At 31.7% G+C, this 144,179-nt stretch overlaps 1 protein-coding gene, 3 long non-coding RNA genes and 1 pseudogene across 4 annotated transcripts; 2 read left to right on the top strand and 3 right to left on the bottom strand.

Moving 5' to 3' along the window:
- Nucleotides 1-32,847: 32,847 nt before the first annotated feature.
- On the top strand, nucleotides 32,848-42,262 carry LOC143043430 (uncharacterized). The gene is made up of 4 exons (XR_012968381.1): nucleotides 32,848-32,935; nucleotides 36,477-36,568; nucleotides 38,566-38,937; nucleotides 39,979-42,262. It is a non-coding gene; the product is annotated as an uncharacterized LOC143043430 (long non-coding RNA).
- Nucleotides 42,263-45,574: 3,312 nt separating this feature from the next.
- Nucleotides 45,575-50,861, bottom strand: LOC143043737 (putative oxidoreductase SSP1627; annotated as a pseudogene).
- Nucleotides 50,862-56,242: 5,381 nt separating this feature from the next.
- Nucleotides 56,243-66,308, top strand: LOC143042343 (uncharacterized). The gene is made up of 2 exons (XR_012967951.1): nucleotides 56,243-56,341; nucleotides 66,195-66,308. It is a non-coding gene; the product is annotated as an uncharacterized LOC143042343 (long non-coding RNA).
- Nucleotides 64,059-67,584, bottom strand: LOC143042342 (uncharacterized). Its single transcript, XR_012967950.1, has 2 exons — nucleotides 67,186-67,584; nucleotides 64,059-66,261 (listed from the first exon to the last, which is right to left on the bottom strand). It is a non-coding gene; the product is annotated as an uncharacterized LOC143042342 (long non-coding RNA).
- Nucleotides 67,585-70,342: 2,758 nt separating this feature from the next.
- LOC143042341 (uncharacterized) lies at nucleotides 70,343-139,365 on the bottom strand. The gene is made up of 26 exons (XM_076214620.1): nucleotides 139,208-139,365; nucleotides 137,968-138,233; nucleotides 135,539-135,655; nucleotides 134,203-134,340; nucleotides 133,205-133,336; nucleotides 131,615-131,777; nucleotides 126,110-126,263; nucleotides 125,188-125,298; nucleotides 124,226-124,444; nucleotides 123,355-123,551; nucleotides 122,780-122,971; nucleotides 121,203-121,421; nucleotides 120,384-120,525; nucleotides 119,502-119,664; nucleotides 118,531-118,646; nucleotides 113,275-113,360; nucleotides 111,831-111,997; nucleotides 110,519-110,744; nucleotides 108,470-108,541; nucleotides 95,062-95,142; nucleotides 94,505-94,680; nucleotides 79,733-79,941; nucleotides 77,980-78,120; nucleotides 76,657-76,749; nucleotides 74,517-74,675; nucleotides 70,343-71,667 (listed from the first exon to the last, which is right to left on the bottom strand). Exons 2-26 carry the CDS (start codon nucleotides 138,221-138,223, stop codon nucleotides 71,524-71,526), a joined length of 3,873 nt encoding a protein of 1,290 aa, XP_076070735.1. The 5' UTR covers nucleotides 138,224-138,233; nucleotides 139,208-139,365; the 3' UTR covers nucleotides 70,343-71,523.
- Between the last annotated feature and the right edge of the window lie 4,814 nt (nucleotides 139,366-144,179).

Here is a 144,179-nt window from a genome sequence, read left to right as displayed (position 1 = left end):
CAGGACAAAGAGCACAGGGTAACTACGCGAGCCTCCAGATTGATCAATCTGCCTAATATTGAGTAGACAGTTACATGAGTTAGTCAGTATAAAGATACAATGGTGACTAACATTTATTTGGGTACATTTTCTGTATTCTATGTTTTCGGAGGGCCCAAAGTGCCAGTTTGATACTCACAATACAGAGCGAAAACTTACCTGAGACTGCTAAGTGACGGTGAGATCCCCTGTTCTCTCAATGTCCCTAGAATTCAACGAATTCATCGACTATGTATATAAAAAGATTGAATCAAAAGGATATCTCAGAATAATATCATCTTCTCTATTTACGGAGGGCTTAGTTTGTCACTTTTCAGCTAAAAAATATATCAAAAATTCATGACAAAGGGCATAGGGCAACTATGAGAGTCTCCAGATTGCGCAATCTGCCTAAAATTAGGTAGACAGTTAGTCAATATATAGATACAAATGTGACTAGAAGCAATTTGGGTACACTTTCTGTATTGTATGTTTACTGAGGGCCCAAAAGGCCAGTTATATATTCCAAATATAGAGCGAAAAACTACCTGAGACCGCTTAAGTGACAGTGAGACCCCCTCCCCGGTTTTTTTCTCAATGTCCATAAAATTCGACGGATTCATAGAATCTGTATATTTAAAGATTGAAGCAAAAGAACTTACCAGAATAATGTCATCTTCGATATCTACGGAGCGCTTTGATTGGCACTTTTCAGCTAAAAAGTGTCAACATTTGAGGATAAAGGGCTGATTCCAACATCGCCACTTGGAACTCTTGGTTTAATAGCTTCCATGGGAGCAGCAAGTATATTCCTATAAGTATATCCTTAAGGAAACCCAGTCGCAAAAATTGAATAATGATCGTACAAGATACCTATACTCGCTGATATTTGCATAGCTGTTTAATTGAAAAATACAAATGAATTGAAAGAACAGTCATATTATTGTTATAAATCGAAAGATCAAAAGGACAATGTTAGAACAAAATAATCACTGCAAATGCCGAAAGAAAAGAATGGGGTATAATAGTAGGTAAATAAGTTTCAAAAAGGTAGAACAATTAAAAGCGTAACGTTACAATCAGTGTATGTGTATTTTGATTCAATTACGGATTTTAGAATAGCTTTAAGCTTTCTATGTTGATGTCAATATTGTAAAATGATGTAGTCAGAAGCATCAAATTGCATTAACAGAGTAAACAAAGAGAACTAATAAACTGTTCTATAAAGAGAAATAAATTATATCAAACCCTGGGTATGAACTCATGCGACGTTTATTCAAGATTCTAGTCTTTAGTGTGTAAATAAAAGCAACAGTAGTATACCGCTGTTCGAAATTCATAAATCGATAGAGAAAAAAGGCGTAACATCAAAACGATCGTATCGTACCGATAGTGCTATTCGGAATCGATCCATAGATATCACATTATCTCTCTCTATACTTAATTTTGATATCCTGAATCTTTGTTTTTAGTTGATATCATTAACCTCAACCAGTAGAGTATGACAAATTAAACTGAAATATGTATTGGCCAATTGCGGAACTTCATCACATTTGCTAGAAACAAATATACGAATACGTATGAAATATCAGTATTTGCAAACATTAAAAATTAAACACAGTCAGAAAATTATTCACTATTGGTCGTCGTGGTGGGTTGGTACAGTTATTAAAGTTATACAGCGAATACTCCTATAACTTTACTTAGTGTTTATGCCGATTCGATTAGGTTCTCGTGCTTTTTAATTATTCGAGGAGTACAGTCTTTTTTAACTGATATTGATGGGTAGTTATTATGATGTGTTTTGTCATTTGATTTTGCCATGTGATTATGCATGAACTTAGATTTTCATTTTTTTTACTTTTTACACAACTGTCATGAATAATAGTGATATAGATACATAGCATGCCTTTTCCAAAAACGTGGTATGTAATTAGTATTCGTGTAAGAAGCTGCATATTATACCAGATGACGTAGAATTTTAAAACTATATGTGACTGTCTGGTATTCGACAATGAGCAAAACCCATACCACATAGTACTGAAAGCTTAAAAAGGTCCCGAAAGGAAAGATATAAAAACAATTCCAACGAGAAACCCAATGATCTAAATGATAAAGACGCCGACGCCCATAGCCGCAGTATATCAAATAGTGTTTTATTGCTTCTTCATCACCACATCAACACTATGGCGTGGGGGATTGACAAAGGGAGGCATTATTACGGTTGCCCTAGTAGAGGGTCCATGTTGAAGCTCATAAATTCTTGTTTTCAACAATTTAACATCAAATTATAAAGTAGCCAGGTTGATAAATATCTCTCTATTTTAGATTAGGTTCTGGTTTCGTTGATCGCACATGATACAAGACAAACAAACACGGAAGTGATTTATTGTGTTCTTAATATTATAGGCTTTAATGTGGAATATATGATTAAGAATGGTAAATTGCCGTATTCAATAAGATATTTGTAAACTACGATAGATTCGATTTTTGTTTGTTCGTTGTTTTTACCGTGAACATTCCCAAGTTATGTCTCTAAGAGGGACGAAAGATACCAGAGGGACAGTCAAACTCATGAGTCGAAAATAAACTGACAACGCCATGGCTTAAAATGGGATGGACAAACAGGCAACCAATAGTACACATGACACAACATAGAAATCTAAGGAATAAACAACACGAACTCCACCAAAAACTACGGGTGATCTCAGGTGCTCCGAAAGGGTATGCAGATCCTGCTCCACATGTGGCACCCGTCGTGTTGCTTATGAGATAACAAATCCGGTAAATAGTCTTATTCAGTGGGTGGAATTTATGAAAGGGAGGGGGATTGTAGTTACGACGTAAGGAACATATCCGATATCATTTGTGAGACGGTTATTCCATAACGGTCAACCAACTCGTGATGGCGTCCGTAAAATTTACTGAAAGATGATTTCAACTTCACCATTTGGAACGCTTGATTTAATAGCTTCCTTGTGAGCAACAACCCTCTATCAAGAAAATCATGCTAGGAAATGCTAGCACGGGAATATCGTATCAATTGGGGGATTTATACACCGTATGCAGGTGCTGCTGGAATGTTGCTACTTAGAAATGGAAAGGTCACATTTGGAAAGCTGAAATTATCTCTTTTGTCGTAAAGTTTTGTTTTCAATTGACCCTCATTGTCAATTTCTAGATGTAAGTCAAGATATGAGGCCTATTTAACTGTATCTGTTGTATCCTTTATCTCTAGTGTAATGGTAAGATGCATTCGACATAGTCACCAAATTTATTATTATTTAGTGAAAGAACATCATTTATATAGCGGAAAGTAGAGTTAAAGGATATTGCTTACTTCTTATATTTCTGCCTAAGAAGTTCCTGTATGAAGTCAGCCTCATAATAGTAAAGAAACAAGTCGGCAAGAATTTCGTTCCCATTGGAATGCCGATAATCTGTTGAAAAACACGTCCGCCGAACGTAACACATATGTTGTCAATCAAAAAATTAAGCATCTTGATGATGTCAGTTTCAGAGAATATTTTGTTTGAATCAGAGTGATCCTTTACAAAGTAGGATTTTTCCCTTCCTATGACAAGACACTTGTATCTTCGTTGGCCATTCTTTTTAATGAAACAAAGCAATACCAACTCTTTCAATTTGTCTTTTAGTTTGGAATGTGGAAAACTTGTATAAAGTGTAGAAAAATCAAATGTTTAAATACTATAACAAGATGCAACCTACAGATCAGAACTGGGAACCAGTTTGTAAACAAATTTAATTATCTATGAATATTCCTAATCTCACCAAAAGAGGCTTGGTTTAAGAAACAGCGGTTTTTACAAGGTACAACCTATACAAACATTTATTCAAATGGAAAAACCCTAAAAAAAATCAGTTTTTCTCTCATTAATACTCTATTAAATTTATCCAGAGATATAAAGATTTGGTTTTGAAGTTTGGTTGGACCTGTAGAAAACTTATTTCAAACGGGATGGCACATCCTCATTTTTACGGAAATGTTGTTAACAGTGCCCGGAAATTTAGAAATGATCCATGTAAACTTGTCGCTCCTTTAAATAAACTTATTTTAAAAGGTTACCTATTCAACACTGTAATAAGATCATTGAATATTGTTTTTATTGGTATAAACATTAAACTATATTTATTTATTTTTTATTTTGCTAAGTATTCGTTATCAATTTCGGTTACAGATGCAACATAAGTAATATTCGGTAACTTTAATTTTTTACACTCATTTTTATTAAGTCCAAAGTATAACCCCAAATTTTTTATAGGTTTTTGTGTAAAATTAACGTTTTCAACTTTATCTTTGCAGGACTTTAAATTGCCAAGCCATATTCCTTCTGTTTTATTTCGGTTAAGCTTTAGGCCTGAAAATGATCCAAACATTTCTATAATATTCAAAGTTAATGACACTTCTTGTTTGGAATTTAAAAATAAAGTGGTGTCGTCTGCAAGCTGGCTTGATTTTAAGGTATGTTTTTTTTTTATCTAGTTTAATTTGAAAACCTTTAAACTTTTATTTTGTCTTAATCTACTAGCTAAAATTTCAGCCGCAAAGACAAAAATTATAGAACTCGCGAGACACCCTTGACGAATTCCGCGCTCAATATTGAAGGGTCTTAAAATCCAGCCATTGTTTAATATGCAACCCTTTATATCTGTGTATAAAGTATTTTTCCACCTCAAAAGAGATTCCTGGAAACCAAATTTCTTTAAAGAACAATACATAAATTCCCATTCTAGCGAATTTGTGAAGTCTAAAGAGAGGATTGCTCCATCTACATTGGATATTTCCGAATAGTCTATAATATCTTGGATTTGTCTTATATTAAATCCAATATATCTTTTGTTCACATAACCGTTTTGATCACTATGAATGATTTTATGCAATATTGGTTTCAGTCTTTGTGCAAGAGAGTATGCTATAATTTTGGTATCTATATTTAGTAAGGTAATTTTTCTATAATTTTCTAAATTTAATGTGTCGCTTTTCTTGTATATAAAGTTAATTAATACTAGTTTCTGAGAACTTGTCAATTCTTTTTTTTCATAGCAATGATTACAAACATCTACAGCAAAGTTTTGTAAGTTGGACCAGAAAGCTCTATACAATTCAATTTGGAGACCATCGATACCTGGTGTTTTATTAAGTTTCATTTTAAATAGGGATTTTGTATATTCTTCTATTGTCAGGTTGTCGTCAATTGCATTACCTTCTTGTGTTGCTAGTTTGTAATTTATTCTAGTTGTTTCAATATAATTTTCAATTTCTCTTAATTCAAGGTTAGTTGGACATAATAATTTCTCCCTGTTTCTAATATTTTGCCTTGATCTTCTGTTATTTCTCCTTTACTGTCCCTTATTGCAGTAATGTTTTCCTTGTTTGTCTTAATTTTTCTAATCCCAAGAAATATTTTGTTTTTTTTCGCCCTCTTTTATCCATTTAACTCGTGATCTTATTTATGCCCCTTTTATTTTATCTGAATATAGAGTTTGTAGCGTTTCTTCTGTTTTATTTATTGAATCTATTATGCTTGGCAAATTATTATTTTTTACATCCAGGTTGTTATCAAGAATTTCATTCAAAAGTTTAAGTTTTTGTTCTAATTTTGTAATTTCATCTCTTTTATGTTTAGCTTTTAATTTACAATGTTCGATAGTTTTCTCTTTTACTTATTTTAAAGAGATCCCACACAATTGCTAGACTTTTTTATTTCTTAATTTTTCGTATTTATCTTTTAAAGTTATTATTTTTATTTTGTATGATTCGTCATTAAGAATACTGTTGTTTAATTTGAAGTATCCCTTTCCTTTGTTTCCTTGACAATGATTAATTTGAAGTGAAATCGCTAAGTGATCTGTATATTGAATTGTTGCAGGTTGTATATCAGTACTGATTACTCTCACATCTTGACTAACTAGAAAATAAGCAATCCTACTAGCTAATGTACTTCATTATTTTTTCTTTTCCAGGTATATTGCGTTTTATTTGGATTTATTGCTCTCCATATATCTATATCTTTTAGATTTTATATCATAGTTTTAAGCCCATTTGTCTTATTTGTCTTATTTTTTGTTGATCAATTCTATTACTTTTTCTATCTTTTATATTAAGCGTTTCATTTATATCACCGCCTATGATAATTATACCAAGACTAAATTTTTCAATGAAACTTTTTTAAAGAATATATTTCTATCTTTACATGTGTTTGGGGCATAAAGGTTTACAAAAGTAAATATATTTTTATCGATTTCTGTGTTCATTAAAACAATTCGTCCGTCTTGATCTACATATTTATCTATGATTTCATGTTTAATTTTTTGGTTGATATAAATCGAAACACCTCTTGATTGTGTGCTTCCAAAACTATGATATGTATCGCCCGTAAATTCTGTATCTATTGAATTGTTCGAAAAATGTGTTTCTTTTAAAAATATTATGTTGCATTTTTGTTGTTTTATCCATTCTTTTATTCTAATTTTTCTTTCATATTTTCTTAACCCCTGACACTTTAAAGAACATATATGCAATGGAATAAGTGACGTCTTGGTTTTGTTTTTAAAAAAAGTATTTGATACATATATTACAAATATGAAAAGCAGAATAAACATACAAATATTTACAGAATTTAGAGATAAAAATACAAGCATATGTGCATCTCTAATGACAGTTTTAGCTTTGACTGTGTGAGTTGCTAGACTAAGTATAAATGCATGTACTCACATAGTTTTAATTTCATATTGACCGACTTTATTAGGTTTCCACCTATTTCTATATTTAGAATCGTTAGCTGGTAAAATATATTGACATTCACATGTAAAACGATTAATTCGAACGAGGATTAACTAAAATAGACTACCATACCTTACATAGAAATATATAAATGTGTTGGATGTAATATATATCTTTCTAAATTGGTGAGTATTAAATTTATTTTTCGTTAATTGTATATTTTTAAAACACTTTTCAGAAAAAGAGACATTAATAAACAAGTAACAAAAACAACGGGATATTATTAACAAATACTTTCGCATGCTTATGATAACAGTACAAATATTATAATTATTTTGTTTACGGGGCTTGACTTTAATTATACAAATATTTAACAGGACACGGAGATCTTGATGCAAATAATTAGGAAATTGAAGACATAAAACATGAATCGAAACTTTTGAGGCTACAACTAAAACAGGATCATTATCTGAATATAAAAACAGGTATAAATAGATGAAAACTGATTTGTTTACATTTTGTACACAGGTTTGTGAAAATGGCGATGTAACTAATTTGCTATCTATATACATATAGTAGAGTGCTATTGCTATTATGTTTACAGGATTATACAACATAGCGCACATATTGATATTGTGGTACATTAAAACACAAATTATTGCATATGCATATATAACTATACTTATTTATTTCATATGAAAAAAATGGAGTAGTTTCATGATCTATGCATATTATATTGACAATAATCTATATAAAATGTATTGTTCTATTTGTTTTGTGCAGAGTATATACAATCTAATGTTATTGTATCATACACTGCCACATATTTTTTAATTGTTTTTTTATAAATATATATAAATAAGGAGTATATACAGATATGTGTACAAGTACAAATTATTGTGTCCATTAACTTAGGCATTGTTGTATGGATACTATATTTTGAAAGGAAATGGTATACTGTGGATTCATTTATTTTCGTGGATACCAATTTTCGTGGATTAAGAAAAATTTACATGTTCGTTGATATTTAATTTCGTGGTTTTGTCAAAATCTGCACACAAGCCTATAGAAAATTCGGTGTTCGTTGAACATTTAGTTTCGTGGTTCACCTGTTCCCACGAAATTCACGAAAATTGGTATCCAACGAATAATAATGAATCCACAGTATGGTAACTGTTCTTGTATCTATGTCTTTGAAGATTTACTGGAATCAGTTTGTCTGTTGTGATATTCATCTGTAAGGGTTGTTGCAGGTCTTTTCCCCTGTTTTTGTACTGGTATTGTTGATTCAGGGTTCACAATAAATTTGTCAATTGGTGCATTTGATTCAACTTTTGGCTTGTTTTTGTTTTGTCTTTGTTTTTGTTTTTTCTTGTTTATTTCTCCTATAAATCAGGATCTATTTTTGTAATGACTTTACTGATAACTGTTGTTGTTGCTGTTATTGCTTCTGTAGGTGGCAACATGGACTGTGAAGGTGGGGTTTCACTGTTATCAACATATTCACCAATGTCAGTCTCTTCCCTACTTTCACTCTCACTAGAAACAGACAGGTCATCCGTTTTATAAACTTCATTGTGTGATGCTGCTTTACTATGAGTTTGGCATTCTTTTGCTTTATGCCCTTCTTTTCGACATTGATTACAAACCCAATCGTTTTGGCATTTGTCTTGTTTGTGTCCCTTTTTCAGGCATTTTTGACAAGTAATATGTGCATTTATGTAGATTTGGCCTTTATAATATATTTTGACATTGTACTTGCTTATTCTTGGGAATCTGGGTAGTGTGCCCTCCAATGGTTCGACATAAAAGATTCTGTCTCCAGATTGGCAGTCAGTAATAGCGCCATCTATTCTCACTTTCTCTCTGAAGTAGCTTGTAACGACTTCGCCAATAGATTGAAAGAACGAGAAAATCATACCGTCATCAGCTGATAATGGAATGTTGGACACACGTACTCGGAGGTATTCTGGGTGTTGCTCAGCTACAGGCCTAGGGATTCTTGGTGTTTTTATCGTTCACTGTTAAGTGTATTACGTATAGATACACCAGTTGTAAGGAGGTGATCTCTTGCTAGTTCTTGTGCAAGATAAATACGCCACATTCCCTTGACTCTTTGTAACCCTTTCATTTGGAATCTGGGTACCTCAGAACCGATACTTTAGTAAACTTCTTCATGTTGTAAGAAGTCTTTTTGTTGGAGTTCTGTATTGCCAAATAAATGCATAGGTTAATACAAATGGTAAAGGTAATTAATGGTGTATCTGTATTAGAAGGATCTTTTGTGTTTCGAATATGTCAACGAAATGGTTCACTTTTTGCACTTTCAAGTTAACAATTCATCAGTGATGATTCTTTGCTTTTTTTGTAAAAAAAATAATCAAATTGGTTGCTGAATGAAAATAAGTCTTGCATTAATTCACTTTTATTAATGCTAATTTGGAAAAAAACCGTCTTGGAATTGTGTTTATGAAACTTGTTTTACAATTATCCGGAACGCTCAAAGTCAAATATTTAAAAGCATGATAAGAACCCAATCAATCATATCTTCAGTTTTCTTAACTCTGGTATATTGCTTTGTCTCAAACACAGCATTTTCCTCGCAAAACAATCCAACACTTACATATCAAAGCTCTCAGACGTTTTAACCGTATCAGACTTTGTTTCGTTATGACCATCTTTATGAAAAGGATTTTCTCTTTATACAAGTTCTTATTTTGTTCCTCTTAAATGCAGATCTTCTCTGAATTACTATGTGATATATCTTGTTGCTCCAAAATCTCATTCGACGCTTCTTTGGTAAATGTTGAAATACACATAAAGACATTTTACCAAAGTATATGACATTTGTCTTATTACCATGTGGTTATGCATATGCAGATTTCACTACAGTAGGATAACAGTATTGTATTTGAAGCTAAGCATGCGTAAAACTGGTTTTACTGTTGCAAATAACCGCTTACAAGATCTGCTATACGCGTCGCTAAGTGAAATCAATTTGCGACAGTAAAACCAACGTTTTACGCTGGCTAATTTTTAAATACAATACAGTTATATCTTTACTAGTTTTCATGAAGACTTAAACATTGATTTAAAAAATATTTATATTGATACGAACACATCCACCCAGAAGACACCTAAAGGTAAATATACATTTCTACGTTGCCGTTGGTGTTATGAATTCGTTCATTGTAGCCACTATATATCGACACCTTTCAAATGATTTACACTATTTTACACAATTTTTATTTTACCGTGATGATTTTTTTATCCACTATATACATGTAGCTACTTAATGTAAATCGCCAGTTTTGTTTTTTGTTTTTGTTAATAACTCGTTAATTTTACGATGCCTGTATAACTGTTATCAATAATAGTTAGTCAGAACGTTAGACGTATTGTCAGAGAAGGAAGATATGTTAAAAGTGCAATAATAGTACATTATATTTGTTAAAAATGCATTATCTAAAACCATTCCATGGAAGGTTGTGTCATTATGCTCACAGTAGAAACTAGAAAATGCCTGCGGTTTTAGACATTTGCTCTTTATTTTATTTGATGTGCTTTACCAAGACAAACCAGAATTTATATATATGATTTAAGGGTAGTAATATTGACCACCAACCAGATATTCGAATTTTCTCAAGTGACAGGGGTTAAGTGACTCTTGGAGTACCCTGTATATCATTCAAAACTTCTCGGCATGACAAACCAAAATATAAATGGTTTAGGAGTGGGCGATTTACAAGATATTAGAATTTTCTCAAATAACAGCGGGTTGGCCCTTGGGAGGGAGTGGGCTAATCTATTATTTCATCTGACGAGCTTAACAACGCCACATCAGAATATATATTATTTGGAGGCATAAATTTTTACCACTAACATATTCGAACTTTCTTAAAAGACAGGGGTTGGGTGATCCCTGGAAATACGCTGCATATTATTTCATTTGATGTGTTTTATTACCACAAACCAGAATATAAAGGGCTTAGTGGTAGAGATATTCATCATTTACAATATTCAAACTTTCTAAAATGGCAGGGAATTTTGGTGATTACTTGGATTACCCTGTATATCATTCAAATCATCTTAGCATGACAACCCAAAATATATAAGGTTAACTTAGGAGGGCTAGGATGATATTTGGGGAAAAAATATGCAGGACAGGAATTTTGAGTTAACAAATTAAAAGGCAGGATGAGACACTAAGAATGACAATTTATTTTAACATTAGAAAAAAAGGCAGGATCAAGTAGAAAGAAAAATAAAAAGACAGAATAGAGATTACAACTGAATGAAAGGCACGGCAATTTTTTTATCCTAGCCTCCACAAAAAACTCATAAAAAAGTAGCTCCCTTATTTGACAACACTTGTTTGATGATTGAATCATCAATAATTATTAAAAGGATAATTAGATACTATTATCATACAAGGAAGATATCTTAAAAGTACAATGCATTTTATTGGTTTAAAATTTATCTACACATGTTACCAAAACAAGTCTTGGGAAGTGTTTGTGTTATATTCACAGCATGAAACAGCTAAAGTATATGTCCAATAGATATTTAAAATCGTTAATGTAATGACTTAGGTTTTGTAGAATATAATTGCTGATTATTAGAAAACAACGAATGATTTCTGTAACAAATAAAATGTTGTAGCAAAACGCTTATGTTCAAAATTCGCATTTTTTTTATATCAACCAGATTTTTTTTTTTGATGGACTCATCAACGGAAAGAGACAGGAATCATCTAGAGGACAATCATCCCCTAGTTTGTTCTTATAGAAGGTCAATGTCAAAGAAGTGGAACATACCATCAAATGCAACCCCTCGTTCATGTCGTATGGACCAAACAAAAACCTAAGGCACCAGAAACAAAACCATTTCAATATCAATCAAATTGAATACAATTGTAGACTTTGAGATGGTGTTACCAAGACAAATGTTATCTTCTATATGCACGGAATGCTTGAAGTGTCACCTTTCAAATAAAGATTGTCACAAATGCAAGTTAACGGGCATTGGGCGTTTGGTAGATATTCCTGTTCGTTCAATCGTCATACTAATATGCGTATCGTTAGTTAATATATAGATATAAATGACAGCAAAACTCATTTGGATAAACCTTTAGTCTTCTGAGTTTATAAGGGCTCAAAATCTATAGTGAAAACCTATTGCAGTCCGCTAAAAATAACAGTGAGACACCTGGTCTTTCAATATCAATAAAATTGAATATGCAGTTTAGGCCTTTAAATATATTCAGATGTTGTTCAAAGTATTCTATATGTACGGAGGGCTTAAACTCACTTTTTAATTTATATGAGAGAGCACATGGCGTTGCCGAGATATGCATGATCTCAACATTTTCATAAGATTACGCATATATTAGTTAATAAATAGATATAAATGGATATCACATCAACACTTTGAGCCATCCGTAAATATGGAAGACGATGAAGAGATCAGCGAGTCTAGTCACCACTCTGTGCCCTTTTAACTAAATTTTCTACGATTTGTAGCTGAAAATTTGAGACCTCAGTAGATATAGAAAAGGTTTTTTGATACGATCTGTATATATGCATAATCTAAAAGATAATTGAATTTTATGGATATTGAAAGACCATGGATTCTCGTCGTTATTGAAGCGGTCTTCTATAGGTTTTCACTGTATATATAACCTATTTAAGTATTTAATAACAAATTTGAAATTCATGTTAATAATTTACCTGTTCATAGTCATTTATTTAATCAAATTGCAGAGACAGATTTGTACTACTTTCATTTATATGACTTTTTTCATCAGCTAAAAGTGAGGGACGAAAGATACCAGAGGGACAAACTCATAAATCGAAAATAGACTGACTACGCCATGACTTAAAATGAAAAAACAAACAGACAAACAATAGTACACATGACGCAACATAGAAAACTAAAGAATAAGCAACACGAACCCCATCAAAAACTAGGGGTGATCTCACGTACTCCGGAAGGGTACGCAGATCCTACTCCACATGTGGCACCCGTCGTGTTGCTCATGTTATAACAAATTCATAAATAGTCTAAATCAATAGGTCACATAAAAGTATATAAATCAATTATCTGATTGCTTTAATTGTTGTTTTTTTTATAATAATTCAAATATCTCTAAATGAATGAAATATAAGAACTCAAGTATTTTACTTTAAATTTTAACAAGTGCCTACTCTGACCAAATAACTTCTTTTCGTATGGACTAAGTATCCTAAAAACAACTACAGGTGATTGAATACATGTACCCTATTTGAGTCATAGAAATTGATTCATAGAAAACGATTTAAGTGTAAACAATTAGTTAATATGTATTACGATTTCTAAGAGGAAGTATTTGCGATGTTAATGACAGTATTGGACAGGGTAAACACAACCCAGAGTTAATATATTTGTAAAAAATATCCCATGAGGATGCGGTGTGCTTCCGGTCATCGGGATTTAACATTCCTTCCAAAATATTGCAGTACAATAGAAAGCATACAAAACAAATAATCGCAGGCAAGGGTAATCTGGTAGTGGTGAACTTAGGCAGATCACAACTAATAGAACAAGTGAGATGGAATGTTACATTGTTGATAAAAATAACAAATTATACAAATATGTACATGATGTATGATGAGTTTATTGTTTAGTGTTCAGGTATGACTAGGGGGTTCGTGTTGTTCAACTGTTAATCTTTGAATGATATATGTGGATTGATGCTTTTTTCTGTTCTTTTTGGGGGGAGAGGGGAGGGGAAATGGGTTTTTGGATGTGTTTTTTGGGAGGTGATGGTAGTCGTTTTATTTCTAGTTAAAATTTTGTTTACCTAATTATTCAACATAAATATGAAAATTTACCTGTTAATGATTTTTACGATTAGAAGGATTGAATGAAAGTAGACTTTTCTATAGCATTGTTCATCTACGTATCTATAAACTATTTGTTTTAAAATGACAGGCGAAGCGAACTTTGCATGTACCGGCCTAGGTGGAAATTATTCGGACTCAGATACATGTCCGCCATTAGGGGGACAAGTGGAAAAATTACCTAAAGGGTGCAAGTGCGGAAAGGCATGTTGCAAATGTACTGGTAAGTAAGGAATTACTTTTCAGTAATAATCATCAATAGAAAAGTTGTAGTCAATACAACTGACATATAAACACCTACTATTTAAATCAACGAAACAAGTTGATACTAATTGGCATTTCCCTGACTTGGAATAGACATGTTCACATGTACTGACGATTACATCATTTTATTGGCGTACTAAATTATAATCCGGATACCTTTGATAACTATTTAATGATAATGTTCTAACAAGAAATTTTAACAAAAGCAGTAATTTTAAAACGCTCCACACTAATTGCGATAGAGTGCAATAATTGAATCAGGACCAGGTTACCCACCTGGCCAACTACACACATCTCACTATATGCTATATTCAATCTATTTTTTTTAAACTTCATAGACAAACAAATGAAAGAAGATTGTCTTATTTGTGTTTTTTTTTTCTATTTTTTTTTTACTATTTTGGTACGTCTGTTTCATCAAAAGAATGTCTCTGTTGTGAGAAATTTGTTAATCGTTGTCAAAGTAATACGATTTTATGCAGCTGTCATATAAGTACGAGGTTAAACTGGCTATGCTATACAGCCAGGTTTTAACCACAGTTTTCTATATAATAAAATACCTGCACAAAGACAGGAATATGACTGTTGTTATCCATTCGTTGGTGTGTTTGAGTTTTTGATTTTCCCTTCGATTACGGATTTTCTGTTTTGATTATCTTTTTTTTTATTCGGTATTTTTGTTATTATACTGTTTAATAACTCATTTTTTATTGATAGATACATGCCTTGAAGGTTCTACATGTATGAGTGAAGGTGGCACATGTGATGGAACAAAAGATACAAATGGATGTTGTGGTAACCGGTTTTGTTGTACACCTCCTGTGACAACAACACCTGCACCATGTGAGTAAAACACATGAAGCTATCCCATAACATTGAGAAAGGAAATAGAGAATGTGTCAAAAGAGACTACCAAAATGTATTAGGACAAACGTTCAGAACTAAGTACATTTGATTAAAAATTATCAAACATTATCAAAATCAAAATATAAATGATTTTATCAAAAAGTTTATGCAAAATGTAAAATGATGTGTTTGTTAAAAAGGAATCAATACTGAAAAAAAATTTGGGTTAAAAAAAGTCAAAAAGTCTGGTATTGGTACAAAATTATATAACTTCAAATGATACACCTGCTAGTTGATTGTTAGTCCCTAGGGTTTCAGCACTTCAGTAGCTCAATACTTCAATATGATTATCTCTTCAAAAACATATTAAGTTTTATATTTCATATCTTAACGTCCCATCCATTACCAAACAGACATTATTGGTAGAAATGTGAAGCTGGTGCAGTAAAAGATGGTAGCTTTATATTATTGAGCTAAATCGATACTGTTAAGGACTTGGCATCAAATGTTTAAAGATCAATTATGTTTAGCTATAACATCGCATTTATAATTATGTTCATCAGTTCGATAACTATAAGCCAAAGCTTCTTTATATTCAAGAAAATGTGTGTTTTTTTTTTTTATTTTATTTAAATTTGCTGTAATACATTTAAGAAAATTATGTGAATCAAAACATGTATCTTTCATTAACCTCTAAATTCATGTTCGAGTCTGGAGTTGTTATTGGTCTGTTTTATTGTAATTTCTTTACAAAAATGTATAAGATTTAGGATTCTACAATATAATGGCCACCAATATCATCGAGAAGACACAAATTATAGACATGAACATCTTATGAAGTGAAAAAGTACTTTCAATGTTAATAAATTAAGTTGAAACGATTAAAAGCACGGTATAAAATGTTTGATGGTCGTCAAATTTTGTTTAAATAAAAATAATTGAAAGGTTAATCAAAACTTTAAGTGGCAGAACGACATACACAAAAATGGATGAAATAGGAGAAGACAAACAGCAGTGAAAATAAGCTTTGTTAAAACTTAAAAAACTATTGTATGAACTGCTAATTATTTAGATAAATAACCTTGGATAATTATACAGGTGTAAACACATGTCGTCATACCTGTCAGACTTGGTGTGGTACAGTAGTAGATGGAGACTGCTGTGGGTCGACGACATGTTGTAAGTAAGTAGAACATGTTAAAATTTATCAACAAATGATATGATTATCGTTAACAGCATACTTTCTCAAATCAAGTTCATAATGCATCACTCTTGTTAGAGGAAGTACAAACTCTGCTTAAGATGAGTAATTGCACGTGAATACATGTTGTTATGTACTATGCTCGATTTAGAAGAGCTTTAATGATGACGTCTAAACAGAAATGTGATATATATTGCACATTCATTTGAACAGTTGACATACACTGTGTGATAAGCATCACGAACCCTATCCCACAAAACTGTGTGAATTTTGACATTCCCGAGAGCGTGTCAATCACATCATTAGCAGTTGCATCTTGTCCTTTATACTTCTTGTTTATTTTTATAATTTTAAATTTTTTTAATATATTCATATTTGTTCTCATCGGATTAGTTCCATATCTCTTTTAATGAATGCAAGATTGGAGTTTTCTGTCAAAGTACCGTGTTCATTCTAAATTTACAATCAATGTCATAATTTGAATGACATTGCCGAAATTTGAAGGTAATCAGTTTAGTTTTAAACACAATTCGCATTTGACAAATTCGACTGATTTAAACTGTGGACTTTTTTTTTCAATATTTTGTAAATTTAACTTTATTTCTTATTTGGTATCAGCTTTTGAGTATACCTCGAACAGGAAAATTGCGTACATAGCCGAACTTCATTTATATAAAATATCAATGAAGAAAATATTTGAAAATATGAGTTTCCCTACAGTTTTTGCGAAGAGAAAATAAATTATGAACTTACTATGCATGCTAATAATTCAAATAAACTTTAGCTTTTCTTTTTAGTTTTACAACGAATACTTACACTTCACAATTTGTAATGTTATATTCATGGAAACTTATATACTTTTTTCCTTTTTTCTAACATTGGCCTCTTCAACATTTGTATTACCAATGTTATTTAAACTGATCGGGCGGAGCTTACGTTTTAATTTGCATTAGGACAGTCTATTTGAGGATGTGTGTGATAAGGATGATTGCCGTTATAATTATTGTTGATTTCTAATCACCTATCAGTGCCATCAAAGAAATTTACAAAAGAATGACTGGACACTTCATTGATGAGTTTATCCTAAAACACCCATCTATAGATGGACTGGTTTATTATGAGCGAACCAGTTAAACCCCGCCCAGTCAAGTGAAATAAATTGAGTAATATCTTGTACAAATCAATTTTTGCAACTAATGTTATCATAGATTTAACAAATGATATTTTATCATTTCAGTTTGGGCTGAGAATCTGACCTGCATCTTGAAGCCGTTTGAAGAAAGGTTTTTGTAGAAATATCTACAGTTATTAACCTAATAAAAATTGAATGATATTTATTATACTGCGTGTGACACATGTTCCTTGACTAACGTTCGACACCAAAACGCAAGAAAACCACATGCATTGATAGTATAAAACCCCTTACGTATACATACTCTAGTAATTGGCGTTAATGTCATTCATTGTTACTTCATTGCTACGTCCCTCTCTGCACTTAACTTCTAAAATGTCATACATTAGTTCTAATCTTGCAGTTCCTAAGTGCTCATTGTAATTCGTCTAAAGTAATCACTAGCCTGTCAACACTGAGGTTGTTAGTTTAAAAACCGCGCCTTGCAAAGTTTGATTGTTTCCCACTAACCTCAATTTAAACTGCTCGATAAATAAATTAGGTATTCACTTGGAAACTCAACATATACCCTCTTCACACTTACCAAGGAGGAAATTCTGGAAAATCATAGGTCTGTTCTATGTTCCTTTGGAATTTCAACCAAAGATTAAGAACTGTATTGGATACCTAAACTTCCAAACAATTGTATATTGATTGGTCTTCCAAGCAAGTGCTCCACGAAACCTCTTTCTATGTTATTAACATCTATTTTTGCAGCAATCAAACTTGTGCGCCAAAGTTTATTGCGAAACTTCCTATTTTAGAGGTGGTGTAAATCAGATGTGGATACTGAAAGATTCCAAAAATCTTTACGAGTTTTTACAATCTAAGACTCTCTCATCTTACAATTGTATTAAAACATTTGACTTTTGTATACTTTACATAAGTATTCTCCATTTAAACTAAAAGACAAATTGAAAGAGTTGGTATTACTTTGTTTCATTAAAAACAATAGCGAACGTCGATACAAGTATCTGGGGGAGAGATAAATCCTTCTTTGTAAAGAATTACTCCGATTCAAGCAAAACAATCTCTGAAACTGACATTATCAAGATTTTTGATTTCTTGATTGATAACAGATTTGTTACGTTTGGAACTCAAAGATGAACCAAAAATGCACCTCTTCTTTACGACTTGTTTCCTCATTATTATGAATCTGACTTCATACAGAAACTTCTTACGAAGAAAGATAAGAAGTTAGCAATATCATTTAACTGTACGTTCCGCTATATAGATGATGTTCTCTCACTAAATAATACAAACTTTGGTGGTTACTTTGAACGTATATATTCCATCAAACTAGAGATAAAGGATACTACAGATACAATTAGGCCTGCCCAATATCTTGACTTACATCTTGAAATTGACAATGAGGGTCGGTTGAATACAAAACTTTACCCCAAAAGAGATGATTTCAGCTTTCCAATAGTGAACTTTCAATTTCTATGAAGCAACATTCTAGCAACGCCTGCATACGGAGTATATATCTCCCAATTGATACGATAATCCCGGGCTTGTATTTCCTATCATTATTTCCTTGATAGAGGTTTGCTGCTCACAAGGAAGCTATTAAACAAAGAATTCCAAATGGTGAAGTCGAACTCATCCCTTCCTAAATTTTACGGACGCCATCACGAGTTGGCAGCTGACCGTTATGAAAAAAAAACGTTTCACAGATGATATCGGATATGTTCTTTATGTCGTAACTACAATACCCTTTTTGCACGAATGTGACCTACCGAATTAGACTATTTACCGGATTCCTTATAACATAAGCAACACGACGGGTGTCTAATGTTGAGCAGGATATTCCTAACCTACCGGAGCACCTGAGATCACACCCCGTTTTTGTGATACTTAATCTTTAGTTTTCTATGTTGTGTCTTTTGTACTATTATTTGTCTGTTTGTCTTTTTATTTTTAGCCATGGCGTTGTCAATTTATTTTTGATCTATGAGTTTGGTATCTCTGGTATTTTTCGTCACCCATTTACTTAGATTTCCATCTTCGGTTCTCATACGCCACTTTTTTATCAATGCAATTTGACCGTCCGGATTAAGCTAACATTTTTTATGATAGATATTGCCATTGAAACATTAAATAAGTACCTTAGTAAAAAATATTTAAAATCACTAGACATAAGTGTTCAGTCATGCAATGATTTGCACAGAAATAACTGGTTTAAACGTTTCAGTTTCATAGCTCTCGAGTGATCTAAAAGAATATATTTTATTATAGAATCGTACAGTATCTTGTCTCAGACTCATATACTGTTTGAATGCATTGTTATGAAGTTGATTGATTGTGTGTACTTTGTGTCCTGTGGTAAATAATTCATGCATGTTCAGGACGAGAACATATTCATTTTAAATTCAATTAGAAGACCTTGCTATAGCTGCAATAAGAAGTCGACTGGGAATTTCGACAGACATTAAGGATTTTAACCACCTATATACTTCAAAAGTAATTGCTGTAAGAGTTTTTAATGCATACAGAGAACGTTGATGAATTTAATGTACTCTGAAGTCAATATTGAAGTGAACTTTCAAATTATATCAATAGATTAGATACTGTTTGCTTGCTTTAGTAACATTGTGAATTTTATGAAATTGTATTGTTATTTGCATTTCAGTTTAAAGTACGATATTCTATTCTTCCGACTGCCTCAGTGAACAGTCGATGTGTGTTTGCCTCTAATGCGAGAGGTCAAGGGCTCGATTCCCGGCCGGGTCAAACCAAAGACGCCCATATTTGTTATAACTGCTTATCCGCTAAGCAAGCGGTTTTCGGGAGAAAAACAAAGAATTGTAGGCTTGTAGTCAGAATATCGTGGTTAGAAAGAGCGACATGTCTAATGCTGAGATCACACGTAATTCGAATTATATTCGCATTAACTAATTCGAATTAGTTTAATTCGCATTCGAAACGTTTTACGTCCTAACGTCAATTCCAATTCGAATTGCAACGGGCGTCAAATTCACTTTTACTGTCCTAGCGACGTTAACTTTTAATTCGTATTAACAAAACGTATTTCTTATGCGATTGGCTAATTCGAATAAGCGAATTCGAATCAATTCGAATTCAAAAAAAAGAAGAGTGTGTGAACGCGATTTGCGAATTCAATTCGAATTAAATGTACGCGTGAACAAGGCATTATTAAGGACTGTCCCTTGTAAACTAGAACGTTAAAAATACATATTTATTGATTTATAACTTCGTGATTATTACCGATCAATATCCATCAATCAGGGTCGTTACTTGAACAAGTATTTGTTTAGTTATATGATTGTTTTTGAAGTTGTGTAATTTTTTTAAATATTATTTTTTACTCAATAAAGTCATTTTGAACTTTAATAAAAGCATGGACTAAATGTATTATTGATGATTTGTTTCCATCATTTTATCACATAAAATTAAGAGTTTATAACATTTGAAAGGAGTACATCAAATATCATGCAAATAAAAGTTTACTTTAAGAATATCACTCGAAAAAGAAATTGTATACACCATTTACACTTATGTACGGATCACATGTATTTGTTTTAAATACAAATTATGAATAATACAAGTCTTAATTTAAAAAACTATATCAGTTTACCTACAGGATTTTCAATGAAAATTATATTTTGGTAGTCCTAAGAGACCAATTGTTGACTAGCGAGGTTTGAAAGTTAAGTGCGTCAGAAATTCAATTAGTGTTTCATCATAATTAGTTTTTTTCTCTCATTTGGTTGGAAAATAAACAATGAAATTTCTGAAAGCAGTACTGTCTATATGAATGGAAAATTAATATTTATATAAGTTACTTATATCAGTAATATTTGATAGAGCCTCTTTTTTACTAATTACTTGTAAAGGTAATTCTAAAAGTTACGGGTTTAAGTAATGACCCTTAATGACCAAGAGTAAGACACGAGAAGTCATTATTTTAGCTAAAAACAGTTACAAGGAAGCAAACCAAAAAAAGGAAAAGAAAATAATTTTTACTCAACATTCAAATGCATTGTATGTTCAAAAAATGTTCTGCATTTTCAAATATTTGCCGTTCAAAACAAGTTTTTTTTTTTTTTTATTTTTTTTTTTTCAATAGTCAGGATTTAACATCACCCTTACAGAACCACCTGACTAAGGTGTTACAGGGTTTCAAATATATAACAACAAAAGACTATTGTTTTATCAAGATTTACACAAACTAAAAAATAAATATTTTGAAAATCTTTTTTTTTCTCTCTCTCTATCTTTCACTCTCTCTCTCTCTCTCTCTCTCTCTCTCTCCTTCTTTCTCACTCTCTCTTTCTCTCTTTTTTCACAATCTCTTCATATAGAAATATCTATAGATTATTTTAAAATAGAAGAAAAAAAAGATGGTTTACATGTGCTATGCATATATTACATGTTGTTTGCTCTGTTCCATAAATAGGTCAAAAAGATATATATATTGATATAAATTTGGTTGTTAGATTACCATTCAGGATAAATAATTAGCATAGGGGCCCAAAGTTTTTCAAGTTCAAAAACTTTGTTGTATTTTCTTGCTGTATATAACTCTAAGTTATAAAAGTTTCTCACTCTGTTTTTTAATTCAATTGCATTTGGAAGCTTTTCTTCTAGCTTGCATTTATATAATATGTATTTTTTGGCAAAAATTACAAGAAAATTTAAAAATAAGCTTTCTTCTACATGTTCTACAAAACCAAGAAAAAAGTTTTTTTTGTTAAAATCAATGTTAACATAGAAATTTTTCAGGCAAGCACAAAACAAATATAAAAAATTTGATGTCACTTGACAATCATAAAATAAATGTCCAATAGTTTCATCTTCACATCTACAAAAAGAACATACCTTTGTATCTTTGATTTTAATCTTATATAAAAATGTATTTGTAGGAATAGTCCTTTGTAAAAACTTATATTGGAAATTATACAAATATGTATACAACATTTCTGAAGTATACAAAAGTATTTCTTCCAGTCTTCAATGTTAGAATGCAGCTCATCCTCCCATTTTGAAAATTTTACAACTGGAGGATGTGCACATTTTACAATAAGATTATTATATATGAATTTGATATTTTTACTGCTAGTAATTTTCTCCAATAATTTGGCGCAGGAGTGTCAGAAAAGAAGATTTTTGTAAAAGTTAACGACGACGGACGACGACGGATGATAATCATGCACTGTTCCCTAATCCCTAATAGTAAAAATAGTTCATATTAAGTTTTCTTTACTTTCTTTTTTTTGTAGATATTGCCAACCTGTTTTGAAAAGTCACGATATCTCATAGACTAAGTTAGAATCCAGGCGAGGGAAGAACAAATATGCACTGTTCCCTAATCCCTAATAGTAAAAATAGTTCATATTAAGTTTTCTTTACTTTCTTTTTTTTTAAGTTATTGCCAACCTGTTTTGAAAAGTCACGATATCTCATAGACTAAGTTAGAATCCAGGCGAGGGAAGAACAAATATGTCAGATCTAACATTGTTCGGCTAATGTTTAGACGAATTATATATACAGAATGGACACAGCCTTGTATCACCTACATTACTGATGTTCTCATGGATAAATCTGTTGTATACTTGTCACTGGTTCAGACGTATTTATAAATATCATATTTTGTCTGTGACTGTATCGTGCAATAATCTGTATGATCCTTTACAATAGATACTTCACCTGATCTGTTACAATTCAATCTTCATGCATTATACATCATGTACTGTATTACGACGCTAGATTAATACTGGCGACGCTAGATTAACACCGAAGAAAGGTAACACCCGGCCACCATAACCTTTATTATATTGAAGGCTATATGGCTGAGTTATCTAGCGTGTCGGATACAATGCAAGGTGGTACTGGTTACATATTGTAACTCATCAACCACGTATAGTGTATGTTATCTTTATCACATATTTTGTACTGAGTTGTACGTTTTTTCATGGCCAATAATAGCCGGAAGTGAAGGTTGGTTATCAGTCCTCGGGACCAATATCGATATCAGCCCTCGACATTCATATCGAGCTCCCGAGTTTAACTTCTGGTAACCTGTCAATCAAAAACTATTTGTAAACAAGTTGTCATCCGAACAGTTAGCCGACCAGGAGTGGTTTCTCACAGATCGAATGACGATGCATGTAAATTCATACAAAAAACGAAAAATGAGAATACAATGAAAAAAAATTTAGAATGTTGCGAATCTGCTGTAGTAGAAAAAATGTAAAAATCAACAGTGAAAATCACAAAAGTTCCTGTACAATTTTGACGTCATAAAGAATTAAGAAAATATATGACGCCACAATGGAACAGTGATTGTTGTATGACATCGCAAGTCCAAGCGGAACATATTTCCAAATCATAGTAGCGATATGGTGTTTTCTTACTTAGCATTAATTGGAAATGTAACACTTTAAGTCGTTTGATATTAACTATTCTGAGAATTAATATATGTTTTGTTAATTATTTGACAAACTTTTCAAATAACTTTGTTAACTCACTGTGATACATTTATCAAAATTTTTGCGTTAAATATTTTTTGGAATTTTTGTTCAAAATATCAAATATAACTTGGTATATGCTATCTTTTTTTATCTTGCTTGAAAATATGTGATACATAGATTACAACATGTCATTTGCCATATGGTCCGTGGTATCAGCCTAAGACCCATATCAAGCTCTCGGGCTAAAGCCCTCTTGCTTGATATGGGAGTCTAGGGCTGATACTATGGAAAATGCCATATAATAATCTATAAATATATATCCAGAGATGCAAGAAATTGTAAAAATTAATGTTCGTGACCTATTTCATAGTATTGGTTTAAACTTTGTATGCTATTAGCAGTCTGGTATAAACATATCATTAGATGTACTAAAACCTAGAAAAAATAAAATAAATGATTATTATAGTAAAACCTGGTTTGCATATTTATAGGGTTGTAAAAAGATTTACTCTGTACAGAATTATACGTCTTCAATATTGTGTGCTCAAGGCTCTGTTCTAGGACCAAAGTTATACTGCATGTACTCGAAACCTGTTGGCGACATAAAATGCTTTACCACTCGTATGCCGACGACACTCCGGGATATCAAGTGATAAAACCGGAAGGTGTTTGGGACGATTTATCCGACCGTTTCAAAGCGTGTTTGTCAGAGATTGGATGACTTTAAATATGCTGAAACTCATGAATCAGGACAAAACAGAGAACATCGTCTTTGCTCCGAAACATCGAGTCAAACAGTTATCAAAATATGAGCTACCCTTCGATGGCACTATTTAAGTGATGCGAACTGTGTTAGGAATCTGGGGGTGCTATGACCTTGAGTTTGGAAGAGCAGGTAACAGCCGTCTCAAAATCATGTTACCTGCAGATTCGAACCATCGGACACATTAGATCATATATCACTGAAAATGCGTGTAAGACACTAGTCTGTTTTCTTGTCACCTCCAGATTAGACTATGGGAACGTTTTGCTATATAATGTAAAATCTTCCACTAAAGCAAGACTGCATTGCATTCAAAACACAGCAGCTAGACTTATCACAAGAAAACGGAAGTTTGATTCTATAACACCTGTTCTGATAAAACTGCATTTGCTTCCCGTGCAATACCGATCACATTTTAAACTTTTACTTTACGTTTTTAAGGCATAACACGATAAAGCACCTAAATATTTGGAAGAACTGATTGTACCATACGCTCCTATTAGAACACTTCTGTCAGAAAAGGAAGGACTCATAACGAAAACAAGAGATGTCCGCATTAAAATATACGGTGAGAGACGATTTGACCGAGCTGGAGCGACATTGTGGAATGATCTACCAATTCATTTACGGAAACAACAATCGCTTCCTTGTTTTAAAAAAGGTTTAAAGACACGTGTTTTAGACTGTCGTACTGTGATGTGTAAGACCTGTGATATTTATTCATTATTATAAAAGTTTAAGTGATAGGGCCTTTCTATTTTATCTTATTTAAATTTTTAGTTTTAAAGATTTTATTTAAGAGACAGTTTTATTTATTTTTTCTCTGTGTTTTACTGGTTAAATTTCTACCTTATATTTTCTCTTAGCTAAGTGAATAAATCCTTTAAAGAAATTTATATAGATTTAACTTGTGTATATAACGCAGGGAATCTAAATACTTTCATCGTTATTTTATTTAATTTTTTGGTTGACTGTTATATTCTAATATGTTTTTATGGTATTCATTGTAATATATATGTAGGACTCAAATCTATGGTGGGTTCCAAATCTATGGCAGATTCCTAATCTATGGCAAATGTGACGTCATGCCTTCCCAAATCCATGGCAGATATTGAATAATCCTAATCTATGGCAGGTTTTATGATTTCCTAATCTATGGCGGAATTTTATTGTTTTCAAATCTATGGCAAATTTTGTGCAAATAGGAAAACAATACAGTACATATACAACCAATGACTGGTCTCAAACAAGTGGAAATATACGACGACGGGAGCATGTCTATACCATTTGTGAATAATTTAAATTTCGATGTAACGCGTCTCCTGATTGGCTTACGTTATTTTGTTATGAGCCCATATACATAATTCAGTCATGTGACCGTGACGTCATCAAGGTTTTTTCATGGTTTTCTACGGTTTAAAATGGAATTTAGAAATAAATTATAAGAAATGACTGTAATATTTTTTCTGTCTATTCGAAATAACATAAAAAATGTGGTGAACACTGTTAAATAAGCCGCTACGCGCGTTATTCAGTGTGCACCAAATTTTTCATGTTATTTCTTCATAGACAGAAGAAATATTACAGTCATTCCTTAAATAAATATTTTTTTAATCTATGCATGGTACATGTATCTGTTTAACACATTTATTAAACTAACTAGTAAGTCCCTTAACAAACAAAAAGGCAGGTTTTATATATAAAAACAAGATAAATTAAAATGAACAGTTTGAACTTTCACATAATATTATTTAATTGTTAATATTTTTTGTTTGTTTAATGACAATTTAAATCAAATTGGTATCTGGTTATTTGATATTTCACTTCTTGAACTTTGCCAGTCGTTAAATATTTATTAGAACTTCTTTTCTAAAATCTCCGGTACTGAAAACAATAGTGTCCCTATTCATTGTGGGCTTTGGCTGGTACAGCACATTTTGTCCCTATTTCTGATAAAAGGTCACAACTTCCTTTAAACTACCTGCAAATTGTTGTAGAGGGAATCAAATACTTTCATCTTGAATGTTGTTCGAATCTATAGCTTCCCCCATCATAAGCGGCGGCGACGATGTAATATGGCGTTATTCAATTGTGACGTTATGAAAAAGATCTTGCATAGATTTGGAGAAAACAAAAATCTGCCATAGATTTGAAGAAAACAAAAATCTGCCATAGATTTGGAGAAAACAAAAATCTGCAATAGATTTGATTTGTTTGACGTTTGTAACGTCACATTTGCCAGAGATTAGAAATCTGCCATAGATTTGGAACCCGCCAAAGATTTGAGTCCTACATATATTTTCCCTTTCAATGCTTTAAATTAACATCATTATTCTATTTAATTTCTGTTTCATTCTTATATATAAAAGAGAAGATGTGGTATGATTGCCAATGAGACAACTATCCACAAAAGACCAAAATGACACAAACATTAACAACTATAGGTCACCGTACGTCCTTCAACAATGAGCAAAGCCCATACCGCATAGTCAGCTATAAAAGGTCTCGATAAGACATTGTAAAACAATTCAAACATGTCAAACGAGAAAACTAACGGCCTTATTTATGTTAAAAAATTAACGAAAAACAAATATGTAACACATAAACGAACGACAACCACTGAATTACAGGCTCCTGACTTGGGACAGGCACTTATTAATAATGTGGCGGGGTTAAACATGTTAGCGGCATCCTAACCCTCCCCCTAACCTGGGACAGTGGTATAACAGTAAAACATAAGAACGAACTATAAAAATCAGTGGAAAAGGCTTAACTCATCAGATGGACAAAAATAATGTTCATATATTTGGTGTCACGATATCAAAGTAGCATGGGTTCGAATCCCGGCGAGGGAAGAACCAAAAATTTGCGAAAGCAAATTTACAGATCTAACATTGTTGGGTTGATGTTTAGACGAGTTGTATATACATTATGTACACAGCCATGTATCACCATCATTGATGGCGATCCGATGGATACATCTGTTGTAGAGTTGTCACTGACTCAGACGTACTTATAAATATAATTATTTTCTGTGACTGTATATTACATTAATTTGTAGGATCCTTTACTATAGATAATTTAGCTGATCTGTAACAATAACATCTTCATGCCTTATATATCATGTACTGTAGTACGCCGCTAGATTAAAACTGACGAGGAAAGGTAACACACGGTCAGCGAAAGCTCTTTTTTTGAGAGCCCAGGTGGTCGTGTCGTCTAGCGGGACGGCTGCAGTGAAGGCGATTTGGTGTCACGATATCACAGTAGCATGGGTTCGAATCCCGGCGAGGGAAGAACCAAAAATTTGCGAAAGCAAATTTACAGATTTAACATTGTTGGGTTGATGTTTAGACGAGTTGTATAAACATTATGTACACAGCCATGTATCACCATCATTGATACATCTATTGTAGAGTTGTCACTGACTCAGACGTACTTATAAATATAATTATTTTCTGTGACTGTATATTACATTAATTTGTAGGATCCTTTACTATAGATAATTTAGCTGATCTGTAAAAATAACATCTTCATTTATCAAGAGAAAAAAATAACATCTTCATGCCTTATATATCATGTACTGTAGTACGCCGCTAGATTAAAACTGACGAGGAAAGGTAACACACGGCCAGCGAAAGCTCTTTTTTTTGAGAGACCAGGTGGTTGTATGGTCTAGCGGGACGGCTGCAGTGCAGGCGATTTGTGGTCACGATATCACAGTAGCATGGGTTCGAATCCCGGCGAGGGAAGAACCAAAAATTTGCGAAAGCAAATTTACAGATCTAACATTGTTGGGTTGATGTTTAGACGAGTTGTATATATATATATATATATATTCATTTGCTATTATTGTATGCATTGTGATATATATTTATTCCTTCAATTTTATTTTATAAGCGCCTAGATAATTATGTTTATTAGATAGGCGCTATATAAAAGATATGTAATAAATAAATAATATATAATCATTAAATTAGGTGTTTGCTTTGAATATTACGAAGATTATAATTATAACTTACATTTTTGTCGCAGCTCCGTAGTGGTGCTGTGACGAAAATGTTGAGGTTGGGTGATATACAAATATACAAAGAAATAAACAGATTATGAACTTGCTGTAATATGAAAAGTTTTGAAGTTGATTACCATTTTTTTTATGTGTCATGTGTATAGATTGGTACGGCTTCAGAGTTTATTAAAATATATCTGTTCGTTGCCTAATATGACAAAACATAAATCTATATCATTAATTGGAAGCTGTGTAATTATTTGAAATCACATCTAATTAGTTGATTATTTGTCTATTGTAATATCTTATAAAAGTGATCTCTGCTGTTTATTGTGTGTCACAATTTAATAATTTTTATGTTGCTATAGCATGTTACTACTGCTTTACAAATACAATCATGTTTTTGACTTAATATGTTATAAATTATCGGAATCTGGCTGAGTGCAACTATCCATTAACTCACATGCATTATATATGCAATAATTGATCTTAAAATGATTCGTATATTCGTATTTGTTAATTTCTATACACATGAGACATATTTCAATTTTAAGAATATAGTTTATAATGGTTTCTATATATATAACTATGTGTATAATAGCCTATGGAAGTTATCATTGATATCAAAAGTAATTCGTAAGTGTTTATACACTGTAACAGGAGGCAAATTGTTCTACTTGATTTGAAACTATCAATCGATCTGTAGCGTAAGAGTTAGCAATCCTTGATGTGACTAACAAATATACGCATGGCCTATCAGTAACAGTCTCTGTTTACATATACGGAATTCAGATTGTCACTCGTTTCATACAAGTGAGAGGTTTAGCTAGCTACAAAACCAAATTTAATCTACCATGTTCTACGCAAGGAAATGCCTGTTCCAAGTCAGGATTATGCTAAATGTCGGATGATGTGTGTGTGCTCTTGATTTTGAAATCATATATCAATATCATCTGGGGAGGTATTGCAGGAGAATGTCATAGCGGTTGTCTTGGTAGGTTTAAAATTTATTAAGTTATCTTCAGAACATGTTGAGATTTGTTTTAAATCGATATTTAAGAATCTTTGTTTTGTGTACAGGCTATTGATGGAAGGAGTAAAAAGGAGATGTGTAATTAGCAAACAATCGAGTTAAACTTATCAAATAATCAGCTATGTCAATTACAAAAGTAAGGAATAATAAAGAACCTAATAGAGAGCCTTTACGGAACTCCTGAATTAATATTTTCAAAAGCGAATATGAAAATAGAATAAAATCGAATTATTTTCCATCAGTACTATATGCTTCCTGCTTTATCAAGAGGCCAGTATGCCAAACCCTAACAAAAGTTTTCGAAGTATCTCATAATATAAGAGATATTATACAGTAATCATCAAGTGACAAGCATATCCAATACGAAAAGTCTACTTGTACTAGTTGGTGAACAGTAACATGAACTGGAATAACCCCTGACAGGAATTTGTATAATAACTTGTTTGATATTAAGAGATTTAATACACATAATATTTTTACTTGCGACTACATGGAAATGTATGTATAAATATAGAAAATGAGTGGGTTTCGAAAGATGATTTAGTAAACATGGTAAATTTGTGTTTCAATTTCCTTTAAAGTTAACTTACTCAAGTTATTTATAATTTTTATCAGTAGTTTTCCATCCCTTTGTTTCACCACAAACAATAGCAGATAGCATCTCAACAAGTGCTTTACAATTCGTTAACCAGGAAGATTTTTCTGGGGGTTTTTTTAGCTTCCATAACTGACTGCTTTATATAATTCTAGTTATATTAACGCAGTAAGCAACGAATGTTTATCACAGACTGCAATAATAACAACAAAACGTTTTTAATTATCGAATCTGACAAATAAATATATCATCGAATAGATTAAGGTTATCTTAATACGGGTAATCGTTTCAACATTTTCCTAAATTCTTAAGTTAGCAAAAATGTATACAGTGTTGTCTGGAGGGGTTTTGTTATGATTTATGAAATTTGTGGGTTAAAGTTTTTTTTTCATTTGTCTCTGCTTGGGGTATCAATGGGACTATTTAAAGGTTAACAGCAACTTATAATGTTCCTCCTATGTATTCGTAAACTGTTGACATTTAAATGTTTGTTTATATCACATCATCTATTGTACCATGTATATTGCGAACTAATAATTCACTGTTTTGTTGACGTCCATCTCTAATCTCAATTTTGGAATACAGCTGTACATTCAAATAAATTGTATTATTCCATGAACTCATTACGTTCATATTAAGATTTAATTTCCTCCTTACTTCGACATAACGACTATTACCTGTAACTCTTTTCTTCACAGTTAAAGCATAACGTTTTATTTTGAAAATTAAATAATCAAACACATTTGATAAAATGAATAATGTCAACCGTCTGATGTAATGAATATTTGATATGTTCTCAAATACTTCCGTTTACAGAAATTATAGATGCAGTTAGTTTTCGATGAAAAACTCTTGTTCCATGTGTATGTGATGGGGAGTTTTTTGATAGAAGAGTAATCAAATAGAATGTAAATATACATAGGCATTTTTGCGCCTGTCCCAAGTCAGGAGCCTCTGGCCTTTGTTAGTCTTGTATTATTTTAATTTTAGTTTCTTGTGTACAATTTGGAAATTAGTATGGCGTTCATTATCACTGGACTAGTATATATTTGTTTAGGGGCCAGCTGAAGGACGCCTCCGGGTGCGGGAATTTCTCGCTACATTGAAGACCTGTTGGTGACCCTCTGCTGTTGTTTTTTATTTGGTCGGGTTGTTGTCTCTTTGACACATTCCCCATTTCCATTCTCAATTTTATAGTATACTCAAACACATATGTCGAAGGCTAGCTGACAGCACCGTGGTAAGAAAAAAAAAGAATAAAACCCGACAAAATACATACAAAGATTTGCTAAAAACTAGGTGTCTAATACCTTATATTAACATTCTCTATGTTCAGATGTAAGATCAAAGAACTTTCTCATGACAACAAAAAAAAAATGGAATCATATATTTCTGGGATTCTGTTATGAACACACTTGTGGAGAACCACAATGATTCGTAAAATATCATTGAATGTATATAAAATGATAACAGGCAAAAACCTAAAGAACAAAAATCAATGTATCATGAATATCTGTACATCTATGTGTTAAATTATGAGCCAATCAAATAATCTCCAGGACAAGTACTGTCGATTTACGACAGGAAATAATGTTTTATACATTCATTTTCATATGCCTAAAACTACAGTGTAAAATGGTGTAGTTTAATTGATAATGTTACAAGCATCTTCATTAAAGGAAAGGTAAATTTAATTGCATTTCACTTTAAGTTATTATGTATCGTATATATTCATGTTAAGCTTTACATACTGTTCCATCCGGTCAAGGTTCATATACAGAATTATGCATACTGGCCATGGTTTCACATCAACAAAATATTGATAATATGGTCTTACTTTACATGCAGATCATAATCACAATTCGCATGTCATTATCCAGAATAATATAATTTTTGCTCTAACATGTTTTATCCATATAGTAGTTAAAAGCAAATAGATGAGTCTTTGTTTACACAAAGTTAGTTATATCCCAAAACATTGTGTAAACATTCTATTCAGGATACTGATGCTATTTATTTTCTTTGAAAGTTTTCTCATCTGTGATGTCAAGTATTTCGGATATTCCTTTTATAGTTATTTTAATTATCATGAACTATACAATGGATGCATCTATCCCTTCGAATTGGAGATAAAGGATATTACAGATACAGTTAGGTCGGCTTCATATCTTGACTTACATCTAGAAATTGACAATGAGGGTCGGTTGAAAACAAAACTTTACGACAAAAGAGATGATTTCAGCTTTACAATTGTGAACTTTCCATTTCTAAGTAGCAACATTCCAGCAGCACCTGCATACGGGGTATATATCTCCCAATTGATACGATATTCCCGTGCTTGCATTTCCTATTATGATTTTCTTGATAGAGGGTTACTGCTCACAAGGAAGCTATTAAACCAAGAGTTCCAAATGGTAAAGTTGAAATCATCCCTTCGTAAATTTTACGGACGCCATCACGAGTTGGTTGACCGTTATGGAATAACCGTTTCACAAATGATATCGGATATGTTCCTGACGTCGTAACTACAACCCCCTTCCCTTTCATGAATGTGACCTACCGAATTAGACTATTTACCGGATTTGTAATCACATAAGCAACACGACGGGTGCGACATGTGGAGCAGGATCTGCTTACCCTTCCGGAGCACCTGAGATCACCCCTAGTTTTTGGTGGGGTTGTGTTGTTTATTCTTTAGTTTTCTATGTTGTGTCATGTGTACTATTGTTTTTCTGTTTGCCTTTTCATTTTTAGCCATGGCGTTGTCAGTTTATTTTAGATTTATGAGTTTGACTGTCCCTTTGGTATCTTTTGTTCTTCTTTTATATACTGTTTGGTTTTCCTCTAGAGAATCAAGATATAGGTGGTAATATTGTTTATCGTTTATATTTGGTTACGTTGAACATAACTGCTCCAGTCAAGTCATCAATCGTATACAAGACGATTGTATTTTTGGATCATCATAGAGGGGGAAGGTGAGTGTGGTTATAAGATTTTTTTTTCTGCTTCTGTCAAATGATTTGACAAGTTAAACTCCTTCATTCCTTTTAAATCGTCATGAAGTAACTCATATAGTATTCATTATTTGTCTATGATGTATGCAATGCGCTTTTCTCTTTGTCTGATCTTATCCCAAAAAATTTTATGAAGACGTATGACTGTCAGTTGGGAATTTTGGCAGATAGCTTTGTTTGGTACAAACACAAACTTGAATTCATTACTACATCCAACATGTGTACACTGATTATTGTTGTATTAAAGAAACAAAGAGAGATGTATAACTAAAATCACTGTTATTAAGTTTCATTTTCCTTTTTAAGTACATTTATTCAAGTGTTTAAAACTGATGATTGTTAAAATTTGATCGTAATGATTGAATACCAACAAAATGATGTTTCTAAGAATAACAAGTCAGTTTTTCTGTTATAAGGAAGTTTTTTCTCTCTTTTTTCAATTTTCCTTCAGATTTAATTGTCCATTGAAAAGTATCGGAAATATATGATTATGTCGACTGTGATTCATGAATAATCTTTTTTGCAGAAAACATAACTTTAAACTGATGCAACTAAGTATGAAACTATACATTATGTTCCAAACTATGACATCTTTATAAATAAAGGCAACACTATTATACCGATGTTAAAAAGTCATAAATCGATAGAGAGAAAACAAATTCGGTTTACAAACTCAAACCGAGGGAAACACATCAACTATGAGAGTGCAACAACAACAATCGCCAACATAGATAGAACCGAACTATTTCATAGCAACTGCAATATTCCTGATTAGTACAGGATATTTTATGAAACATGGGGGATTAAACCTGGTTTTTTTTGGTAGTTAAACGTTCCGCCTATATGACTTTGTTAAAATAAATTGCTAAAATAATAACACTAAGTGACAAAAATATATTCACAAACACACACAAGAACACCAATTACAGAAAATGCCCAATCAAATATTAGAATGGGCGCCCCAACATCGAACTTTATTAGAGAACATATTTTGAAATAACAGCTGAATGACGCCAACTTTACCAGAACCAATGATCTAGATATTATAAAAATTGCCCAGTAAAATCGTTTATCGGTAATTTGTACATAATTCCTTTGATGTGTACTCGCTGATAATGTCAGTATCAGTAGACTGGCCGTGATATAAAAATTATTGGGTTAGTACGCAAATGGCATGCTCAAATTCAACGCAAAATGATCTACTTTCCCCCTTTCATTCACAAAATTGCGCGTGATTATTTTCGCAAAAAACGCTCGATTTTTTTGACGAATGAAACACTAAGTCTTGTCATTGATCGAAACTTTCACAAAATTAGTTTAGCCTTTTTGAACGATTGTTGTGAAAATCAAAATGTGAACAGAAAATGTATAGAAAACTTGATAGATTTAGAAATCTGAGTTTTTATTCATGATACAATAGTATATACCAATACATAGCCTGGTGCTGTTCCAAGTGGTGTTTCTTCTTTCTGCTTCTTGGGAAGTATTTGTTTTACCTGTTCAGTCACTATGAAGTGTCACAATTACTATTTAGACGCAACACATAAATAGTAACCAAAAAGGTACCGCTATCGCACGAAAGAAGCTAGAAAAAATGAAATGTACGCATTTTCGACATTTTTATGGGACCATCATGATCATATACAGTTTTAAAAGATGTGGATTTAGTGTGAATATAAAGACAGATATTCATAAAACAAAGAACAAAAAAGTTAACATATTCAAAAGGAATCTAGGATAAATTTAAAAAGGGGAGGGGGAAACTCTAAGTTTCATATATTTGGTCCGTGTTGAAAATTAGTGAACATGACTTTGAAAAAAGCAACAATTTTCAGCTAACAGTTGAGTGACGTCTATTAAAGTGTTTGAAATATGAAGTCGACAAGAAATAAGCTTGTTAAAACAATTCACAGTCAGCTTACATGAGGGGGTGGTGGGGGGAATACCTCTTTTGTGCTAACTTGTTATGGCCCTTTTCAAGGTGTTGTTTACTGTTGTCTGGTATCAATTAAAGCTGTTCACTGTTTTCGACCCTGTTTGTTAACTGTTATCAGCATTTTTGCATTTTTTGTTAACTGTTTTTGCCAAAATCGAGGTGTTGTTAACAAGTGAACGGAACTTCTATTGTCTCCCCCCTTTTTTACATTACCTCCTATAGTAAATGTCTGCTTACGATGCTTTCTTAAAATTATTTAAAATCAATGTGATCGTTTTCATGGTGAACACTGAGCGATTTATGACAAGATAAATGGAATTTTAATCACTAAACTAAGCAAAATATAATTATAATTTGTCGTTGAACTACATTTGTATAAAATGATGACAAATCTGATCGTAAATTTTCTGACTGCTGATGCTTTGTGAAAAATAAAGAAATCTGACTTACCGGTATGCTCCCTTTATAATTGGCATTGTTAGAGTCATGTCCAAAGCAGAATATTAAAATAAAACGCATGCATTAATTCATTTTCAATACTGTGTGCAAGAGAATGCCATGTTTACTGCACTGTGACAAAATTTCGAATGACGTAACGCAGCCTGTGACGTCAAGTGTGATTCGCCATCATTCGACGCGAAAAAGTAGTTCGTTTGTTATTTTCTCATTTATTGCAGTTATTTTTTTTTTTTAAATTACCGATAAACAGAATAAAGGACTTTTTGTTTTTGATACTGACTTTATCACAGTAAAATATCAGGTGAGCCCGAATTATTCTATATATATTTATGAATTAAGTCAATTGTCTGCTCATCAAAAACATGCGAAACTGTTTGTCCTATTCACGATTGTTTACCTTTGAATGAGTGTTTTCGCAAATATAAGGAATTTATGCATAGAAAAAAAGACATGTTTTTTCTTTCTTGTAGTATTAATTACGCAATTATATTTAACGCTTCAGCTGTTTTATATATTGCCATATGGGGGCATTTTGCATTCAAATATAGCATATATATTTACATGTATTGGTTGTGTCATTGTTGAAGGCCGTACGGTAACATTCACAGCTTCAAAATGTTGTCCTGTATTCGACAGATAGTTGTCAAATTTGAAGTGATCAAAAATAACCTTACCGCCTGGTCATTTTTTAATTTTTTAGTCCTTGATTGATAAGTTTACTTTTAATTTGAAAATAACATTTATTACGTAATATTATGAACATGTCTCAAATAAAACACTAATACATATTAAGTGCTAACAACTTATATGATACAAAATGATAAGAAATACTAAAATGCATTGGTCATTTATCATATGACCATTGGAAAATGTATGTTATAAAAAAAAAGACCAGAGATAGGTTTCGAAATGTAATTAAAAAATTGTGTTTCGATGTCCTTATAATCAAATTTTTATTATAAATATAACCGCTCATGTGACCGCCAATCCTTGTTGTGATACGAACAAAATCAGAGAGTATAAGTATAAGTTTGTATACTTAATCAGATAGCATAAGTTTAAATAAGTATACAGATTTAGCAGGAAGTTTTTATCATTTTGTTTCAGGTTCCTCAAACTCCTACTTTGAATCGGTGAATTCATATTGTGAATCAACAATTATATACTAAGTGTATAGCCAGAAGTTCAATTGACAAACGGTAAGGTGTAAATCATAAACGCAGTATGTAAATGTATCAACACAACCAGTCGCACTCCTTTTGGAGTGCAAAAAATTAAATAAATGCATGTTTTTTTAACCTTGGTGCATATTTTAAATCGATTTAAACAATTTGAACATCGATGTATATTACTGTCACCTTAATCGAGCAGACAAGTGAATATAAGTTCATTTTATTATCGAATACTTGTAGATTACACAAGTAAAACTTGCCAACAAAGTATTCTACGTAATTTCTCTACAATAAAGGTATAGCTTCCGATATCAATGGTAATGTGTTAGTCGTATATGATTCCCGCTATGAACAGCATATTTTGAGACAGACATTATTATATGTAGCTATTCTGAAGTATCTCCATTATTTATGTTAAACTTGAGGTTGGTTGTGATGAACTTTTGCAAGGCTCTGTTATTTAGATGTGATGAATATAGAATAATGGCGTTTTTGTTTTTCCAAGTGACTCTATTAGCAGGAATAGCAAGCGTGTCTATTAGGGTGAGCTGATAAACAAACTGATGAAGTCAGTATCGACAAATAAAATGCCATCATTCTGTGTATCTGCAATTTTGATGTAACTGTTCTTTTTTTGTTGAGAATATGGATTATAATGGTAAAGTTCGTATTACTATTTTACGCGTACAAATATAGTTAAAATAGGTCATCCTTTGTATCAATAAAGTCACGTGCATTTCGTTGATAAATTGACGCAGATTGACTCGAACAAGCGACAATGATGCACTGATACATAACTTCAATGCCAAAATTTTGCGAGTATCAAGTCCTGTCCATGATCTAAAAAATATATGGCTGTACGATTTAAAGGAAAGTGTAAATATGACCCGGGGAAACAATTTGTTTATGTTCGTTATTCACGAATATAGTGTGGACAGTGTGAATTTTTGTTTTATACCCCTTTCAAAATTATTTTTTCATGTTTTATGCCTCAAATAGCAAGTAGGGGGAGGATATTACAATGTTAAGAATCTGTGTCATCAATTTTAAAATAAAGTAGTGATTTGGTCAAGCTGAAAAGGTCAAAAATTAGCATTTTGGAAGCTGTCAAAAGATATCTAGACCCACTTCACATAAATTTGTCTATATTTTTAGTAGCAGCTGATAAAATTTTCTATAATTTTGATATAATTTGGCCCAAAATTAGTACAACACACTGTAAAAATATTTTTGAAAAGGCGTAGGTGGGATTTTTTAATTTTTCATTTATTGTCTAAAAGAAATGCACTACGACAATTGTGTTATAGGACCAAATTCTTAGAACATTAACTATGAACGTGTGAAATTGTTACCTATTCACGTGTGAAATTGTTTCTGCACTATTCAATTCTAATTGATTTAATACAGAACTTCAGTAATTTAGTCATACAATTTTAATAAGACTGATGACATTACTTATTCCCACTAAAATCAGGAAATTAAAAAAATGCTGTGTTGTCTATGTACATTATACTGTTGTGTTAGTCTAATATATGTGATGCAGTATCTTAATCAAGAAGGTGGAATGTACAAATTGTATTATTTTTATTCAATGTAAATTTGAACACATCGAAAAAAACTAACTTCTACATCAAATATGGTATACGTTTGATTAAATAACTGTTCAGTTTTTATATGAGATTATAATTATGATATTCCATTTGTCAAATTGATTAAAAAAATCTGTTTTCAAAATGGCTAAAACGTTACTTCATATATATGTTTTAACAAAATGTGAAGCGTAACTAAATATGTAACTTAATTTTCGACTTAATGTTTTACACCTGGACTGATTATATATTTATTGATGAAAATTAATTACACAAAAACAAAACGAACTCAAACTCGAAAACAATTGTCAAATTCCTGACTTGATTCATAATATGTATATAATTTAATATATTGGAAGTCAATTACAATTTTAAATTCATTGCATAACACATATAATCCATAGTTGAGTTTAACTGATTGCAACTTTATTGCAGGCATCTTCTACTTTCGTAGTTCCCTCCTGTCTAGGAGCACCATGAACGCAAACTCCACAAACCAATACATTTGTGACGATGGGAATTTATTTGGAATGAGGAAGATCACTTATTGGGAAATATACGGTGTAAAACGTTTTCCATACCGTGGAAAGCGTAAATTTACCCCTTTACTCAGCCAATCCTTAGATGGAGGAATGGTAATTTCAAATGATGTTTTCGGACTAACAATCCGACAGTTTGAACGAGTGTATAAAGCTTGTTTAGAAAGAAGGAAGAGAAAAGAACAGTGGATAATAAACCTTAGATATCCTGACAAATCTTCAAATGAATATCTGGAATATTTACAGAATTGTACTGACAGCAATACAGGTAATCATTATCTACTTTGTCTAGAACCCCAGACGATGACGGCGTCTACTAGATTTTGTTGTAATACAAATGAAAAACCAGTCTTAAAAGGGGAAAATAGTCATAAAAAAAACAAAAGACAAACAGACAACACCATGACCATTAGGAAACGAAAAACAGACATCACCCTGGCCAAACATAGGAAAATGACAAATTTGTAATGAAGATATCAAAATAATGCACAGGAAACAAATAAATGTAAAGCAGATTCCTTAAGGGAGCAACCCAACTACTTCCGAGTCCGAGTCAGAATTGTTTTTTCCCGCAAAGTGTGAAGTTTGAACTTTAGTTTTTCAAGGCTATCATTCAAATTATTTTAGTTTTCAATATTTCACACTATAAGGTAATTGAATTATGAATTTAGGATATTTTTTTCGTCATCTGCTCAGCCAGATATTATTTTCTTCTTCATCAAACTGAGATTCAGAATATTTATTTTATAATAAAGAAAATAACCCCACTCTTCTTTTTTTTTAAGTTAAATGGTTGTTCCCTAACAAAAACCGGATATTTAGCACAACTTTTTTAGAATTTTTTATCCTCAATGCTCTTCAACTTCGTACTTGTTTAACTTTATAGATATTTTCATATGAGCGTCACTGATGAGTCTTATGTAGACGAAACGCGCGTCTGGCGTACTAAATTATAATCCTGGTACCTTTAATAACTATTAAACAAAGGGATTCTGGTATGTAACAGGTTTTGGTCTTTTATCAGCAACTACGTACTTTATTTGGCCTTTTATTTAGTCTACTAAAGACTGACATTATTTGAAAGTAACAAAATAATAGTTAGTTTCACAACAATATTTATATCTGTGAGGTTTCAAAAATGTATACGTCAAACTCATAAATCGATAATAAACTATACAAAACTATGTGTCAATTGTGTGTGTATACTACTCAATACTAACCTTCCATTAAGCATGATTGCTTATAGAAGATAACTTCAGTTTACGAACGGCATTATCATAGATCGGTAAAAATATGTATTGTTTTGTAGATGACTTCTTTTGGATCGAAAATAATCCTAGAGAGAAATCCCTTCAGGAACATTTAGTAAAAGCAATTGGTACTGAAATAGATATACGAACGAGACAACGACTGTTCATTTTGAAAGATATTTTTGACAATGCACTATGGACTTTTGGAACAAAAATATCAAGTGGAAGTTTAGCAGAAGGTCTTGATTTACCAGGAAGTGACATAGATATAATGTGGGTAAGAGAAGACGCAGACGTAATTCAGAATATAAGTAACATTAAACACCCAATACAACGTACTACATTCGTTATGGAAACAGATGTTGACTATCCGGGATTTGTTAGACTCAGATTTGTAGCAATAGAGCAAAACAGTCTCCTCAGAGTAATATCTAATGGTATACCTGTAACCGAGGAGAAGGTTACCAAAAAGATAATCAAACTCAAATGTAAAAAATTGTTTGCATCAGTTAACGGCTTCATTGATAGTAATAAACAATCGACACGCATAAACCCGGTATTTGTACATGGTCCTTGTTTATCAGACCAACAACAGACGATTGATATTGCATACTGCGTTCGGAGTAAATATCTACCGTACAGCGTAATTCCATGGGCATCACGTCATCGACGGCAATGGCCCCCTAATTTAGTAATTGAGAGAATTATAAATTATGGATGTTTATTAGTACCTATAGGACCTAAGACTTTACCAGATAACGACATTCTATGGAGATTGTCTTTCTCTGTTGCAGAACAAATGCTTATACATTCGTTCAACTTCACTCAATTATTATGTTACGGTCTACTCAAATTGACATTGAAATGTATCGTTAACACAAATAATAATGTCAAAGATTTATTGTGTTCCTACTTTCTGAAGATGACTTTATTCTGGGTCTCGGAGGAAGATGATATTGATACTTTTCAGTTATCTAAATTGTTTCATTGTTTTGCTTTATGTCTAGATAAATTAATATCATGGGTAAACATCTGCTTTTGTCCGAACTATTTTATACCTGAACAAAATATGTTCTTAGGAAAGATCAATCAAAATAACAATAAGATACTACTTAGTGTACTTGAGAGTATAAAATTTGGAGGGATAGGTGGATTGTTAACAAATTTATTTCAGCATGAAAATACAACTCACCGTTTATTATATCCAAAGTGTGAATCTTCTTTTATTATGTTAGACTATCTCTTCTACAGGATAAATGCAGTAACAACCCATCCAACTAAAATTCAAAGCTGTTATAAAGTACGTACATTTTGTGAAACATTCATTAAGTCAGAATCATCTTCATTTACTACAGGTGTATGTCAATTATATTATGCTAAAGCCAGTCAATATATATCACAACTACTACCACCTCTAAGCACAATAGAAAACGGGTACAACATACGCAAATGTTATCATAGACATTTACAAGATGGCACCAAGACAGATGCTGCTTCTGGTTGGTTGTTATACGCGTCGTTTTTTTATGTAACGGGACAGTTCAATGTTACACTAAAACTTACTGATTATGTTCTATCAAGATTGTCACCTGATTTAGCGTTTAATTGTAAAAAGCAAGAATGCGAAGTACATCTAAATAGTTACAGGCAAAAATTACATCATACAATTTCATTGAATGACAGGATGAGAATAGCTATAGCAGAATATATAACATACTTAAAGCACTCATCATTAATACCACAGGAACTACAGCTGGAGGTAAAAGACGGTCTCTTCGCAGTCCCATCTATTGTAATGTCTCACTGCCTCAGATATTTATGCTATCATCATAATGGGGATACTTTCAACAGACAACAGGCATTAAGTTATTTAACAATGATATCAAACTGCAGACCATTAAGCAAATTATCGAATACATTTACAATACTTGGAGTATGTCATGAGATATCTGGTCACAAGGACAAAGCTTATCATTATTATGAGGAGGCTTTGCAATGTGATGATTTGGTATGTCGGTCATTAAATGAAAGGATGTCTAAACTTCTAAACGTGTGAAAAAATATAAATGTAGTGAGAAAATTTTATTGATCCTTACGTTGATAGTGCAGGCCCAAATCTATGCACTTGTGATATAGAGCAACAATATGCAAGCGGTGTTAAGTCATTCTCTACATAGATTATAACACACGATGCAAGTTTAGTGATACAATGTAAACCATACTTAATATATACTTTCTCATATTGAAATTAAAATATAACAAAATATATTCGCTTGAAAAAACAAAGTGAAGTCAAAACTATTTCCTGAATGATTCGTAATCACTATACTAAATTTTTATAAAGTTCCATATAATTAATAAATATATTGAGATATATAATTATATACTTCTGTTTACATGTATCAACTATCAATACATATCTAGTGAATGCATTCTTAAAAGGTAGAGTATTTTATAACAATGACCGACGATTCTATTATGACGACCTATTATCGTCAACCAATATAATCACAATATATCTGCCTTCAGCGCAAACGCAGTAATACACAAAACGACTGTTCCGAGTTGCGACCAACTTATTTACACTATCAGATATTCTAAATTTTCGACATCAAAACCCCCAGCATACGTAGGCCAATATTAAGATACAATATATATTTATCTCTATTCTACATCAAAATAAAAAAATCGGTTCATTTCAATTTATCTTTCCTGGTAAAATGTCATAAAATGAAAAATCTGCGAGATGATATTATTGTCAGGGCATGGCAATGTAACAAGGTGACATCACAAGTATGTTTCCGTAAACAAAAAAATAAAATGAAAATACAGAGCGCTTTAAAGCTTATTGTACGCATCAGAACGAACAAAATTACAGTGCAAGCAATCATATAAGTGGAAATGCAATTAAAAAAAATAGTAATTGAATTATATAATATTTTTTATATTATCAACATTGGGTAATACGGAACAGCCAAAACAGTATCGTATGTATAGGGCTTTCACGGTTAACACAATAACCGAATCTGTCCTATTAGAATCATTCAGGGTAATAAAACGAATATAAATGCCCAACTCATGGTTAAATGACAACAAATCTACGGCTGCCATGAATGATTTCTTAATTGTGTATACGATTGTGGTGACGTCCTGTCAAAACAAAACACAAAACACAAAACACCTACAACTATGACAACTATGACATTACACAGCCCGTGCCAACACATCCAACAACTACTATTAACAACAATTTGAAACAACAACGAACAACAGATTGGTCAGATATCTTGATACATTTGAATATATCCCTGATAAAACAATCGATAGAGTATTTATAAGATGATCATGTGGTTAAAACTTATTTTGCTAAACTTTTTGTTTGTCTTTAATTTTCGAGAAAATATAATTTCCTGTTTGTAGAAAGATTGAGCTGTCCCCTGTTTATTTGATTAACTGTGGTCAATACTTTTGTTCTGTCATGAAATTGCGTAAACAAGGCAACAAGAGTTACACTTGGAGAGCATTGAGGACCAGAAATTCATAAAAAAAAATTGGCCAAGTCTAAGTAATTCAAAAATTCAAAGTTGTGTTTATAGTTAATTTATAACTATGAACATATCAATGATAACTCAATTAAACACAAAAGTGCTGACTACATGTCTGGTGATATATACCCTCAGGAAATTCAAACTCCACCAGCATTGGTTGTAAATAAACTCATCATAGAAACCAGGATTGAAATTATATATTTACGCCAGACGCGCGTTTCGTCTACAAAAGACTTATCAGTGACGCTCGAATAAAAAATGTTCAAAGAGCAAATGATGTACAAATGAAAATCATTGAGGACCAAACATTTGTAAAAGTTTTGCCAAATACAGTTAAGGTAATCTATTCCTGAGGTAGAAAAGCCTTAGTATTTCAAAAATTAAATGTTTTGTTGACAGTTAATTTATAATTATGAACATATCAATGATAACTCAAGTCAACACAGAAACGCGGACTACTAGGCTTGTATTACCATCGGGGAATTAAAACTCCACCAGCAGTGGCATCGACCCAGTGTTTGTAAATATTTTCATCATAGAGAACAGGATTGAAATTATATGTATGCCAGATGCGCGTTTAATCTACAAAAGACTCATTAGTAACGCTCGAATCAAATATTGTTGAAAAGGCCAATTAAAGTACGAAATTGAAGAGCATTGAGGACCAAAACGTCCTAAAAGTTTTGCCAAATACAGCTAAAGTAATATTGAATGTCTGGAAGTAACTATCAGCCACGTTTGCCTATCCTCCAGGACCCAACACAGAATAGGACAAACTCTATAAGATTCCGTGGCTCATATGAAGGGTAGGTGCTTCATCAGGGGTCCTGACCCAATCCTTCATATTGTACTAAGCTTTGACTACCGATCTAGTCAGTATTTCTTTTAAGTTCCGATGTCTACTATATGCCACCATTGGTGGTTTTGGAAATAGCTCCCTACATTTCGTTTGGTGTAGCTCTGTATGTCAAGGATACCGGTGTTCCTGAACCTCAACCCTTTATGTACGACAGTATCGAGAATAATAATTTCTTCGTCTGAAATTTCATAAGTAGACTTTAATAAAGGGTGATGATCATTTGCTATTTTAAAAAAAAATGCTTAACCTCTTCTCGGGATGAATGATCTATTATAAATGCATCATCTCTATACCTTCCGTAAAATAAGATCTTATTTTCATACTTATATTTTTCAACAATTTCATTGATACCTTCGAATGCTCTAATATCACAAATTTCTGGGCTGCATTTACTTCCCATACTAGCGCCTATTTTCAGTACACATTCTCAATTTCATTGTCTTAAACCATTTTTTACTTTTATCAACAATCTTACAATCGAATATTTGAAAGCATGTATCTAAACACAGCGTGTTCAAGCCAAAAAAATCGTATACTTGCATATCAAAGATCTCAGACGTATTTTCCTGTCCAAAGAAATGAAAATCTCCATGAAAAGGGTAAATTTTTTATCATCAAGATTACACGCAAGTTTTTATATTTTTCATCTAAAATGATGATCTTCTATGAATTACATTGTGATGAATCTTGGTACTCAAAATGCTTCTGTGATTGAAATAATGTGCAGTACACATACATGTGTAGGGATATTTTACTAATTTCAAAGTAATTGACATGTGTATTATATACCATGTAGATTGCAACCGAAAAAGGCTATCAATTTCATCAGATGCATTCAGAACAAGAGCTCATATAAACTCTAATGATCGTAGACTCTAGAACTGTCATCAAATAAAACATGGACTGGTTCTACAACAAACTACGAACGATGTTTTCATCTTTGAGGGCTTTTATTTTCCTCGGCTGGTTTAAATTTTCCTTCAATTTATAATTTTTTTTAAGAGTATGGAATAAATATCGGGTACATGTACATGTACGTATCTTAAAAAAACACTGATAACAAAAAATCATGGTCGATAATGTAGATGAAACATGCTAAGAGGGCTATTCCCTATGTCACACTTATATAACATATAAAAGAGGGACGAAAGATACCAAAGGGACAATCACTCATAAATCTAAAATAAACTGACAACGCCATGGCTTATATAACATATAATTGATACGTCAATGCTCAGAAAACAACAATTATGTCTAAAATGAAAAGAAAAACAAATGTTGTATTAAAAAAGTTTTCATTTTATAATTAAAGTAATATTATGTCAAAGAATGATATCACTATTAAAAGAAAAAAAGATGCATTGATAGGTTTTTTTTTAAATATTGCAGAAAAATGAAAAAAAAATTTAAAAAACGCATGAAGTTGTACTTAACCTTTAGTCAAACGTTCTTATAAAAAGAAGACATGGTATGATGACCAAAGGGACTCTCCACAAGAGACCTTATGACACATAATTTAACAGATATAGATCACTGTACAGCCTTCAACCATGAACAAAGCCCATACTGCATAGTTTTGTTTGTTTTAGAAATGACTCGGTCAATTATGTAACGATTTCTTTCATTGGAATTTATTGGCTTATCTTGTTAGTCTATTACGTCAATAATATATGTAAAGCTTACCGATATATATCCGAAATTAAGTTGATGAGTGTCACTTTATTATTCACTTAACCAAAAGAAAACGGAAAGTATTAAAAAAACAGGGAAAACACTTATTATTATGCATACCTCTGGATCGACATGTTTGTCTGCCGTATCCGGGACATTGACACTTCCCGGTTGGACAACGGTTACTCGAATTCCCAGCTTACACACTTCCTGTCTTAATGTCTGGGAGAATCCCTCCATGAAGAACTTGCTTCCGGTGTACACTGCTAGACCAGGAAATCCCTAAAATAATATGAGTTTAATATCTAAATGTTAAAATAGCAAAACAGTGAAAAAGATATTTAAGATAGTTAATCAATAAACAGCATTGAAGTTTTCATATTTTGGCATATTATATGTTGATATCGTTTTAATTAAAATATTAAGATATAAATTAAAAACAAAACAAAAAGTATGGTAACCGATTAAATTTTTAGGATAAAAAAACGCCTGTAGAAAATTGAAAAATATGGTCACTATGTAAAATATAGTATCTTCATTGAGATAAAAAAAAAAAAATCATTCAAATGAACTGCATTACTGTTAAATGAAGGCAACAGTAGTATACACACTAGGTATGAGAGGAGAACAATGTTAACATCGACAATTGGATCTTTTATATAAAAAAAACAACATGAAACCATCAATTACTATCAAAGATGGCAAAGCAATACCATAGTACCTTAATAGGTATTGTGTGGACATGTCCAGTTGGTGGTACATACATGTTTGAAATTTTCAGTTGATCTTTTTTGTGTTTTGTTCATAAGATAAGAATTGAAAGGGAATATATCATAGTAACGAAGCAAGCACCATCTTTAAGTTTTATTTCATCTTACGGGCATAGGCTAAAATATAAACTAACTAGTAGGTAAAAAAAAAATCGCAATCATTTTTGGGAAATTCAAATAAGTACATAATAAGCCAATAAATACATTTGATTATTTAATGTCACAATTGGTCAGTTCCGTGATTTATATAATTTTCGCCTTTTTTAAGAGATAGCTTTAAGTAATTTGACTAGTGATATTAAGATTGATTTAATCATTTTCACTAGTTATATTTAGATTGCCGTAATCAAATTGACTTCTTACAAACTAGTCAGACCACAACAGACCACAACAGACCACAACACCATAACACATTGTATAGACAATGTAAAAACATACCCTCTTGCCTGAATCAGACGATATATTCACAATGTGACCTGACTTACGCTTAACCATCTGGTCTATAACTGCTCCGACGCCATTAGTCAATCCCTATTTAAAATATCACAGGAAATATACTAAATAAACAATGTACTTACTCCATATCAAGCATTATAATCAATATTGTCAAATAACTTTTACTGATCATGTTGATGCCTTAATTTTTTTAATGTAGTTGGATTAAACACAAACATGGCCAATCCTTGTTATGGATTCTATTCATATTTATACGAAAAGGAGATACGAGATTCTGCGTTTATTTGATTGGCTTATCCAGCATCATGTGATGACGTTTCATCCTTTTCATTGGCTATTTGTTAGGACAAAGGTAAAGACAAAGTTTTTTCGTCCATTGCAACGGTAGTATGTGGATTCTTTGATAATATACAAACCACTTAAACTTTTCGGCTGAACATATTCTTGCTTGTCAATTGCTAAAACAAACATTATGAAGCGTACACAAGTTATTAAACTGTCGGAAGTTTAAGTTCGACATCGGAAAAGGATATGTCACATCATACTGGTATCGCAGAAGACTTAATCCACAGTTCGCTCGTAATTTTTAATTCTAAATAATGAAATTGTTGACCATAATAGAAAGGTTTAACCGTGCGTCATATATTTCAGCTTCTAACAAGTATTTTTATAGACTCACTTTACAATTTACATCTATCATTTGATCCCATTTATCTTCGTGTAAGTTTTTGACCAGTGTATAATACCATGCTCCAGCATTATTGATCATTATATCGACTGGTCCCAACTCTGTTTCTGTCCTCCTCACTAGCTCCTTAACCTAAAAGCATAAGACGCGTATTCCGGATCATTTCCGGATACTATAAATGGCTACTGAAAATTAATGGGAATATTCAAATAAAAGACCGATACCATTTCTTTATATTCAGGAGAATTGGGAGGGGCAGGTTTTTCTCAGATAGACCACCCACTCTATCTATCCCAATGTATCTTTTTTTTAGCACCTCGTCAAAATATCTTCACATCTGTTCACAACAGATTCCTGCTTTTTAACAGTGTTACAGAATATTCATATTCATCCTGTCTTATTTATTTTCAGCACTTACTAAATGTCAGGATACTAATTTTCAAAATTCCTCTCAGACAGCAATCCGACAATACAGAATAAACAGACATCTAATCATACCACATCTTCATGTTTATATCTAGAAATTATTCATACGGTCTCAAGAAAAAAAAAGATTCTGTATATATTGTGAATGTCCTCAATTGATCCGAATTGAGAATAGTGGGGAAAAAACTTACAATGAGCTATCAAAGATTTGCCAGCAATACCAAGTTTCTAAAAGGACAAAAACATGAAATGCAGAATATGCTGCGAGGTCTATCGTACATGTATGTCGACCAGAGAATCCCATGTATTGTGGGTTTTGTGATATTTTTACATTTTTCTATATTCTTGAAATTGTATGACATGCATAACGTTAAACGCCTTTTTTATGAAATTTTGGAACACAGTTAACGAGCGAACCGGTTTAAGTTAGATATGGGTTAAATATCAATTATTCATTCTTGATTATTATTCTTTTTTTATTATATTTTGTTTATTCGCGCATTTAAATGTGATGTTACTTCATCACTTAACGGTTAATTATTGGAGAAGTTATCTTACATCGCTTCTGACAGTAACATCTGTTTTGACTTGAATGCAAACTCCCCCGAATTCCTCTATTTTTCTTTTCACATCTTCTAGTTTATCTACCCGTCTGGCGCCTAATGCGACTCTAGCTCCAGCTTTAGCTAATGTTATTCCTATAGCTTCTCCAATTCCACTGGATCACCTGTCACTGTGACAACCTTGCCATCTAAACTTTTCCTTTCTGTTAGTAAAGAAATATCCAAACATTTTACAAATGCGTGTGTATAGATATTCAAAGTGCTGTGTCACAGTCAGAAGCACGTTTTATCAAATTGAATTGTTTAACAAGACCAAGTATATAACTTATGGTGGTAACTTACACCTCGACTAAAATTAATTTGACTCGTTTAATTTTCATAAAATTTAGACAAAAATATTTACTTTGACCCTTTGAAAAATATATGAAAATTGGTCATCACCGAAACACACGTTGCATTTAGCACAGAAGTGAATCATTTTTCGAACAGCATAGAAACAATTAAATAAACTCTAGGTTCATTATACAATCAGTCAACTAATAATAGAATACGTGTGCTGACAGTCTTGTAAATCGAGACATCCTTTAATACTAGTGTTATGCTAACCCGAGCATGCTAAAGCTTTGCTGGTAACCTTCGTGCACGTTTATCATGCACATATGTTTTTAAAAAAAATGAGATGTTGGGAAATTTAGACCCTTCCGCTTCGACCCGTTGTTTACTACTGTTATCTTTAAATTACTTTTTAGATGCTCCAGTTTTTACACGTTACATCCTGAAATACATATTTACATAACAGAATCGTAATTTACTTGATTTCATTCAGACTATAGATATCCCGCTATCTGCTACTTGTGAAATATTGCTGACTGGACCGGCCTTCAGTACATATGTTTTTTTTTGTATGGGTGTTGGTATCTTAGTTTAATGAAATTATAATTATCAATTATGATAATTAACAGCATGAATCGAAAATCTATCATTATTATATATATATTACTGTATTTACAAACATTCAGTCTATTCACATCTTGGATGGTATATATATATGTATTTCCCTTAAAATTCGACTATATTATTTTCTTTATATAAATCATCATTTATTTTCAATTAATAAAATTTCAACTTTCAACTCTAAAATCTGCATAGCAAATAAATGTCTGCATTACACATGTTACATAACAAGAACTTATGAATGAAGTGCTCTGCACACAGGAAGTCACGGGGGGGGGGGGGTCTCAACATGGGATTTTGGGTACAGGTGTGCAGCTGGGATTTTAAAAACACCCCCCATTCATATATTGAATAATTGTGAAATCCCTACCTATACATATATTTCACAGCGAAATCATAACCCATTCATATATTTATCAGCTCAAATAGTACCTATATCGGTCAATTACTACCTATTGATATATTTCCTCGGTAAAATTGCACCCCATTGATATATTTGACAGATCAAAAAAGGGACCCATTCCAGCGGCACATATGTATATACCTTTATATAGGAAGAGACCCCCCCCCCCCCAGGAAGTAAATAATATGAAGTTTTATGTACACACATAAGATATTGACGTGTGTGTAAATAAAAATCAATAGAAGAATATCACTCTTCAATTGATCGTAAGAGTTTTCCTTCAAAAGGGGGAGCAAATGATGATATCAATCATATTGAATGGAAATAAAAATAAACAGACATTACAACAGCCAAACATGCGATGAATAAAGGGGTGGCGAAAATAACATCTACAAAACACTACACAGAAAACTAGGGCCTAAAGAATATGAACCCTACCAAACGACAAATAGTGATCGGAAGTGTTTGATTTATCTAATTGTCTATACATGATGTAATACAACATTTAATGTTAAAGATGAAATATTGCTACAGAAAGAACACAATTAGAATTCTGCAGTAATTATGTTTCCATTTATATATAGAGCAATTTACCTGATGTCATTGTAGTTGTTTCCCTTTCTCCGTATATTTGTTTATGGAATGATAATAAATTCTAAATTATGTGGTTATAACGGAATACCCAAATATGCCTTGAAAAACAAGATAACCGAATTGAACTACAAATACTACCATTAGATTTATACAATAAGTTTTATGTCCCATTTATGGGCATTATGTTTTCTGGTCTGTGCGTCCGTCTGTCTGTTCGTCCCGCTTCGGGTAAAAGTTTTTGGTCGGGTTAGTTTTTGATGAAGTTGAGGTCCGACTTAGTACACATGTTTCCTATGATATGATCTTTCTAATTTTATTGCCAAATTAGAGATATTCACCCATTCACGGTCCACTGAACACAGAAAATGATAGTGCGGATGGGGCATCTTTTATTTAAATTTACATTGAAATAATTCAATAATGTGCAAAATATGAATACTACAACATTTTATTGTTTGTATTTTTTTTACATAAAATGAAGATGTTGGAGTACACTTCAATAAAAAAAAAAAGCAACCAAACAGAAATCTGACAAACACATTCACATAAAGGTTTCAACTATTAATGATATATTTATAAATGTTCCGGACCATATGAGCATTTGGACTATACGCGTATGGTCATGACCATATGGGTATATACTCATATGGTCCGACCGTACGCATATGGTCGGGGTAATTAACACTCTGTTACAGTTTACTTTTAACATGTTTAATACTTCTAAACTATTCATATGGTATGACCGTTCATTAAAAAGACGCTATCATATAGGTAATTTTATTATTTATATAATATAAAAAAGAGAGGCTAAATAAAAATTAGAAGTTTCACATAGTTAATTACACTTACTTGTCAACACTATAATAAACACATGTTATACCGATGGTCATTACCGATTTGTTATTACGAGTGAATGGCAATATGTCGACTTAAAATAATTCCAAAAATTTCTTAATGAACTGTTACACAAGAAGTCACTGGAAAGTAGCATAGTTTATTAAAGTTGTCTTGTGAATATGTTGTATTGCAGTCATGTTACGATATTTGAGATCTAGAGCTTCTTAAAAACACCGTAGACATATCGGAATGGCCCAGGACCTCGGTATCACTGTACACAGCTAAAAAAAAGGCTAGCTTTTCACTCGCAAACAATAGATGCAAATAAAAAGAATCGTGCACATCTAAGACTTGCAAATGCAAAAAAGCTATGATACCGTGTGGAAGTAAATGTCACATCAAGCCTATTTGTAAGAATGTAACATGTGTTATAAGCCATGAAACAAACTATGGTATCAATATATGATAAATTTACGTATATTTTAATTATAAAATAATACATTGTAATGTAACAATCATTGTATTTTTAGATAAAGTTTTTGTATTATTGAAACTTTTATAATGTAATTTACTTAAAAAATATACCTATATGGTCCAAATACTCATATGGTCCGACCCATTAATAACCAAACGAGTATTATACTCATATGGTCCGACCATACGCGTACGGTCGGACCATATGAGTATACGCATATGGTCATGAACATACGCGTATGGTCCAAATACTCATATGGTCTGGAACATAAACATTGTGTCGAGCGATCCAGTTGTAACAAAGCTAACTATTAATATAAACTGTTATCTCAGAGATATGTCTTGTATTTTTGTAATTTCGATAAATGTCGAAATAAAAATAGCAACACTTTTACATGCAAGTTTTGCAAATATTTAAAGGCAATGAACCATGACTGAAAGTATTATAAACAATCTGCATGGAAATAAGATGTGCCAATGCTAATACAACTGCATACCAAACACCATTTACTTTACTTAATTAGTTCCATTTAAACAGACCTAAACCCAATTTTATACATGTAAACTAAGCAATAAACCATAACTGAGGGGCTGGGTCAAATAATCTCCATAGTAATGAGATGTGCCAACGTTTATACAACTGCATACAAACTGTCAATGACATACCACTAGTGATTCGATATAAACTGACATAATCACAAACTAATACATACAAACTAAGCAAAAGATTGAAAGTCAATAGACCATGACTAAGGGGGTGGGCCGGGTACTTGTGTATACCCTGCCGACGACAGAAACAGCATACATATGTCTCGCTTTTTCACTCCGTCAAGTGAGTCAAAAGCAGAAACTGTTAAATGCTCTTTTAAGGCACAAGAGTTAAATCTCAATAATCTTATGCTGGGATCATACATAATAACATTGAAACAAAGAAGTGGGACCAATTACCCCTACTGCAAACGAAGCACTTGTTTGGCATATGAAATGCCCAGCTTGATATCTTTGATATGTCTTTATCATAGAACCATTTTCGAAAGACGTTATTTTTTCCTAAATACATATTATAACAACCTTTACGGTCCAAGCCAATATTTTGGGTTACCTTTAACGGTTAATCAAATGTCAAAAACGACATTATTCAGGTATTTTGGCATCAGTCTGAGTATTCATCCAAAAACTGTGTAAGAAGACATTGTGATGTTATGCTATTGTTTCAGAAAAAGGGAGAAGGTTTGGATCCATTAAAACGTTTAATCCCGCTGCAAATGTTTGCACCTGTCCTAAGTCAGGAATCTGATGAACAGTAGTTGTCGTTTGTTTATGTAATATATACGTGTTTCTCGTTTCTTGTTTTGTTTATATAGATTAGACCGTTGGTTTTCCCGTTTGAATGGTTTTACACAAGTAATTTTGGGGCCCTTTATAGCTTGTTGTTCGGTGTGAGCCAAGGCTACGTGTTGAAGGCCGTACTTTAACCTATAATGGTTTACTTTTTAAATTGTTATTTGTATGGAGAGTTGTCTCAGTGGCACTCACACCACATCTTCCTATATCCATCATTATGTATAACCAAATTCTGTTGGAAGTTAGGTAATGGAATTATTGATTTGTCGTATATAACCTTTATAATAATTACCTGCTTATGTAAACAATACCTATACATAAAGTCATGTATCACACAAAAGCTGCATAAGTAAATCAATACATTAGCATGCAATATGTATATTATGTGTTTATTAATCTAAAATCAAGTTTTCGTGCTTTCCTGGTCGATTGACAGAATGAAAAAATGTTTTGTTCTTGTTGCATTCATCCATCTTGCAATAGTTACAAGTCTGAGAAAACACAAACCGGTCAGTATCACATTGAATGCATGGAACGAAATACCAATTAGTGGCTTTTTTATAGGCAATTCGCAATCATACTTGTTCAAAAAGGAGATGGATTATCAATTGAATAAAATGAAGACAGTTTCAAAGGATGAGTTTGGAGGATTTATATTTCAACAGACAATCGGTATTCCAATGGGTACTAATTGTGCACCCCTGCTGGCTGATTTGTTTTTGTACTCGTATGAAGCAGAATTCATTCAGAACCTTCTAAAAGACAAAAAAAAAAGCACATTGCCAAATTCTTTAATTTTACTTTCTGATATATTGATGATGTTCTATCATTGAATAACCCATACTTCAGCCAATACTTACATATCATATAATCCAGTGAACTTGAAATTAAGGATACTACTGATACTAGAAGGACTGCTTCATACCTTGATCTTTTCCTAAATATTGACGTAGATGGACGACTTCACACTAAAATCTATGACAAACGGGACGATTTCAACTTCCCAATTATCAATTTCCCATTTCTCAGCAGTAACATACCATCTGCCCCTTCGTATGGTGTTTACATATTACAATTGATACGTTATTCACGTGCTTGTTCACACTATACGGACTTCATATACAGGAGTGTGCTCCTTACGCAGAAACTGCTCCAACAAAGTTATGAGGAGGACAGATTAAAATTGACACTCCGTAAATTGTATGGACACCATCACGAATTAGTGTATCCATACGGTGTGTCTTTAACCAAACTAGCTAAGGACATTTTTACCACATGGTAAATTGTGGTTTGTCATTATGTCGTCTAATCTTTTAATTACCAAACGTGACTTATTCACGATTGTGACTGTTTTGCTGAGTGTGATTCGTATTACTATAAGACGTGTTACGGTACTTGTCTATCCAAAATTCATGTATTTCGTTTAAATGTTTAATGTTATATTTGTAATTCTTATCGGATTTTGTCAAATGTATTGACGTCTTTTCTATTATATTTATGCGTTATGGAAAGAAAAAATAATCACCGCCTTCATTTATTAAATTTGATTTTGGTCAACGTAGTCTGTGCGATGGTCTACGTTTGGAGTTGGATTCATAACAAACTGGACATATATATGCTGTAGTTAATTGCTATTAATAAGTATAGCAATATGCATCGTGTTTAAATTCAATGTCAGTATTTAGTTCTATTATAATCTTTAGTCAATCCTAATTCTATCTTACTTTTGAGATATAGTTTTTCATATGTGACGTCATTTTTCTGCTGTTTCAGAGATTTCATAAATTCAAATGTTACGTAGTTGTTATGCCTTTTCACCATTGTATGTGACGTCGTTATGATTTACTGCGTTGAGGCCTGGACTGAGTCAGGTGTGTCTATTCTGTGTGGGTCTTTGCATTATGTATTCGTGTTTGTTTTCTGTAATGAGTTAATACTTCAGTATATCTGTTATATTCATTTGATAAAATTTACTGTTTGCAATAGCATTAATTGTTCTAAATAATAAGGATGTTCTTATCCCAAGCATAAAAACATAGCCGTATTTGACACAACCTTTTTCAACTTTTGATCTTCAGTGCTGTACAACTTTGTACTTTTTTTCACTTTCGATCTTTTATATCTGGGCGTCACTGGTGAGTCTTTTGTGAACGAGGCGCGTTTTTGGCGTATTGAATTTTAAACCTGATTTTTTTTGTTATCCATTAATCATGTGTTTCTTTGTCTAATACGTTCTCCTATTTATTTGTATTGTAGTCCTGTAATATTATGTTGTCATTTCAATGTTATATTTAACATAGCCATTAAAGTGCGAGGTTTGGCATGCCACAAAACCAGGTTCAACCCACCATTTTTTCCTTTAAAAATGTCCTGTACCAAGTCAGGAATATGGCCATTGTTATATTATTGTTCGTTTCTGTGTGTGTTACATTTTAACGTTGCGTCGTTTGTTTTCTCTTATTTTTGAGTGTAATTTTTATTGCGATAAGACGTGTCACGGTACTTGTCTATCCCAAATTCATGTATTTGGTTTTGATGTTATATTTGTTATTCTCGTGGGATTTTGTCTGATGTTTGGTCCGTTTCTGTGTGTGTTACATTTTAGTGTTGTGTCGGTGTTCTCCTTTTATATTTAATGCGTTTCCCTCGGTTTTAGTTTGTTACCCCGATTTAGTTTTTTGTCCATGGATTTATGAGTTTTGAACAGCGGTATACTACTGTTGCCTTTATTTATATATAACAGTGACAACATTTCTGCGATAAAATCCATATTAACAGACATCAGTAAGGCTGTTAATGGTTTGTTAAAAGCAGCTGCCAAACAGCCTAATTATGGTTTGTAAATATTTTCTGGTTAAACTTTTCAAAAACATATCAAACAATGCACACAGAATTATACAATATTTTTATGCATAAGTATTTTATGTTTCTGCTTTAACGATAACTAACTAAACGACAAAAGGTGTCAGCTTGGATGTTTTCAGTCTATTGAATTGACAGAACCTTGTGCAATGCCAATAGATACCGTTGAAAGTTCGTTAATTGTTCCCACGATAATTGAACATGTCTTTTTTCCGTAATTGTATGTCTTAATATATAATCTTACTTTCTATTGAGACATTTTAAAAGGTCATAGTTATTCAGCCTAACTGAAAAAATAATTTGCCAAGAGTATACGTACAATCTCTTGTTTTTTCAATAGGATTTCAAATGCTGGTATTACTACATTTCTTATTTCTATATTTTTCGTATTCAGAATCAGCTTTTTACTGAACGATTGAAGAGAATAATCATTGCAATTAGGAGATAACTGTATTTTAAGCTCCGACGGCATCAATTGGGGATTTGATGGTCGCAAATTAAGTTTACTGGCAACGCGTTAGCGAAAATAGTAAACGGGTATTTGCGACCATTTCACAACATCATGATACCTATGTGCTGCCGATGGCCAAAATAGATTGTAATCCAGTGATTACCACTGTGGCTGTTTCCAATGGTAGTGTTTTGTCGTCTCTTGTTGTATAAATCATACAATTATTTCGCATATCTTTTTATCGTTGGAGATTTCATAGTTTACTCTACGGTATTGCTTCGAATGATTGTTAAAAATGAGGTGCGAACGATACCAGAGGAACAGTCAAACTCATAGTCTTACGGTGTCCTCTTCTTTTGTTCATCTTAGTCATTTAGTGTTTATTGATAGCTATCATTACATAACTCCTTTTTTATATTCAATAGAAAACAGAATTCGATCAGGGAAATGTAACACAGATAACTTGATTAAACTTTCAAACAATCATTCAAATTTATAAATCAAGCTTTAAGGAAACATGTCATTTGATGTATGTTTCGGGTTTACAGCATGAAACATAATCGGCAAAAGAATAATCGGATATCATATTCGCAAAATAAAGAATACAACATAATGGACAGAAAAAAAGAAAGAAAAACTTTAGCTTAAAACATTAAAAAAAACCTTTACAGATCCTCGCTAGTCTTTTTGTGGTAATCTAATGTAAGGAAACTTTCAAATAGGAATTTTAAGTGCATAAGATGTGACTCAAAAGATCTTAACAATTGCATTGTATTTTATTTTTAGTAACATACTTAAAATAAAAGTGTTTTATCGTGACCTATGTTTTCCTGTATTTCTGATGACAAAAATAATGACAGGATATTTCTATATATAGAAAGATAAAAAGATAAAAGTTATATTACAACATTTATTAAAATAATTATCAATATGACAAAACAAAACATAATATATGTAAATACTTAGGTCTGACTTTCTAAAATTACATGTTAGTTTACACTAAAACGGTTGGGAGTTCATTCCCATTTACTTTTAAATAAGTAAGCATTCATCATTTACATGATAACATCACACTCATGTTTATACAACATGTATACTATATACTAGTACATGTATACTATATACTAGTACATGTATACTATATACTAGTACATGTATACTATATACTAGTACATGTATACTATATACTAGTACATGTATATACACCATGTATACTATATACTAGTACATGTATATACACCATGTATACTATATACTAGTACATGTATACTATATTCTAGTACATGTATACTATATACTAGTACATGTATACTATATACTAGTACATGTATACTATATACTAGTACATGTATACATTCAAATCTCATCAAAAAGAAAATGTTCCGTATTCTTTATATCAATGTTATCAGACGAGGTTTGACGAAAAATACCATAAATAATGACGAATGATTCAAATCTAAAGAAGATTAAAAAGGGAAACAAAAAATTAGTAATGAGTCTCTGAGTTGTTAATTCATATACGTATTGTAAAACTTCCTTGTCATATGCAGAAACAGCTCCAAAAAAGCTGTCATTAATCCAGTCGCAAAGATTGAATATTGATAGTGCAAGATAAATATACTCCCCAACGCCTCGTTGATATTTTTCATAGTTGTGTAATTGGAGAATACAAATTAATTGAAAGTACAGTTCTATTATTGTGAGAATTTTTTGAGCGATTAACAAATTTGCTTTTTCACCATATATGCTTGCAAAAATAAGTAATGATAAATATCCAACGGAACCTAGAAAACTAGCACTTATCATCTTATGATGAAAATGGAAACCTTCCTTTCGTTTAAGGGGCCTAAAATATGACGATTGTGAAATCATATAAAAACTTATCATCAAAAAAGTTGTCTTGATCAATGATAAAAATATATCATATAGTATATCTGCAGTTTTTATTTTGACATTGGCGGATTGGGCCTCCTGCTCGCCCTCTGCTGATGCCAGGTATCCAAAAATATAACTAGGAAGACATAATATAACTACACAACTAACGCACAGAGTGGTCCACATACTATTTGACCTACACACAGCCACTCTTGTTAATTTATTTGTGAACGATTTAAAAGGCGTATATTCATTTGCGCGATCTGTTTCAATAATATTCACTACTTGTGTGTAACTGGTATTTGATGGCCAAAGTTCAGCAATAAAAATCATCGATAAAAGGAAATACTCCATTTCAACTGGTATTAGGTATGGCTCTATCTTTATCAACACTGTTTCACCGTAGCAGCTGTTGATTGAAATATTACTAATAGAACAGTTTAAGTTATAGATTCTTTTATCTTTGTCTTTGTATACACCAGAAAAATAATGCGCCCATTGTGACATATTTGCCAGAACTATCAAGACAAGGCTATAATAGAATTTCCATGAATTTCTAAAGCAGCAACGTATGAAGAAATGAATAAAAGAAGACTGGAGAAAATAAAACAAAATTTGAGTGCAATGATAACTGATGTAAGCCTCTTCATATCCATTGTAGTAAGTTAGGTTTTTGTTTATACACCCAACGCTTCTATATTGATTGACTATTTTCTCTTTGCATGGAATTCTGATTATCTTTGCCAAGGCATACAAAATACTTCCAATTGTATAAATCCATAAAAATCCAAGTTTCAATTTGGCTATTGCGTCAGATTTTCTTGAACGTTCTGCGCGATTAACTCGGTGTATGATGAAATGCGCTATAAAAACAACTAAAGATAGGATGAGTGTGACATAAAGATATGAATGCATTGTTAAATATGGTTTGGTCTTGTAAAAGTCTGAATCCACTAATCGTATTCCAAACATTGCAAGAAATGCTATCACCAAGACGCTTGAAAGAATAATTATTCCGCTGATACTACCATCGTACGGTCGTATATAAGAACTTGTGTGTTGGTTTTCAGTAGCATCTCCAGCTGTGAATGGTAGAACAATGACGGCATTTAAAAACTTTGCTACGTGCTCCATTGCTAAAATTCAAATAGCTACGTAAATAAATTAAAAAAAAACAGCAATCCAACTACAAAAACTGATTAAAATTAAAATCTGCAAAATCATATTATATCATTCGTATAAATAACATATCTGTTTTGTGTAAACCTAAGACAAAATCCTGACTTGTAATTTTTATATGTTGATAAATGTTAAACCATGCTAACGATGGTTTCTGGTTTAAATGTTTTCTCACTAGTATTTCTTTTTTTTTATTTATGTATTTATTTATTTATTTGTTTATTTATTTATTTTGGGGGGAGGGGGGGCTTTATAGCTTGGTGTTAGGTGTGACCCAAGGTTTCATGTCGAAGACCGTACGTTAGCCTATAATGGTTTTTCTTTTACAAATTTTGACTTAGATGGAGAGTTGTTGCATTGGCATTAACCACATTTTCTTGTATCTGTTTATACGAATTTACATATATAAAGAGAGACATACTTACATTTTCAAACGAAATTAATATGTATCAAATACGCCACTACAAGAAATAGTTCCCTTAAAATGCTTCACTAATGTTCGTAGTTCAATTCATAAACAGCTAATGAAAAAGTCCTAACGAGATTTTGCAATAGTATCACCCACTACATGAGACACATTAATTAGATATCTGCTTACACTCAATCGTTTCCTGTATATGATATACAAGGAAATATTTATAAGAGAGTGTAGATGACTTAACTTTCTCAAGAGAATTCATCCTTTGATTTTGATTTGATAAAACGTTGTTTCTAATAATAGAAAGATGGAAAGTATTACAGAGTTGAGTTTTGTCATTAAAACAAATATTAGGGTGTTTTTGTTTTTCTTCAAATGAAACAAAAATGCAAGTCTTCAAAAAAACAGTTATTAGTTTCGAATGTTGAGAATATGTTGAGACAAATCACAATAATTATAGCCTGTTAAAACACATACAGAATGTTAATAATCTGTTGAGAAAAATTGTAAATGTTAAGAATTTGTAGGGAAGAATTCAAAATCAACGATAAGCAAATGTTGAGACAGAGTAAGATCTTATTCATTCGTTTCAAAATGTTTGGCAAATTCAGACAAAAACTGTTAATTCCAGTATCTTATGACATTACATTGTGGCGAAGTTTATTTATTTTTGCATATTCATATGTATCATTATCATCCGATGACCATTTATAAAGTACAAGTTTATTTGGTGTTCATGTATCTTGTCCACATTACATGTAATTGGTAAGCGCGTTATATCTTTTTGAATGTTTTTTTTTAATTAATTGATCGTTTCTTTACTTTTCAATTCATTTTACTATTGACTTTTTAATTCGGTCATCATATACCAACCATGTTTTATGATGTCAATGCTCATTATTTCCTGTTCCTTTTCATTTATAGGCTTCAGTAGTGAAGTAGTCTTAGTTGCTGAGCTACCAAATCACTAGCTTGTCAACACTGCAATAGTGAGTCCGAATCTCACACGTCACAGATTCGCTCGTATCAATCCAATCATTATTGACTAGGATTGTCAGTTATTCTACCAAATATCTATGGTTCTCTCCGAGTAATCTGGTTTCCTCTACCAAAGGTAAACAGTATTGCTAAAAGATGCGTTCAACACCAAATAATCAATACCTATTTTTACACTAACTACAAACTGTCGCTTGGGTTCAGTCGATGGTTAGTTTATGTATAGAAGGAGATGTTAATCATATATGCATGTAGCCACACCTTGCCTAAATACCCCCTTTTAGAGCTACGATTTCTAAATTTGTAACTCCCTTTTAATGTGTTTATGGACTTATGAAATAAAATGAACATCGGTGTGCCACCATTATATTCAATAATTGGATTTATATAACACTTTGGCTTTACTTTGTTAGCTTCACAGTATATATGGGTTCCTCAAATTGTTTTAATTATTTGCAATAATCAAAGCTGCTATTTACTCAGTGTAGTTAATCATTGTTGCAGTGAAAATGTGTTTGTTATTATGTTTTATAGCCGTACAGAGATTGCGAGTTCGAAACTTGTACGTTGCAGGTGCATTCGATTCAAATCTTTATTAACTATGATTATCAGTTTTCTTTCAGAAAGTCGGTTGTTTTCTCTAGGCACTCCGTCTTCCTCGATAAAATTACCAGCAAATAGTCCTGAAAATAGCGTTTGAACACTTACTATCAATCAATCGACCATAAAGGCATGTTTACAGATTATTTTGACAAACGTGTTGATGACATAAAAAGTAAAAACACAAAAATACTGAACTCCGAGGAAAATTCAAAAAGGAAAATCAAAAATCAAAAAGCAAAATCAAAAGTCCAAACACATCAAACGAATGGATAACAACTGTCATATTCCTGACTTGGTACAGGCATTTTCTAATGTAGAAAATGGTGGATTGAACCTGGTTTTATAGCTAGCTAAACCTCTCACTTGTATGACAGTCGCATCAAATTCCATTACATTGTCAACGGTGCATGAACAAAACAAACATACTCAAAGAGTAAAAATGTCAAAAATAGGGGTACAACAGTCAATATTGTGTTATCATCTTAATATCACTACATAAACAACAAATGTAACAAAGTAGCACAAAAAGGCATACATCAAATTTAACATTCTCATTTTGCTTTTCTTATACGGCTGAATTTATCTATGCAAAGTCTACCCATCAATGAAAGAAGGTTTTCATTACTGGTGTAAAATTGCGCGTTTGAAATTCGCACAGGTAGACATAAAAATAATTTTGTCGTATGACGGCATACATAAATGCAGACATGCAGACTCACGTAAAGTAGATATAACAAAAAACAGACTTACAGTAAAAATAATAAATAAAATAATGGTGTGGTTCAAAGTATGACGGGACACATAAGTACAGTTTCACGTCAAATACGGCTGAATTTATCTATGTAAAGTCTACCCATAAATGATAGAAGGTTTTCATTACTGGTGTAAAATTGCGCGTTTGAAATTCACACAGGTAGACATAAAAATAATTTTGTCGTATGACGGCATACATAAATGCAGACTCACGTAAAGCAGATATAACAAAAACCAGATTTAACAGTAAAAATAATAAATAAAATAATGGTGTGGTTCAAAGTATGACGGGATACATAAGTACAGTTTCACATCAAATGTATATCATAAAAAACAGACTCAACAGAAAAAGTAGTCTTATTGAATAAAATAGTTTAGTCATTCATATTATGTCAAGATCCTTAAGTAAAAGTAATATCAATAAATGAAATAATTTTGCCGTTCAAAGTATGTGGTTTTACGTAACCACAGAGTCACTTCTAATGAATATCTAAAAAAGACATATAAAAGAATACTATAATACGTAATTAAGATGATAACAAACGTCAGTACGCAAAATCTATACTTCAAGACCATCTTGTATTATTTGTGAAGTTGATACGGAATATTTATCAACAAGTTCTGGGTAAGCCATAAGCTCATTCGTACTTCTCACTACATTTAGCACTATTACTGATCCTGCAATTATGTTTTTTGTTTGCGTTTAAAAACGTATCGTAGTGTGTACAACCGCCAAATATCTTTTCTTTACAGACTGAAGACCTATTTCGCAATTTAGTTATAGTGAGAGTAATAACTAAGGAATGTAAGACTATGGTCAGGAAACGCATACAGCTGTACTTTAATTTCATATTATATATAAACATGATCACAATAACATTAGCGCGAAATGATGGGGGAAAATATTGTTTCAAATCATATCTACAAGACCCATTTTTCCTTTGATCTTTTTTGTGATAATTTTTCATATCATGCTACTCGCTTGAGATTGAAAATTATCGCTAGAATCTAAGGGGGCACGTGGCGGTGCTAATGAAATTGACATGAAATTGACAACGTCGTCATAGATAAAATAGCGACAAACAGATTATCATTGGTCATCTCAACTCGATTGCTTTTCTCGCTTTCGCCGTACAGGCTCAAGTGAGAAATCAATCTCGTTGAGATGATCAACGATAATCTTTAATTTTCAATAGTTAACACTATTTTCGACATATTCGATTAGTGTTGTGCCTCAAAGTTCGTCCCCGATGACATTTGTTACAAGAATTACCTATTGTATTCAGTGTTGTATTGTTCTCGTCCAGATATGCACGAAATATTTGCCACTGAACTTTTATCAACCAACAGTCAACTAATATTCCTCAAAATTACTATTCCTCAACAAAATGATACTTATGAAAAAAATAAAAATGTATGATTCATCATCTATTAATAATAATTACAATAACTTATCTGACAAAACTAAACATTTAAAACAATAGATAACGATCTGACAACACATTTAGCAAATGGTTACATTTCATGGGAATACATAATAAAATTGATAACTGTTAATTAATTTCCAGTTACGTCTGAATTTAAATCAGTTATCATTCACATAAGAGGGTCTGGATGAGGGGGGAGGACAGTCCTGCATATAATTTTCATATATTTCAGCACCCAATTAATATTTATTATTTATTATTTTCCCCTATTTTTCTCTATTTTTTTAAATATATTTTTTCCTGTATGTTATTCATTCGTTTGATGTGGTAGAGCTTTTAATTTTGCCCTTTGATTTAGGACGTTTCGTTTGAATTTCCTCAGAGTTTAATAGTATGTTTGTGATTTTTCTTTTTTCTGCTTCTTCTGCCTATTACCTTTTATTATTTATTCCTCGTCAAGACCCTCACATAGGAAAACGATTCTTTATAAAATGGATTGCATGTAGACAATTTACAGCTCATCGAATCGTAAATGATCAGTGTTTTTTAAAATAGTATCATTAACTGAGGTTTGGCGATAAATCCCATAAAATAAGATGAAGGATTTAAATCTAAAGAATATTAAAAAGGGAAATAAAACGTTAATTATGAGTCTCTGAGTGGTGATATCATATACCTCTTTTAACATTTCTTCATCATATATAGATATACCTCCAAAAATACTGCCATCAATCCAAGAACAAAGATTAAGAATCGATAGCGCAAGATAAATGTATTCGCCAACGCCTCGGTGACATTTTTCATAATTATGCATTTGAAGAATACAAACAACTTGAAAGTAGAGTTTTATCATTGTTAGAAATTTCTGGGAGATTAACATATTTTCGTTTCCTTCATGCATGCACGATAGAATAACTAATGATAAATATCCAATGGAACCTAGAAAACTTGCAATTATCATCTTATGATGAAAATGAAAACCTTCTTTTCGTTTCATTGGTCTAAAATATGACCATTGAGAAATGATATAAAAGCTTGTAACCAATAGCATTTTCTCAATCAATGATATAAATATATCATAAAATAAATGGACAGTTTTCATTGTTACATTGACGGATTCCGCCTTCTTCTCGCGTTCTTCTAATGCTAAGTAACTGAAGATATAACAAGGCAGGAAAAATATAACTACGAAAGTAACGAATATACAAGTCCGTACACGACTTGACAAACACACATTATGCTCTTTTCGTAATCCAGGTGTGGGTGATTCCAGTGGTGTGTATTCATTTGCAATATCTTCTTCAAGCAAATTAATTGCATTTGAGTAACTTTTCTTAGATGGCCAAAGTTCAGCAATCAGAACCATTGATAACAGGAAATATTCCATTTCAACTGGCCTTAAGTATGGTTCTATTTCTTTCAAAACAATTTCCCAGTAGCAGTTAGCAATTGAATAATTACTCATTGGACAAAATAGTTTATAACTTTTCGTGTTTGAGTCCTTGTATATTTCCGCAAAATAATGCGCCCATTGAGATATGTTAGCGAGAACTATAAATAAAAAGCTGTAATAAATCTTCCATGAACTCCTGAAGCTGAAACGAATGAAGAAATGTATAAAACAAGACTGGATGAAATAAAATGAAATTTGAAGGCAATGAAAAGTTATGCTTGCCTCTTCGTAGTCTTTGTAGTATGTGAAGTTGTTGTCGATACACCCGATATTCCTATAGTCCTTTAGTGTATTTGCTTTACATGGAACTCTGATCACTTTTACCGAAGCATACAAAATACCTCCGAACGTAAAAATCCATAAAAATACAAGTTTCAATTGAGCAACAGCATCAACTCTATTTAAGCACGTTAAAGCTAAATTTCTATGTTTTACACGATTCACTCGATAAATGATGAAATGAGCAATAAACACAACTATAGCTAGGAAAATTGTGACACACAGATAGGAACGTAATGTCAAATATGGTATAGTCTTGTTTACTTTTGAATCCACCAATCTTATTCCAAACATAGCAAGAAAAACAATCACCAAGACGCTTGAAATAAGAATCATTCCGCTGATACTACCATCGTGGGGTCGAATATTAAAATTGTTTATTTGGTTTTCAGATGCGTCTCCAGCTGTGAATGGTAAAACTATGGCGGCATTTAGGAACTTAGCAACAGACTCCATGGCCTAAAAGCAAAAACAAATGAAGGTCAATTAAAAAATTAAGAACCCAGTATTTTTGTTTCGAAATGTACATATAGAGAATTGATCAATGTCATTCGTGTATGAATCACAATTGTTTTCAGCAAGGACAGCTTATACTGTAAACTGTCCTTGTTAAGAATATAGTAGAATGTTTAAAATGAGATTTGAAACAAGGGGAGCAAATTGATGATTTTTTACACCCTTTCCACATGTATTGTATGTCTGTTCTTATTTTGACTATTCATATACTATTCTATAGCAATTTAGTACTTGTAACCGACTTAATTATTAACGTATCAGACATCGGACATGGATCTGTGAAATCAAGATGTAATGGAGTAATTAAAATTATTTCAAAGCAAATTAAACTAGATAAAAGTGTAAACCACATGGGAATAAATATATAAATCGACTGTTTTTATATTACCAACTCTCGACTCAAGATTTATACTTTTTTCGCCAGTTTACCCTATTCTTTGGTTGGTTCAATGTTAGTAATGTTAATTTATCATTACCAGATATAAGTTTGCCATTTGATAATTACATGACAACTATTTTCAAACCATGCAATTATTATATGAATAAACTCATCGTAGATACCAGAATGGAAATTATGAATATACTCACATTTACAAAACACGAAACAAACCAAACAATTAAAATGTGAAATATACTTCCATTAGAATAACAAACCATTCAATTATTATGTGAATTATACTTTCATTAAAAAAACATACCATACAAATATTTTGTGAAATATACTTACATTAAGAAAACATACCATACAATTATTATGTAAATGAACTTACATTAAGAAAACATACCATACAATTATTATGTGAAATGAACTTATATTAGAAAAAGATACCATACAACTATTATAAGAAATATACCATGTATACTTACATAAACAAAAATAAAACTTGTAAAAACTACGCGAACTATTAATTACGTCTCACAAAATATTTTACAAATGTTGTAGGTTCAATTGAAAATGTATATACAAATTATCGTAGTAATATTTCAACAATTAAATTTGACGCACTGTAAAGATCAATATATATGTACAAAGTAGCAGTTAATCTGGTCCTGCATTAATTCACAAGGAAACATTTGGGCTTAAGTACATAGGATGTGACTTCATCGACAGATGTTTATCTTTTTTGATCAAAACGTGTCTTTCGGTTTTTTGTCTAAATATAGTATAAACACAAAAACCCGAGCACTCAAAGGTCAATTCAGAAAGTAAGATGTCCATAAAAGAGGAGACAAAAGATACCACAGGGACGGTCAAACTCATAAATCGAAAATAAACTGACAACGCCCAGCAAAAAAAAATAAAAAAGACAAACAGACAAATAATGGTACACAAATCTGAAGGTGATCTCAGTTTCATCGGAAGGGTAAGCAGATCCATAAATTTGACACAATCAAAAGCTTGACTTACTTAGTTTAAACCCATCATAGATTGATTGACTGATTGCTGTCTTTTTGAATTGGAATTCATCAATTATACTAGGTTGGTAATCTGGTTTGTCTACATAGACTAGTAAAATTGAGAATGAAAACCCTACAAATGAGTAGAAAACACACCCCAACATGTGTACTAGTTCATTGAAAATAGACTTTATATTATATTCCAAAACATATACAAGAACTATAGTAAATAAGTTGGAATTCATCAATTATACTAGGTTGGTAATCTGGTTTGTCTACATAGACTAGTAAAATTGAGAATGAAAACCCTACAAATGAGTAGAAAACACACCCCAACATGTGTACTAGTTCATTGAAAATAGACTTTATATTATATTCCAAAACATATACAAGAACTATAGTAAATAAGTTGCATTTGTAGCGCTCAAAGTTGGAAGTCCAAATCAATTATGACCATGAAGAACATCAAAACAGACAAAATCCATTGGGATGTTAATATCCTCGGCACAAAACATTCACCTAAAAAAACACTCCTCTATGGGTTGTTATCAAAGCTTGGAAGCGCTAAAGGTAGGCCATCCAAGGGTTTCGGTCAAATTGATATTTTTGTAATTTTGTATTACAATTAAGAAATTCTTCTCATCTAATGAAGTTTTATCAGTGAAGAGACAAAGATGGCATGAAATCATAAAATCTTGAGAATTGTTTGCATAGTAATTTTTTTTTCTTTCTATTACAATTTTGCAGAATAATGCAATTACTGCATTTACTTTAAGTTTGTGTTAAATTTTAGATGTGGCGGTCAGGTTTGTTAAAAAAAACAAAACAAATATAACAATCAGTACAATAGTTATCAAAGGTACCAGGATTATAATATAGTACACCAGACGCGAGTTTCGTCTACATAAGACTCGTCAGTGATGCTCATATCAAAATATTTATAAAGCCAAACAAGTACAAAGTTGAAGAGCATTGAGGATCCAAAATTCCAAAAAATTGTGCCAAATTCGGCTAAGGTAATCTATGCCTGGGATAAGAAAATCCTTAGTTTTTTGAAAAAATCAAATTTTTGTAAACAGGAAATTTATAAAAATGACCACATTATTGATTTTCATGTCAACACCGAAGTGTTGACTACTGGGCTGGTGATACCCTCGGGGACGAAACGTCCACCAGCAATGACATCGACCCAGTGGTATAAATAGTTATCAAGGGTACCATGATTATAATTTAGTACGCCAGACACGCGTTTCGTCTACATAAGACTCATCAGTGACGCTAATATCAAAATATTTATAAAGCTAAACAAGTACAAAGTTGAAGAGCATTGAGGATCCAAAATTCCAAAAAGTTGTGCCAAATACGGCTAAGGTAATCTATGCCTGGGATGAGAAAATCCTTAGTTTTTTTTAAAATACAAAGTTTTGTAAACAGGGAATTTATAAAAATGACCACACTATTGATATTTAAGTCAACACCGAAGTGTTGACTACTAGGCTGGTGATACCCTCGGGGACGAAACGTCCACCAGCAATGGAATCGACCCGGTGGTGTAAATAGTTATTAAAGGTACCAGGATTATAATTTAGTACGCCAGACACGCGTTTCGTCTACATAAGACTCATCAGTGACGCTAATATCAAAATATTTATAAAGCCAAACAAGTACAAAGTTGAAGAGCATTGACGATCCAAAATTCCAAAAAGTTGTGCCAAATACGGCTTACTTAGGTAATCTATGCCTGGGATAAGAAAATCCTTAGTGTTTTTTTTTTAAAATTAAAGGTTTTGGAAACAGGGAATTTATAAAAAAAAGACCACATTATTGATATTTATGTCAACACCAAAGTGTTGACTACTGGGATGGTGATACCCTCGGGGGCGAAACGTCCACCAGCAGTGGCATCGACCCAGTGGTGTAAATAGTTATCAAAGGTACAAGTTATACACATGTTCTTTGTTATGCTGTGACAGCCATTTTTGCTTAAATATTGGAAAAAAACACACTTAATACTATTTACTCTAATTATCAATCACATGTGTCTAGTTGAAATTGGTTTTATAGCTCTTTGAAAAAGCTTATGAAGGACAACAGCAGACACCAAATAATGACAAAAGCTAATGTTTAAGAACATTTAAGCTAAAATTCTTTGTTGAAGGCAAATAACCCTTTTAGAGGTGAATGGATTGTTATGCTTCTTTGGCGTTTCTAAGATTTTAATTGTTTACAATTTCTATATATCTATAATAGTTTTTGATATAGTAGGCAAAACACACTAAAATTAGTCACTAACGGACAATGACTTTTTACAAAATATTCATTGGTATCTAGGATATAATCATTGTGTAGATCTTGATTAGCAGCTTCTTTTCTCTTTTTTATGCTTATCTGTTTCTGCCTTTAGAGAATAGTTCTTAATAATAAGGTAAAAACATGAAATTATTCTCTGGTGACAATGAAGGGGTCATCTCATAATTTTGCTACAACATAAGGTAGCTTGATCTTGACCAACAGAGCATTTGTATTGCTCTCAAAAATTAATTTTTCTCATAGTGGTATAATGAAAACATGTAACAATGCATGCATACAGCAGAACAATAAGGCCTTCAATATAACAAGAGTAAAATATAGTGCAAACATTTTATTTCATAACCATAATTAAGTTTGAAAGACTTGGTATAACTAGCATAATAAACAAGGTCATTTAATTCATAAGTATTTGCTACATAGTAGCTATAGTAAACGAAGGAGGCTCACTTCTGTTATATTCATTGATTACATTTCTTTTAAAACAAACTATCAATAATAGAAGTTGTGAATTGTTAACTGTTGTAAATTGTTAACTGCTAAAATTCCATAAGAGAGGGCCAAGTACAACAACAAAACTTTTTCTGTGAAAAACAAGTTGGTTGGCCAATCCAGAATCTGTGAACAAGTGTGTCTCAAAATTCTCAAATAATTATATTTTGTATTGCATTTATTGAACACAAAGTTTTAACACAAAATACTGCTAAAATAATTCCAAATTTTTGTTTTCTTAAAAACTAAATATAATTTTGCATAAAAGCAGAAGATTCTTTGAAAAAGTTATTGGTGCCCTTTTTATTTCATAGCTTAAAATTGCAATTAATGCCTTACATTTCCAACATACAAACTATAACGATCATATACGCTGCATCACATAGAAATGAACTGTATGCAAGTGCACATAAACATGTTCATGCATGGGACTTTGATCGATTTTAGAACATTCCAATATCAACTAATAGGCTGAATTAAGGTCTGTTTGGAAGGTTTGTGTATCAACTCAATTAACTCCACAGTAACAGACATTGCATATAGATTTTTTCAACCCAATAAAAGTTAACAGGGCTGCGTTCAATATCGTAGCAGCTACATAGTGCTACATAGATTTTGACTGTTGAACGTGTAGCTATAGACTAGTTATTAAATAGATGTAAATAGCAGCTACGTAGCTGCTACAATATTGAACTCAACCCAGATGTATTATATTTATTTGCATAAGATTACTTTCTATTTTAACGCAGCTCATATTGTTAAAATTCAAAATCATTCAAATATTCTAGTCATATCCATATAATAATTTGACGATTTCGAAATTACTTTCTTGACAAAACTTTTGAATCTAATGCTTTTCCCGTGTTTTCTATTATTGAAATAAATTAATGCACAACTGTCCTTTAACATGATTAATTGTTGATTGTATCAAATATTTGAATTCAATGCTTCTCCTGAGTTTTCAAAAATTGGAATAATGCGAATTGTCCGTTAATACTTGATTGTGTATCAAGCAGGGGCCTCTCTAGGTTCCACCAATATTTCATTTACCCCTACATAATCTGGTTGTGTCACTGCATATAATACTGCATTGGCAATATCTGTTGGTTCTAGGATTTTACAGGATGAACTCCCATCATATTTTTCTTGTGCCTGTGAAAAATATATGACATGTATATAAAATTATTTCTTTAAACTGCCTGTTGATAACAATTGGACCCCCCTCCCTCCCTCCTTTAAAATATATATTATCCAAAAACCTTTTAAAAGATAATAGGTACTTATTCTGGTTGAGAGAAGAAAATTAACACTGGAAAAATTAGGGATATTCCATTAAAATGTATGTGAGAGTGTAGGATGGGAAAGTTAATTATTGAATGTGGGTGACGGTCATGGGTCTTTTTTCAGAATGCATCTATTACCATTTTATGTAAAATTACCTAAAAAGTGCCTCTTGGTTGTAGGATCTTTCCATTTTGAATTTTCCTCAGAGTTCAGCATTTTTTTTTTATTTTAGATTTTTTTTAAAGTCCTAACCTCCCACATACATTTTAATGGAATAGCCCTTATTCTAGTCTACGACTTATTTTGTCAAGAATTCTCAGCAATATAAAAATGTTATACCATGTTTTTCTTTGAAGATTGTGTGTACTAAGTCAAGCTCCCATGAACATGTGCTGTTTATTTTTGTTTTTCTTTGTTTAATCAATTGTCAACTAGGCGAAGTTTGTTGTTAAAATGAACTGTCTAGTATATCATGTACTTAACAGAATATCTTTTATGTATTACATACTAAAACAAGAATGTGTCCCCAGTACATGGATGCCCCATCTGCACTATCATTTTCTATGTTCGGTGGAACGTGAAAATGGGGTAAAAACTCTAATTTGGCATTAAAATTAGAAACATCATGTCATAGGGAACATGTGTACTAATTTTCAAGTTGATTGGACTGCAACTTCATCAAAAACTACCTCCACCAAAAACTTTAACCAAAACTTTAACCTGAAGTGGGACAGACAAACGAACGAACAGACGAACGAATGGACCCACAGACCAGAAAACATAATGCCCATAATGGGGCATAAATATCATCCTTCATCAGATATTCTAAAATATGTTAGATCCACCTGCTACATTCTGTATGTGTGTGTCTGTCCCAAGTCAGGAGTCTGTAATTCAGTGGCTGCTTTGTTGCTGGGTTACATATATTTTTTTTACTTATTTTATGGTCCATAAATTAGGTCATCAGTTTTCTTGTTTGGATTGTTTTCAATTTGACATTTCGGGGTCTATAATAGCTGACCATGCAGTATGAGCTTTGCTCATTGTAGAAGGCAGAACCATGACCTATAGTTGTTAATTTTCCTGTCATTTGGTCTCTTTTGGAGAGTTGTCTCATTGGCTTTACACCACATCTTCTTTTTAAAGATCATAAATGATTACAGGAATTTTTGTTCAATTTCAATGCACTATCAACAGCATTGTGTAAATGTGATGAAAAAAAATTTTGAAAGCAGGGTTCAATAGTTTACTATGGTTAATTGGTATCAAGCTTAGTCTCCTATCCTGTCTTCTGATCTAAATTGGAGTTTTTATTTAAAGTTCAAGCCAGAACTCATGCAAAATGGAAACTTAAGGGCATACGATACAGTTACAGGAAAGGTAATGATGTTGCTAACGTAAATTGTTATTTTCGCGAAGTCAAACTATGGCTTATTGGGAAAAGATTCAGTTTTTGACTGATTTTTATCATTCAAACTTATTTAACTTGAAAACGAGTTCATGGACCCCTCTTTTTTAAAAAGCCATTTGGTTTGATTACACAACAAGATTACTTGTGCCAATTTTCATGAAAACGTAAATAGTGCAATTTTTTTAAATTGGATAAATATATAGCAAAAAATGACGTTTTTTTCTACATTCATGAACATTTGATAAATATGAGTAATTTCTGAATAAAAAATGTTATAAATTTTTAGGATACTTATAAAATACAAAAATTACAAATTATTTCACAAAAAACAATTTGTGTTTATCTTTCAAAACAAAAAAGTTATACATTTCTTTCGAAAGGGAAAATACGGCCACAAATCCGAATTTTGAGCAAATATACAAAATTTCGACCTTATTTTACTCAAAAAGTAGCACATGGAGGTATATTTTTTATAACATATTTGATTATATCAGGTAAAAAATAGTCTATATGGAAATTTTTATCAAAATGTAAATACGGGATCAAAACTGTATCGTATGCCCTTAATGAAAAAACAAGATTGTGTCCATAGTGCACAGATGCCCCACAAGCACTATAATTTTATATGTTCAGTGTACTGTGCAATTCGGGTCAAAACTCTAATTTGGCATTAAAATAAGAAAGATCATACAATAGGATATATGTTTTCTAAGTTTAAAATTGATTGGACTGCAATTTCATTAAAAACTACCTTTAACAACAACTTTAACCTGAAGTGGGACAGATAGATGGAGGAACGGGCAAATGGACAGAAGAACGGACACAGACCAAAAAACATAATGCGCATAAATGGGGCATAATAAACACATAATAAATAGGGCATAACTAAAGGTTTACCAATAAAACAGAAGTAAATAGATTGGGTGAATTAAAAGATAAACATGAATGTGTCCTTAGTACACAGATGCCCCTCTCGCACTATCATTTTCCATGTGCAGTGGACCGTGAAATTGGGGTCAAAACTTTAATTTGGCTTTCAAATTAGAAAGATCATATCATGGGGAACATAGTTAATAACTTTCAAGTTGATTGGACCTCAACTTCATCAAAAATTACCTTGACCAAACACTTTAACCTGAAGCGGGACAGACTGACGAACGGACGTATGGAAGAACGAACGGACCCACAGACCAGAAAACTTAATGCCCCTCTACTATCATAGGTGGGGCATAAAAACCAATGCGACATATCTTAGCAGACAGGAATACAATTTAAATACTACTCTTTTTTTTTTACGAAATATTACCTCTTTATCTGTAGAGTGAGATATTAGTTCTGTTTTAACATCTCCTGGTTGTATACATGTTACCCTGACACCAGACCCACATACTTCTTGTCTAAGAGCTTGAGATAATCCCTCCACATAAAACTTGGTACCAGAATATACTGCTAGTCCTGGAAAACCCTGCAAAATGGAAAGAAACATTTATTGGATAATGGGAATAGTCTTTTTAAATCAAACACCTTTCTTTTATAATTGTTTCAGTCCTATGAAGCAGAAATTAATTCACGACTCCACAACCCAAAAAATTCATTTATTTTAAGTGGGTACCAATTTTCCTGAATTGAAGAAAACTTTCGTTTTCATGGATATTTGATTTTGTGGTTTTGCAGATCTCTGCCTATAGAAAATTTGTAATTCCTTTGAATTTATGATTCAAATTCACCTATGAAATCCACGAAAATTTATATCCAACGAATACTAATGGATCCACAGTATGTTTTAGCTTCTCTGAGTGCCAAAACTTTAAAATACAAAATGAAAATCTTATCCTGACTACTAATTTTAACAACATTATTGCACAAATGATATATATTTTTTTTTAAGGAAAATGTTTATTTGAAGTATTATCAAGATACTTATGACATGTTTTTTGCTTGTTTCACCAAATACAATGCATTATGTGTGTGTTTTAGTTATCTCTAGAAATGTTATTTCACTAAATTAAAGAACCTTAGTGAGCGTGCTCACACAACCCACCTCCCCACATTGTCATTGGAGAAATGAAATAAGTGTAAGAAAACAAAATTGTTATAAGAAAAAAAATTGAGAGGAGTTGCGATAACGAACTGTTGCAGCAGTACATTAAAGCAAATAAATTTAAAGGGGAATAACTCCTGGAAAAAAAATGAATCGTAATTTCCTGTCGATATTCACATCTAAATATTATGTCCTTATTATCTAAAAAGGTTTCATGAAATTCTGTTGTGTGGTTTCAGAGGAGTTGCGATGACAAACTGTTGCAGTAGTACATTAAAGCAAATAAGTTCAAAAGGGCGCAACTCCTAGAAAAAAAATTTAATTGTAATTTCCTGTCGATATTCACATCTACATATTATGTCCTTATTATCTAAAAAGGTTTTGTGAAATTCTGTTGTGTGGTTTCAGAGGAGTTGCGATGACAAACTGTTGCAGTAGTACATTTAAGCAAATAAGTTCAAAGGGGCATAACTCCTAGAAAAAATATTTAATTGTAATTTCCTGTCGATATTCACATCTACATATTATGTCCTTATTATCTAAAAAGGTTTTGTGAAATTCTGTTGTGTGGTTTCAGAGGAGTTGAGATGACAAACTGTTGCAGTAGTACATTAAAGCAAATAAGTTCAAAGGGGCATAACTCCTAGAAAAAATATTGAATCGTAATTTCCTGTCGATATGCACATCTACATATTATGTCCTTATTATCTAAAATGGTTTTGTGAAATTCTGTTGTTTGGTTTGAGAGGAAATGCGATGAAAAAAACCCCAGGACTGACAGACAGACAGAGGAATGGGTCAAAAACATTATACCATTATAACCAATGAAACACAAAGAACCTTAACCAATGCCTAGTTCATCAACCTTTTGAAACTTATTCAAAACAATAAAAACAAGAATGTGTCCCTAAAATTATCATTTTCTATGTTCAGTGGACCATGAAAATGGGGTAAAAACTCTTATTTGGCATTAAAATCAGAAAGATCATATTATAAGGAACATGTATACTAAGTTTCAAGTTGATTGGACTTCAAATTCATCAAAAACAACTTTCACCAAAAACTTTAACCTGAAGACAACTAGAGTAACAAACGCACAGACCAGAAAACATAATGCCCATAAATGGGGCATAACAAGTGGACTATAACCTAAGCTCACTAATGAGGGTTGTAATGGGGGAACCTTCATGATGACTAACGGTAAAAAATAATGCCAAATGATATTAACGATTATTTTTAGGGCATGAGAATGTGGTTAATTATTCCATGATGAACTTTTTGAACCATTTAGTAACCCAGACATTTATATTTAAACCCCATTTGTTATAATTCATAAATTGGTGTTTGTTGAATGACCCTATGATAACCCCATTCATTATAAAACATATGTTCAGTAACCTTTTACCTTTCTTCCTGCATCAGAAGACATATTCACTATATGTCCAGAGCCTCGTTTTAACATTCCATCAAGAACACCTCCAATACAATTGGTCAATCCCTAAAAATAAAAATCAAGATTCTTTTTCTTTAATAAATTAATAAATTTTAAAATCATCAAAATCAAAAGCAACTCTTTCCTGATAGACGAAACATTGTGTATTGATGTAAAAAGATTCAATAAGTCAGGAATATTTATTAAATAAAATTCAAATTGTATAAAGTACAAGGCAAAGTGACCTTTTTCTTAATAAATTTTACAATAAATATGTATTGATAGATAAAATGCATAACAGCCTTGTATGACTCAGTAGTTTATTCTATCAGAAGTAACACAGTGGGTATGAAATGTGGAACCGGAACTGATGATTCTCTAGGAGCATGTGAGATTTCCTAAAGAAATTGGTGGGGTTTGTCATGGGCAACATCAGTGTATTATTTTGTCAACTGTTGGTTTTTTTTTCTAAAAAGTGTTCTCATGTATTCTTTTTTTTATTATTTTGATTGCCCTCTTAATACTTACAGTCTCTCCTCTTATAAACAAAATAAGTTCTACTATAAGAATTTCTCAAACTAAGTGCTGTGATATTGAATTAACTACAGTGCATTGAGAGCTCCTTGACTTTGAGATAAAAAACAAAAAAGTCAGAGTTCTTTTTTTTATGTTTTTTTGGCTGTTCATATACTGTTTTTGTTTGTCTATCAAAACTATAAACTCAACATACTGCACACTAACTTATTTTGCCAGTAACTAAATTTTGTGTGCAGGCCATTTCGCGACAAAATTAATTTTGTAATTTTCAGATTAACTTGATGTATTTGAATAAGAAAATATCTAAAAGAGAGGCAAAAAGTACCAAACTAAGGGATGTTCTAACTCATAAGTTGAAAATAAGTGTTTCATTTATACAATGACTTATGTTCGTTTTATTTTTCTACACACAAAAATAGTTGCTTGATAGAGTTTTTTTATATAGATTAGAATGTTGGTTTTCCTGTTTGAATAGTTTTACGCTATTCATTTTTGGGGCCCATTATAGCTTGCTGTTCAGTGTGAGCCAAGGGTCTGTGTTAAATACCGTACTTGGACATATAATTTTTTTTATTTTTACACATTTCAATTTGGATGAAGTTTTGTCTCATTGCCACTCATACCACATCGCCTTATTTCTTCTTACATATTTGCACAGATTTATATTGGCGTTTTCTTCTCGTGAAAGTTGTGAAATTAGTCAGTATACAGATTACACATAGACTACACAAAAACTTTACACAGCAACTTTGTATTTACTTTACAATTAAGGTCAATCTGTCTCTCCCATTCATCTTCATGTAAATTCTTCATCATAGTATAGTACATCACGCCAGCATTGTTAACAAGGATATCTATAGGACCAAATACTGATTCTGTATGCTTCACTAGTTCTTTGACCTGAAATATTGCAGAAAATTATGACCCTAGTAGAAAAAAAGAAACAACTAACAAACTAAAGAAATCACAAATCTTATAGATTCAATAATTATATCAGAATTTGTTCTATGAATTTTTTCATTTTCAATTACATGTATAAAATAATTAGTCTAAATTCCAATTAAGAGCTTGACTTATTGTTTAAATTAGTGTTGTCAAATCTTACACTTTTTCCTAACCGGTTACTCGGATAATCGTTCGACCGATTAACCGGTTAACCGGTAATTTAAGTTGGTGTTTGAAAGCCTTATCAATAGAACCCTACACATAGATATAAGATGTGGTATGAGTGTCAATTTGACAACCTTTCATCAAAGTCATAAATACGCTTTAAGAATTGAAGTTTTTCCTTTAACATTATAAGGCTTGTCTGTGAGGATTCCTGGCGAAGTTTGACTTTTAATAATCAAATACACCGTATCAACTATAGCGTTTGTACCAACTTCAGATTAAAAAATCAACAAAAAAATCTTAATCTCGTAGAATTGAATATGTCATATGTCTGAAACCGATTATTCTTTCCTTTTCTCTTGTTGCCTCCGAAAATAATGGGGTGTGTTTCAATTTGAAATGATTAATTATAAAAAAGAAGATGTGGTATGATTGCCAATGAGACAATTCTTCACAAGAGACCAAAATGACACAGAAATTAACAACTATAGGTCATTGTACATGCTGTACGACCTGTTTCTTCACTGTTTGCTTTTTTCTTTAAGTATGTTACTCATACTTTCATGTATACATTGAGTACATTCACATTGGTTTGTATTTCACAATTTTTTAATTTAAAGTAAGACTAACCCTTGCACTACGGAAGTTGCACATTTAAATGTAGGTTTACACAATATTAGATCGAAAACGAAATAATGAAGTAATTAGCAAAATTAAATCTCACTACTGATTTAAAGTTACTGTTAAAAAAACATGTTTACTAATTATGTTTCTTACAGATCCTGCCCCGAACGCTAATTAATTTTATGTTTTTAGGATTAACGAAAGCAATCAATATACTGGACAAACTAATTACAACAACGACAATTTTAAAATAAAACATAACTATTTAATGATTTGATTTTCAACACAAATTTATATCAAATCTATCGAAATTGAAAAAAGTCTGGTTAACCGGTTAGCGTTTTTGGTATTCGGTATTTGGTTGTTCGACTGATTAACCAGTTAACCGGTTAACCGTTGACAACACTACTTTAAATAGATGTATTTTGTTGAAGACTAGCTGTTTTGACTATAGTATAGACATAATAGATGTCTTTTTATATCCATGATGCTGTCTCATTGACATATATATAATGCCCTGTATCTCTTTTGATATATATGTACTGTAGAAATTTCCTATAAGATAATAAGAAACATTTTTTTTAGGGTTAAAATTTCCTGGTTTTTCCTGTCATGGTCAGATTGATTTCATGGTAATTTATTTTCATTAATTTTTTTTGTGACTCATAGTAATTTTCCTTGAAAATCAAATATAAATAGAGGTTCAATTAAGATCATAATATCTATTCACTAAATAAATAAATTTAAAACTGGGAATTTCTATTTTTGAAGTACCTACATCTTCCCTCTTCGTGACATCAGTTTTGACACATATACAAATTCCTTCCTGATCAGTTATCTCTCTATTTATCTCCTCTAATCTCTCCATCCTTCTTGCTGCTAATGCTACTTTAGCTCCAGCCTGACATAACGCTACAGCAATGGCTCGACCAATACCACTAGAAGCTCCAGTTACTATGGCAATCTTTCCTTCCAATTTTCTGTTCTCTAATAAAAAAAAATAAGACATTTGTAAAGTATTTACTAAAGTTCTATATAATATTATTTAAAAACAAGAACTATCTTTAAAAAAGATATACGACGTATTTAAATTTGAGTATATGTTTAAAACTATCATTTAGATAACCTTCAGAAGCACAAAGATACCATTTAAATAACGTTTTCTCTGCTGGTGTTCAGTATTCTCGGTCCTCGTATCTTTCTGTTTACATTCACCAAAACCCCGCGGAAATCTCACATGGGTAGGTGCGTTCTAAAAGTCATGAACCTTTCGTACAACAAAGTTTACATTGAAAATCATATAATTGTCCCGAAAAAACAGCTGTCACGGATGCAAAGAGCTATTGGAGAAACAATTATTTTAATGAAAATATAAATCTTTGTAAAATCTAGTTCAAATATTTATAGTTTTTCACTTGCTTTCCATCACGATATAATTAACGAGACGTTTTTTCAAACACAACCAAATCACCCACCATGACAGCATTTTGTCCAATCACAGAAAGGATTTTCGAGCATGCGTATTCTGTTGCCATAGTTAAGCGTCCTTAAGTTCAAAGGGCAGAAACGGAAACTATACCGACTACGTCCGAAAAAATATCATATTCACCCCCATTTACGTATTACAACCCACATTTTTTCTGTTTTATCATTAATTAAGAAGACTAGGGGATCGATAGATCTATTTAGAACTACAAGGAAACAAATAACCAAAATAAACCATGATAACATCTTCTGCACGATTCATCAACATTTGAGAGATATTAATTTTCAATGATTTCATGGGTATACTAGGTTAACAGGAATTCAATGTTCAACAAATTACAAATTGTCAAAAGGCTAGTATGGAGACTTGGGGAAAACAATTTGAAATCAAATATCTAGGAAAACATATTTTCTCCACAATCTATGAAAATTGTATCCACCATGTCCACGATAAATGTCAATCATAAGGCAGATCTATGATACAGTTTTCAGTTGAATCTGTTATGTAAATTCCATCACCACCAGACAAAAATGTAGGCAATAAAGGGAAAGTAGGGAAATAGGAAACACTAGGGATCTCCATGGCCTGTTTAACGATGCCGCCATCATTCAAATGTCTTGCGCCATCATCAAATGACCAGCGCCATCGTTAAATTGTCTTCTTCATCGTTCAAAATTGTTATCGTTTTTATAGCCCAACACCATTTTTTTAGCAATTATAATCAAATGCATGTAATTGCATAACCCTCAGGCTTTGTTCATATTATAATCCAATACAGTTCTAACGCCTGAGGGATATATCCGGATTAAGATCGCTAATCACTTGTACCTGAGCTTGTACAGATAGATCATCAAACCAGACAGGAGAATACTATCTGAAGATAGACGATTCATTTGTCGAATTATTCAACTAAGTTTCCGCAAATGCTTATGATAATTTAGATTAAATAAATAAAATAATAATCCAGTTTCAAAGAAAACAGTTTAACAAGTCGAACACATGCTTTTATTTTGACTTACGCAATCAGCATCCCCCTTTTTCAAGAAGTACGAAATAAGACGTAAATCAGTAATTATTATTTCATTGCAAATAACTAAAGTACTGCTGTATTGAAACGATAATATAGAATTACTTTAAAAGTTAAAAAGTTAAAACTTAATATTTCCTGTAAAGAAATAATATTTCCTGTAAAGAAATATTGTATCGTAATTCCGAATTCATTTCGTAGTTTACAATCAAATTGATACATCCACATATCGGGTTTCTATTCAGACTCGAAATATGCATGTTGCATAGCATCAATTTGCTAGATAAAGTCATTAAAAACCTTTTCATTTGTCAACGTTTGCTTTACAAATCTCTTTAACCTTTTACACAACCGGTACAAATCGTTTTTTTGTTGCTACAATCAGCCATACCGGTGTCATATGGTATTTTGAACCCCCTAAAAAGTGAACCCGGGGTCAAAATACCATGCGGTAAAATGACCCCGGGGTCATTATACCGCATGGTATTTTGACCCCGGGGTCATTTTTCACACATGGTATTTTGAACCCCCCTGCGGTATATTGAACCCCCCTGTTTTTGATAAATAGTATTGCAGATAATCTAATTTACAATTTATTGGCTATCATTTTTTTTAATTTGTGGTTTTAAGTAGGGGGTTCAATATACCGCAGGGGGGTCAAAATACCATGGCTAAGCAAAATTTTCAAAATATCTTTTCCAGCATGTTTAACACATACAAACCACTTATTGGAGTATTATAACTATGTTAAGGAGTTAGAATAGCTTGAATTTTTGAAATTCAAGGTCTATAGTAGGGGGTTCAATATACCGCAGGGGGGTCAAAATACCATGGCTAAGTAAAATTTTCAAAATATCTTTTCCAGTTTATTAAATACATACAAACTACTTATTGGAGTATTATAACTATGTTAAAGAGTTAGAATAGCTTGAATTTTTGAAATTCAAAGTCTATAGTAGGGGGTTCAATATACCGCAGGGGGGTCAAAATACCATGGCTAAGTAAAATTTTCAAAATATCTTTTTCAGTATATTAAATACATACAAACTACTTATTGGAGTATTATAACTATGTTAAAGAGTTAGAATAGCTGGAATTTTTGAAATTCAAAGTCTATAGTAGGGGGTTCAATATACCGCAGGGGGGTCAAAATACCATGGCTAAGTAAAATTTTCAAAATATCTTTTTCAGTATATTAAATACATACAAACTACTTATTGGAGTATTATAACTATGTTAAAGAGTTAGAATAGCAGCTTGAATTTTTGAAATTCAAGGTCTATTGTAGGGGGTTCAATATACCGCAGGGGGGTCAAAATACCATGGCTAAGCAAAATTTTCAAAATATCTTTTCCAGCATGTTTAACACATACAAACCACTTATTGGAGTATTATAACTATGTTAAGGAGTTAGAATAGCTTGAATTTTTGAAATTCAAAGTCTATAGTAGGGGGTTCAATATACCGCAGGGGGGTCAAAATACCATGGCTAAGTAAAATTTTCAAAATATCTTTTCCAGTTTATTAAATACATACAAACTACTTATTGGAGTATTATAACTATGTTAAAGAGTTAGAATAGCTTGAATTTTTGAAATTCAAAGTCTATAGTAGGGGGTTCAATATACCGCAGGGGGGTCAAAATACCATGGCTAAGTAAAATTTTCAAAATATCTTTTTCAGTATATTAAATACATACAAACTACTTATTGGAGTATTATAACTATGTTAAAGAGTTAGAATAGCTGGAATTTTTGAAATTCAAAGTCTATAGTAGGGGGTTCAATATACCGCAGGGGGGTCAAAATACCATGGCTAAGTAAAATTTTCAAAATATCTTTTTCAGTATATTAAATACATACAAACTACTTATTGGAGTATTATAACTATGTTAAAGAGTTAGAATAGCAGCTTGAATTTTTGAAATTCAAGGTCTATTGTAGGGGGTTCAATATACCGCAGGGGGGTCAAAATACCATGGCTAAGTAAAATTTTCAAAATATCTTTTCCAGTTTATTAAATACATACAAACTACTTATTGGAGTATTATAACTATGTTAAAGAGTTAGAATAGCTTGAATTTTTGAAATTCAAAGTCTATAGTAGGGGGTTCAATATACCGCAGGGGGGTCAAAATACCATGGCTAAGTAAAATTTTCAAAATATCTTTTCCAGTTTATTAAATACATACAAACTACTTATTGGAGTATTATAACTATGTTAAAGAGTTAGAATAGCTTGAATTTTTGAAATTCAAGGTCTATAGTAGGGGGTTCAATATACCGCAGGGGGGTCAAAATACCATGGCTAAGTAAAATTTTCAAAATATGTTTTCCAGTTTATTAAATACATACAAACTACTTATTGGAGTATTATAACTATGTTAAGGAGTTAGAATAGCTTGAATTTTTGAAATTCAAGGTCTATAGTAGGGGGTTCAATATACCGCAGGGGGGTCAAAATACCATGGCTAAGTAAAATTTTCAAAATATCTTTTTCAGTATATTAAATACATACAAACTACTTATTGGAGTATTATAACTATGTTAAAGAGTTAGAATAGCTTGAATTTTTGAAATTCAAGGTCTATAGTAGGGGGTTCAATATACCGCAGGGGGGTCAAAATACCATGGCTAAGTAAAATTTTCAAAATATCTTTTCCAGTATATTAAATACATACAAACTACTTATTAGAGTATTATAACTATGTTAAGGAGTTAGAAAAGCTTGAATTTTTGAAATTAAAGGTCTATAGTAGGGGTTCAATATACCGCAGGGGGGTCAAAATACCATGGCTAAGTAAAATTTTCAAAATATCTTTTCCAGTTTATTAAATACATACAAACTACTTATTGAAGTATTAAATCTATGTTAAGGAGTTGGAATAGCTTGAATTTTTGAAATTCAAGGTCTATAGTAGGGGGTTCAATATACCGCAGGGGGGTCAAAATACCATGGCTAAGTAAAATTTTCAAAATATCTTTTCCAGTTTATTAAATACATACAAACTACTTATTGGAGTATTATAACTATGTTAAAGAGTTAGAATAGCTTGAATTTTTGAAATTCAAAGTCTATAGTAGGGGGTTCAATATACCGCAGGGGGGTCAAAATACCATGGCTAAGTAAAATTTTCAAAATATCTTTTCCAGTTTATTAAATACATACAAACTACTTATTGGAGTATTATAACTATGTTAAAGAGTTAGAATAGCTTGAATTTTTGAAATTCAAAGTCTATAGTAGGGGGTTCAATATACCGCAGGGGGGTCAAAATACCATGGCTAAGTAAAATTTTCAAAATATGTTTTCCAGTTTATTAAATACATACAAACTACTTATTGAAGTATTATAACTATGTTAAGGAGTTAGAATAGCTTGAATTTTTGAAATTCAAGGTCTATAGTAGGGGGTTCAATATACCGCAGGGGGGTCAAAATACCATGGCTAAGTAACATTTTCAAAATATCTTTTTCAGTATATTAAATACATACAAACTACTTATTGGAGTATTATAACTATGTTAAAGAGTTAGAATAGCTTGAATTTTTGAAATTCAAGGTCTATAGTAGGGGGTTCAATATACCGCAGGGGGGTCAAAATACCATGGCTAAGTAAAATTTTCAAAATATCTTTTCCAGTATATTAAATACATACAAACTACTTATTAGAGTATTATAACTATGTTAAGGAGTTAGAAAAGCTTGAATTTTTGAAATTCAAGGTCTATAGTAGGGGTTCAATATACCGCAGGGGGGTCAAAATACCATGGCTAAGTAAAATTTTCAAAATATCTTTTCCAGTTTATTAAATACATACAAACTACTTATTGAAGTATTAAATCTATGTTAAGGAGTTGGAATAGCTTGAATTTTTGAAATTCAAGGTCTATAGTAGGGGGTTCAATATACCGCAGGGGGGTCAAAATACCATGGCTAAGTAAAATTTTCAAAATATCTTTTCCAGTTTATTAAATACATACAAACTACTTATTGGAGTATTATAACTATGTTAAAGAGTTAGAATAGCTTGAATTTTTGAAATTCAAAGTCTATAGTAGGGGGTTCAATATACCGCAGGGGGGTCAAAATACCATGGCTAAGTAAAATTTTCAAAATATCTTTTTCAGTATATTAAATACATACAAACTACTTATTGGAGTATTATAACTATGTTAAAGAGTTAGAATAGCTTGAATTTTTGAAATTCAAAGTCTATAGTAGGGGGTTCAATATACCGCAGGGGGGTCAAAATACCATGGCTAAGTAAAATTTTCAAAATATCTTTTTCAGTATATTAAATACATACAAACTACTTATTGGAGTATTATAACTATGTTAAGGAGTTCGAATAGCTTGAATTTTTGAAATTCAAGGTCTATAGTAGGGGGTTCAATATACCGCAGGGGGTCAAAATACCATGGCTAAGTAAAATTTTCAAAATATCTTTTCCAGTTTATTAAATACATACAAACTACTTATTGAAGTATTATAACTATGTTAAGGAGTTAGAATAGCTTGAATTTTTGAAATTCAAGGTCTATAGTAGGGGGTTCAATATACCGCAGGGGGGGTCAAAATACCATGGCTAAGTAAAATTTTCAAAATATCTTTTTTCAGTATATTAAATACATACAAACTACTTATTGGAGTATTATAACTATGTTAAAGAGTTAGAATAGCTTAAATTTTGGAAATTCAAGGTCTATAGTAGGGGGTTCAATATACCGCAGGGGGGTCAAAATACCATGGCTAAGTAAAATTTTCAAAATATCTTTTCCAGTTTATTAAATACATACAAACTACTTATTGAAGTATTATAACTATGTTAAGGAGTTGGAATAGCTTGAATTTTTGAAATTCAAGGTCTATAGTAGGGGGTTCAATATACCGCAGGGGGGTCAAAATACCATGGCTAAGTAAAATTTTCAAAATATCTTTTCCAGTTTATTAAATACATACAAACTACTTATTGGAGTATTATAACTATGTTAAAGAGTTAGAATAGCTTGAATTTTTGAAATTCAAGGTCTATAGTAGGGGGTTCAATATACCGCAGGGGGGTCAAAATACCATGGCTAAGTAAAATTTTCAAAATATCTTTTCCAGTTTATTAAATACATACAAACTACTTATTGAAGTATTATAACTATGTTAAGGAGTTAGAATAGCTTGAATTTTTGAAATTCAAGGTCTATAGTAGGGGGTTCAATATACCGCAGGGGGGTCAAAATACCATGGCTAAGTAAAATTTTCAAAATATCTTTTTCAGTATATTAAATACATACAAACTACTTACTGGAGTATTGTAACTTTGTTAAGGAGTTAGAATAGCTTGAATTTTTTAAATTCAAGGTCTATAGTAGGGGGTTCAATATACCGCAGGGGGGTCAAAATACCATGGCTAAGTAAAATTTTCAAAATATCATTTCTAGTATATTAAATACATACAAACTACTTATTAGAGTATTATAACTATGTTAAGGAGGTAGAATAGCTTGAATTTTTGAAATTCAAGGTCTATAGTAGGGGGTTCAATATACCGCAGGGGGGTCAAAATACCATGGCTAAGTAAAATTTTCAAAATATCTTTTCCAGTTTATTAAATACATACAAACTACTTATTGGAGTATTATAACTATGTTAAAGAGTTAGAATAGCTTGAATTTTTGAAATTCAAGGTCTATAGTAGGGGGTTCAATATACCGCAGGGGGGTCAAAATACCATGGCTAAGTAAAATTTTCAAAATATCTTTTCCAGTTTATTAAATACATACAAACTACTTATTGAAGTATTATAACTATGTCAAGGAGTTAGAATAGCTTGAATTTTTGAAATTCAAGGTCTATAGTAGGGGGTTCAATATACCGCAGGGGGGTCAAAATACCATGGCTAAGTAAAATTTTCAAAATATCTTTTTCAGTATATTAAATACATACAAACTACTTACTGGAGTATTATAACTATGTTAAAGAGTTAGAATAGCTTGAATTTTTGAAATTCAAGGTCTATAGTAGGGGGTTCAATATACCGCAGGGGGGTCAAAATACCATGGCTAAGTAAAATTTTCAAAATATCTTTTCCAGTTTATTAAATACATACAAACTACTTATTGGAGTATTATAACTATGTTAAAGAGTTAGAATAGCTTGAATTTTTGAAATTCAAGGTCTATAGTAGGGGGTTCAATATACCGCAGGGGGGTCAAAATACCATGGCTAAGTAAAATTTTAAAAATATCTTTTCTAGTTATTAAATACATACAAACTACTTATTGAAGTATTATTACAATGTTAAAAGTTAGAATTGCTAGAATTTAAAAAAATTTAAGGTCTATTATATAGTAGGGGTTTCAATATACCATGGTAGGGGGGTCAAAATACCATGGCAAAGTAAAATGTTCAAAACATCTTTTCCATCATGTTCAATACATACAAACTACTTATTGGAGTATTATTACTATGTTAAGGAGTTAAAATAGCTTGAATTTTTTAAATTCAAGGTCTATAGTAGGGGGTTCAATATACCACAGGGGGGTCAAAATACCATGGCGAAGTATGTATTAAACTTGTTGGAAAAGATATTTGAAAATCTTACTTTGCCATGGTATTTTGACCCCCTGCAGTATATTAAACCCGTTACTCTAGACCTTTAATTTAAAAAATTCTGGCAATTCTAACTTTTTTTATGTAGTTAGAATACACCAATAAGCAGTTTGTATGTATTCAACTTGCTGGAAAAGTTATTTTGATAATTTTACTTTGCCATGGTATTTGGACCCCCCTCGGGTATATTGAACCCCCTACTCTAAGCCTTTAATTTCAGAAATTCTGGCAATTCTAACTTTTTTATGTAGTTAGAATACACCAATAAGTAGTTTGTATGTATTTAATAAACTGGAAAAGATATTTTGAAAATTTAACTTTGCCATGGTATTTTGACCCCCTGCGGTATATTGAACCCCCTACTCTAGGCCTTTAATTTCAGAAATTCTGGCAATTTGAACTCTTTTATGTAGTTAGAATACACCAATAAGTAGTTTGTATGTATTAAACTTGCTGAAAAAGATATTTTGAAAATTTTACTTTGCCATGGTATTTTTTACCCCTTGCGGTATATTGAACCCCCTACTCCAGGCCTTTAATTTCAGAAATTCTGGCAATTTGAACTCTTTTATGTAGTTAGAATACACCAATAAGTAGATGTATTTATTAAACTTGCTGGAAAAGATATTTTGAAATTTTACTTAGCCATGGTATTTTGACCCCCTGCGATATATTGAACCCCTTACTATAGACAATTCAAAAAAATCTGGCAATTTTAACTCTTATATGTAGTTAATATACACACACTAGTAGTTTGTATGTATTAACTTTGATGGAAAAGATATTTTGAAAATTTTGACCCCCCTGCGGTATATTGAACCCCTTACTCTAGACCTTTAATTTAAAAAGTTCTGGCATTTCTAACTTTTTTATGTAGTTAGAATACACAAATAAGCAGTTTGTATGTATTAAACTTGCTGGAAAAGTTATTTTGAAAATTTTACTTTGCCATGGTATTTTAACCCCCCTGCGGTTTATTGAACCCCCTACTCTAGGCCTTAAATTTCAGAAATTCTGGCAATTCGAACTCTTTTATGTAGTTAGAATACACCAATAAGTAGTTTGTATGTATTTAACTTGCTGGAAAAGATATTTTGAAATTTTACTTTGCCATAGTATTTTGACCCCCTGCGATATATTGAACCCCTTACTCTACACAATTCAAAAAATTCTGGCAATTTTAACTCTTATATGTAGTTAATATACACCAACAAGTAGTTTGTATGTATTAAACTTGATGGAAAATATTTTGAAAATTTTACTTTGCCATGGTCCATGGTATTTTGACTCCCCTGCGGTATATTGAACCCTTTACTCTAGACCTTTAATTAAAAAAATTCTGGCAATTCTAACTTTTTTATATAGTAATAATACACAAATAAGCAGTTTGTATGTATTAAACTTGCTGGAAAAGTTATTTTGAAAATTTTACTTCGCCATGGTATTTTGACCCCCCTGCAGTATATTGAACCCCCTACTCTAGGCCTTAAATTTCAGAAATTCTGGCAATTCGAACTCTTTTATGTAGTTAGAATACACCAATAAGTAGTTTGTATGTATTTAACTTGCTGGAAAAGATATTTTGAAATTTTACTTTGCCATAGTATTTTGACCCCCTGCGATATATTGAACCCCTTACTCTACACAATTCAAAAAATTCTGGCAATTTTAACTCTTATATGTAGTTAATATTACACCAACAAGTAGTTTGTATGTATTAAACTTGATGGAAGATATTTTGAAAATTTTACTTTGCCATGGTCCATGGTATTTTGACTCCCCTGCGGTATATTGAACCCCTTACTCTAGACCTTTAATTAAAAAAATTCTGGCAATTCTAACTTTTTTATATAGTAATAATACACAAATAAGCAGTTTGTATGTATTAAACTTGCTGGAAAAGTTATTTTGAAAATTTTACTTTGCCATGGTATTTTGTCCCCCCTGCAGTATATTGAACCCCCTACTCTAGGCCTTTAATTTCAGAAATTCTGGCAATTCTAACTCTTTTATGTATTTAAAATACACCAATAAGTAGTTTGTATGTATTAAACTTGTTGGAAAAGATATTTTTAAAATTTTACTTTGCCATGGTATTTTGACCCCCCTGCAGTATATTGTACCCCCTACTCTAGACCTTTAATTTCCAAAAATCTGGCAATTCTTACTCTTTTAGGTAGTAAGAATACACCAATAAGTAGTTTGTATGTATTTAACTTGCTGGAAAAGATATTTTGAAAATTTAACTTTGCCATGGTATTTTGACCCCCTGCGATATATTGAACCCCTTACTCTAGACAATTCAAAAAATTCTGGCAATTTTAACTCTTATATGTAGTTAATATACACCAACAAGTAGTTTGTATGTAATAAACTTGATGGAAAAGATATTTTGAAAATTTTACTTTGCCATGGTATTTTGACCCCCCTGCGGTATATTGAACCCCTTACTCTAGACCTTTAATTAAAAAAATTCTGGCAATTCTAACTTTTTTATATAGTTAGAATACACAAATAAGCAGTTTGTATGTATTAAACTTGCTGGAAAAGTTATTTTGAAAATTTTACTTTGCCATGGTATTTTGACCCCCCTGCAGTATATTGAACCCCCTACTCCAGGCCTTTAATTTCAGAAATTCTGGCAGTTCAAACTCTTTTATGTAGTTAGAATACACAAATAAGTAGTTTGTATGTATTTAACTTGCTGGAAAAGATATTTTGAAAATTTTACTTTTGCCATGGTATTTTGACCCCCCTGCGGTATACTGAACCCCCTACTCTAGGCCTTTAATTTCCAAAAATCTGGCAATTCTAACTGTTTTATGTAGTTAGAATTCACCAATAAGTAGTTTGTATGTATTTAACTTGCTGGAAAAGATATTTTGAAAATTTTACTTTTGCCATGGTATTTTGACCCCCCTGCGGTATACTGAACCCCCTACTCTAGGCCTTTAATTTCCAAAAATCTGGCAATTCTAACTGTTTTATGTAGTTAGAATTCACCAATAAGTAGTTTGTATGTATTTAACTTGCTGGAAAAGATATTTTTAAAATTTTACTTTGCCATGGTAATTTGACCCCCTCCCCCTTTTTTTAACATGGAAAATCAAAACTGCCCTTATATATATATATATACATATGTTATAATTACAAATAATTAAAGCATTCAAGCTACATATGGTCTAGTTATAATGTGTCAATAAGTATTTTGAATGACATTTTGTTGGTAAAGACTTCAGAGCACTTATACCAAGCAAAGATATTTCTTTTAAATAAGCATGGAAAATGTACCTCCCCTTCTTGTATGAATGATTTTTTAATCTATGATAAGCTTTAGAATAATGTAAAATGTTCTAATATTCATCTAGGATGAAAAAAACAAGGGGGTTCAATTTACCATGGGGGTTCAATTTTCCATACAGGGGGGGTTCAATTTACCATGGGGGGGGTTCAATTTACCATAGCGGTATTTTGACCCCGGGGTCAATTTACCATGGGGTTCAAAATACCATATGACACCGGTAATGGGGTCATGACTATTGAATTTGACAGTGTCCGTGAAAAATAAGCTCCACATCAGACACATGATTTTTAACCCCCCATAACAATTACCAAAAATAGCAAGAAAACTATATATATGGGGACCTTCATGACAGCTTTTTGTCATTCTCGACTAAAAGGGGGGGACCATGAAGGCTTGGCCTTTGAATGGTTACAAACAGCAATTATTGAAAATATTTATACTTCTATTTATAATGAAAATTCAAATAAATATAATTTAAATAAGCAATGCATTAGCATGTTCACCAATTCTAATGTGGAGGGATGAATTACTTTTGATCGCTCTACACTGTACGGCATCGACACGGTTTGTGATGGTGAAAGTTCCTCCATCGTTCAATTTTCATCCATGGAGATCCCTGAAACACTCATGGTTTTTTTGGGTTTTTTTTATCAGGGGTTCAAATTTACATTTCGTACTGGCAGTCAGGGGTACTTCTTGAACAAGTTATTTTTAATAACCTGAAGAAGTAATATTAATATACTTACATAAGTAAATTTGTAGGATACTTATACAAGTGATTTATTTACTTGTATAGGTAAAAAAAAATATTGGCCGAGTTATGTCCCTTAGACACTCAGATTTTTTTAATTGCAGAAGTAAAAAAGTCATCCTATCGTCTTTTATTGAATTCTTATGATTTCTTTGCTCTAATAAAATTTTAAATTATCTGCCCTTTGCAGATGTCTTAACTAATCATTTAGTGTAATTTCATGGACAATGAAAATCCCATTTGTCTGTTATCTTCAGAACACTGCTGATTTACAAGCCCCCAAGTAGCATTTTTTGAAGGCCTTGCACAAATACTTAAGATCTTTGCACAATTAGTTTCTTTCATTTGTCTTTGTTGAATTAATGAGATGAAACATTGAACTCTAATTAAAAAAAATTGAGCAAACCTGGGAAAAATCATTAAAGCCATGAATTTACATCTCAAAACTTGAGGACTTTTGTGGGATTGTAAGAAAAATTTACTTATAATACAAGTAAATTTTTGAGAAAATTAAGGGGAGATTATTCAAACATTATTTATTTTCTTATATGTGTATATTTTTTTTTACTTCTTCAAGTAAATAAAAATAACTTGTACAAGTAGTAACCTCTGACTGACTGGAAGGTCCAGGACCTTTGACACTCTAAACTGAAAGGTCCACAACCTAAATTCCAGGTCCTACTTTAACTTGAAATATTTCCTAACTCAGTAAAATAAAAAGTGAATATCTTTTGGTGTTAGCTAGGTTGACTTGTGTCATTGTCAAAGTCACTGTTGTGTAACTTATTAAACATGTTAAATAACAATTTTTATTGTCTTGCATATCATAAATTCAGATAATCCTTTTTTTTGTGCTCAGTTTAACTATTGGAAACTAATTACTAATTATACAATTATATAAAACAGTTTAAATTCAAAGCTTTTTAAGCAGAGACAAGTGTATCATAACTAGTTCCACTATTATAATGTAATAGTTCCTCTGTGAAAAGAAAAGAAAAAATTTCCAGATTTGTACTAGCCCTTTAAAATTGAGAAGAGTCATTATCTCTTGGAATTGTAATACAAATATATCACTCAAAAATGCTTTTGAAGATCCAGGATCTGCATCTAGAAATCCCAAATAACAATAAATTAAAAATCCTTAAATTTTCAGAAAAAAAATTAACATTCTAGAAATGGATTATGGTAGGAAAAATTTGCCCCCCCCCCTCCTCCCCACCCTTATAGGGTTTCATTTACGATAAACACACAGACATATTACAAGTTCCACTCCAAATGCTTTATGAAGTATAAAATCCTGGATCAATCTTCACCTACATGTTTTAAATTACTAAAATCACAAATAGTAAATATCATTCAAATTATAAATATGTTTATAGTTCTCAAAAAATGTCTATTGACTGTTTTTAAGATATAGTGTGTTTTACTAACATGACTACCCTCATCATGAAATCATCACATTGAATGAAAACTTCATAGGGAAATTGTTCTTGTACTTATTATCAAGTAAAATAATATCCACACCTGAAGCCATGCTGACTTGTTGTTTATAAACAAATGCAGTTATCTCCCTTATATTGAGGAAGGGAAATAACTCCAAATACTTTTGTTCATTTTCTCCTACAATTTTATGTAAATAATTTATCACCATGCTTAATCTTTATTTTAAGAAAGAGAAATATGTAAAATATTTGAAATAATGTCACTTTGATGTCATAATCATGATTAAATTGATTAAGTTGAGCTAAAATAGCTATTTAGAGACAAAAGTATATATATATTGATAAAAAAACTAGTATAAGCAATTTGGACTTAATAATCTAATATTATAATATATCAAAAAGTTACTTTATCAAAAATACATTTTGTAGCTTCTTTCAGTAACACATTTGGTAGCAAAATTTCTCTTTTTGTTAAGGATAAGGCCTAAGCTCATCAGTGGCGGCCATGGGAATCAACAAATTTTGATAAAGGGGAGGGGAGGGGGGCATTAACTCTTCAATGCATATATGCTTGTAATTATTTCCTTTTATTAAGTATCAACATAAAAAGGGGAGCCTGGCCCCGGGAAAAACCTTAGATTCGCCTCTGCTTGTATAAAATAAAATGATCAGATCTCATAATGTAGAGCATTTTTAGCAGTTATGCTGCAATTGGAAGAACTTGGACTACATGTAGTAATGCAAATTATTTGTAATCGTTTGCAAAATCAAAATAAATTATATGTCAGTCTTATATAATAAACATTTTTCTAGTGAATATATCATTTAATAGATTTAATATATATTTCAAGGTGCAGTTAAAAATTTGTGAAGTAGCTATCTTAACTATCAAATTAAATGCCTCAATTAAACAAGCATATTATATAAGAACTTACCCGAATATGAAGTCTGTCGTTTAACAGGAAGAATGACTTTACGTTGAGATAATTCTTTGAAGTATGTCTTCAACATCTTACTATCAGTGTAAGGATAGGACATATTCAACAGTTCTAATGTCTGTTTTAAATTGTCTGTCTTGTATGTACTCAAATTAGAAAAGAAATCAGGACTTCTGAAAAAATATACAAGAAAGATTTTTATAATCTCATTATAATTGCCTCATTTCTCATAAGATAAAATTTGTCTTTCATTTTCTGAATTATTTTAATATTGCAAATTTTGCAATCATTGAAAAACAAATTAAATCATGCATAAATTATGTGATTTCTAATACAAAGTGCTATTAAAACTTCTTCTGTGTGAGCCAAGGCTACCTGTTGAAGACCTTACTTTGACCTATAATGGTTTACTTTTACAAATTGTGACTTCGATGGAGAGTACCGTCTCATTGGCATTCATACCACATCTTTTTATATCTTGCAAATTATGGATTATTCATAATTAATAAGTTACTAAAATTCTGCTACTAAGAACTGCTATAATTAATGCATACGTAAGATAGGACTCTAACAGTCTCTGTATACTGGCTGTGAAGGATCCATTACTTCCATTTTTCTGTGACTCTTCTAAAATCCTATATTCAAAAAAAAATCAGTAGTAAGAAAAAGAAACAAATAAGTTCTACAGCACTTCTTTGACTATTTTAAAGTAATAAACAGGCTTTAATTAATCACCCTCTTGGACTGTCCTCACTGTACACAATCAGTCTAGTTCTTGGCTTAAATCTGCAAATTTTGAGACAGATTGGCAATCAGTGAGACTGTACAGGTCTATTCAAATAAAGCAAAATAACAAAGTATTGATTTCTGTTTGAAACATTTATTAAGGGGAGATAACTCTAAATTAATATACAAAATGTAGTAAAAATTTATAAAAGAATATTAATGAATTACAATATTTTTTTGGGAGCCTAGACAAGAAGTTTCAGGTGACACTCTTTTTTTCTATATTTTCTGAAAGCATATTATAAAATCTAATTTCTCATATTTTATTTTTAAAGTCACACACCCTTCTTTTATTTTACAAAAAAAGCACTTGAATAAGCACTACACGAAATCCCGGATTTGAAGAGGTATGCAAATGTTATGTAAATGTATTCAGAGACCGACATTTACATATATTTATAAACCGCTGCATTTAGTTTATCTTGTCTTTACATGTAGTAAATATCAACATTTCTTGTGCTATACCCTCCTATGGGCGGTTATGAGAGACCGCGGTTTATAAAATATATTAACACCTAATCAAACCATTTTAAAGTTTAGAATTTGCATATATTTATAACCATCTCAAAACTTTCGCAAACTTATGTATTTGTATACCTCTGCAAATTGAAATCTTTGTCATGTATTTTTCTATGATGTATATTCATCTGCAAATGTGTTTCTTTGTCTAGGTAGCAAAGCATCATCATTTAAATAATTTTATAGGGGTTATAAAGTGTAAGGTGCATCTACATTTGCCTGGTATGTAAACCAATTGAAAACAAGAACTTTATAGAGGGGTGTAAAGCATCATTTCCTTTATTCTGCAGAGACCTGTCAAATGTATTGTAAAGGAATATTTTTGTTAGTCTTTATAGTCGGCTGAAATGTATGTCAAATCAGAACATATCAAAAGCCTTTGAGCATATTCCTAAATGTATGGTAAATACATAGATTTGCAGACAATTTGTTTGATTAAGAAATGTGGCCAAATGATAATATCAATGACATGTGTAAATATATTGGGCATATGTAGCTTTGTATACATATGCAAAGAAATGATAAAGAAAGATATTTCAGACAGCTAGAAATGTATGTGTAAATATATTGGGCATATGAAACTTTGAATATGTATACAAAGATATTATAAAGAAAGATATTTAAGACAGCTAGAAATGTATGGTAAATAGTTATATTTGCTTTTAGTTTGCTGATATATTTGAAAGGTGCATATTATATGGACAAATATTGCCATAGCTTTACTGGTAAAGCTATTATATGAAAAATATAGCTGCTTTGGGATTAGTTTGGCATATTGGTAATATCATTTATTATACATGTATTTTAATAATTTCGTTTTAATAAAAAAAAATCGGGTCTACAAAATCGGTTCTTGATCTCTTGATGTACTGCGTGAATTTCTTTATCCATCAAAATCTTCTACTCTCGGGAAGTTATGATGGTTCATTCGCGTAGCATAACACGATCGTTTCCTTTGAGTATCTCTTTGAAACTTCTGGAATTGCACGAGTCATAATTCACTCTGTTTATAAAACATAGAATTTACTTTTTTTAAAAGAGACATATACTACAATATGTATTATATGTTACTGCAGAGACATATATATACTATATATATATGTCTCTTGTTACTGGTAGAAATAATACACATATACAAATTAAGCCAAAACATACTAGATAGTAACAAATTTATAATCGGTAGCATTCGGAAGGTTATTGAGCGATTTATCAAGTTTTTATAAAAAGTCCAAGTTTCTGAAATAGTGTAGAAATATTCCTTCATCTGTAGTAAAGTTGCCACATAATATTTGACACAAAACACATCTTGAGAGAATGTTTTTTTTAAAAGAATCGGCTAGTTTGCACACATAATTATATAAACGTTAATCTATTGACGAATATTTTCCTTATCCGTTAGTCCTGTCACGAGATGTTGAACTCCATGTGCTTCATGAAGTGTCCTCAGCAAAAACTTTCTTGTTAAAGTTAAAAATTACAAACAAAGAACCAGTGAGTCACGTGTCATAATTGACACACAATTTACCAATGAAATCAAACAAAATCGATAGATAATATCATTCCATCGATGAGATGTCGCCCTTCCTCCGATCAACGGGGTTTATCAGCAGTTAAGTGTGACAATTATCACCTTTTACAGAAAGATCTGGTCCGAAAAGATCAATAGAAGACAACCGCTAGTATCAATATCCATCAATATAATAAGGCACAAATAATTATCATTTCTTTATGATTTATAAATTGTCTTAAAACAATGCTCCCGTTGTCATTTGATTGTGTTATTTAAATACGCAAAACTTAAAACAAGTTATCGAACTATCAGTCATTCGAAATCTCATTTACCGCCTATTTTATCCTAAAATTTTACAGCGTTCATATGTACTTTGACAGGAATCGTTTTTTTTTTATGCGCCCGTTTGTGGGACGTATTATGGTATACCGTTGTCCGTCTGTCCGTGAATTGTTAATATCTATTGACATGAGCTCCCTTTCGATTTTTATCAATTTTAGATTTTAAAATTCTGAATTTTGGGGTTTTATTTATGAAAAAAGGGGGGATTTTTCAGTGTTCGGACAATAACTCAAGAACACTTTCACCAATTTGCACGAAACTTTGGTGAATCTATTTTTTCTATTGACATGAGCTCCCTTTCGATTTTTATAAATTTTACATTTTATGTTCTAATTCGCATGAAACTTTGGTGAATCGTCAATATCTATTGACGTGAGCTCCCATTCGTTTTTTATGAATTTTAGATTTTAAGTTTCCGAGTTATGGGGTTTTATTTATGTAAAAAGGGGTGATTTTCCAGTTTTCGGACAATAACTCAAAAATGCTTAATTTCAGCAGTGTTTATGAAACTTTGGTGAATTGTTTATATCTATTGACGTAAGTTCCCTTTTTAATTTTATAAATTTTAGATGTTAAGTTTCAGAGTTACGTCATTTTATTCATAAAAAAGGGAGGACTTTCCAGTTTTCGGACAATGCTTTGAACAGTTATCAAAAATCTTTGGTGACTGGTTTATATTTATTAAGATAACCTCCCTTTAGTTTTTCATGATTTTCTGATATGACATTGAGAAGTTATTGAACTTTATTCTTTGAAAAAGTGACGGGCGTATCATGCGCTCATGGCGCAGCTGTTTATATTTTCTATCATGATCAAATAAGGTTTTTTTTGTGTTTTTTGTTGTTGCAATAATTGCATTTAACATAGTCTTTGCACACATTTCAATTGAAATAACATTGAAACAAGATTGAAGGTTATATAAGTCTCAAAAAGTTTTAACATAATTCAAGAAGATTTGTAAACGACAAATACATATTACACTAATGTTGATAGGGGCTCGTGTCATGGAAAACCTATCTTTAAAAAATAAGGCAATTGTACCCTGTACAACAAGACGAAGTCTAGACTTATAGTTTTAGCGGAAATGTATATGATTCGTGTTTGAATAATGGAATATCTTGCACTTCTTTCTTATACATATTTACGCAAAGTCTTAAAATAACTACATGTATCATTGTACTTGCTTTCCACACAGGCGGAAAATAAGGAAAGAGGGGCAACAAAAATAAACTACCATTATTGTTAAATCGCATTGATAAGTGTTTAAAACTCAAAATAAGTTGAAATATTTTCCAACAAAAGAATAATTAACAAAAACTTTTATTTTACATACTCCTCCGTTCACGATGTTGTAATACCTATGCAGGTTGAACTTCAATTTAAAGGTTTATCTATTGAAGTTTTAGTTCTTTGGGTACCAAACATGACCTTTTTAAATAAATTAATTTGTAATTAGTTAATTATGCAAAGTGCAAATCTGGCAGAATCTATCAATGCAAATGCCCATATATTCAAATTACTATTCAAAATGTGAGGTTAGTTTATAAATTAATAGTCATTGTAAAAAATGCTTCAAAAATTTAAAAAAAATCACAGGTGGCTCAAATGTAAAAAGAAATGTTAAAATGAATTGCTTTTGGCAAGAGACGCACACTCATTTCATGATTGTATCTACTAATCAATACACATAAGTTATGGACTAGTACTGCACCCGTATAGACTAGCATTGGGGGTCGCAGGTCATAGTCCAGGTACTAGCAACAGTGATTTTTTTTATTGTTTTTTTTGGGGGGTGGGGGTATGTGAAATACTGCTTTCCTGTGTTATGTCTCGTAAACTTAGGTTCTTAGTTTGTTAGGACAACAGTTATGCGCTGGGGAAAAAAACTGCAGTTGCTATTTTCATTAACTAAGATAAAGATATGGGTGCCCTGACCACTCTTACAATTTTCTGTAAAGTTTTCAGTAAAAAAAGAATGTTGACAAATATCATATTCTATGAGAATTCAAAGACGATTTAAGTAGAGCAAATAAAAATTAACCAATCGTTCCGAGAAGGGTAAAGAGTACTCTAAGGGTTGCAAGCGCAACATGAGTTTAAAGGCTGTCAATCCTTCTAAGATTGCTACTAGATACACTCTTAGCAGATGAGATTAATCTTTAGCACTAAGATTGTGCCAAAACTAATTTATGACAGACTGAGTGCTTCGTTTTTATCAACCAAGTTTCATTAAGCATTTACACAAAAAATTAAGTGTGAACGTTTTCAACACAAAGACAAAAGTACAGAAATGAAAAATGCTACCCAGGACGTCAGAGTAGAGAGGAGACATGCAACAACGCCAGCGGATGAATACAATGAACGAAATGGTCCACAAAAGTAAAAAATAACCTAAGACTAGAACTATGTTATATGAAAGTCATAAAATGAACTACCTAAATATAAATCTTGTTCATTGTAAATAATAATAATCAAACTTAATACGTACGTAACTTTTTTGTAAATCGTGACTTTTTTGTCATGTGATTTCCTGTCCTTTTAATTTTTGTCCCTTATTCGTAAAATGCACTAGTAAACTGAACTCTGTGATTCGTAAAATAACGAATAGATATCAATTTCATTTGTAATAATAAGTATACCTAGTTGACAATGTTTCCAACTATACAAAAGACTTTATGAGAAAAAATAATATTTTTCAAATCTATTTGTTCCTATGAATTACGGCGCTTCTTTCTTTTAACAGTCATAGGATAAAAGAGGGTCTGGAAAAGGAGGGAGGTGGATGTTCTTCAATTCTTAATATTATTAAGTACGCCATTTTTTCTCTATTCTATATAAATTTTGCCCATTATTCTCTATTTTTTATATTGTAGAAGCCCACTATTCTCTATTCTTAAATTTTTGGCCTATCCTTTTCTTTTCTATTCTTTATTTTTTTAGCACATTATTCTCTATTCTGTAAACTCCATCCACACCCTCATATATAGAAGATACCATTCTAGTTATCTACGTCTTTTTTTATTTCACTAAATTATTAGGTCTTTCCACTTTTCTGTGGAAAGACCTATTGTTTTTCTTCTGATTATATTTTTTTTTTCTTACGCCTAATTTTGTTCTTGCGATAAACATTTGTTTCGCAATATGTCGCTTAGATATTTGGTATATGATATCGAACAGTTTATGCGCTGTTGAAATTTACCCTGCGTAAACGAATACTTTTCTTTGTAGGAGTTATCTCCCCAAACACTGTTTTGCTTGTTAGCGGAACTCCTTCGCAACCGTAAAATATTATGACAAATTTATTTTACCAAATTGCTCGTTATATCCTTCGCATGATTTGTCCTATTTTGACCGAAGTGATATGAACGCTCCATATGAGAGTTATTTCCCCTTTTGTATTTGAAATTTTAAAATGTATTTTAAACTGGAAAACCATAAGTGATAGAGACCTAGGGTCTTTTGATTTGAGATCCTTGGTCCAAAAAAATGAAAATTAGGTCAAGGTCAAAGGTCAAGGTCATATTCTAAATTTTGATTTTGGCTTATTTTCACTCATTTTCATAAACCTTATAAGATATCGACAAATTATTTTTACAAAATTGTTAGTTGCGACATGTCGTAACTTAATAACTTTGGTTGAAAGGGTGCGTAGACAACAAATGGGAGTTTTAGCCCCTATCATATCTAAAATTATGCGTAAAGTGATATAACTTATTAACCATTCATATTAGAGACCTAGGGTCTTTTGATTTGAGATGCTCAGTTAGTGACCTTGAAATTGAGGTCAAGGTCATAGGTTAATTTGACGTTCTAGATTATGACCTTTGCTTAAAATTCATATCTAACCATCAGAAAGCCATAGGAACTGACATTTTAGACTGATTTTTAATATTTTAATATCAAAATAGATATTTACTGGTGGAAAGACCTTCAATTGTTCTCTGAACAATTGGTTTTTAATTATGATTGTATCTCTTAATGTTAATTTTTTTTTATTTCTTTTTTAAAAGTAGTGTCTTTTTCTAACCTAGATTTGTATACATGTTTAATTTTGCTCCAGATTTTTTTTCATTTTCAATGCAGTTTAATTCGTGTTCCCCTCTTTTTTTCTTCATAATCCAAAACTGTGTACTTATATTTCAAGATAACACGACACCGAATGGCATATCTCCCGATTTCTAAAATTTTTGGCACACTTGTACTTTGAATCGAGTTACATCGGAATATGTAATAAAAAAAAATGGAGGTCACCACTTCTGTTTTTTTCGTAAATTTGATTAGAAAACCGTCAATTTTGACGACAATTTACACAGGGAAAATGCTTTGTTTTAACTTTTCTTTTTTTTTTTAAATTTTTCAATAGATGGCTTTGTTCTTATATATGGAGAAAACTAAAAACTAACATAATATCCCGGATTATGCCTCTAAGGTGCATGCTTTTTGTATTAGTTGTTATTAGCTTTCAACTAGCTGTCAGTAACTGCGAGTACTCTGTACTTAAAGTCTTTTGGTTGTTGGGATGTATAAGTACCCTTCCACGTCCACTCTCTTTTTGTAAGATGTATTCTATTTGCATCCATCTGATGAGTTAAGCCTTTTTTAACTGATTTCTACAGTTTATTCTCATGTTGTACTGTTACACCACTGTCCCAAGTTAAACTGGTCCGTCATTCCATCTTAAGCTTCGCACCGTTAGTGTAACGATAAGGGAACACAACAGAGGTCCAGTTTATGTCCCAGGTTAGGGGAAAGGAGGGTTGGCGCCTTTAAACGAGTTTAACCTGACCACATTCTGTATGTTCCTGTCCCGAGTCAAGTAGTCTGTAATTTAGTTTGTTGCTTTGTAACATATTTGTTTTTCGTTCATTATTTTGTACATAAATTAGGTTTTCTCGTTTGAATTGTTTTACATATGTCATTTCGGGGCCTTTTATAGCTGACTATGCGGTATGACTTTGCTCATTGTTGAAGGCAGTACAGTGACCTATATATGTAAATTTCAGTGTCATTTTGTCTCTTGCAGAGTTGTATCATTGGCAATCATACCACATCCTTTTATTTTTTTTTTATATATATAGAATTACATATGTCATCATCCTTGTGTTTTATATACATTGCTTCAAAGTTGACCGATACGCTTAGAATTTGACAGAAAACGTGTGACGTTACAGAATAAAGTAATTTGGTAAACAGTGATATTGAGGTACAATTTGAATTGATTGATTGATGGTTGCTCAACGTCCGGTGGCAACTATTTCATGCATTTACAGGACGATACAGAGCAATTTGAATTGTTGTGTCTGAAAAACACATTTGGTGCAGCAGTCAAGAAAGGTTAAACATTCTGTTATTTGTGGAAATTAAAAAGAAAATCAACATCCTGATACAATACACAATCTTAATATAGCATGCTTTGTACATGTATGATGTAAACGTGTGGGTTGTGTGCGTAGTTAGTCGGACCATGGAAGTGGAAGTATTATATACTTCCATGGTCGGACAAACCTTGGAAACTGTATGCAAAATTTCACTCAAATACACCAAGTTCAACATTCTGTCGTTCGTGAAAAATTATTAAAGAAAAAAATGATCCCGAGAATATATATGCACCCTCAATATAGGTAAAAAAAATATATCGGCGTAATATATTTAAAAATGCCAAATTTAGCAACATGTCATAAAAAAACAAAAAAACCATTGACAAGATGAGAATCCTTAGTGTATGTACTAACACCAGGTACATCATTTAAAAGTTTAAGCTTAAAAACTGTACATAATCCTACGAAATCAGCCGTATAATCCTATACTAGTATACCAAGTGCGGGACTGTCGAAAGGACACTGATAAAACAATATGATCCCAGTATTTAGCCAAGGGCACACAATTTATATTAGCATATATAATGATGTTCTATTTTATAAATTATTATAAATCATTTGGTGACAAAATATCTTTTTGTATAAGCAGTTCATAGTGGATGGTAATTGGGAGATATCAAATATAGCAAACTAACATGTACGTCATTTTGACTTTGATGGAAAGTTGTTTAATTGGCAATCATATCACATCTCCTTATGTCATAATGGTTTGAGTTTTTTCAAGACTAACAAATACGTACTAAGAGAATAAACTATGTTGCTGTTATAGCTTAAATCTTACTATTGTTGTGAACATGTGATGTTATAATTTGATAGATTAAATACTTGCTATACTAAATATACTTATTTCGAGGCCTTTTATAGCTGACTATGCGGCATGGGCTTTGCTCATTGTTGAAGGCCGTACGGTGACCTATAGTTGTTAATTTCTGTGTCATTTTGGTCTTTTGTGGAGAGTTGTCTCATTGGCAATCATACCACATCTTCTTTTTTTATAATTATAAACTTTCATATTCAAGAGAACCCAACAAATCTTTACTAAAACTACCGTAACAGATTAGCAGTAGAAAAATACTTGTCCATTCTGCATTAGTCACGTGTTATCTATATGTCTTTGGTTTTGATTGTCGTTATAATAATTGGCCGGTTGCTGTGTATATCCCACATTTCCATATTTGCAAATAAAGAAATAGCAACCCTTTTAATTTACATAAACACTCGTATACTTGTTAGAATAACTCCTTATAAGACTGTGAATACTCTCGTGCTTTTCCCAACGCCCATGTGACCAATATGCCCCCCACAAAAAGGCACCTTTGCTAATCGCATGTGAGTCGTTTTGTCTCCCCACTTTGTGAAAAGGTGCGTTTTTTACCAGCTGTACCAGGCCTGTATATCATATCTAACTCAAAACACCAAAAACACACCCATCTCCGAAGACCAAAGTGCAAATTAATATGAATCTAAATTCAAAATGATTTTAAGATTTGTCCCTCGCGCGACGCGTGGTGTGGACATTGAAATATCGGGCGTCCGTCCTTTCGTCCGGTCTTGTTAGCTCTCTAACGTGTACAATTCTTGCCAGATTTTTATAAAACTTATATATCAGGTATATATCAGCCTTGTTGCTGACAAGTTTCAAAATCAGTGCCGACTAACTGCTTATTGCATTGAGTAAAAACAAAAAGCGACTCAAAGACAAACACCAGTTTACAAGTATACGACATAAATATGAGGATGTCAGAATGTGACAGTAAACCGAATTTATTTTACATTTATTAATGACTTGCTATTTTTATTACCGGATTTCCAGTCCCGTTATTGATTTATTGTTGTACTGCGGACGAGCAGGCGGACTGATCCAGTTATTTCCGTGCGATGACTTATGAACCTTTCATCCAAAGGTTTTCAAATTTTGATATGTTGTAACTGGTGAGAAAATGGAGGTTAAAAGTTCAATATTGACGATTAACTTTACATCATTCAGCAACAACATTATTTTGATTTGAAATGAAATGCTATTGCTAAGAAATATTTTAAAAATTTTGAGCCTTCGATTAGAACAAATACATGTACTGGGATTTTTTTTATATCATTATACCTATAAATAGGATAAAGTCAAGATTGGGAAACCAAAGGGCACCAAGATATTTTATTAAAATTTTGAATTGATTGAATACTACCATATATATCTTCAGAATAAAACTGATACAGGAGCAGGAAGGTTATTGAAATTGATGTAGTTTTTTTTCCATTAATGTCGGTCATTTTTATTCTTGTTAAAACACGAAATACAGAGATTACCTGATTCAAAAATTAAATTACTTGCTTTGCATCGAATTTATTGTATCTGCTACATGTATGAGAAGCGGGGAAACGAGAATGTTTTTTTTTATATACAAAAGATAATTGTTTAAAAACAGTTTTACTGTATAAAATATTAAAAACATATTTTTAGATACAATGTTACAGTAACTGTCCTTATTTCTCTTTTAATTTTCAAGCATATAAACTTTTAAATTATCTGCGTTTTTCAATAATACAATATTTTATTACAAATTATTAACACGTTTTCACGAATACAATCTGCATGTTTAATGATGTCTTTATCTGGCAACTCTTGGCTTGCGTAATTGGTATAATCTGTTTACAACGTCTGGATTTAATTATACACAATTAGCGTTACATTGTATTTGATCAATTTAGGTAATTAACACATACGGTTTCCCTTTTAAAGTACCCTGTAGTGTTAAAAGATGAACCATTTCACAGTCAGGAAAATCCCTTCATTTACATACAAGTGACACATTTACCACCTATTAAGGGATAGTTACATAATGTAATTCATGCTCTTTCTTCGCAGTATAGCCAGTCGGGGTCGTTAAAAACTCCCATCATCATCATCTCTTTCTTCATTGTATTATTAGACATTTTCAATTGTAAACATAAACATTCTGACAACATTCTGATAAAATACATGTATGTGCATACTCGTGTATTTTCAATTTATAGGATCATGCGAAACACACGCCTTGGCTCAAGTTATATTGAAATAATTATTTTGTATTCTCTTGTTTAAAATGAAAAAAAGATCACAAATAAGCAGAAGCTAAACTAACTTTTTTCCAAGTCCACATCAAGATTGGTAGACTTAAGCTTGGGTTGAGAAAACGTACCGTGTTTATCGATTTGATCTTATTTATTCTAGTTTAGAGTTCATTCTTAATGACATCGTTGTTTTCATATTTTGAAGTACAAAAGGAAAACCTGCTTACAATTTATTACAGTGTTATTATAATAGTGCATTTCTCCCTACACCTGAGATTCATGTAGTATTTGCAACTGGACGTTTACACAAATCAATCCATCTACCCATTTATTATGTGGCTATAAGATTTAAAAAAAATATTTATTTTTTCCGTAAATGCGAAATAATCGACACATCTTACAGCATTTACTAGGGTCTGGATGGGGTCTTTCATATCTGTATTCTATGATAATTTAGATCATATTTCTCTATTTTTTTTATATTTTATGCCCATTGTCATGATTATTTTCTATTCTGTATATATATTAGACCCTTTTTATCTAATTTTTTGGGAGTAAATTATTTTCTTTTTTTCTTCTTTTACGTTTGTTGTGCATGCGAGATATAAACTGCAGTCTCGCAAAGCTATACCTGTGTGAAGACAACTTAACAGTATCAATGTTTCATATACTAACTATGAAGTAAATAAAATGCATTTCTTTACGTACATAAATACATCCGACAAATGTTTTCAAAAATAAGCAAATATTTGTCAGCATTTACTTTGGTTGTAAATGTTTTATAAACCGCGGTCTCTCAAAACTTTGCATACGTCTATAAAGATATGTTGCAAATATTAATATTTATCAAAATAACTATGATAGTGGAAGGTATTAGTAAATAAAATACATGTCTTTACATACATAAACTATATCGACAAATGTTTACAAATATAACACAAACATTTGACAGCATTTACTTTGGCTGTAAATATTTTATAAACCGCGGTCTCTCAAAACTTTGCATACGTCTGTAAAGATATGTTGCAAATATCGATATTTATCAAAATATTTATGATAATGGAAAGTATAAGTAAATAAAATGCACTCCTTTACATACATAAAGGATATCGACAAACGTTTTCAAATATAACACAAACAGTTGATAGCATTTACATTGGTTGTAAATGTTTTATAAACCGCGGTCTCTCAAAACTTTGCATACGTCTGTAAAGATATGTTGCAAATATCGATATTTATCAAAATAACTATAATACTGGAAAGTATTAGTAAATAAAATACATTTCTTTACATGCATGAACGATATCAAAAAACGTTTGCAAATATAACATAAACATTTGACAGCATTTACATTGGTTGTAAATGTTTTATAAACCGCGGTCTCTCAAAACTGCCCACACCTCTGTAAAACATTTATGTAAATTTTAAACTTTGCATACATCTCCTATCCTGGAAAGTGCATGCAAATATAAGGCCTATCTTTACATATCTTTAGAATATGAATAAAGATATGGAAATAAAATAATTATCTTTAGCATATCTTTGAGAACGTCCTAAATAATGCCAAAGGAATAATGCATTTACATATACATTAGTAGGTCCGCAAATATATCTGGCAGAAAAGTAGTTACATTTGTCAAACATTTACATGATTGCCCAAATTGTTGTAAATCTGCCTTTTCGTGTAGTGAAGCTATACTAAAAATATTACAATTTTTGCACGAATGTGGCTTGAAAAATACCATAGTGACTCATACCTTTATCACATTTTTCTGAAAAGCATTGTAAAATCTACATTTTGGCAAAGTATAAGAAAAAGCTATCTGAGGAAATATAAAACCAATAAACTCATCATAGATACCAGGAATAAAATTTAATGCATACGCCAGATGCGCGTTTTGTCTAAAAAAGACTCATCAGTGACGCTTGAATCAAAAATGTTATAAAAGGCCAAATAAAGTACGAAGTTGAAGAGCATTGAGAACCAAAAATTCCAAAAAGTTTTGCCAAATACAGCTAAGGTAATCTATTCCTGAGGTAGAAAAGCCTTAGTTTTTCAAAAATTAAAAAGTTTTGTTAACAGTTAATTTATAATTATGAACATATCAATGATAACTCCAGTCAACACAGAAGTGCTGACTACTTCAAGATATAAAATAAATAAAAAATTATAAAAATGTTTTTGCTTTCTTTTTTTTTGTTTTATATCAGGGTAATTTTTTTTAGCCAAGATGTTAATTTATTGTACAAATATAATTTTTGGTAAAAAATAGACATACAAAGAAAATCTGAAATATTGAAAATTCACATTAAAAGCTGCAGATTCACTTTTGGGGTATTTGACATCTAACAATCTTTCAAGAAAATATAATATTTTACCTAGTTTTCCATACACTAAAAGGTACAATCTTTAAAGGATATCCATGTGCATTCATCCATTCAAACACCCATCTGAAAAATATATTTTCAAATCTGCAGTGAAATTTTATGAAGCATAACACTTTTAAAAGTACTCGTCCAAAATAAATGCATTTTAGATAAGGAAAAGGACTATAAAAATAGCCCAAATTTCTTTTAAACAAGAATGTGTCCTAAGTACATGAATGCCCCACTCGCACTATCATTTTCTATGTTCAGTGGACCGTGAAATTGGGGTAAAATCTCTAATTTGGCATTAAAATTAGAAAGATCATATCATAGGGAACATGTGTACCAAGTTTGAAGTCGATTGGACTTCAACTTCATCAAAAACTACCTCGACCAAAAACTTTAACCTGAAGCGGGACGAACGGACGAACGGACGAACGAACGAAAGGAACGGACGGACGGACGCACAGACCAGAAAACATAATGCCCCTCTACTATCGTAGGTGGGGCATAAAAAATCATTCCTTTTGGAGAATGGTATCAAAGCTTAATAAAAGTTAATATGTCTGTTTTCATATTTCATTTTGAATACAAATATACATAAGCATGTATACATGCATGTCAGATTTAAAAACCCTAAATATACCAAAATTAGGATGTCCAAACTAAATAAAATTATTTTCAACATATGGACTAGTAAATATGTGGAAAAGACTGAACCAAGTTATATTTGCATATTCCTTTTGAACAAGAAATGGACTATTCTTGATTAAATTAATTATTTTAAGATTTATATCCTACTAATGACCATAGATAGGACTATTCTTTGATAAGGCATTCTAATATGGATTCCCCCTTTTTGCAATGAAATATGTTGTACATGAATAAACTATTCCAAACTAGACCTAGTCATTTTCAGCTTAGACTTAGACTATTTCAAGTTGGATTTACAACCCTTAAAACAAGGAATGATCCAAACCAGACCTAGGCCTTTTCAGCTTGGACTAAGACTGTTTCAAGTTAGATTTACAACCCTTAAAACAAGGAATATTCCAAACCAGGTATTGGCCTTTTCAGCTTGGACTAAGACTTTTTCAAGTTAGATTTATAACTCTTAGAACAAGGAATATTATTACTTTTCCAGAATAAAGTTATTTTCTAGATTTATAACTTGCTTGAACAAAGACAGGACTATATTCTGGATGAAACCATTGCAATGTAGATTTCCCTCTATTTGCTATGGAATAATATAAACATGATAAACGTATAAATAATTCCAGGCCTAAATCTTTAACATCAAAAATTGTTTCAAGTTACGTTTATATATAATTATACCCTTTTTCAACATTGCACTGATTTTCAAGGATCATAAAAAAGCTGATAAAGCAATATCAACCAGAACTAAATTTTAATGGTTGTACTTCATTTCAAATCATACATACTTGTACCCTTTCTCAATAATGACTTTCAAGGATAATTAAGGGGGTAGACCTTGGTTCAGGGAGATAACTCTTTAAATCAGTTAAGCGTTTGTAAAAGTCAAGTTCATCAATGTTTTTTAAGCATTTACCTGAAACAGATTAAAAATAATCTATGTAACCTAGAAGCTTAGAATATGTTTTTGAAAATTGTTGACACAAACGTACTGATGATTTTAAGAGTTATTTCCCTTAACCTAGGTCCACCTCCTTAAAGTAAAATCCTTATCAATATGGACTACACTTTTCTAGTTTATATTTTATTTTAAAACTTGTAAGGTCATAATCCTTTTTAGGAAGTAAATGAACAAATAATCTTTGGTTGCTTTCATACTTGCATGGGTAAAGTGCTTCATACAAAATGAAAGAATATGAAGGATTCAAAAGATATAAAGGTCTTTCAGCCAATAAAAGATCAGCATTTTTATGAAATGAACACATACAGTGTCAAATAAAGCGCATGTCCCTCACTAAAGTATAAATTCAAGTATGATAACATTTAAGGCTAGAAAATAGGTATTTTTGAACATTTCTATCTCAAATAGAGAAATTGATCTAAAAACAAATCCTTTGATTTATTTACCTTGAATGTAAAGGTTGGTCATTGATAATGTGGTAGGTCTTCCCTAAAATGGTAGACAGGTTATAAGTACAGCGTACAATGAACTCAGCAGCAAAGTCCACAGGGGTCATCTCCATGTCCCAATCTACATCTGGAGCATATCCATATTTGGCACAGGCCTGAAGAACTAACAAAGTAAAATCCTGAGGATTCCAGAATGCCTGCTTCCTGTCACCTGACATGTTACCTACAGCAGAAGATAAAACATTGAAAATTGATCTTGATATATATATACAACTTTATTTCCTCTATTATAGAGATTTGGTGTACATGAAATATATAAATCAGAAAATTACAAAAAACAAAGAATTAAAGTCACTGTTTAAAGTTAATATGAGAAAAAAAAAAAAAGCACTGTCTATAATATCGATAACGAACACATCTTCTATCGATTGTAGAAATCTCTGCAGATTTTTTCAACGTGACAAACACAAGTCTTAGAGAAAAAAGTTAATTCATCATTTTCTAATTCATATGACGCATTGCAAGAGAGAATTGTTGTTGTGAATTCATGTGCCGAAAGACTGTCCATAAAAACACTGAACTGAATGGGATTAATGTTAATAATGTCTTGCCATAAATCATCTCTTTTGTCTTGTATAAAATCACAGGATACCAGTAAGTGTTCAACGATATTCAAGAAAAACTTTCCACATTTGTCGCAAAGTAAATGTTCATCTTCATAACGTACTATAGAACATAAGTCAATAACATACTTGGCGGAGACACGAAGTTCGGGAAACTGTTTCGCAATTGTCCATGCTTTATGCGGTTTGATTGCAGAATGAATGTCTAAACATGTAAAAGTCATTATCGCATGAAATTCGGTAAGACCACCATGTTTCTTCCCTTGCATTTATATTCTGATTTACAATAACTGACCAAAGTTTTTTTGATGGGAAAGAACCAGTATTTGCAAAATTAACAATATAATCTGTAATTAATGTTATATTTTTCGGCTGCTTTATAGATGTCAGGTATAAAACCAAGTTGTTCTGGAACACATTTATGTTTGAATTCCATAAGTCTGCTTTTCATTATCCGTTTTGGGCAATCAAACGTTTAACTAAATGTTTGTAAATTAGTTTTCACATTTTTTAATCGGGGGCTTCCACCTAATTTGCCTGTACATGGGATTGATTCAATGTACATTACTTTTTTCAGATTCCATAACAACAAAAAAAAATAATTTCCTACCTTAAGGAGAGGGGGTTTTGCTATTTTCAAGAACCATCTAACATAATATTTAATCAATTACAAATCTGGATATTACCTAATCTATAAATAACCACTGGAAGCCCTTTCTGTCCAGCTCGACTGATCAGCTGTTCAGCCACCCATTTAGATTGTGAGTATCCATCATTTAGCTCTGTATGGTTATCCTCAATGTTGTCATCTTCTGAACAATTCTTCATTCCATTTGGGAACACAGCATCAGTACTATAATATAAAATAACGAAACATTCAACAAAAGGTATACATAAAATAATTTGTATTGTAGTCCTGTAATATTATGTTGTCATTCTAATGTTATATTTAACATTGACATTAAAGTGCGAGGTTTGGCATGCCACAAATTAAACCAGGTTCAACCCACCATTTTTTCCTTTAAAAATGTCCTGTACCAAGTCAGGAATATGGCCATTGTTATATTTTATCGGACCACAGATGAATTATCACGTTGTGATTGGTTAAATGCCATCACGTGGTGACCCCCTATGAGACCGTATGGGGTTAGTAAGTTTTATATGGGGTTCATGACGCGTTAATGGCGACGTCATCTATTAATGTTGTTGTGTTTCATTGTTTATTTTTCAACAAAACTCCGCAGAAAAAGTCCAGCGTCCGATGAATTCGTTATACGGTTAACTACTGACCCCTACGGATCCATAGAGGGTGAATAAAATTCATAGGGGACTCAGCCTCAGGCCTCACCCCCTATGGATTTTACTAACCCTCTATGGATCCGTAGGGGGTCAGTAGCGAACCATATAACTTATAATAGTTCGTTTCTGTGTGTGTTACATTTTAACGTTGTGTTTCCGTTGTGTTGTTTGTTTTCTCTTATTTTTTAGTGTGAATTCACATTACTATAAGACGTGTCACGGTACTTCATGTATTTGGTTTTGATGTTATATTTGTTATTCTCATAGGATTTTGTCTAATGCTTAGTCCGTTTCTGTGTGTGTTACATTTTAATGTTGTGTCGTTGTTCTCCTCTTATATTTAATGCGTTTCCCTCAGTTTTAGTTTGTTACCCCGATTTTGTTTTTTGTCCATGGATTTTGAACAGCGGTATACTACTGTTGCCTTTATACATACCAAAGGAATCTGTATTTTTTTGGCAAAGAGAAATTGAATTTTTAGATACTCTCTTCTAGTCTTCATGCCTTTTTGATTAAAAAACCCCACTTTTTTCACATCAGGACAATAAAAGATTTGGAGTTATTTTTCTGGGTAGGTAAGGTTAGGGCAAACACACTTATTCTTTTTTATGGACTTATAACACAAAAAAATTGTATGAAGCCATCATCAACTATAATTTTTTTGACTTCAGATAGAGGTTTGAAAAAAATATGAACACAAAAAGTGCAGTGATACAGGTGATCCCCTCTATCAGGTAAATGAAATCACAGAGACATGCAAAACTGAAGAATTCTTACGGCGAAAGACATAACTTGAAAATGGTCTATTGTCATATTGAAATTTATCTTTACCTTATATAATGTATGGGTTTTATTTTACCAGTACAGGAAAACATTACCACATTTCTTGTTCCTGTCACATTTGGTCCAGTAAAAGCCTGGAAAACAAAGACTTATCTTTATATAAAAGACCAAATCATTTCATATTTAAACTTCTTAAAGGGAAACTTCGCAAAAAAATCAAAAATTGATATTATGTTCATTCTGTATAAAAATGTTCAAATTCATAGATATTAAAGTTTTATTCCGCTAGATAAGCGATCACCATCGATTTTAAATTTAGAGTATCAATTCTCCGAGATCCGACATCTTGTCTTCTTTCCCGATGAATAAAAACGATATGTCTATAAACCACAAAGAAACAAAACTACAGTAACCGATGTAGTCGTAATTGCGTGTCGATATCTTGTCAATCGTACGGTTGTTTAATACGACTAACTAACTTGATACGGAAAATATTCTTACTTTTTTTAAATTACCATGGTCTGTTGTTTTTAAACTGTTGATATTGGAATTAGGTGAAAAGTCAAAGTTGAAATCATAAATAAGTGTTCCGTGAAAATTGTTTTCGAAAATCTAATTTGTTCATAATTCTTTAAAGTAACTTTTTTCAAATATATTTTGATCTTCCCTTATCTGATCACCAGCATGGCTAAAGGTATTACTTCCAAAGGTATTGTGAGGGGTGTGAGTTGACACGTCCAGGTATTCAAGCGATTTCCTGTCGGGCTTGCAAGTTCATGCATCGTTTCACTTCTGCAGGTATTGATCAGTGTACACGGCTGATAACTTATAACTTATAACTTTCCATTTTGAACTATCAGATGTATAATATACAACTCTGTCTTACTTGTCATTACTAAACTCATACGCTTGTTTATAAATAACATTTCTGGTGTAAAGAATATAATTCATAATATATAAATAATACCCAAAAAATAAGATTTGATGAAATTAAAATCTATTTAAATATTTTTTCCAAGGGTGAATTTGGGAAAATGTAATATATAGTCATTGTCAATAGTGAAGGACAGATTGGAACAGACCAGAAATATTGATTTAAAAAAATGTACGCACTTGCCGACGATTCGTTTATACGACTGGATATAAAGTTACGGAACTATAGCGCAATTTAAAATATATACGTGTATACATTGAACATAAGAAAAAAACATATATTTTGAATAAATAGGGGTAAAAGTGTTGTAAATAGACTAGCCAACGTATGCCAACAGTATGTAATCATCGAATGTCGATAGACTACAGTTGTATACCAAAAGAAGAAGAGAACCAATTTGATTTAAATACAGGTCGATGTATAACTTTTGCTTTGGTTCATTGAAGCTGTGGACCTAGGAAAATCACAGATTTATATTTCAATAAGATTGTTCTCAAACAAAGGAAGGAATTCGTCATCACAATTGTTATATATGCCACTGGACGAACACTAATTATCCCCAGGGGATGTGAATATTTTGCTGGGAAACTTTTGAGTATCAAAGTTTCAAATTAATTTCGGGATTTATTTTCTTTCTTGGTATTCAATAACCGAAAAAAGAATAAATTACTTGTTCGCTAAATAGGGATATTCTTGTCAGATAAAAGAATTTTAGTTATATTTAAAAAAAAAGGGAAATATGACATTAAATTGGTTCTGTCTTTTTTTAAACATCGTTAAAACGATGTGTGTCTAAGGTGAACGCCACAAGAACCCTGTAATACTAGTACGAGAGTATAGCATGTAAACATTCCTTCTCAATAATATGGTTGTATTGGAAAACTTTTCATACAGATTGACAACTCATTGTCCGATATGCATGTAATATTTGCCACATGACGCCCATAGTTCTTTCTACCATCATCACCTTATTCCTTGATATTGCTGTAAACATCGATGGTTCACACCCAAACAAAATGGGAGTAATGAACCTTCAGAGCTTCTCCGTGTTATACACTTGTGAAATATATAGACGAAATGAATCTACATCTCACAAACAGGATTTTCAAATAACGATTTTGAGTAATCACCTTACAAACCAATATAAACGTATGGCAAGATATAACCATGAAGGAATTTAGTTTTTGTCAGAACTCATCACTATATCATAAACGTATACGTATATATATGCATACAGTTTCAAATATCAAGAACAAGCGTTCGATGTCGATAGTCTGTTCTCTAACTGTTCAGAGTTAGACATGTCACTTGTTCATTCTTGGAAGCCTTCATATTCCCCGTCTAACGATGGGAACTCTTTCTGATTGTGTTGACTATAAATGCTTGTATGGTAATTCTGTCGTTTATCTGTACAAGCGGTTGCATTTCCTCTCCTTTCCCAACAAACAAACGAACGAAACGCAACTAGTCTGATTTCTCTGGAGCTCATCCTCAATGGCTCTTATACGTCAGGAAACTTACATGTATACTAATAATACATTAAAGATTGCATATTTTGGCTTTAACATTGATTCACTGATAGGGTCTTTGCATCGGAACTAAACACATTTATTTCTAAAAAAACAGTTGTTGGCATGACACGGGTTATGTTCTTCTCATATATTTTATGATAGTATGATACTAAACCCCTAACGGGAGGGATTGTACCTGATATTCATATGATGAAGACATAATCTTTCAATCAGTTTAATTGAGGTCTGGAGCTGGCATGTCAGTTAACTGCTAGTAGTCTGTTGTTATTTATGTATTATTGTCATTTTATTTATTTTCTTTTGTTACATCTTTTGATATCAGACTCGGACTTCTCTTGAACTGAATTTTAATGTGCGTATTGTTATTCTTTTACTTTTCTACATTGGCTAGAGGTATAGGGGGAGGGTTGAGATCTCATAAACATGTTTAACCCCGCCACAATTTTGCGCCTGTCCCAAGTCAGGAGCCTCTGGCCTTTGTTAGTCTTGTATGATTTTAAATTTTAGTTTCTTGTGTATAATTCGGAGTTTAGTATGACGTCCATTATCACTGTACTATTATGCATATTTTAGGGGCCAGCTGAAGGACACCTACGGGTGCGGGAATTCTCGCTACATTGAAGACCCATTGGTTGCCTTCGGCTGTTGTTTGCTCTATGGTCGGGTGGTTGTCGCTTTGACATATTCACCATTTCCTTTCTCAATTTTAATAATGATTGTTTCATGAACAACGATGTATGAACGAACTATTATAAATTCGTCAATATCTGTAATGCATGACTAAAGTATAACTTTTATTACAACTACTGTATTACTTATTTGGATTAATGACGGCTATCATGTTCAACATTGCACAACTATTATCATAGAAAAAATCCTCAAAAATCCTCAAAAGATATAATGCCTTAGCTTAGATAATTAGTATTCTTTTCACAAAAAGTTCGTGTAACGTATTGTCAAATGAATTTAATTATGTAAGAATAAAATGTTAAAAAGAAACTAAAAAAAAATTATGCATGTTGTATGTTGTATTTTTTTGTCAATTAAAAACTTTAAAATTGCAATAGTTTTATTAGCATTTAAACACAGCCAGATTTGAATACAAGTTAAGAAATTCCGGTAAAGTCAATGATATCAAACAGATGTACAATGGTATATCAAATTGGGTAATATTGCATTTAGTTTTTATTAAAGATTAAAACTACTATTTTTTGCTTCATATTTGAATCTTTACGCCAATTGCCGCTAAGAAAGTAATCAAAAATTGTTTCCTTTTATTTTTATACACTTTCGGAATTACGAATCTGAATTTTATTTTCAATTAATTTACACAATTTAATTATTGTATCTTTATTCTCATCGTGTATTTAATCTTAGTGTATTAACATCATGACAGCATATACTCTAATCCTTTCTATTTATCCTTTCCAAATAACAACATTTATACCTGTGTACGCTTGAACTCACACCTGCGGCTAAATAGCTACAAGGTAAACGAATTGACCTCAAGCCGAGAAATATACAGTGACCTTTACAAAATAATATACACACTCTGCTCACACATTAGTTGCATTGAAATGATTATCAAAACAATAACGGTAAATAGAACTGAAATATTTTCAGTTCAATATCAGTAAAAATGTTCAATAAATATTTTATGAAAAAAATCTCAACAATAATTAATTAAATTTATTCAAAAACATTTACTAGAGATAATTTTATAGGAGTTTAATTCAATCAATACAAAACGGTATATATATGCATATTCACTTTCGTTCATTCTTATATTGTGGTTTATAACTTCGACCATTCGTCAGCTGTGCGCTTTTAATTACGTATATTGTCGATAAGCTATAAGAGTTAAACAGATTTTATTTTTTCCCAGAATTCAATAAATCGGGCTAATACGTCACGACCCACTCGAGAATTCAACCAAAAAAGTTACAAATACTTGATTTTCTCCGTTATTAGAAGGAATATAAATTTAAAACTTTGCAAATGTGTTTTTTATGTTAAGATGAACATAATTAGATGATAAGTAAAAAATCGCGGAATTTCCCTTTAAAGATTGGAAAAGTTGAAAAAAAATGTTAACATTAGCTTCAAAGCAACATTCTAATGCTACGTTCATATTGAATAGATATATATAACGTCACCAATTTACATCCAGGTGCAGACAATGAATGACAGATTTTAAATGTATGCTTTTAAGTTGTTCCTGTCAGTTTCATTAGAATGGAGATAATAATATTCATTTGTAATTTAAGCTCCTATGGCATTAATTGGTGATTTGATTGTTGCAAATACTCCTTTACTAGCTCTGGTAACAGGTCACCAGTAAACTTAATTTGTGATTATCAAATCACCAATTAGCTATCCATATACAGTCATCAACATTAGCTAAGATGCTTAATAAATGCATCATGCCTTGAACCAAATTTGTGGAGGAATTTTACAGAAACGCTCAAAAATCGAAATTCCCTAAAGGACATAAAGCATATTCTGTTTATACAACTAACTAATGTATCATCTGATAATATCAAGCTCTTACAAGAGATAAAATAAATGTTGCTTAACTAATATTCAGTTGCAAATTTCATGCATATTGAGGATATTATTGCTCAGTAATGTCTGTTCTGCAAGGTGGCCTAGAAGGGAAGTTGTGAATGTTGAAGACTAAAGGGTAGATTTTTTTTTTATGATATCATATTATTATTTTCCATTATTTTGAGGTATTTTCAATTATCTTTACACAAAATCTTTCTCAATGCTGGAAGAGAGTAATATTTCAAAAAAAATTATTTTGTATCCAAATTTTGAAAATAATATATGCTTTACCTCATAGGGATAGACTAGATTAACATAAGCTGCTGCATGTATGATGAAGTCTATATCTGTACATAAATAGGTGTAGTCATCTTCATTCATACCCATGTTTATCAAGGCAACATCTCCTATAATAAAAATATTAGATTAGTGTAGTCATCTTCATTCATGCCCATGTTTTTCAGGGCTACATCTCCTGTAAAACATACTTAAAGTTATTGGCTGCCCATATATATCTTAAACTTAAAAGTATTTAGCAAGAGGTTACAATCCTTGAAAGAACTACGGAAATATATTATAAATTTTTCAAATGATTTTATTTTTTTGTGGATGCCTGATGCTAAACTCATTAAGAAGGCTCGATGGTATAAAAATTTCAGAAAAAAATTTAACATTTATTTTTCACTACAAATTTTATTTATTACCTTTAGTAAATGTTACTTTATCATATGGTACAAAAATCATTAAAAAGAATCAATTTGTGTTGGCCCCATATGACTTTTAAAATGTAGATATCATTGAAAAAGCTCCAAATTATCTCCCTTTGGTAAAAAAAAATGCAATTTTTTGGCATTAAAATGTATTTCAGTTCTTTTTTTTATTTTGATATAAACCTCTATTTTTCCTATTAGTTCAACAGAAAAAAAGTACCTTTACAAAAATGTATGATTCTTTCGTAAGCAGATTGTGAGCGTAAATGAACGGTGACCCCATTTTTTTATTTCATTTTCTATTAAGTATTAGAGAAAGTTCATTTATAGAAAAATACAGCGAAATCCTATATTAATTACAAAAATTGATTTAGACCTGCGAGCCCCCTTAAAACCATAAAACAATGTTAGTAATAAGATGAAAAGGGATATTTTTACAAGTCAAGTTTCCTCCCAAATGAGCAAAAATATGCCCAACGCAAAAAGTTTCAATCTGGTAGTATTTCACATTTATTTTGATATTTTTTATAAAAAGTAATAGTGATTATCTACCTTTGACAATCTCCACTCTTTTAGCATACATGGACTGTATCAAAGTTTGTTGCTCTGAAGGTTTACCATTAGACGGCAATACTCCAAACTGTTTTAATGACTTTTCAAGTCTTTCATTTGGTGTGGTGTCAGGTAGTTCCCTCACCAAACACTTTATCATACACTGAAACAATAAAAAAAAAACTATAGGCCTAAAATTGTCACCTCAGTTAATGAATTATTATTTCTATTCTTTTTTTCACCATGTCATTACAATTAGGCTGGAATTAACCAGTGAGGATGTATCGCTAATTTGTGACAATGTAAATGGAGAAAAACAATGCAGATTTACTTATATTTTTATCACAAAGTTGTAATAAACAAATTTAGATTTTTGTTTGTATTCAAATTACACTTTCAAACATATACAATTCTTACATGTGTATAATAGATAATCATCAGCAGGCATGAAATGTATCAAAGAGACAACAACCCAACCAAAGAGGGGAAAACAGCCTCAAGACACCAATAGGTCTTTAAAATGAAAAATATAAATGTCATATACAACTGAAATATGAAGAACAAAATATGAAAGATTGGTTAATATAAGCCAATGAATTAACAAGTAAAATTGAGAGAGACACTGATACAACTAATTTTTCATAAATTATCCTACAACAGCAAAGATTATGTAACAGCTCCAATCTGATATTTTTTACAATGGTGACAATCTGATATTTTTAACAATGGTTACCAGGCGCGGATCCAGCCATTTTAAAAAGGGGGGGGTTCCAACTATATGCTCCCATTCAAATGCATTGATCGGCCAAAAAAAAGAGGGGGGGGGTTCCAACCCCCGGAACCCCCCCCCCTGGATCCGCCACTGGTTACGTCTAAATATACCTTTGTCTGTAGTAATATTTCCCTCAGTAAGAAAGCTCCAAGAAATCCTGTAGCACCTGTCAATAAGACTCTTCCGATCTTAAATCTTCTCTCGTTACTGAGATTAAATGTTCTCCAAAATGCTCTGAGCTGCATATCAATGCTGAAATAAAACATAATTTGTATGTTTTTAAGTCATGGGAAATAACTCCTTAATTAACCCATTCAAGGCGTATGATGCCTTAAGGCATCACCTGGGTTAACCGCCCTATGATGCCTGAATGCCTCACCTTGATACGGCCGTGTGAATGCATCATGGACATACAATAAGGTGGACAATTGTAAAATTGTGAAATTTTAATCAAGACCAAACTAGGTGCTTAAAATTTCAAAAGTACAAAACAGGAACAATAGATCTGAGAATGAGATAAAATATGCCCTCCCAAGAAAATTTCATCAATTTTAATATGATTCAAACTATAATTGCCAAAAATACTACAAATGCCTGGTATTGATCTCATTTCACAATGAATAAACAATTAAATATTTATTGCACGTTGATCTTTTTACTAATTTCACGAAACACTGTTAATAACAAACCATTTTCACGGCTGCATGTGAAATAAAAAATGGCAAAACACGCTAGCCAAAAATAACCCTTTACCACCCTCTCTTTAAATCTGATACCAAAATTACTAAAAAATTTAACACATTTTGAAAATAACACACTTATTAAGGAACCATTTTGTTTTAAATATGTTCTATACCATAATCTGGTTTTTCTTTCTATAACCAATCACAAATTTAGTTGTTCCTGGCCTAAACAGTAAAAAATCTTACTTGATTATTCCCCTTGGATCATGCCTGTTGACTTCTGTCTGGAGGTTTATTGACACTTTAGGTATTGTATGGAGTTCTTCCGTTCTTTTGTTTTTCTTGGCCTCTATGAACTGACTGAGGGTGGTAATGGTTGGATACGTGAACAAGTCACAAACATTTAAATCTACGTCAAACATCTGTCTCAAGTTCATCATCAGCTCTGTAGCTAGCAAGGAGTGTCTGAAAAAAATAGCAAGAATGTGTCCATAGTATACGGATGCCCCACTCGCACTATCATTTTCTATGTTCAGTGGACCGTGAAATTGGGGTCAAAACTTTAATTTGAAATTAAAATTAGAAAGGTCATATCATGGGGAACATGTGTACTAAGTTTCAAGTTGATTGGACTTCAACTTCTTTAAAAACTACCTTGACCAAAAACTTTAACCTGAAGCGAATGGACACACTGACGGACGAACAAACGAACGAACGAACGAACTAACGAAGGCACAGACCAGAAAACATAATGCCCCTCTACTATCGTAGGTGGGGCATAAAAATAAATGGGGAATGTGTACATGGGATAAACTGTAGAAACATTAATTTTCGTGGGGTTTACATTTCATGGTTTTGTTCTCTATATAAGATTCCATGAGGATTTAATTACGTGGTTTCCATTAAATGGAAGTGATATTGTATGAAGGTTAAATTTTCATGGGGTTTTAATTTTGTGAAGATGTTCTTTCCACGAAATAAACAAAATTAAATCCTCCATGAAAATTTCTGCTTTTACAGTAGATGATGACCCACTTGCATATAATGTTATATACTTATTTGGAAAACTGTAAAAGTGACTCTACACAAATTCGGAAAAAAGGAAAGAAGGATATAGGTAATAAACTAATACTTAATGCCTATATGTCTCTTCATGGTAATAAAAATATATTTATCTTAGATGTTTCTCTTTTATAACCTGAACATGAGAAAAAAAAAAAACAAGAAGTGTCTCACAAAAGAATTCTTCACCCTGTAAGATTATCTCCCCTTTACAATGTTTAAATGAGATTATATTCCTTTGTGCCAATCAACAGGTAGTATTCTACATTTTTGTATACATTCATCAATATAACTATTACATAGGAAGTTGACAAAGAAACTTGAATGAATTGACATTAAAAAATGTAATATAAATAAAATAAAGGACAAGGAATAAGGCCTGTTTTTGGCCTTCCTATTTTCTCATTTTTCAAATTCTGTTTTGGAAAGCTACTTATTATGTTAAAACATTCCCTGAGGTTTGTAGTTTTCAAACTTCAAACCTAAGGGAATAATTTCAACATGATTAGTAGCTTTCCAAAACAAAAAATTTAGAAAATGAGAAAACAGGGAAGCCAGAAACGGGCCTTATCGTACCTTGTCCTTTAAGATGTTAAGCCATCAAATGAACACAAATCCATATCTTCAACAATTGAAGCGCATCTATAAAAGCTAGTGTACCATCCCATGTCCAGAATGGCTGTAACTATCAAACATCTTTTATCCATATCAAATCCCAAAAAGACAACCATAACACAAAAAATTAATATGCAGATATTTACCCTCCTAAATCAAAGAAGCTATCCTGTATATCTATATCTTGTATCTTGAGGACTTTACACCAGACAACAGCCACCTTTTTTTCTGTGTCTGTATTTGGAGCAGCAATAGTATCAGAATCAGACTCGTGTTCTTTGTCAAAATTTGGTAAGGCCTTCTTATCAAGTTTTCCTGTTGTTTCTACCATTGGAATACTATAATTTAAAAATTCATCATTAAAAAACATGCAGTATAATTGAAATCTAAATTTACCATTCTAACACAAAATAAAATTAGATTAGATTTTTATATGAGCCCAAGCAAGAGCAGAAAACCCCAAAACAACTTAAAATTATTTGTTAAGAAATTTCAATTGTTTAGGAGTTGATCAGTCAATCACAGCCTTTTAGTGTGTATGCTTTAATTGAAAATATTACCTGTATTGCAATATATTCTGAAACCAATTATTCTATAATTTGAAGTTAATTCATGGACCCATTATTGCCCTTCATGCTTGAATTAAAAATTCCATTTAATTAAACAGTATTTCTGGGTTATTTTATCATAAACTTGGTATCTAAATCATAAGTTTCTTTACCTTTGAAGGAATACAAAGTATGATGGAATCATGTAGTATGGTAGCCTCAATTTCAGTATAGCTCTTATATCTTTCTTGGTTGTCTGCCCTTCTGGTACAATGTATGACACCAGGAACTTGTCTTCTCCTTCCTGTCCTTCAACTAATACTACACAGGCATTAACCATTGGTAGCTCCATTAAGGCACTCTCCACTGCCTGCAAAAAGTATTGTATTGTGAAATATTTCAAATATTTTTCTAAATAAGGCTCAACTCTAAAAAAAAACCAAAAAAACTTAAGTTTCTTTTTTTAAACTGTGTAGACAGAATGATTTTCAAAAAATAGGAATTCATATATCCTAAATTTAAAGAATCACAAAATATAAGATATACATTTTCTTGGTTAACATAATGCATGTGTTTACAGTAATATAAATATAAATTTACTGAGTTATCTCCCCTTATTGTAAATTTGTTTCCGATTCTTTTATATACTTTATGAAATGTTGTAAACATTAGACTTTGCCAAAAAATAACCAAAAAATCTGCCTCTATTTAATTTCATCCAAATTTCATGTCAAATTCAAGGATTACGAATGAAATTTAATATTTACCTTATAAGAGTCAGTTTGGATTTATTAATAATCTTTTTGTACATTATAATTTTAAGGCTCAGATTGGCTTTGCATATATTTTAACTATCATTTCATAGTGACTTTAAAATCGAATTAATAATTTATTCAAAATCTAATAAACTTTTCCAAAAAAAAAGAGTTAAATCAAACCAATGGGGAGAATAAATTGGTTGTTGACTCTGAGACCGGCCATGTAATTATTCTTGTCAGAACTTCCTGCTTCTTGCATGTGTCAGACATCAAGAGATGGATGTACCTGAACTTCTATGGAATAGCCTCTGATTTTAACCATTGAATCACATCTACCACAAATCTCTAGTCTTCCATCAGATAACATATATCCCCAATCTCCAGTCCTGTAAAGTCTGTCTCCATGACTTGTCTGAACATCTTTTGGTAGAGGTATAAATCTCAAAGCTTGGACCTCTGGTCTGTTGAGATACCCATGGGCTAAAGTTGGTCCTCCAACAAAAATCTAAAATACATGTTAAAAAGTAATAGTAGTGGAAATTATGTTAAAATAGATTGGTGGATGCTTATGGTCATGCAGCAAATACTCAATGCTTTATACAAAGGACAAACACAGTACAATGCTTGGTTTTATACCAAGTTATAATTTGATGTATATGTTGAAATATTAATTTTGAAAGTGAAATTTACATTATCATAGTGAAACCTAAATTCTAAAGGTAAAATCTCAATTTTCATGGTAAAACCTTATTTTTTTATGGTGAGATCTTAGATCAATACAACCAACAAGCTATCCTGTTAATGGTGAACTCATAACCACAAAATTACCATGACAGTCTTTGATTGTTGGTTGCTTCACGTCACATTAGCACAAATAGGCTATATCGCAGCCAGAGCCAATTCGAATATTTTTTTAATTTAAATTTGTATTTTACCCCTACTAAATTAATGCAGCCTTAAGAATATGTTGAAATTATATTACCTTAAACACCCCCGTTTATTTTCCAATCAATCTGACCACAAATAAACTGTACAAATACATTAGGTTTCAAGGTTATATCTTGTTCAGGGGTCAGCTGAAGCCCACTTTGGGTTCAAGATTGACTTGCTGTGTTAAAGACCTATTGGCTTCCCCTGGGGTGTTGTCTCTTTCATACATTACCTGTTTCCATTCTCAATTTGAAATGTATACAAAGTGAAATTTATCCAATCAAAAACCACCAAAACTTGAGTGTCCTCCTGACTTACCTCCCCTGAAGCTCCAACAGGTTGTATTTTCTGATCTTTGTCCATAATGACCAGGTTAACACCAGGTAAAATGTTACCTACTGGACAAAACTTTCTTGTCTTGAGAGCATCCTAAAATATAAAATATTTGTTGTTAAATGAGAAAATTTAGGATCTAAATAATAGCAACATCTATGTGCGATGGAATTTGCTTGGGTTCGTTGGAACCTCAATTTCTTAATTTTTCAACAAATCATATCATTTACCAAAACAGTAAGAGCGCATTTGTTTCTAACCTAAACGATGTAAACCATTACACACGTATTCGTTTAATTCATTTGTTTCTTACATTTATTGGTTAACGTTGACATCTTTCACATAAACAATGTACGCGCAAAATAGACGCATGGTCGTAGATCATTTATTGTTGAGACGTGTAAAAGATAAATTTGTTTCTATATCTGTGGTTTAAATAATTACGAGCACCTGTTGTTTTCGCAAAGTCCTGGTTATTTATTTCCCGCACTTTTACCTGTTTGTTTACAGTGCGTGAATGTTATCTATTTCTGTCTAACTACGTGGGGTCGATAAAGTTTATAAACGATGTATTTGTTTCTAGCAGCTTAACGTTTACTAAACGATAGTCATCGATGACAAAATTTCGGGTTAGAAACAAATGCACTCTTAATACTGAAATCACAACTGTCAGCTAATTTGGAAGCAACGCTAGGCCAAATATAAACACATATTGCAAAGTTCAACCAAAGATAATCAAGAATAAAGGCACTCTACAATAAAGAAACTACCTACAGCTGAATGCTGTTTTATGAAAAATTTTAATACTGACAGACATTTAGAATGCAATAAAAACAACAGACCGCTAAACACACTTGAAACAGTAATCAATGTATAAATACATTAATTTGAGGGTTAAAATTTTTACCATATTTTCTTTAAAATACAAGTTCAAATCTTCACAAGCTGCATCATGGCATTCTGATATACTGTAGAGATTTAAAAACTGTATCCATGGTAACAACTTCAAACATCTCTCAAATAATGCTGTAGTCACAACTTCACCACAAAACCAAATTTGCCTGAAATAAACAAATATTGCTTTGAAAAATAAGACCAATAACTTCCTTTAACTTAAGTTTTGCCTCAAGCAAATATTATGAACCTTTTTTTATTATAATGTCCTTTACCACAAAACTCAGATCAAATTGGAATTTGGGTGGGTTCACTTTTACAGTTCTCTATAGCTAGTTATAACTATATAAGCAATCAAGGGCAGGCCTGTAAAAAATATTATAAAATATTGTATATAATAAAAAAAATATGCCATGCTCTAATGCTCTATGCTTATGAAAATTTTTACAATCCATGTGACCTTGAACTTGATATTTTATACAGACACTTCTATTGTTGAATAAGACAAAAAATGTCTATAGTTATGCGGTACGTTTTTTTAATTATTTTTTTTTCATATTCTATTTTTTGGGGGGGAGAGGAGGGGTCAGTATGCTGTGGCATTTTGTTATACTCCACATATACTAATATTGTTGAGTCCTAAAATGCCTGCTATCTACCATAAATTTACATGCCAAGCATATTTAAATTAGAGACAGTTTTGGTTTAGCACTTTTAGTTTAGTCTAGAACTAAGTTTAGTCCAGAACATAAAATACCAAAATATATAATTTACCTATCAACTGATACATCTGCATAATCTTATTGAAGTCCTTGAAGATCAATAATATAAGTTTGGTAGATTTTGTACTGATAAATATACTGTAAATTCAGAAATTATGCGACAGAGTTCGAAACGCTATAATTTAAACTTGCATTTTAAAATATTTTAAATGAACTTAAAACAGGATTCATCTCAAAATCGTAAAAATTAAAATCACATTTAAGTCTAAACTGACAAACTCGAAATAATAAATGCACGCAATAATTTCTGAATTTACAGTATTCCATACTTTTATGCTAGACATAATGCATTGAAACGAGCGTCTATAGTAATGATTAATGCAAATCTTAATTCATTTTTTTTTTAAATTGATTTACTTTTTTGAACAGTGGAAAAAGTCGTACTTAATATTGCTTGCACAACCCTTTATTGTAGGCACTAATAATTAAGGGATAGGGAAGGTAAAAATGTGGGGTCGTTTATTCAGCCTTAATCAGATTTTTGCAAATAAAGGCATAAAAGATTTACATGTTTGAATGATACTTGTTTAGTGCATTCTGCAGGCTTTTTTATGTCTTAAAAATGTTTCATAATCAAATTATTTATTCATACTTTCTTATTTTTTAGTAGCTGCGGAACCGTAGCTCTTAGGTCCTTAGGAGCTACGGTGCCGCAGCTAATTTTTTAGACGCTCAAATCACAAAATCTCTCAGATTTGTTGATTTCTTATTTTTTTATATCTGAAAAAATTATTGAAAAATATAATTTACCTAAGTTAAATCTTTTAACAAATTCAACAAAATTAAGTTTAATAAACCCTTCATATAGGATAAAGTTATCACAGATTTCATCTAAATCATATATAAACAGATGAGATTACTAGATAAATAAATTTTGTTGTTGTGCAAACCAACTTAATTGAAATCATGATTGGTTTCATATCAATCCTTTTGCTATTTTTTCACACTATCAATATTTCTGTCATTTTAATTTTCTATCAATTTTTAAAATTTGAAGAATAATTAAAATGTTGTCACCTGTTAAACTTATGCAGACACAAATACATGAGGGACCTGATGGGGGTTTCTCATCACCAGTGGCGTATCCAGCCATTTAAAAAAGGGGGGTTCCCAACCCAGGACAAAGGGGGGGTTCCAACTATATGTTCCCATTCAAATACATTGATCAGTCAAAAAAAAAGGGGGGTTCCAACCCCCAGAACCCCCCCCCCCCCCCCCCCCACCCTGGATCAACCAATGCATCACAATTCACAAGTTGATTTTATTGTCAATCACAATTCACAGAAAATAATTAAATTTCCAAGATCAGGGATCATGAAAATATAAAACAAAAAAATTCTGTAGAAAAACATATCACGAAAGTGAAAATGTGCCAATCACGAAGAACGAAAATAACTCATCAGGCCCCTCATACATGTAAATACAAAAAAGGTTTTTTAAGGTTGTACACCTCTGAGGAGCCAAAAATTTCTAGAATTAAACTTTTTTTCTTAACCTGATTTTTGGGTTTATAAGACTGTAACAAAATAATTGGTGAAGAAAAAATTCGTAAGGGTTCCACGGAACCCAGTGTCTCGCCTACGTTTGCTGTTAATCGCAGACTCAACAAAAATGAGGAAAAACATCAATAAAAATTTCCCTCTCGATACTGTCTTTTGATTGAAAGAAGCTTCCAAGTTTGGTAAAAAATCCAGGATAGTTTATGAATCTAATAAATGTTTTATAAACTTTAACTGCAGACTGTATGTAATGTTAACTGGAAGAAAAACTAAGTCCATTTATAAGTAAAATACGGAAAAAGTGAATTTTTTTTTTTACAAAATTTACTTCTGAATAATATCTTATGATCAGAAACAAGCTTTTGTCTAAGTTTGGTAGAAATCCAGGATAGTTTAAGAACATTATAAAAATTTTAAAAACTTAAACCACAGAGTGAATGTTTTGTTTCTGGCAAAAACACTAAGTCCATTTATAGGTAAAATACAGAAAAGTGGAAATTTATTTTTACAAAATTTTCTTCTTGATACTATCTTATGATCATAAACAAGCTTCTGTCCAAGTTTGGTACAAATCAAGGATAGTTTATGAAAGTTATTAAAATTTTAAAAACTTTAACCACAGAGTGAATGTAATGTTTCCTCGCAGAAAAACTAAGTCCATTTATAAGTAAAATACGGAAAAAATGGAATTTTATTTTTACAAAATTTACTTCTGGATACTTTCTTATGATCATAAACAAGCTTCTCTCCAAGTTTGGTAGAAATTCAGTATAGTTTAAGAAAGTTATTAAAATTTCAAAAACTTTAACCACAGAGTGAATATTTGTGGATGCCGCCGACGACGACGCTAATGACGACGGAATGTAGGATCGCTTAGTCTCGCTTTTTCGACTAAAGTGGAAGGCTCGACAAAAATCATATGGTGGTGCACTTCTTTTTTTGCTACGGCCCTTTGAAAATGCCCAATTTTGATGATTTTCCCATTTTTCATCGATTTTTACCTATTTTTGGGCTATTATCGTGAAAAAAATCACAGTTCCACAATTAAACTTTTTTTCATACTTTCTATAAAGATGAAATGGACCAATCTGAATAAATTTTACTTAAAAAAACTATAGGTAGATGTTGATATAAGAAAGTTTTATCACATTTTGACGCTTTTTTGTGTAAAATTTACCATGCTGTCAATTTTTTATTTTTGTGATTTTTCTCAGTTTTAAGAACATAATGCACATTATTTCAACTTTTTTGTTATAAATAATTGAAAAAATACATATCTAAGAAATTTGAAAAGACCAAAATGATATGGGATGTACATGATTCTTGTAAAACCATTTTTTGTATCCCTCACCTATTTTCTCAAAATTTTTGCTAAAAATACTGACTAAGTGATTGGTCATAAAATTTGAAAACTGGATTACTCAAAAACTGTTGTTGTAAATACACAATTTTTTTCACAGAGTTATATGTTTGATTATAATATTTCTAAAATTCATTGATATTTTTCACTTGTATCACATGATTTGGAAATAATTCAAGAACGAGATTTCAACGAGACTGAACAAGACTGAAAAGTCAGAAGAATACATCCTTGATAAGTTAAGTTAAGACTTTTAATTTTTTACTATGTTTAATACCTATATAAGTTTATAAATATGACCCCTTAATATTTAATGAATTATTTTCTATAATAACATTGAATAATATATATAAACACAAATTGTCAATGTCAGAAAAGATTTATTTTTGGTAATGGTCGTTGCTGCAATTTTATTATAATGTTACCAAGAGATGAAAGGCTCATCTAATAAAAACAACAATTGTTTAGTTACTTCAAATTGTCTATACATATTTATATTTGGTTGTAAAAATCAATACATTTTAATGGGGAGATAATTCTAGCAACAAAGAAATTTACCTGTATCAAGAAAAAAGAATTAAAGTTTAAAATCTATAGTTCTTTCCCCTTAATTCTTATGCCCTTTAATATTCTGTCTAAATGAATATGATTTCTTATTTTACATTTTTTCAAAGTAAAAAGAGCCCTACAACTAAAATGTTTCTATAAAAGTTGTTTGTTTGTCTTCATTTTGTAAAGTGTCATATAATTTGCAAAAGTAAGTAAAAAATTTCAACTTTTGTGATTCAAATTTAAGATGAAATATAGAACATTTTTTTCAATGTCTACTTCCAAGCTCTTGAATATCGTATTAATTGAGATATATATTTATTAAACAAACATGCAGAAATCTGCATGTCAATAACTAAATAATATGGCCTGAGGTAAACTAAGTGAAGTATGATATCCCTTTGTAATCTACTTCATATTATGGGGGCCCAATTACAATGCATTTGTGTGCCACGTTAAGTTTTTAAAGTAAACACAAAAATTAAAGGATGTATGTCATATTTTATTATAACAATATCTTGTCCAGGTGCGGATCCAACCATTTTAAAAAGGGGGGTTCCTAACCCAGAACAAGTGTGTGTGGGGGGGAAGGGGGTTTTAAACAATATGGTCCAATTCAAATACATTAATGATCGTCCAAAAAAAGGGGGTTCCAACCTGTACAAAGTGCGACGCCCGTATATGACACGGAAACCAGGCGTAAAAATTGTATCATATCCGGACTTAGTTATACTCACATTATTATTATTTTTACCATGTATACTACTTTCCTATTATTTCACAATTTTCATTCAATTTGATTCCATAAAAAATTATTCCAATTACAAATTCTTCCAATTACAAATTCTTCCAAAAAGCACAAAACAAGCTTATTATCCCTGAATATATAAAGCTGCCATAAGTCAAACTCTTGCAAACTAAAACCAGGAGCCAAATTTTGAAAAAAAATTCCCATGATCCTTTAAACAAAGCATTATGGGTATTATGATTTACGCTGTATCAACAGTATTACGCCCGTAAGAAAATTTACACCTTGCTTATTTCAATTTACGCCAGGTTTACCACTTTTTTCTACGCCCATAAGGACTACAAATTTACGTTTCCTGCTCCCTTACGCCTGGATCTAGACACGTAACTACCACTTACGCCTGGTTTACGCCTTATTTCCAGGCGTAATACACCTTATAATTTCATACGGGTACCCCCAAAACACCCCCCTCCCCCCTGGATCCTTCACTGCTGTCAGTATTCATCTGCCATTACTTTTGTATAGTTTCTTGTGTAAACCTGACTCAGTAATGGCAGTAACAAATGTTTATTTATCTTACCTCAAACTTCTAAGTTGTTGGAGGTCCAGACCTGGTGTATTGAGAACAGCTTCTAGTAATGATGGCGTAAACAATATTTGTGTGATTTTATTTTTCTGTATGTATTGACTCAGTAGAGGTGGATCATATATTGTTGTGTTAGATATGATGTACATAGTTACTCCTAAAAACCAAAACAAAAAATTACCCAAAAAAAAACATTCATTTACTAATTAACAAATTTCTTCCAAGTTATTTACGGAATGACAGTAATATTTTTGGTCTATGAAGACATAACATCAAAAATGTGATTCATACTGAAATTCCATTTTGAGGGAGTAAATCAGGAAAAAATGTTCATGACTTTATAGTCACATGACAGAATTATGTCTATGAGCTGATAGACAAAACTTTCAGCAAATCAGAAGACATGATACATTTAAAATTAAATCAGTAGTTCAAAAATGTTAAAATCTAAAATCCAGTGTAGCAGCTAAAGTTGAACAGGTGATTTAATTGCTTATAAATAATTTAATGACTTTAACCTAGGTTATTTGTACGGTGAATTTATAAATTTTTGATGATGCTTATTTTTGAAGACAGGGAAACATTGTGTCTTTATGTATATTTGATTTAAGGTTTATACGCATAAATCTAAGCAGAAATAATAGTTATTAAAGATATTGTTGTCCAATGAAAAATAAGCATGAAAAAGTAAAGGAATATGTTTATTAAAATATTGACCAGGGTAAAAGTCTTTAAAACTAATGACTGGCAAATGGTCCGTGGAATGAAATAGCACAAATATTTCATTTTTTTTTATAGAAAAAACATACTGAGGTATAAAAGTAATAAATATAAATGCATTTATGACAAAAATAAGCAAAGACCCATCGAAACAACATCTGATAAACAAATTTAATAATACTTTTAGATATTTGGATGATATTTTGGCTCTCAATAATGACGACTTCAGTATGTATATTAAAGAAATTTATCCTGTTGAACATACTTTAAATAAAGCTAATACTAACAATGACCACTGCCCTTTCCTCGATCTTGATATCTATATCACTAACGGAAAGCTGAATACTAAAATTTATGATAAAAGAGATGATTTTTCATTTCCTATCGTTAATTATCCATTTTTAGATGGTGACGTTCCCTTGTCACCATCTTACGGTGTTTATATATTATCTCAACTTGTACGATTCGCTCGTGTATGCAACAATTTTTTAGATTTTAACGAGAGAAATTTATGTATTACTGAAAAATTATTACACCAGGGTTTTCGATATCACAAACTAGCGGGAATTTCTCGCTACATTAAAGACCTGTTGGTGACCTTCTGCTGTTGTTTTTTTCTATGGTCGGGTTGTTGTCTCTTTGGCACATTCCACATTTCCATTCTTAATTTTAATTATTTAAATAAGCTACATGACACAATAAAAAGCTTATATTATAAGAGGTAATTTTACTGATTGTTGTTGTTTAAAGCCACTTTCAACACTATAGGCTTTTTCAGCCAGTTTTATTGGTTGAAGAAGCTAACGCTTTTACACCCCAATAAAGTTACAAAAAGAATCTTCAATTCTTAAATATTACAAATACCTTTTAATAATGGTCTCAGCATTTCCCAAGAGAAAAATATGTTACAGGCAACTCTCTCTCCTTCTTGAAAAGGATAAGCTTCATGTCTCCAGTGGTATGAAAATACTGCCCCCCTGTGTGGACAAATAACACCTTCAAAATATAAATATACAAAATATAGAATTCACTAGATTGATTGTCAGTGTTACTGATGTTAATCATTACGAGGCAATCTGCACATGGTTTGAAGAAACCAAAAGACAACAAAAACTTAATGAAAGAATAAGGAATGAATGCAATTTAAGAGCCAACTTATAAAGCTCATGAGTTATCAAATATGTTCAATATCAAAGAAACAGCCCTTTTATTGTATGTACTGGTAAATGCCTCCGATATCTGAAGAACCCCTCGAAAGCTGCGAGGGTACAGTGGCATCCATGTACACTCCCTAACGGGATTAATGGAGATGTGTCACTAACGTATATTTATACGACAATTATTTTTACAAGGACAATCAATCCCCACCCAACACAAAGGGAGTGCTAGGACACAGGGCAGTCTGTTATTGTGGTGGAGGAAGCCGAAGTACGCGGAGAGAACCACCGGGCCACTCGGTGGAAACAGACAAACCAGAGAGATATCAGAAGATTGATCTCCAGGTCAAAGTAAGGGGCAACTTTGACCAACCGAGGCCCCCAAAGTACCCATTCTAGTTTAAACTCCGGTCTGGGTACCAGAGATGTGTGTGAGAGGGTGAAAATTACCCTTCTGATGTGCTGATATTTTTAGCACCCCGAGTGAGAATCGAACTCGGGACCTTCAGCACTGTAGACATCGGTCTTAACCACTAGACCACGAACTCACACTTACTGTTCTAAGTCTAAATTTTGTCTGATGAATACTTTTTAAATAGTGAATTGAAGATTCAGCACATTACTGTGAAATTAACACAACAATGAATAGTAATGCTTGCAAAATATAAAATCAATTATAGATAATCAAACACAGAAAATATTTACCTTTTGGTTTTCCTGTAGTTCCAGACGAGTACACAATATAAGCCAGATTGTCTAGGGACAATTCTGTAGGGAGAGTGACCTCCCCTGTCACAATAGTTTTCTCCCATTCTTCTTCCAATACAATAACACTGTCATATCCTAAATTACAAAAATATATCAAAAGCACTGCATTCTATATCTACGAAAGTTTACATGCTCTTTTTAATTAGTCTTTTTTTTAATGATCGATAAAGATGATTTTTTATGTTTGCATCAGGAAGACAAAATATCTCTAAATTTAAAAACAATTTTTAAACTTAAGTGGCATGCTTCTTTTTTTTTTGAACAATTATGGTAGCACATCTGCCGAAAATGAACTAATTATTTGTGTGCTAAATATTTTAAAATTTTAACAGCATTATCCATATAATAAGCAACCCAGCTAGACTACATGTATGAGCTTTATAATATTTTGCAGACCTGTTTATGTATATATCTACAGTATATCTTGTATTGACAAACTTGGGATTTCACATAATTAAAATGTATTTCCTGCAGTACAACTGACAACATAACATATAGGCTGTGTACTTTATATTAACCTTTTATAGTAATAACAATCCCTATGTTTTATGTATTGGTTGAATACTATTTTTTGATGATTTTTAAGGATAAATGTGATCCACTAAATATAAGTTTTTCGATGAATTGTAAATACATGTACATGTATCTCTCATGCATGTTTATTTCAAGCTCGTATGTAGATTTTGTAAAAATCATGATTTTGAAAGTTTACAAAACTGAAATAATTTTTTAATCAACAAAAAATAGCCATTCACTAGAATAATAAAATTGACAGTACAACAGAATTTTGGACAGTTATGATTTGTTCTTTACTACATCAGTCTGCACATTTAAATGTAGCGGTTGTGGGAGGGGTCCTGATCCCGAAATCTCTGGCTTAAGAACACGAAATTCGTAGGTTTCAAATCTAAATAAATTTAAATCCTGACATCCAGATATTCGAAAAAGAATTTCCAGATCCCGAAAGAGTCAGTCCCTAAATCCCGAGCTTAAAAACAGTTATTCCGCGGAGTCCTGATAAAGGTCCTATTCCCCCTCTTTAGCCACTAGTCTGATACCCAAGAAATTTTATTTTTATTCAGACTAGTTGAAGATTTATTTTTGAAAAACTAAACTCTTTGACAAATAAGAGGGGGGTCAAATAAGAAAAATGTTGAAATATTGGTCTTTGGCCTATTGGAAAAGATTTTGACGCAGACTGCTATATTTAAATTGTATGCTAAATTTTCCTCTCTCAGAGCTTGACTATATCATGTATATATCTTGGACTTACCATGTAAATTGTGAGCTAAATCTTTTACAGTTATAACAGCTTTTGGTTTTGCATCTTCTAGTACCGATTTTAACATAGACTGTGGGTATGCAACATCCAGGGGCAGATAAGCAGCACCTGTTTGGATTAGAAATATTTGTACTGACTGAGTGAAATCAAACAAAGGTGAGTATTTTTCTGGATTGACTATTCATTTTCATATGTTGCTAGGCATGTTATTTTTTGGCACACAAAAGTATTTTTATTTATTTTTTAAAACAACTGTTTCCTTGTATGTTCCTTGATTATGTCTTGCAGAATATTATTTTCATTCAGCTGTATAATGCAAGATTATTTATTTTCTGCTCTTCCAATCTAGGCTAAGACCTTTTCTAATAATTTTCAAAATCTGAACTTTAAGGATGTACTTAGGTGAGGTTTTGGAATTTTTGTCAAATGTTCGGACTCCTTGGTGTTTTTCCATACAATACAATGTAAAATATTTTGCCCCATAACACCCATTTATTTTTTCATATAAGTCTCTATAGCTCATGAAAGGTCATTTACCAAAATTTTAGAAGATTCTTGATTTTCTTTCTTTTGTTTTGAGACCCAAATAATACCAATGCAAAAGTAAGGTAAAAGTCTGAGTCAGCCTTTTCCCGCCATATTTTAAAATTCAAATATCTCGAAAAGGAGGTCCATGACCTATCAATATTTTCAGCTTATCTTTATCCTTAATTGATGCTCTTCCAGCTTATAGTATCAATTTTAATTTCTTAATTTCTTAATTTTCACATAACCTCACCTAAGTACATCCTTAAGCTACTTTAGGTGTCAAAGCTTCGACACACCCACTCCACTAAAAGAAGTGTCTCATGCAGTCCTTAACAAAAAAACTGTGCTTTTGATGTCATTACATGTACTTAAACTGACCTGAACACATTTGCAGAAATGAAACGATAGGTGATATATAGAAATCAGTGGCAGATCCAGCAGGGGGTTTTGGGAGTTAGAATCCACCTCCCCTTTTTATTGGGACGATCAATGCATTTGAATGGGGACATATAGTTGGAACCTCCCCCCTTTATCCTTGGTTGAAAAAAAAACTTTTAAAAATAGCTGGATCCGCCCCTGGAAATATATTCTAATAGAACATTTTGAGCTAAAATCAAATTACCCGTAGATGAGTTTGCATTAAAAATTGAGGAATAATGTGCTCCATAGTATATTTGATCATATTTATTTAAGATTTCCAGAAAATCAGGGGTTATTTTTAGTAGCATTCCATTTCCTTACAGTACAATACAACTAGATGATTTTTATGAAGTTAAACATTAATAGATAAAATATTCAAGGAAGCCATGTGGAAATTGAAAACATGGATTGAACTCATAGGCATATCCAGGGGGCCTAGGGGGCTATGCCCCCCCCCCCCCCTTTTCGTGGGAAAATTGTTTGATTTTATAGGGAATCACTGAAGCATGACTGGAGCGGCCCACCCCTTATGTCAGTTAGAGCCCAGCCCCATATTTTCTATAAAAATCTTGATTTATTTGCCACAAAGTCCTCTTTTTCTATCAAATGCAATGAAACAGTAAAAAATAATGCTTTGCATCAAGTTTCCCCTTGGAACATGTACTAAATGGTCTATCTCTATTATTTATTATATCTTTAGTTTTGATACAATTGAGGTTTGAAAAATTCGTACAAAAATGGCTACAGAAGGGTACATAAACCTTAAAAGACCTCCATGTATTTCTCTGCAACCGGAAACATCAAAACTAATAACCAGACAATTTCGGATCAGTAGTGTATCAAATTCAGAATCAAAATTCAATTAATGAGGGCCCTCATGGGGTTTTTGATGATGTGATTACTTGGCCGTTTTTTTAATGATTATTTGATTATTAAGCCAAATATTTCATGATTATTTGATTACCTAGGACAGTATTTTTAGTTTATGATTATTTGATTACTAAAGATAAGCAAATATTTAATGACTATGTGATTATATTGGCAAAAAAATGGTGATTATGTGATTACTAGAACCCCCCCCCCCCATGAGGGGCCTCATTAATAACATTACTTCCCACGATCAAAATATCAATGTATGTGTTTATAAATATTTATAAAGATTACATTACTTACTTACAGAACAGCATATCTTATAGCAGGGACTTTAGATATACTAACGTTAGTAAACAAACTTATAATATACAAAAGGCAATGTATGTCCCAAGGATCCAAGTAGGGATACTATTCAATAACCCCAGTTATTTTGGGCTTACCAGTGTTTCTAGAAAATACGAAAGTTTCACAACTTCGAAACATATGGAAATGTGAACCAGTAGAGTCCGTATAAATATCAAAGGTATCCTTGTCCAAAACGTGATGCAATTCCACTCGATGTTAAGCAATTAATATAAGAAAACATGAAAACTACTAACCCGCCTTTAAGATTGCAATGTATGTCGTTGTGTATTCAATACTTTTATCCAAATAAATTCCAACACATGCATTGGGGGTTACGCCATTGTAAACTAAATGCTTTCCAAGTTTGTCAGAATTTTCATCCAAATTTCTGAATTTTATTTCTTTCCCGCTTTCTTCAACAACAGCAACATTTTCCGGGGTTGTCTTTGCCTGCCTGAAAAACATTTGATGAAGCAATCCTTGATGCGTGTAGGTGGGTCCCGTGCTCATTTTGCCGCTTCTAAAAAGAAAGAACTAAAATGCATTTTTTTTTAATATAAATAAAATAATATTATGCGTCTGAAGCAATTTTCATAGATTAACTGAATTATTCAGAAACGCTTAAAACCAATACATGAGGGTGGTATAATGCCCTTTAATGCCAGGCGTGAAATGGTCATTTTTGGCTACCGTTAGCGTCATATTGATTAAAATTTTACCATGATTCGTCAGAGATGATTCGTCAAAAGATCCTTATCGTGATTCGCCAGGGGTCTCAAAGAATTTTCGTTACCGTACTCGTCCAAAACATTTTTTTTTATCGTCTAATAGAAAGTGCACATTTTATCGTCATATGCACCTAAAATTACCGTTTAAAAGGCCATTCGGTAAGATTTTTTTACGTTATTCGTCATGAAGGTACCCCCACTACCACCCTCGTACATTTGTACTTGGAAAATAGTGAAAACGATTTAGTTTATATTAATTTGTTATTTTGGAAATTTTATAGCTAAATATAGTATACAAAATTGCATTGGGTTTACTCATTATCAATTGAAGGTCGTACAGTGCCCTTAAGTTGTTTACATGATTGGTCATCCTAATTATTTGGTTTCAGGTTGATATAGTGGTATAAATAACAATTATATCACATTTCCTTATTTTTACAAACATGGTTATGAATGCAATCAATCAATCAATCAATCAATCAATCAATCAATCAATCAATTAATCAATCAATCAACGAATCAACCAATCTATCAATCAATCAATCAATATGAATGAAGGAATAAAGGAAGGAAGAAATTCGATAATAGAAGGAAAGAAAGTAGAAATCAAGGAATGAAGGAACGAAGGAAGGAAGGAAGGAGTGTTAAGCAATCGAACGAATAAATGAACGAATGAATGAACGAACGAACAAACAAATCAAATGATATTTTTTGAGTAAACGAACAGAAATTTGAATGAATGAATTCATTAATTATTGATACTTACTGAATGTTAAAGCTTTCTGTGTCAATGAAAGGTCCAAACACAATGTTTTGCTAGGCGAAGAATGCGTCAAAATGTATAGCGTATTTATAATAACAAAGACTGATCCTTATTAAGCGATATCAAAGATTAATACCAAACAATTATAAGACAACGAACTTCATCTATATCTCATCTCGGTTATCAAATTAAACTTTATACTTATTTCATAATAATGACTGGATTATACTGGATTTGATGTTATTTTCTGATTTTAACTTATATTATCACTTTACAAAGTCCAAAATACTTATATTATGACAACACATAATGTACTTTATAAATAAGTATACTAGTATGTGTATTCAGGTTACTGTAAAGCTCGTTCTTGTATGTTTAGGTAGCGGGGGTCGTCCAAAGTTGTGAAGCAAGTACGTGTAGGCAAGCATTTCTTATTTATAAAAACAAAGTTAAGTCAAAATGGGGTTGCAGCTACCAACACTACTGTATACGTTTTTCTGTATATTAAGTTTAAACTAACATTTGATTTTATTTATTTTGTTTGTCATGAAAAGGGGGTTGTAATACTTTTTAAGGCTCCCTATTTAAGAACTCTCACCACCTAACCATTAACGTACATCATACAGAAGCTTCATCTTTTTATGAGATTGAAAGTAACATATTATATGACATAATGTAATAGCTGATTTTATGCTTCAAGTTAGATTCGCTTTTTTTCTGTTTGTCTTTTTCATTTTTAGCCATGGCGTTGTCAGTTTGTTTTAGATTTATGAGTTTGACTGTCCCTTTGGTATCTTTCGTCCCTCTTTTGTTAGGCTTCAGTATCTTTAAGCACACTGTTATAACAATGATAAAGTTATAAGAACAATTATACATTATTGCACACAATAGATACACTATTTAACACTGTCAACTACAAAAAAAATGTATGTATGGTTTCAAAGTTTAGAAATGACAATATGTTTTATAGTTTTATTTAAAATTTACATAGTTATACATTTTCAATTTTACAATTAAGATATATAAATGTATCAATAAACCAATTTTTTGTTCAGTTCTTTATTTATTTTGAAGGCCAATGGACGAAACGTCTCAAAAAATTGGTTTATTGATACAATTATATAAAGTGTGTTCCCTATTGGAATTTTGAAAACAAGGAATTAAGATATACACAAAATAAAGAGGCTATCATAATGAATATATACTCATCTATATTAAATGTAAGTTAAGACGGATGTTTATATATATATATATATATTCTATACATATTCGAAATGTTGGATTTAGTCAGCGTGGTAAGTGCCTGAACCATACAAAAATAATAAGAAACGAGCTTCATGAGGGAAATTATGTTGGTTAAACTTCAAAGATAACAACCTGACGAAATATACTAGTAAAAGTCAAAGACGAAATTTCACCAATAGAAAATTGTTAAACAATAGGTCATGATATATGTCAAGCTATCCCACATATTTATCCGATTGAGAAAAATATTAAAGCATTAATATTTAACACAGAACAAGCTGTTGATTTGAGACAGAAACACGTATTTATAACGTGACGAGATTTGTCCTGTTTTTAGCCCTTTGTATATTTGATTACAAAATGTACAGTGGCGGATCCAGAAGGAGGGCGGATCCTGTCAATACATTTGAATGGGGAAATATGGTTGGATCCCCTTTTATCCTGGATTGGGAATCCCCTTTTAAAAATGACTGGATCCGCCCCTGGTGTACATAAAATTACCTACAATGGAAGACAATACAAAAAAGCACCAACAGCTATAATACCGTAAACTAGCTAACAGATAGCAACAATACATTTTTTTTCAAGATATGACCCCTTATGCTGTTGTAACCGGAGAGCACAAATTTCATTACAAAATTGCTTGTCTCCACCGGGACTCGAACCCGGGACCTCTGTGTTACAAGGCAGCGCGCTAACCGACTGAGCTAAAGAAGTACTTCCCTAGCTCAACCGCTTACGGCTGACTAATAATAAATCAATTAAACCTTTGTTAATTATGTTTCCTACAAAACTTTAGATGTCGATACCAAATCCTCTGAGTTGCGACGAATGGTACAATTCATAAAGTAACGTTACTAGTTTTTGTCGAGCAAAAGTCAAAGGAAGCTCGACATAGGGATAGTGAATCCAGCGGCGGCGGCGGCGGCTTTAGCTAACTTCTTAAAAGCTTAATATTTTAGAAGGTGAAAGACTTGGATGCTTCATACTTTATATATAGATGCCTCATGTTAAGAAGTTTCCATCAGTCACATGTACAATGTCCTTGACCTCATTTTCATGGTTCAGTGACTACTTGAAAAAAAGTTCAGATTTTTTGTAATGTTAAATTCTTATTAGAAGTAATAGGATAACTATATTTGGTATTTGCGTACCTTGCATGGTCCTCATGCCCCTGAGACAGTTTTCACTTGACCTCGACCTCATTTCATGGATCAGAGATCAAAGTTGAAGTTTTTGTGGTCAAGTCCATATCTCAGATACTATAATCAAAAGGTCTTGTATATTTGATGTTTGGAAGGACTGTAAGGTTTACATGACCAACTGGCAAGTGTCACCTGACATTGACTAGCTCATTTTCAGTGTTCAGTGGTTATAGTTAAGTTTTTGTGTTTTGGTCTGTTTTTCTTATACTGTATGCAATAGGTCTACTATATTTGGTGTATGGAATGACTGTAAGGTGTACATGTGTAGCTGACAGGTGTCATCTGACCTTGACATTATGTTCATGGTTCAGTAATCATACAGTTAAGTTATTGAGTTTTGGTTTTTTTTCTAATACTAATTGCAATAGGTCAACTATATATTTGGTGTATGGAAATATTTTATGATCTAAATGTCTGTCGCGCAGGTTTTATTTCACCTTGATCTCATTTTCATGGTTCATCGCTCAGTGTTAAGTTTGTGTTTTGGTCTGTTCTTTTTAAACTACTAGTATAAGCAATAGGTCAACTATATGTGTTGTATGGAAGAATTGTTAGCTGTATATATGTCTGCTTTACATGGTTCATCTGACCTTGACCTCATTTTCATGGTTCTTTGGTCAATGTTTAGTTTTCATGGTTAATGTTACGGTTATATGACAGTTGTAATAAAGCTTTTTATTTAGGACTATCAACATAATTTCAATGATTAGTAATAGAGAAGGCGAGACATTTTAGCGTGTGCACTCTTGTATATACAATTCATTGATAACTTTTTCTTACATACATAACGTTCATTGATGAGTACAGCGCGTTTATATGTTGAGCTTATATATACCGTCTTCACTTTAATGTTAACCTGTAAGAGATTATATGGTTTATCACTAATACCTTAAAACTATTGTCAAGATCAAGAACAGCAATTAAGGCGTTATTCCTCGGATATATCGACTACATATTTTGTATTTTTTAGTGCATTAAGAAATTATTTGTCTTATATTGTGATTCTATTGGGAACTTTCAGTATTATTTTATACAGTAAAAGCTGATTTGGAATACTATTGTTAGAGAATATTATTTCTCAAAACCATTCAGATCTAGCGAATTTTTCTTTCGTTATTAATTTGTTACATTTCAATAATTTGCCTCTATGTAAAAGTCATATTTGATGTGCGTGTGTGTGATGTGAGATTTTGGAAATACATTTACATTCTTATTTTTGCTTTTCTATTTTTATATACATTGTACATTACATTATATGGTTGATTGATTTATGAAAATCGATGACATGGCTGATTGAAATTCCATTTACGAAAAGACAAAATGATTGTTAGAGCAATCTACATGACATCGATTTTTCATTTCGCACTTTTATTGAGATTGTTGTTCGGTTTGATTGCATTTTGTCCCAATATGTTTTTGTAGACTGGCATCATTTGTAGCATGCATGAAAATAGTAAAATATATCTATATAAATTTCTTAAATTTAATATAAACGACCAAATGGAATACTACATATCGCACCCAAATAAAGAAACAAAAAAATGTTAACCAAGAACAAGCGACCATTGTCTTATAATAGAAACTGGACGATATACAAAAATACCAAGAAACGAAAGAAAATGAAAAATATGTAATATATTAGATGACTATTTCCACATTTTTTCAACTGTGAAATTAATAAAAATAAATGAAAAATCTTTCTAAATATTAATAAAATATACAAAAATATGTCAATTAAAATACACTTAACCTAACTGACAAACTCGTGATTATACTAAATCCATCAACACCAAATGATATAAAAACAGTTGTTTCATTTACGAAAGAGTCATTAGAACTGCGGAAAGATCTGGAAAGGAGATCAACTGTTTTTAACATGCATTCTATTATTGTCGAGTTTTTCTTATGTTTGTTTTGTCTATGTATTTGATATGACTAAAATAGGGTTTTGCTTATTTTGCAAATAAAGAATGCATTAACGAGTAGGAATAATTTACTTCCAGGAGTAATTGTGAATTGGCCGTTTTTGAATCTTAAGGACTATAGGTAATTTCATTGTTCGTACCCCAAAATGAAAATAACGTCACGTCATTTGTTAAATTTTCATTGTTTATGACACTTTTAACCAATCAGAACGTTTTGGTGTACAATTTTTGAAAATATTAACCATGATGCATTAGAATCTGAAACAGCGAATTGTCCCTGTTTTTATCTGGTTGCGAACCTGTTATTTAATGGTTTTTCTGTGTAGTGTTTTCATTGATGTTTCGCCATTTTCCCAATTGATCAGAGTACATTTAATTATTAATACTATCTGTTATAATTTTCAATATACAGTTATCAATTTTCTTCATTGTATCTTCTTCCAATTTAATTTTACCTAATGGTATCCATATTTTAACCGTTGTGTTGGACGTTATTTCTTAATCCGTATGGCTTCAAATGAGTTCACGTTCTTGCCCCTTATTTTTGACATTTTTACCTGTTATGTCTGTTTGTTTTTTTCATCACATTGTTGTCAATAT

The sequence above is a fragment of the Mytilus galloprovincialis genome, chromosome 8, assembly GCF_965363235.1.
Source record: "Mytilus galloprovincialis chromosome 8, xbMytGall1.hap1.1, whole genome shotgun sequence".
Taxonomy (NCBI): Eukaryota; Metazoa; Mollusca; class Bivalvia; order Mytilida; family Mytilidae; genus Mytilus; species Mytilus galloprovincialis.
Note: the sequence above shows the minus strand (reverse complement) of the source record. Positions and strands in the feature narration are given on the sequence as shown.

What these genes read in the sequence shown, in the direction of transcription:
- LOC143042341 (XM_076214620.1), bottom strand. Translation starts at nt 138,223, where the DNA reads ATGAGCACGGGACCCACCTACACGCATCAAGGATTGCTTCATCAAATG. An exon ending in TGTATTTTAAAGAAAATATG is followed by an intron (nt 125,299 to 126,109) that starts GTAAAAATTTTA and finishes TTTATATTTTAG; the next exon opens with GATGCTCTCAAGACAAGAAA. An exon ending in ACGACAGACTTCATATTCGG is followed by an intron (nt 79,942 to 94,504) that starts GTAAGTTCTTAT and finishes TTTTTTTATTAG; the next exon opens with AGAACAGAAAATTGGAAGGA.